Below are 144179 nucleotides of genomic sequence, written 5' to 3' on the forward strand. Positions count from 1 at the left end.
GTAAGCACACAGAAAGGAGGGGTTTAGAGAGACTGAATCTTTGAACTGCTTCGAATGAATCGTTTGAGAATCACTGGAAAATAAGGTGATATTAAATTCATATTTTGAGAAATCAAAAGCATTGTTTGACATTGCATGCATGTAAACTCTATTGTAGGAGCCTTTCAAAACAATATTAGGCACTTTAAAGATGGCATAATGGGGCAGTTTAGATAATGGCTTGACAAAGATTTGTTCGAGAGTTTTGGTAAAAGTTTAAAATTAAGAATGATCAATAGATTTTTTTTTTTCCCCCAGATCTCCCAGAATGCATTAAACTCCATTGAATTTCTCTGAATTACAATACGATGAACTCCTTTTTCTGGTCGATTAAATTTACATTCCAACTCATGAATTATCTATTCACCTGCAGTTTCAGAATCATATCTTTTTTCCTGCAACTCCAACCAGAATACATATTTCAATATTTTTCAGGCAACCGCAGAGACGCTGAGATTCCTCTCCTGAGCATGTTTGTGCATGACACCTCACTCTTGCGCTACTGATTTAGCACAAAGAGACACTTCATGCCACACTGCTCCAAGACAGCGTTTTGGTGAAAACAGAAAACCGCATTGTTTGCTTATTAAAAATATGCTCCACTTGGATGCCCAAAGCACTATTCATATCATTCACACTGGGTAGATGGAGTATGCTGACAATACCCTGTTTAATACGCTCCCATTTCCTCTCAGCACAATGCCTCATAGTGGCACAACCTCCAAATGTAATGAGACAACAAGGGTAATGAATGATGTGCGATATGAGATCATTGGTCTTTGTATGGAACTGATAAATAAGTAGCACTTAACCTGACTCTCTGTAAAAAGTCACATACAAATGACTATACATCTGTACCTTGCAAAGATATACAATCTCTCTCTTTCTCTATTTATCTCTATACATATTTTTTGGAGAAATGAGCACTTTTATTGGATAATATATTTTATGTGGTTTTGAATAATGTACATTCTACAAAATGGTTAAATACAACCCAGTGCTGTGTGAAATAAATGTTTAACCCAACCTTCTGGGTAGTTTTATTTAACTATTGTTTAAAAATTACTATATGGCTCTGTATACATCTGGCTACTATATAACCCTCTGGTATTGTTCGGTAATTTTAGACTAAAAAAAAAGAAAAGAAAAAAAAAAAAGATTTGATGACATTTATGGCAGTCGCTATGTGACCACAAAACAATTTTGTGGACTTGATTCAAAAAAGCTAGATGGTTGTAAAATAATAGTCACACTTGTGTTGTTCGTGGTAAAAAGTGGCCATTGGAAATGAATGGGACATTTTTTGTGTGTACAATCCACAAATCATTCATTAAAAGAGTGCACAGCAATGAAGGGGTGACACTCTAAAATATCAAGAGTGCAAAATAGACACACACTAGTGTGACTGTAACACAAAGCATGTTTTTGCAAATGCATGAAATAAAATCAATAAATCTAATCTAATATAGCACACTATTATACACATACAAATGAACTGGTGTGGCTGTAACAATATGGCAAAACTAAGCCAGAAAGACTCAAATAAGAGGTTGAAATCAGATTAAAAAAAGGTATTCCTGTTCATTTCTGTCATTCATGTCTGAAATGTACATCCATTTTTTTTGTCTGAATGTATATCCAAATCCACAACTTAATAAAAATAAGTCTTTATGTCTAAAAACAACTAGAGAATTTACAGTATAGGTTTTTGTATAGAGCTATATAAGAATCTAGTGGCTAAATCATAGAATTGCAGATGTTTTCTTTTTCTGACCAGATGGCACTAATCTGACTTAAAAAAAAAATGATTTTTAAGGCATTGTCTCAATTTTACACATGAAATACTGCCATAATTGAAAAGTAATATAAAAATCTTTATATTTAAAAATATATATATTTTTATATTTTCAATGGGAAAATGTATCATGATTATTGCATAAACCTGAATTAGTACCATAAAATTCTCTCAAAATAAAAAAATAAAAAATAAAGGTATTATGGAACAACAACAACAACAAAAAATTACATGTGATTATACTGAAAAAAAAAAGTTACATTTCAGGTGTTTGGTTACTTTTGCCCATGAACAACACAAGTGTGATTCTCAAATGAACAATACAAAAGGGTTAAAATGATCCTAAAATAGGCTGTAAATTAAAAATCAAAAAAAAAAAATTACTAGAGGAATCAGCAATAATCAAAGGTGAAAATTTAATAATAAGCAATTATTATTGCAATTATGTTTATTTATTGAATTTATTATTAAACATTTATTTTCCACCTACTTCATTTTAAGCAAGAAATGTAATAATTGTAAGCAATAGTTGAGTTAAATAAAACTACCCAGAAGGTTAGGTTAAACATTTAAACCAATCGCTGGGTCAGAACAACCCAGTTGTTTTTAACCCAGCATTTTTTTTTTTTTTTAGAGTGCATCAATAATCCATTTAAAAAAAATAAATAAATAAAAATCTGATCTCATGATGAAAACGTACCTATGGGAACTTTTTCACAAGATGCAAAATGTGTACCAATAAGTACATATCACTGCAGTTTCCAACGGAAATTAACACTAGGCAGTAAAACAGTGAGCACTTGTAATCATTTTTCTACACAGTTATGATCACAGCTGCTTTTCGGATGTAACAATTTTGCTCGGTATGGATTGTGTTTTTAAGTCACATTTGTTTTTGTTAAATCTATTGGGTAGGTTTAGGTGTAGTGCACATGGAACGTTATTTTAAAACATCTGAGCATTAGAATAATACCATAACTCAATGGATTTCAAGTCAGAACTGCAGTGACACCTACAAAACCAATGTCATATATGTTCCCGGGAAAAAAAAAAAAAAAACCCTGAACACTCTTTTAGCGCCACTCAATGGATATTTCTGTTGGAAACTGCAGTGATATGCACTTATTGGTATGTATTTCGCGTCCAGTGAAAAAGTTCCCAAAGGTACATTTTCGTACCTTTCAGTTTGGTACGTTCATCTGTTCCGGGGGAAAAAACTAACACATTTAGTGCAACTCAGTGGACATTCCACATCGAATATATGTCACGAAGGTTAGAAATTGTACCCCTAAAGAAAAGATTAAAGTCAAGGCCTTTTTGTAGTAATACAACTTTTTTCTTTCTTTTTTTTATCCATATTCATCTGTTATTTGACAATGAGAAGAAGAAAACACAGAAGTAGTATATATCAGAATGTACTTGTCGATCTATCATTTGTGTCAATCAAAATATGAAAGTACTGAAAGTCCCAACCATATCCAGCATCTCAGTCTATCGCTGATAAAAATGTTATTTCTGCAGTTTATATGATAAATTGAACAATATGACTGGACACAAACTCTGTGCTCCACCGAATGAAGATGGCAGCAGATTGTATCGTCTGAGGCAGAAGTTGAGCCGGGGGCTGCTTTGGGTACTCACTCTTTCAAAGACATTGCCTCTAAATTGAACACAGCTGCATGATGCCATATTGCTTGGCGGAGACCCAACTCCCGTATCATCAACATAAATTCACTTCACACCTGAGCAACAGAAGCCATATTGGCAGTCAGCTTGCGTTGTATTGTGAGTGTTTGTGAATGCTCACAACTAATGAGCCATGATATGCATGTGCACATGTGGCATGTACACTCACACTCAAAAACACACACAAGCTTGCACACACACACACACACACACACACACACACACACACACACACACACACACACGCACACAAAAGCGTTCACTTGACAGATGGCCTCAAAGGGAAATTTACCTAATAATGGATACTGGCAAACAACATGCAACAATTGGATGCAGCAACAATTGCCCTAGAAAAAAGTTGCATCAGAAACTTCCTGAAAGTTCCCAGGTAACTATATGAAACTGCCAAAAGCATCAATATTTGTGTGACCACATTACCTTCAGAGCCACATCCGATCCTTAACTCACAGTTAGCAGTGATGTGAATTAAGTCGAGATGTTTAATCGCCTGCTGTCAACCACAGAGCTCCAATTTCTACTGCAATCCTGCCGGCTTAAAGCTTCAGGTCCCGAATGGATATGACAGGAAAGTAATTAAACAACTTTGCTGCGATTTTATCCCTAGATACTTCCAGTAACTAAATTATAAAATCACACCAAAGGGGTTTTTAAAAAGACAAATATTAGCCGTATCATTTTCAGTGTTGTGCTTAGTCAGAAGTCCCAAAGCATGTCTTACCTGCTTATGTCAAATGCAGTGCCTCCAGCTTTGAGGAGGAGAATAACAGCATAAAACAGGGAGAGTAGCTCTAGGGACCCAGATACTTGAGGAATTTTCTCTCGGCTGTCACTCTGTCCATGAAAGGTTATGTCCTCACTTGTGTATATCAAGCTCACAGCTCACTGGAGAACTGTATCCACCCGTGGCAGAATATGATGAGGAGGCTGATAAGGAATAAAGTGGCAGAAAGGGAGCACAGCCTTCTGCACTCTGCCATGCTCCAGTTGCTCTTTAGTGTTGTGATCCACTCAGTGTTATGACTCTTTCTTCCTTCGTCCCTCTCTCTCTTTCTGTCTCGTCTCAATGTCCCACCCTCCTTTTCCATATCTGCAGCTTTTTTTTAACCATCAGAGTAAATCTGAGAATCACAGTTGGTAGTAAATGTGCTGCATTTGCATCTGTTCTTCACTCGTAAAAGATGTTGTCCTCAAAATGAAAACTCTGTCATCTGTAACTCACTATTGGGATGGGGGAATATTACTGATCAGGATATGTCAATGAACATAAAAATATTGATAATTTTTCCTGACAGCTGTCATGTCGTGTTCTATCAGCTGTTTAGGATCAAAACTACTGAATCAAGAATAAATCACTCTTTTGAATCAAAAGGGTTTGTAAAAGGGTCTGAAAATGTTTTACTAAACTGTTTCTCACATTACACACAGGCCACGGATTGTGAATGACTCTGTACTACAGGGTAAAGACATTTTATATCCTTCCTCTCTCTAAATACAGTTTAGGTCAAAAGTATACATACACCTTGCAGAATGTTCAGCATTTCTGTGTATTTGAACCCTTTCCAACATTTTGAGATCCATATTTTCACACTGAGGAGAACTGAGGGACTCATATGCACTATTGCAGAAGGTTCAAATGCTTGCTGATGCTTCAGAAAGAAACATGATGATGATCAGGGTACATTTGACTTATTTTGTCTTCTGGAAAACATGCAAGAATCTTCTGTAGCTTCTGGCAGTATTAAATGAAAAAAAATGCTTTTTAGGCAAAATAAGAAACATGTACACATCTTCATTCTGTTCAAAAGTTTACACCCCTGGCTCTTAATGCATCTTTTCTTTTTCTTCTGGAACATCAGTGAGCATTTGAATCTTCTGTAATAGTTGCAAACGAGTCCCTGAGTTGTCCTCAGTGTATAAGGATGGATCTCAAAATCATAGTAATTGTTGGAAAAAGTTCAAATACACAGAAATGCTGATTTTTCTGAAGGGACTAAAAGGGACTCACAAAAAACAGCTGTGGATCATTCAGGTGACAACACATCATTTGTATAAAGTCAACTATTATTTTGTCTTGTGGACTATACTGTATGTAAATGTCTCTTATGTGAAATATCTTCAGGTCAGCACTCAGCACTAAATAATAAAAAAATAACATGCATTTTGTATGATCCCTCTTATTTTGGTTAAATAATCAACATTTAGGAGATTCTGCAAGGTGTATGTAAACTTTTGACCTCAACTGTATAACTATTCTTTCTTTTCACAACCTAAGTATATGTGAAATTAATCACACAAAGAACTCCTGATTGACTGCACAATCTGCTGTATATTCTTTCAACTGAGTGCTTATTCAAAGTATTGAGCAAAGAGATCCACTTACTGTATTTTTTTAGAAATCCCCTGTACAGTTGTTATGGCAGTTTGCTGTCCTACTTATTTCTGAAAGCACTAGAAATAAAGAAAGAAAAGAGTTATGAAATAAAGAACGCCTAAATTTAATTAATTTGACCATAATATGATTTACCAGTGTACAGAACTTGTGTGCATATTATCTATAGCCTATTTATCAAGACAAAAGGCAGCGGTCTAATAAGAAACCGCATAGATTCGTGTGCGCGCGTGAAGAGAAGCTCGAGGTACGCGCATGGGCACGCGGAGAGACCGCATTCGATCATAAACGCGTCTCAGTAGCTTTTCTTCCGGTTGTTTTGCAAGATACTGTGCGACTTCCAAAAAAACTCATCATTTCTGCGAGGAGGGGGTAACTACTCAAAATGTCATTTCAAACGACAGCGAGCACTGACTGAATGGCTAAGGACAGGCCTTCACGTCGAGGAAGTTTTGTGTCATGTACTACCACGTATGATCACGTGATTCGTTTTGGAAATTAAGCTAATTTATTTGAAATTGAACTAAACTAGAATTATTCATTGGATATTTTATGGGATATATATATAAAAAATAAAATAATTAAATAAATATGAATGAAACACAATAGGCAAGGCTGTGAATAAAAATAGTTTAATTCACAATTTTATCGGATTTTTTTAACCATGAATTGTTTCTATTATTGTCTACATTTCCACTTAAATTTAAATATACACATATTTTGTTCTGTCTACTTTTATAGTGGCTTTTTATTATTTATGTATTTGTTTGTTTTTGTGCTTTACAGCATACTACTGTATCCACATTATGTATGAAAAGGAGCAGCATACATTCTGCCTCACATATCTTTTTATAGTCTGTGGAAGAAAGAAAATCATACTGATTTGGAACAACTTGGGTGAGTAGGCCTATATGAAAGAAACTGGATGAAATGTCCCTTTAAAATACATTTTAGTCTAAACCGCTAATTATAAACTAACCTTGCTTCACAATCCCTATCCTTCAGTAACCCCAGAGTTGGGTACACTGCACTAAATTTATCATGGCTAATAACAGCTATCTCAGTCTAACAAAGACCTTGATATGGTTTCTCTTTTGCCTGTCACATTTGATAAACAAATGCCATAATTATGCAGTGACTGCCACTTCAGCACATGAAACGATTGCTTTAGAAATGGGTCAGACAGCTTACTGTGCAATAATTTAACACTTAACTTCCTTTGGACTTGTTTGTTAAGCTGGCTAGATGTTTCTGAGGCTAGACAACTTTTGTACTTTAGTTTTGAAAGGCATCTTAGCTGAGCTAACAATTGCAAGATAATTGAATAATATTGTCAACACTGTCTGGACAAATAATACACATTCATTATGATGTTATTCTTGCAATAGAGTGGGAATGTTGGCAAATATGGCTGACTTCATTTATAATCTAGTCTGAATGATCATAAAGGTCAAAAAAGTGGATTTATAATTATCACCCGGTTAAATCAGCTGTGCTGTTGGCGACAGTTTACACTGTCCTAAAAGCCATTAAGAGATTTACTCAAATTATCTTTTTGCACACAACAGAATTAATCTCTTCATCCTCAGGATGTTCTTCCAGACAAACAAACAAAAAAGCTTTTAAAGTTCACTCTATATTATGCATTCCTTTACAGAAACATGGTAAAACAAATGATCACATCAAATAATTGTTTATTTGGTTTATTTGAACCATTTAGCCCTATGGTGTCTTCTCAGAGCCAGGGGAGAATTTACTGCAGGTAGATTGCAGAAAATTGTTTTTAGAGTGCCAAACATACTCAGCAGGGGATGGCTTTTATTTATTTTCACTTATTTATATATTTGTTTAATGGGTGAATTCTCTTGTGCGCTGCAGTAGAGATGCATTACAGCATTATCTAAATACTATAATCAATGTAGCCTTTCAAACACTGGAATATTATAAATTACAACTTATAGATGTAATTCATTTTCAATAAAATAGTTTTAAGACTAAATTTCTTTAAGTTAGATAAGCTTTTATTATTAATGCATTTATTATTATTGTTATTGCAGAGAAATATTAATAAAGAACACCTACCATAGCATTTTCCACCAAAAAACAGCATTTAAACAGACTGTTAGTTAAAAATATACAGTCAAGCCTGAAATTATTCATACCCCTGGCAAATTCTGACTTAAAGTTACTTTTATTCAACCAGCAAGTTTTTTTTTTTTTTTTTTTTTTAGAAATGACACAGACATCTCCCAGAAGATAAGACAATGTACAATAGCTATCATTTTGTAAAAAAATAAAATAAAATATTACTCATCTTTTATTTACATTTGAACAAAAAGTGGCATGTCCAAAATTATTCATACCCTTCTCAATAATCAATAAAAGCCTTTATTGGCTATTACAGCAATCAAACTTTCCTCTAATTCCTATAATTGCTGATCAGTTTTTTTGCATGTCTCCACTGGTATTTTTGCCCATTCATCTTTAGCGATGAGCTCCAACTCTTGAAGGTTGGAGGGTCTCCTTGCCATCACCCTGATCTTTAGCTCCCTCCATAGATTCTCAGTTGGATTTAAGTCAGGACTCTGGCTGGGCCACTGCAAAACGTTAATGTTTTTGTCTGCTAACCATTTCTTCACCACATTTGCTGTGTGTTTTGGGTCATTGTCGTGCTGAAATGTCCACTGGTGCCCAAGGCCAAGTTTCTCTGCAGACTGCCTGATGTTGTTGTTGAGAATTTTGATGTATTGCTCCTGTTTCATGGTGCCGTTTACTGTGATTAGGTTCCCTGGTCCACTGGCTAAAAAACAAAAACAAAAAAACAAAACATTAGGTTCCCACCACCATGTTTGACAGTGGGGATGGTGTTCCTAGGGTTGAAGGCTTCTGCTTTTTCTACGCCAAATGAAGGCTACATCATTGTGGCCAAACAATTACATTTTTGTTTCATCTGACCATGAAACAGAAGACCAGAAGTCTTCTTCTTTGTCCAGATGAGCATTTGCAAAGGCCAAGAGGAGAAGTGGTGTCCTCCTTGGTCTGCATCAGTGGAACCCAGCGGTGTGCAGTGTCCGTTGGACTGTCTGCCTTGAGATGTTGCCACTAGCAGATCCCAGATTCATCAGGACCGCCTTGGTGGTGATCCTTGGATTCTTTTTTACATCTCTCACTATATTCCTGGCCAGCACAGGTGTCACTTTTGGCTTCCAACCACGTCCTCTGAGATTTTTCACAGTGTGGAATGTTGTATTTTTTTAATAATACTTTGCACTGTAGCCACTGGAACTTCAAAACATTTAGATATGGTCTTATACCCCTTTCATGACTTGTGAGCAGCCACAATGCGCAGCCGCAAGTCCTCAGTGAGCTCCTTTGTCTTAGCCATGACTGTCCACAAACCAACAGCAGAGAGCTTCTGTTTTTCACCTGTTGAGTTGATTAAAACAGCTGTTCCCAATGAATCAGGGTAATTAGGATGTTTCAGAACAGCTTGGACTATTTTGAATGGTATAGAACTTTGGATTTTCCCATAGACTGTGGCATTTTCCCATAGGCTGTGTTTGCAAAGGGTATGAATCATTTTGGACATTCCACTTTTTGTTCAAATGTAAATAAAATGAATGAATGAATGAATGATGCATTTATATAGCGCTTTCATTGTGTATTGCCGTACACCCAAAGCGCTTTACAATCATATGGGGGATCTCTCCTCAACCATCACCAGTGTGCAGCATCCACTTGGATGATGCGTCGGCAGCCACAGTACAACGGCGCCGGTGCGCTCACCACACACCAGCTACAGGTGGAGAGGAGAGAGTTATGGAGCCAATTCAATGAATGAATGGGGATTATTAGGAGGCCATGATTGACTAGGGCCAGTGGAGGGAATTTGGCCAGGACACCAGGGTTACACCCCTACTCTTTACGAGAAGTGCCATGGGATTTTTTTTAATGACCACAGAGAGTCAGGACCTCGGTTTAACGTCTCATCCGAAGGACGGTGCCTTTTTACAGTATAGTGTCCCCGTCACTATACTGGGGCATTAGGACCCACACAGACCACAAGGTGAGCACCCCCTGCTGGCCTCACTAACACCTCTTCCAGCAGCAACCTAGTTTTCCCAGGAGGTCTCCCATCCAGGTACTGACCAGGCTCAGCCCTGCTTAGCTTCAGTGAGCAACCAGTCTTGGGCTGCAGGGTGATATGGCTGTGGCCTGAGAAAAAAAAAGCTGAGAAATTTTATTTTTACATAATGATGCCTCTTGTACATCGTCTTATTATCTTTTGGGAGAAGCCTGTGTCATTTCCGGTCCAAAAAAATTGCTGGTTGAATAAAAGTAACTTTAAGTCAGAATTTGCCAGGGGTATGAATAATTTCTGGCTTGACTGTAGATATATATAAAAAAACATGAAGTTAAATAAATAATAGAAATAATATATACCCCAATATAAATTCCAATGGTGCAACATTTAAATTGACACAACATAGATAAAGTGCAAACATCAAGACAAGAAGAAACATATGGTGCTAGAACAAACAGTAAACTGTTAAAAAAAAAGGTAAATTTGTGTACACAGAAGCAAAGCAGCAGGTCGCAACGTATTTATTATGTCTTTAATCTTACGAGAATTGTTAGCATTCTGTAATTATATTTGCTTTCACATAAACCTTTGAACCAATTTGGGCATATGAAGACAAAAGTCTTGACACGCGCTTGTAATGAGGTTAGATGAGCTGATTGTGATAGCGTTTGTTGAATTATTCTGTGTGCAAGGGCAGTGTGACTCTCATCATCAGTGCACCTGTTTTTCAGAATCGCTACCATGAAACCCCTGTGTAAGAGCTTTGGGGTCAAAATAAATTAGCGGTAGTGATTCTGAAGCCTTGCAGAATGGCTGAGAGGGCTGTCAGATAGTCCAGATGGTGTTTTCGACTGAAGGTGTGCAGACAGAATCAACACACCCTGATTTTCAGAAATACCTGGAAGTGTGAGGCTGGTAACAAGCAATTTTAAAGGCTCCTGGAGAAAGAGAAAAATATGAGACAATGCCAGTCAACAGCAGTGTGAACTCTAGCGTGTGAGAGGAGAGCAGCTCTGGAGAAATAGAGCTGGTTAATTACAAAGCAATTGTATGGTGGATCCTATGGTTCTGCTTGAGTTTAGTTCTGTATCTGATGGAGGAACCCTAATATGTCGTGCTGGATGATAAAAATTGTAAATAGAACTGTACCCTGTACTATTCAATAGCAGTCAGCATGTGCTGGTCTGCAGGGGCTGCCTGGAGGAATGAGCAATTTCAGGCTCCAGAGCAGCGGTGTGGAGGGAGACCTGCTCATGTGCGCAGAATGTGGATGACATCTGTTGGAGAGAGACACCATCTGATGTAGCTGTATTGTATGTCCCTTTCCTAGATAGATAGATGGATGTGCAAATATACATATATAGATATGTATATACAGTCAAACCAAAAATTATTCAAACACCAGATATTTTTTCTATTAGTGGGTGCAGGACACTATAGTTCATTTATGTAAGTGAGGATAGCAAAATTAAGTAAACTGTGAGATATTATACCCAAAAAGTCTTCATACAGTAGACTACTAGTAAAAATTTGGGACCAAAATTTGATCTGACACTTTGACCTGACCATGTTTTGTTAAATAGCTTTCTATCAAAGTTATCTGACATTATCAAGACAAATTTGTTCTGACACTGTGTTCTTGTCATATTTTATTACCATTTTCTAGACTAAAGCAAATAAACTGTGATAATGTGAGAAATGTTGAAGGTTGAAGACTTCAGATGCAAAAAAGAATGATTTATTCTTTTAAATGAGCATTTTTATCTGGCTCCTATAATTAGGTTCAGTAATTTCACTTTAATGGCAAAGAAAAGGTTATTAGACAGTTATTAAATAAATCAATTATTTTCAAACATGTCCAATGATATTTTCATAGGAGTCTGATAAAAAAAGTTAATTTGAAAGAAAATCTTTAGCATTGCAAAAACTTTTGCATCTGAAGTCTTCATATGTATAAAATAACATTTTATTAAATAAAATTAAACTTTAATTAATTAATTGCATTTTTATTTATTATTTTCTTTTACAAATTTGTATTAGAAATAATACATTTATAAAGTGTATATGCTACGGTTATGAAAATGTGTCTTATGCTTATCAAGGCTGCATTTATTTGATCAATAAATGAATAAATAAATACATTTAATAATAATATAGTAAGAATTTAAAATATTATTACAGTTTAAAATAAAATACATTTTTAAATATATTTTAAAATTTTATTTATTCCTTTGATGGCAAAGCTAAATTTTCTAATATGCTGATTTGGAGCTCAGTATACACATGTTTTTATGAGCATTTTCCTAAATGATTTCTTTTTTTCAGGATGTTTTGATGAACATTGAGTACAAAAGAACAGTGTATGTATCCTTGCTGAGTAAAATAATATTTAAGAAATAAAATAAAATTTAATGAATTAATGAATGAACGAATAAATAAATAAATAAATAAATAAATATTACTGGTCCAAAACAGTAAGTAAGGATATAAATAAATAAATATGTACACAATAAAAAAAATAATAAAAAAATAAAAATAAAAAAAACCTAAATTAAATGTTTATTTTTTTAAATAAATGTACATTTATCTTTCTCTCTCTCTCTCTCTCTCTCTCCCCCTCACTCACTCTCACTCTCATTCTCTCTATCAGAGTACAAGTGACAACTGCTTGAAGCTAGTTCCAACTGCAGGTATACCTGAACACTAACATCTTTGGAGTGAACCCTGTGGCAGTGAATGTTTCATCATTTATAACTGATTTCCTTAAATTCCCTTCTTTTAAATGCCAGAATACATGCAAGGGGCGCACATAATTGCAGCGATGTGATTAGTCTGCTTTTTAGAGCTGTGCAAATGAAGATGAATGTGCGTTTCTCTAGTGCTAATGTCAAACAAAAATGGAAGGGGATACAGGGTTAAGAGCAAGGTGAGTGGCAGTATTCTGAAAGGAAACAGCCTAATGATGACAGTAAGAAATGGGCCACACTCACAGTGGGGAAGTGGAGGAGACAACCAGTTTACAGCTCACACACGTCAGACATGAGACAGATTGACGTGCACCGGTGTAAGTCAGTGGTGTAAGACATTCTTGCCAAGGACATCATTGTGTGAAGAAGCAGAGTGGCAGATAAGAATCCTGTCAAACTACTCTGGCAAGAAGGTTTTAATTGGTTTTTTGACTCAACTAAGCCTTCCTCAAAGGTATATAAGACCCTTAGCAGTGATGGAGCGTCTTGTTATATCTTCTAAAATAGTCCAGGCGCCTGAAAAATGACAGCAGCTAAAAATCAAGGGAATACTGTTATTTGAAGAAGCACCAAAAAAAAAAAAAAAAACTAAATGCTGATAAGTTTTTTCTTCTTTGAAGTGAAAGTGTGCTTGGATGCAGATGCCCGAGACACTATGATTGACACGAGACATTAAATCACTGAGACTGATGTATAACGGCGTGTCTATTTATGACTGCCATTATCCGACCTAGGGAATATTGACCATGACAATCATAGACTTTCTACTACTGAAGCGAAATGAGAACCTTGACCTCAACCTTTCAGCCAAAGACCACTTTGTCATTTCTTGTTACTGTTGTCATGGCCACCATGGCTTTGGGGGGCTTGGTTTCTCCAGTGAATGGTCCATAAATCTAGCAAGCAAGGAGGGTTGCTGGTTCGGTGGACTCAGGCGGAGATGAGGAATAGCGCCGCTGAGATTGATAGAAAGGAACTTGATTAGAGGACAAGAGGTGATTAAAAAGCTTGCGGAGAAATAAAAAGGACTCCCAGGGGAAGTGGACGGAGCACTCTGAGCTTTGGTATTATTAAGCAATATATTTGTCTTCTCATGTGCAAGCAGAAATGTGCTAGCCTCTTCAATATGCTAATGCCGTCTCATAATCAAATGCAAAATATGAGTATTTTCGGCAGCGGAAATATTGTTTTCATGATTCTCTGCGTTTGCATGCGTGCAGCAAACATGCTGACGAATTCTGAATACAGAAAAGAGCAAAGAATAGCGAGGGTCCTTCAGCCTTTAAGGATATGGCTTGGGATTACTCGCGCATGACCAGTCTAATCTCTAATAACCTACTGCTCTCTCTATAGTGTGAGGTTGTGTGCATATGGTAAAATTGGATGGATTTGGGGCCCAATCTCGAGTGTGCTCTACCTGAAAGAAATTCATTTGATGTTTACGTTTGCAGATACATTTTATTCATTTCCTTCCACATTGCTTAAAGTGATAAGTCACCCAAAAATTTTAATTCTGTCATTAATTACACATCCCCATGTTGTTCTAAACCCTTAAAATCTTTATTCATCAAAAATTAAGATATTTTTGATGAAATCCAAGAGCTTTCTGACCCTGCATAGATTTCAACTTAACTAGTGCGTCATGGTACTCTTGGACTCAAATGGAAGAGAAGAAATTGTTGAATAAAGTCATTATTTTTGTTTGCTTTGCCCCCAAAAAGTAAAAATTGCTATTTTATGCATCTGCATTGGCATTAGATTTCCAAAGATGAACGAAGGTCTTATGATGAACTAAGGGTTTTAAATTACATGAGGGTAAGTAATTAATGACAGAATTTTCTTTAATGGGTAAACTATCCCTTCAAAGTAAAAATTCTGTCATCATTTACTCATGTTGTTTTAGACTCTTTCAGCTGTTTTTAATCATATAGTCAAAGTTAATGGGGTCCAAAACATTTGGTATCTTCTTTTGTGTTCTATAGTAGATGTTGAGTAAACCAAACATTATAGATTGGGTATTCGTTTTGATCCTCTGCTAATTTTGAACGTTTGATTTTATTGGTAGGTACATTTTAACAGTGAGACAGAATAACAACAAAAACAGTAATAAATTGATTTGCATTTTAATGAGTGAAATAATATTTGATCCCTTATCAATCAGCAAGATTTCTGGCTCCCAGATGTCTTTTATACAAGCAACGAGCTGAGAATAGGAGCACTCTCTTAAAGGGAGTGCTCCTAATTGCAGCTTGTTACATGTAAAAAGACACCTGTCCACAAACTCAGTCGATTAGATTCCAAACTCTCCTCCATGGCCAAGACCAAAGACCTGTCCAAGGATGTCAGGGACAAGATTGTAGACCTACACAAGGCTGAAATGGGCCACAAGAACATCGCCAAGCAGCTTGGTGAGAAGGTGACAACAGTTGGTGCGATTATTCGCAAATGGAAGAAACACAAAACACCCTTTGGACTGAAAGTACACGGGAGGATCTTGTCAATGATACCAAGCCAGCTGGGACCATAGTCATCAAGAAAACCACTGGTAACACACTGTGAAGGACTGAAATCCTGCAGCACCCACAAGTTCCATCTGGTCAAGAAAGCACATGTACATGCCAGTCTGAAATTTGCCACTGAACATCCGAATGATTCCGAGGAGAACTGGGTAAAAGTGTTGTGGTCAGATGAGACCAAAATCAAGCTCTTTGGCATCAACCCAACTTGCCTATGACCCCACCATCCCACAGTCAAACATGGAGGTGGAAAATTATGCTTTGGGGGTGTTTTTCTGCTAAGGGGACAGGACAACTGCACCGCATCAAAGGGATGATGGACGGGACCATGTACCATCAAATCTTGGGGGAGAACCTCATTCCCTCAGCCAGGGCACAGGTATTTCAGCATGACAATGACAAAACACACGGCCAAGGCAACAAAGGAGTGGCTCAAGAAGAAGCATATTAAGGTCCTGGAGTGGCCTAGCCAGTCTCCAGACCTTAATCCCATAGAAAATCTGTGGAGGAAGCTGAAGTTTTAAGTTGCCATACGTCAGCCTCAAAACCTTAATGACTTGGAGAGCATCTGCAAAGAGGAGTGGGACAAAATCCATCCTGAGATGTGTGCAAACCTGCTGGCCAACTACAAGAATCACCTGACCTTTGTAATTGCAAACAAGGGCTTTGCCACCAAGTCATTGTTTGAGAAGGGGTCAAATACGTATTTCACTCATTAAAATGCAAATCAATGTAGAACTTTTTGTTATTCTGTCTCTCACTGTTCAAATAAACCTACCATTAAAATTATAGACAGATCTTTCTTTGTCAGTGGCCAAACATACAAAATCAGCAGGGGATCAAATACAATTTTTTGTATGTGACAAAGTGACACAAATTTCATTTTGGGTGAACTGTCCCTTTAAGCACATTCTGGCATCTAGCCAGACATTCTGCCCTCTTTATAAGGAAAATCAGAGTCAATTGCATAGAATAATTTAATGCTGTGGCCAGCTTCCCAAAACGCTTTCTCTCTATTAAAGGAAAACGGCCTGGTGTTGCGATGGTGATGAGTCCACTGGTTTATTTTACCCTTCTAACATCATATAAAGTGCTGAACAGTAGGGAATTGAATGCTTTTGCTGTTTGATCATGCTTTTTTTATTATTTTGTAAGTGTGTTGATGCCCTCTGGGGGAAAACACAACACATTGTTTTAATCTGTAGGCTTGAGGCTTACAGTGAGGCTTAAAATAAATTGAGAAACACTTGCTTTGAATGTACTTGGCACTAGATGTGTAATTATTACAAATACTGTATGCAAAGTATGCAAAGACTTTGGATTTACCTGGATTTCTGCAGTCATGAAATTTGATCACATTTATCCATGTTATTTTTCAACATTGCAAGCAAGCTATTTTCCTCTGAACATTCAAGACTTTCGATTCATTACACAGTAAAAAAAAATCACTATGATGTTTTGGTTTAACTTGGTTGCCTTGAAATTTTGAGGTAATTTAAACTAAGATTTTGGACACTGGGGCACTTCAATAACTACTTCAGAAAACTGAAAGACGGGTTTGTACATTCAGAACTTAATCTGAACCAAGGTTATGTCAGGAATAGCAAATGTACATGCTCCAAATGAACTCTGGGAAAGGTGGTCATGCATTTCAAGCTTGGGTAGGTTTTATTTTACCCCCTTATTTTTGAGCTATGTATATGTATCTGATATACATATTTTAGGGATTAAATACGATGTCAAATTATTATTTCTTTTCACGCAGTCTAAATACATGTTTGTTGTGCTCAGTCTCGCATTCTGTTTGAACAGTCTCTAATGCAGCACTAGGTGAAAATAATACATACCAAACTTTTATCGTTCTTTATAAGTTCATGCATTTATCTGGAAAATACTGTGGAACTATGTGTATTTTGAGTCTTTAGAGTGTCGCGAAATGCTGGCATACATAAAACATACAATACTTTAAACCATACTTGTACTCCTTTTAGACAGCATATGTCATTTTACACGTATTAAACCAATAGATACAAATATTAAATATTTACTTAATTTGTAGATTAAGAAAATGTACAAAGTTTGTAGAGAAGCATTTCAAGTTGGCTTACAAATGTCTTCTGTCTGCAACCATCTATACGTTTTCTCACGATAAGTGGTGTTGAGAGCGTGGTATTGCTATTCAACACATTTTTTTAAGTTGAGGGGCAAATATCTTAGTTCAGTCAACTTGCAAACTAGTTGAGCCAGTTAAAACAAGAAATTGCAGTAAGCAATAAAAACAATTTATTTATGACAATATTAAACTAAAATAATATTACACCAACCACCAGTTTGTGACACATCAAGCAGAATAATGGACTGTTTTTGTACAGCTAAAAATAAATAACTGGAAGCTGACAGTTAAAAAAGGCAGCACCTGCTCTTACATTAAAAATAAGTTGAATAGACACAATATTTTTTCATGTTTTTATTGAACACAATGTCAGCATTCACAGTAACACAGTGAAAAAAACAATACATGAACCTTTGGATTTAATGGACTGGTTGACTCTCTTTCTGCAGCAATGACCTCCACTGAATGTTTCCCATAATTGCGGAGCAGAACGGCACAACAGTCAGGAAGAATTTTGCACCATTCTTCTTTACAAAACGGTTGCATTTCAGCAGTATTCTTGGCTTGTCAGGTGAGAATTGCTCTTTGGAGGTCATGCCAAAGAATATCAGTCTATTGAAGACTCCAGAAGGTGCATTTTCCTCTACTGAAGATGTTCTGTTGTTGATTTATGCCATTATTTGAGTCGTCATCCTGTTGTATCACCTCAACTTCTGTTGAGCTTAAACTGGCGGTCAAATGGCCTTACATTCTCCTGCAAAATGTCCTGGTAAACTTGGGAATTTTTGGTTGTTGTTGCTGTCCAGCTGTCCAAACCCTGAGGCAGTAAAACAGAGCCAATGCGTAGCATTTTGTGTCTTTTCCCATACAACTCAACTTTGTTTTCATCTGTCCAGAGAAAATTTCAAAGTATCACTGAATCAATCCAACATGTACAGCAGTCGCTTCCTCAATCATTTCATTCTTTTAATGAATTAATTAATTCACTGTTCTTTAGCATCAACATGTGCCAGGGATTTCCACAAGTCTGACAGTCTAAGTGACTCTTCTTTGTAATCCTGGCAGGTCATAAACTGTGAACATCAAGCCATTTAGATATACTTTAATCTTAAGTGATCTGAGCTCTCTTTTGTTCTAGCCAAGAAGCCAACATCTCCAATCTTATTGATTGGACTCGGGGTTAGCTGACTCCTGACTCCAGTTAGCTGTTGGAGAAGTCAATAGGGATTTACTCACATTTTTACACGGTGTGTTCGGAAAAGACATAAAACATATTTTTTGTTTGTTTGCTATTTGTTAAGGCTGACTGTGTTTGTGTATTATTGTGTCTAAGATCCAGTTTTATGACCAATACATGTGAAAATCTAGCTAAACACAAATGGTTCACATACTTTTTACTGCAACTATTTTCTGAAAGCCTTCACCGAGAATACACACACCTGTCATTATACAATGATCTGAAATAACTGTAGTGTGATGCAGCTGTGTATTTCACCAGTAAACACATGAAGACAAGACTGCGCCCATCCAATTACTGAGAAATTCATTTTTATTGTCAATATCCTAACTGGAGGTAAGAGAGTATGAATCACATACTATAGTGCTTGGCAGCAACTAGGTGGAGATGGAGTATTACGCTTCCATCACTTAAATGAAACTGTTGCGCTATGATACAGGAATCAATATTAATTTCAGTAAAGAACAGAGGCTTCAAAATGAAGCTGCCTATCTGCTCTCTCCGATTGGTTCTTTTTATAAAGCGAAAAAACACTCACTCAGCAGGAGAGAAAAAGCTTTTCACTTCCTAACAAAAAGGCAACACTGTATGAAGGTAAAATACAAATTTGAAAAAATAAAAATAAATAAATAAAACATGGTGTGCTTTTCAACGCTAACAAGCGATCCCTTTTGTCAAGTTAAGAAAGACTCTTTTGTTCTGATACAATGAAGCAGACATGCATTGTTTGCTGCTATTGAGTCAATTTATGTTACAGCATTGTTACTGTGATTTAATACAGTAATAGAGCTGTGAGGGAACGCTATAGTCTGACTATAATAAAGCAGTGTTTCTCAACCTGTCTTATATATCCCCAAAGGCCCATTCGTACAGCTCTTACCAGTTCATTAACACCAAGCCAAAAATGTTTTCTCACATTATAATGGGAATGAGAAAGCATGAATGTTAAAAAGATACTGTATTATTGCAATTATTCACTTTTACACTTTTACATAGCAATCGACACTGTGATACAGATATGGACTCATCATCATCATGTTCATCATCATGTCTGCTCTTCCCCCTTTAATGAGACACCTGAGCTTGTTTGTCTGTCAAACAATCTTGCCTGTCTGTCGATAGTTTTTGACAATTATGGAAACATTTTTCTTTGAAAGACCTTAAAGGTTGTATCAGCGATTTCTAGCCTAAAACATAAAGTGTCAAATTCGGCTGACCTTTATTTACGATCCGCTCGCTGCCTGCCCCATAAATTGTCTGTGAAAAAAACGCGTCTCTCTGGTCAGCCTAGGGTCCGAGATATGCCAAAAAAACAATCGGCGCTATCAACTATTCCACAGATAAACAAACCGTGTTCCAACCAATCAGCGTCAGGGGGTTCGTGTTGTGGACTTTCCTACTGGTGCAGGGATGTGAGGGAGGCGGAGCGAAAGTCCACAACACCAAACCCCTGACGCTGATTGGTTGGAACAATGTTTGTTTTTGCTGTGGAAAGGTTGGTAGTGCCGATTGTTTTTTTGGCATATCTCGGACCCTAGGCTGACCAGAGAGACGCGTTTTTTTCACAGACAATTTATGGGGCAGGCAGCGAGCGGATCGTGATGAAAGATCAGCTGAATTTTACACTTTATGTTTCAGGCTAGAAATCGCTGATACAACCTTTAAAATGGCAGTTTTATTTTTAAATGAAATCCAGATGGGATGTCTACCAACCCTGTTGAAAAAAACAACATATGCTGGTTAGGTTTTGAAGCATGACTGCTGGTTTGAGCTAGTTTAAACTGGTTCTGAGTAGGAGCTAGTTGTTTAGGACCAACAGCCTTGCTTCAAAACATACCTAACCAGCATATGTTGGTTTTTTTCAACTGGAAAAAGAGAAACCTATTTCAATTTTTGTAAAGAAGCATGAAATATCATCTATGACAGAACCAAATTCAGTGTTTTTTTTTTTTTTTTTTTTTTACACGTATTGATGTGTGCTTTCCTATAACCCCTGCCTAAGAACTAACCATTAGACTCCACCCATTTCCTATCAGGAGGACTATTTAAGTTGGACATTCTCAACCACACATTGCTGAGTATTGTTTGTATGATTGCATCTTTATTCCTAGCCACCCGTAGTTCCTGTGTTTTCCTATGTTTCCCTGTTTTGCCTTGCTTTCCTGTTTTTGACCTTAGACTGTTTTTTGACGATCGTTTGCTGCCTGCCCAGACTATCGCCTGTTTAGTTATTACTCTTTTGTCTCACCCTGGATATTGTTGTTTTGCTGGCGATTGACTCTGCCTGTCTATGTTTATTAATAAAGCCTGCATTTGGATCCTCCACCCCGTTGTTACACCTCCACCATTACATTGTGTCAATTAGTAGCAAAAATGTAAAACTGTTGCAAAATTGTAGCAGTGCTCTAGTAACCGTTATAAGCTGAATACATTAATAAGTGATAACTGACTCTCCTAAACGTGTGGTAAAGACTGATACGGAAGAGTAGACATTGTTGAAATTAGCTATTTTAGTTTTCTTCATGCGCAAAAAGTATTCTTGTAGCTTCATAGCATTACGGTTGAACCAATGATGTCACTCTTTTGGGACTATTTAATAAACCTTTTAGTCCCTATTACTTTTTTGGCTATTATTGTCAGGGTCAGAAAGCTCTCAAAGTTCATCAAAAAAAATCTTAATTTGTGGTTTGAAGATGAACGAAGGTCTTACAGGTTTGGAACAACATGAGGGTGAGTAATTAATGACAGAATTTTCATTTTTGGGAGAACTATCCATTTATCTTGAAACTTAAAATAGTAACTGATAATTCAAGTGTGTGGGCAACCAAGTGAAAACACTTGGGAAGTCACTGAAAATTAAGACTGTGGCCGAATCCAAATACCGTTCAGAAAGGAAATGACGTACTACAGAACCTCTAAAAGGAAATCATCTCTTAACATTATAATATAACTAATGTTATGAGCTTGGTGTTTTAAATCAGTTTTTTTTTATATATACAACTATGAAATGTTGGGAAAAAAAAAAAGCAAAGATAAGCTACTTTTAAATATGAAAGTAAACCACAAGTAGGTGGCAGCAAATGACTGTCTTAATGAGTGAGTCATTGAGGCATTCATTCAATCGATTCATTCAGACGGCTGATTCATTCAAGAATAAAGCAAGTGCCTGTCTTTATGAAGGGATGACTGAATTATTGACTCATGATTCATTAAAAATTGCAGAATCATTGTGCTGCTCAGAGATGCGCAACTGTTTTGCTGTGATTTTGTTTTAACTATTTTCGTTAACCAAATCGAGCAAAAACAGTGAACATTGACAATATTCAGCCTGATCTCACAGCAATTTGTACGTATTTTACGAGGTGAGTAATTAATGACAGAATTTTCATTTTTGGGAGAACTATCCATTTAACTTGAAACTTGAAAATAGTAACTGATAATTCAAGTGTGTGGGCAACCAAGTGAAAACACTTGGGAAGTACATGAAAATTAAGATTGTGGCCGAATCCAAATACCGTGTTCAGAAAGGAAATGACGTATTACGGAACCTCTAAAAGGAAAAAAAAAATCTCTTAACATTATAATACAAATATACAAATATGAAATGCAAAGAACTATCCATTTAAGTAATTTGATTGATTGGTTGATTGATTGATTGATTTTGACATGTGTGTGCATAAACTCAAGTTATAATTTAAAACGCTAACAGTATGTTTCATAAATCCAATATCTCAGTTACATACAGTAGTTGAGAAGAATCTTCAGCTGAACAGAGCTGCTCACACTTACAATTTTTGTAAAAAAAATAAATAAAAAAATACTAAATAAATAAATGAAAGTAAAAAGACATGACTGGTATAGAAAACCAGTCACAATTTTAAAGTTAAAACTGATAGACGTTTTAAAATATATATATTTTACCTTGGGAATCCCAACATCCATTCTTGGTGTTCCTGGAGATATTGTAATCTGTTGATCTGAGGTGGCTCATCAATGTGACATCATCAGTCTTACCAAATAAACTGGTAAATTTTGCTCACTTGTTAAGAACATCAGGATGATTATGATGTTTCACGTGAGGTGCTATTAACACATGTCCTGGGGCCTGTTTCAATAAGGAGGTTCAACCAACTCTGAGTTAAAACTTGAACTCTGAGTTGACTTACCCTGAGATGGGAAACTCTGAGTTTTCGGTTACAGAACAGCTGAAATGAGTTAGTTCAATCCACTCTGAGTAGGTTGACTCTGAGTTTAGTGCTTGCAGCTTGACTATGAAAAGCCCTGATCAATGGAGCTCTGAAATTATGATTCACCATGGCAACCGCTCCCGCCAAAAAGACCTCTGCATATTTCGAGCCAATGCTTAACTTTAATTCTTAATAATTATTAAGAATATAATTATTTAATTATTAATAATTAGAATATCAAAGGTAAAAACTGGCAGAACGGTAAGTTACTGAACTATTAATTTTCATGGTATCAAACAGGCAAAAAAATAAAATAAAATAAAATAAAAAATAATAATTAGAAGAAGAAAACAGCTAAACATGGAAGTAAACATAATTCAACCAGGTAAAGCTTTAAGCATAAAGGGTTCATGAGTGTAGGCTACATGATTTTACAAATATTTGACATTAAAATGTGTCATATAAAAAAACAATTATGTGTCTAATTTCACTTTGCAGCAGCTTTTTCCACATAGTCTAATGCTCTTTCACAAAATGAAATGTTCTCTAATCCAAACGGTTGCATTTCTTAATTAGAGTAATGAAATGAAGCCAACAGCATGAAGGCTCTCAAAATGATGAAGAACAGATGAAGAGGAGATGGAAGTATTGGAAGAATATTAAAATCCAACATGAAAAAAAAGAATAAAAGTTGCATTTGTGCATTTATAGGAAAAAAAGATGACCTAGTAAATTTAACAGCTGTGGTGGTGGTTATATATATATATACATTTTCATCTGCCATTCTTCCATTCCATACAGCAATCAGCTTCATATTTGATGGCTTTATGCTCAGTAGGCAATGACACTGAAATTCTCAGAAAGAGCATTAGAGCAAGGCACACTTTCTTTACCGCTCTGCATACAGTGTCTGTACTAATGTGCTCTGACTACCATTTAAAAATGACACAGGTCAAATAAATACACATGTCTAATCAAAATAATCCTATACTATATGATAAATAATAATCTTATTTATGAAAGGACATGCCATTTTTGTCACTTTGACAGTGTCTGCATGATGAAAATATGTGCAATAAATTAATGCACCTAAAAATGCTTTTCTTACTTAGTATTGTCTTGTTGTTTCCAATTTTAAAAAAAAATAAATAAATCAAAATGTCTTTCTTTTTCCTGTCAAAAAGGTTTTTGAAAAAAACATTCCAGGATTTTTCTCCAATTTTCGATGGGAGCCAACAGGTTGAAGGTCCAAATTTCAGTTTCACTGCACCTTCAGAGGGCTCTACATGATCCCAGCCAAGGAATAAGGGTCACTGGAAACTTCAACTTCAACCCATTGTAGTCCACTATATGCAAAAATCCTGGAATATTTTCCTCAAAAACTTTACTTTTTTTTTTTTATTTGAAGAAAGAAAGACATGAACATCTTGGATTACATGGGGGTGAGTAAATTATCAGGACATATTTTCTCTGCAAGTGAAGTTGTCTTAAGTTGAATATATATTTAATTAAACATTCTGATGAAACTGTTCCATGTTCTTCATCAGCACAGTATTTTAAATGTAATTGTGCTGTATTTCTTAAAAAAAAAAGCTAAAAATTTAAAATGTACATTTTATATGGCATTTGTAAAGACTTTGTATTTTGTCTTTTAAATAAAACTGTCCATTTTCCACCTTGAGCATGCTTTGAAACTTTATTGAAGGTTTTTTTTATTGTAATGATTTGTAAAATAACAGTGTTTCTCTGTAGAACATTTAGTGCTTTTATTGTAGTAATCTAAGTAAAATCTGTCAAATAAGGGTTTTACACTGTAAAAAAACAGTCAAACCACTGGCAGATACAGCTGCCAAAAAAACCCACAAAGTTAAGTAAAATATTGTAACTGAAACAAGGGAAATTTTGTAAAATAAAGGTTTTATACTGTAAAAAAGGTCCCGTAAAAAAACGGTCAAATGACTGGAAGCTGTGTCTGCCAAACAAAAAATTTAAAATTAAAGTTAAATATCATAACTGAAACAACGAAAAATCTGTAAAATAACTTTTTTCTGTAAAAACTTCTCTCTGTAAAATTATTGTTTTTGCACTTTATTTCAATTTTTATATTTTTTTACAGTGTACAGTGTAAGGTGTTTATTTAATCTTTTAAGTGTATTTTTCTTATTTTGCATATTATCTGTCAATTGGGTAAGAAAAATAATCTTGTTTCCATTTGCATTAAGATTATTTTTCATGTTTTAAGTAAAATGCACTAAATTTACATTCCAAAACACTCATTAAGAAAAGCATTTTTGAAGCATAAATGAATGAATGATGTATTTAAACATCACTTGCGCTTTAAAAAGGGGGAGGAGACCGAAAGAAACTCTGGGTTTACCGAAGAAAACCTGCTCCCGACCAGGTTAGGTTCACAGAGTAAGTTGCCATGGTAACTGACTCTGAGTATAAGTTACCTCTCTTTCAGAAACGGGCTTGACTTACTCTGCTTTCTCAGGTTTAACATACCTCCCATTCTGAAACCGAAAACCCAGAGTTTCCCTCATTTCAGGGTTAACATACTCAGAGTTTTCACTTAACCTCCTTTCTGAAACGGGCCCCTGAACATTGGGAAGAAGGTGGCGATGATGTGAATTGTGCTCAGTCAACACCCTTCCAAATCAACAGTCGTCAAAATACCCCGATGTGTTATAATCTGCAGCACATACATTCACACAAAGGATGGTGTCATCTTTAGTCGTTGCATCAAAGTTTCTTTCAGCTTCTGTTATTGCGAACTTTAGATATGCATGCCAAACTGTTGCTGTGTATTCAGAGCAGCTCTGTGTTTGATAGCCTCTCCTTAGGCAGTAAAAAAAAAAAAAATATCACCATATTTAAAACGGTCCTCTCTTCATGCACACTCATGATGTGTCGGTATATTGAGAACACTTCCAGACCGCTTTTTTTTTTCTCGGAGAGAAGAGTGAGCGCGACAAGAAGAGAGGCTTACCTCTGAATCCCGGATGGTTGGGGAAGCAACTTTTTAGTGACATATTTAGAGCAATGAATGTGAGTGTGATTCAGCAGAGACTGAATCATTTCCTTAGAATTCATAGGGCTTGCAGAAAACAATGCATTTGTAGTGTGGAAAAGGGAATTGGGGCCTTGTTATGGAGGAGGGAAGGAAAATATAGCCTCCGAAACACCCACGTGATGCAAGACAAATGTCTCTCATTTTTATTAACCATGACCTATATATTACTTAAAGGAATAGTTCATACAAAAATGAAGATTTTGTCATTCTTATGAAGATGATCCAAGCCAGTATGATGGTCTTTCTCACATGGAAGACAAAAAGAGTTTTTTAGAAGGGACAAATTTAGCGCTAGTCATGAAGGACCATTAGTACAGTCGTGGCCAAAAGTTTTGAGAATTACATAAATATTGGAAATTGGAAAAGTTGCTGCTTAAATTTTTATAATAGCAATTTGCATATACTCCAGAATGTTATGAAGAGTGATCAGATGAATTGCATAGTCCTTCTTTGCCATGAAAATTAACTTAATCCCCCCCAAAAAACTTTCCACTGCATTTCATTGCTGTCATTAAAGGACCTGCTGAGATCATTTCAGTAATAGTCTTGTTAACTCAGGTGAGAATGTTGACGAGCACAAGGCTGGAGATCATTATGTCAGGCTGATTGGGTTAAAATGGCAGACTTGACATGTTAAAAGGAGGGTGATGCTTGAAATCATTGTTCTTCCATTGTTAACCTTGGTGACCTGCAAAGAAACGCGTGCAGCCATCATTGCATTGCATAAAAATGGCTTCACAGGCAAGGATATTGTGGCTACTCAGATTGCACCCAAATCAACAATTTATAGGATCATCAAGAACTTCAAGGAAAGAGGTTCAATTCTTGTTAAGAAGGCTTTAGGGCATCCAAGAAAGTCCAGCAAGCGCCAGGATCGTCTCCTAAAGAGGATTCAGCTGCGGGATCGGAGTGCCACCAGTGCAGAGCTTGCTCAGGAATAGCAGCAGGCAGGTGTGAGCGCATCTGCACACACAGTGTGGCCAAGACTTTTGGAAGATGGCCTGGTGTCAAGAAGGTCAGCAAAGAAGCCACTTCTCTCCAAAGAAAACATCAGGGACAAATTGATCTTCTGCAAAAAGTATGGCGAATGGACTGCTGAGGACTGGGGCAAAGTCATATTCTCCGATGAAGCCTCTTTCCGATTGTTTGGGGCATCTGGAAAAAGGCTTGTCTGGAGAAGAAAAGGTGAGCGCTACCATCAGTCCTGTGTCATGCCAACAGTAAAGCATCCTGAGACCATTCATGTGTGGGGTTGCTTCTCATCCAAGGGAGTGGGCTCACTCACAATTTTGCCCAAAAACACAGCCATGAATAAAGAATGGTATCAAAACACCCTCCAACAGCAACTTCTTCCAACAATCCAACAACAGTTTGGTGAAGAACAATGCATTTTCCAGCACGATAGAGCAATGTGCCATAAGGCAAAAGTGATAACTAAGTGGCTCGGGGACCAAAACGTTGAAATTTTGGGTCCATGGCCTGGAAACTCCCCAGATCTTAATCCCATTGAGAATTTATGGTCAATCCTCAAGAGGCGGGTGGACAAACAAAAACCCACTAATTCTGACAAACTCCAAGAAGTGATTTTGAAAGAATGGGTTGCTATCAGTCAGGATTTGGCCCAGAAGTTGATTGAGAGCATGCCCAGTCGAATTGTAGAGGTTCTGAAAAAGAAGGGCCAACACTGCAAATACTGACTCTTTGCATAAATGTCATGTAATTGTCGATAAAAGCCTTTGAAACGTATGAAGTGCTTGTAATTATATTTCAGTACATCACATAAACAACTGAAACAAAGTTCTAAAAGCAGTTTAGCAGCAAATTTTGTGAAAACTAATATTTGTGTCATTCTCAAAACTTTTGGCCACGACTGTAGATGCAGACATTAAATATGCATGATCTATGAATAACCAAATGTTTTCAATTACTTTAAAGTCAATATTTTGATTGCTGGCAGCTTATTCACCACATCCACCATCAAACAACAGTGACATTATAGACATTCAAACCAGTTCATTAAATTAAATTAAAAATAATAATTGAATAATTGAAAAATAATTAATGAATAAATAAAATAATTGCAATTTATCTCACTATTCTGAGACTTTTCTTGCAATTCTGAATCAAAAATGTCTGAACCGCGAGATATATACTCTGAGCTTATAGTACATCTCCAAATTCAGACTTGTTTCTTTAAATTCTAAATTTACATTCCGCAATTCTGTTCCATCACAGAATAAAAACTGAGGCTCTGTTTACACTAGTGCATTTTTGCTTTGAAACGGCATTTTAAAAATGAAAACGATCCTCATCTACACTGGTGTTTTCACTGCGTTTCAGAAAACAATCTCCATCCACACTACACAACTAAAAACACATATGACATGACCATGGACACTGGGCATGCATGTAAAAGTCAACACGTCCTCACTCCCAACTTATACCCTTTAACGTCATTTTTGCATGCATAAAAATAGAAACAATTTTATATAAAGTTATACTTTCATTGGAACACCTAATCTCATCTCATTCAAAAAGATACTCCTGAACATTAGCATGATGCAGTCGGTCACAAGACAAACAAGAGCCAAAGGCATTTCACAACCAAAGCTGATCTAAAGTGTCCTCTGGCGGCATTTTTTGAATTTGCGTACAGACTGCAGCAGCACACAGGATGAGCTTTACGGCAGAAGAAGACAACAGTCGTGTCTATTCCTCTCACAAATCAATTGTTTCACCACGGAACACTTGGAATACTAATGTATTTTGTAAATAAATTTTGATTATAGTTGTATTTGCCTATTATATCCTTTGTTTTATTAACAAATGATTAGTTGCAGGGGTTGGGTTACATGCTCATAAATTTGTAAATAGTGTAATGTAAATAAAACTGTTGTGACTGTTTACATTGAAAAATCACACCCCAATATACAATGGTGTGGAAAAAGTATTGGCCCCCTTCCTGATTTCTTTTTTTCTTTTGCATGTTTGTCAAACTTTAATGTTTCAGATCATCAAATTGAATGAAGTTTTTTTTATTATGAAGGGTAAACAAAATCCAAACCCACATGGCCCTGTGTTTAAAAGTGTTTGCCCCCTAAATTTAATAACTGCTTGGGCCACCCTTAGCAGCAACAACTGCAATCAAGCATTTGCGATAACATGCAATGAGTCTGTTACAGCGCTGTGCAGGAATTTTGGTCCACTCATCTTGGCAGAATTGTTGTAATTCAGCCACATTGGAGGGTTTTCGAGCATGGAACGCCTTTTTAAAGTCATGCCACAGCATCTCAATAGGATTCAGGTCAGGACTTTGACTAGGCCACTCCAAAGTCTTCATTTTGTTTTTCTTCAACAATTCAGAGGTTGATTTGCTGGTGTGTTTTGGATCATTGTCCTGCTGCAGAACCCAAGTTTGCTTCAGCTTGAGGTCACGAACAGATGACCTCTGTTTATGTTCTTTTTGCTCAGCAGCAGTTTCGTCTTGGAACTCTGCCATGCAGGCCATTTTTGCCCAGTCTCTTTCGTATGGTGGAGTCATGAACGCTGACCTTAACTGAGAGGCCTGCAGTTCTTTAGATGTTGTTGTGGGGTCTTTTGTGACCTCTTGGATGAGTTGTCGCTGCACTCTTGGGGTAATTTTGGTCGGCCGACCACTCCTGGGAAGGTTCACTACTGTTCCATGTTTTCGCCATTTGTGGATAATGGCTCTCACTGTGGTTCGCTGGAGTCCCAAAGCTTTAGAAATGGCTTTATAACCTTTTCCAGACTGACAGATCTCAATTACTTTCTTTCTCATTTGTTCCTGAATTTCTTTGGATCTCAACATGATGTGTAGCTTTTGAGGATCTTTTGGTCTACTTCACTTTGTCAGGCATGTCCTATTTAAGTGATTTCTTGATTGCGAACAGGTGTGGCAGTAATCTGGCAAACACTTTTTCACACAGGGCCATGTGGGTTTAGATTTTTTTTCCCTTCATAAAAAAAACCCTTCATTTAAAAACTGCATGTTGTGTTTACTTGTGTTATCTTTGATTAATATTTAAATTTGTTTGATGATCTGAAAGTCGGAAAAACATGCAAAAAAATAAATAAAAAAATTAGGAAGGGGGCCAACACTTTTTCACACCACTGTATATGCAATAATACATATGCAATATGATTACCCAATATATAATTTGATCATGACGATAAGTCCTCAATGCTTTTCGTGTCTGCATATTTATGGAGGACCCTGCACGTTGAAAACTGATGCTAAGGGGGTACCCTATGCATCAAAAAGTAATGCCAAAGGGTCCTGATCGAGCGTCAATATGTGATGAGTTGGGAGTGAGAATGTGTTGGTAAAAGTATAAACAGGAAGTTGGTTGCTATAGTCACTAGCAGGTACAACCATAGGTATATATAGCCCATTCGACCACTCCAAACATGTAGACATGTCCGCCATGTTGGAACAGTAAACTTGACGTCATTCACCATACTGTAGGTTTGCAGACCAATGGCTGTGCAGGATTGTGGCATTTTGAATTATCAGTGATGACTATGGTGAATGATGTCAAGTTGACCATAACAATATGGCAGACGGCTTACGTATAGCGGCCCATAGAAACAGTTGCTTATGAGGCATCTACGTATTCATATCTATGGGTATCTATAGGTATTTATATTGAATGTGGGCAGCCACACTATCCTTTTCAAAAATCTCCATTTTGGTCCATTTATACTGAAACACAACCCCAGAGTTTTCACTCTTAAAATAGGGTCTGCAGTGATTTTGAGGGTTAAAAATGTCATAGTAGAGTAAACGTGGCAAAAGTTATGTTTTAAAGCGAAAACACACTAGTGTAAATGTAGTCTACAAAGGTTTAAAAGACTTTTTTCTCGGAATTGAAATTGTAATTGTGAATCAAATTGGCTTGGAACAACATTTAAAAAAAAAACCCTATAGTTCCATAGTTATTAACCCCAGTAAAACAGATGCGCTTTGAACAATGCTTAAGTATTCATTTAGAAAGTGATTCATGGGTTGACATTGCAGGGTAACCTGTGTAAAACGATTCCCTCTAATTAGAGAGGCGTGGAATGTCTTTCCCAGCATTCTCGTGTAGGTCAGCAATCAGCAAAGACCTCTTCAGACAGCACACAGCCTGTGCTTCTCCTGCAGAAAGCATTTCATCTCAGAACAGACATGCTGTTGTGTTTGATTTTGCATTCTTTTTTGAAGTAGCGCCTGACTCAGCTGGAGTTTGCATGTTTGATGTGGTTTTCGTGTGATATGGAATTGAACAGAAGGGATTTCTTTGTGTCTCTACAATGGTCCTCGACTGCATGTAGTAAAAAAAAAGAAAGTTCAACCCTTTGAAGTCTAAGGCGACAGCATCTATGAGTTTTATGAAGGATAAATCATTTGGCAGGCAAGGACACTCAAGTGTCTGGTTGGAAATTTAGCACTGTTTTTTGAACACTGCTCTGCTGCTATTGCTGATGCTCAGAAGACACTCAAAGGGCAATGAACTTTCTGCAAGATTGTGTTCACTGCACAAAAAGAAACATTTTAAACTGTTTGTTTTTCAGTATAGAAAAGTATTACTTTCCTTAATATTGAGACAGCGGCAATAATCAATACCTTAGCAGATGGACAATTCAAAAAGGTGTTGATAAGAAACAATTACTCATGACCTTCCTGGAGCAAGACCTGTCAAAAGCTAAAATCATCCTTGTTTTATTGTATTAAGGGCGTGACTTCACGGCGCAATTAAAGTTCAGCGTTATCTGGCTCATTACAATAAGACTTAGAACTTGACATTTAGAATCTACTTGACATTTCTAAGTGCATTAACAGGCTCTAAAACCGAAGGCAAGTCATCTTTCTCAGTAGAGTAAGATGTCTTCTTCGGATTGCGAGAGCACGAAAATAGTCTCTAATGATGAAAAGGGAAGAAATTGAAAAGTGGAAATGTTTTTATGAAAGATACATCTTCTTTGATCAACCACTTGATTATGGATAGGAAGAAAAAAATGCATTTGTAGTCTGAAGAAAAAAGTAATTTCCTTGTTGTGGTGTTTTTGTCTCTTCATGCAGGTTATAAAATAAGGCAATGCATTTCTTCTATTTATTACCTTATATTGGTGAGTCTAACATTTGTAAAGGTTGAAAATGAAAATGAAAGAATAAGTGCAAAAAAAGAAAAAAAGTTTGTAAAACCTGTTTCACACCACATATGTAAGCAACACGGATTTATTTCAGCACCTATATTAACTGTTTACTCACACTGCCTACTTAAGCAGCACAGTTAGAGTTTCAACACTGAGCCTAATTTTGCCATGTAGCACATTGAACAAAGAATTGTCAACATGTTTATCATCACAAACCTTGAATTATAAAGCAAACTACTTACCCATTGTTTGTGGATGTTAAATGTATCTGCTGGGCTTGATTTAAGCACACATTAAAAGACATAAACAGTGCTTATTTAAATCTGACTGAATCCTGATGATTTCAGCAGTTTATCGTCACTTAGAGGTTTTCTGAGGTTTCACGTTTTATCGGCTATTTGAATAATTATTTTTAATGTAAAAACACAAACATTAAAAACAATTCAGCACTTGGTGATATATGGACAAACCCAGCAATGGCTTAAAATGAACCCAAAATAGCTTGTAAATTAAAAATCAGACACATAGTTACAATTGTCAAAAGTTTACATACACCCTGTGGAATCTGCAATTACTTGTTAATTATTTTGCAAAAATAAGATCATACAAAATGCATGTTTTTTTTTTTTTTTATTTAGTACTGACCTGAATAAGATATTTCACTTAAAAGATATTTACAATAGAAAATAATTGTTGAAATGATAAAAACCGGTTCAAAAGTTTACATACACCTGATTCTTACTGTGTTGTTACCTGAATGATCCACAGCCGATTTTGTTTTGTTTTGTTTAGTGATAGTTGTTCATGAGTCGCTTGTTTGTCCTGAACAGTTAAACTGCCTGCTGTTCTTCAGAAAAATCCTTCCGGTCCCACAAATTCTTTGTTTGTTTTTTTTCAACATTTTTGTGTATTTAAACCCTTTCCAGCAATGACTGTATGATTTTGAGATCCATCTTTTCACACTGAAGGACTCATATGCAACTATTACAGAAGGTTCAAATGCTCACTGATGCTTCAGAAGGAAAAATTATGCATTAAGAGCCAGGGGTGTAAACTTTTAAACGGAATGAGGATGTGTACATTTTTCTTATTTTGCATGAATATCATTTTTTTTTTTTCATTCAGAAGCTCCAAAGATGTTACATGTTCACCAGAAGACAAAATAAGTTAAATGTACCCTGATCTTCAAATTCAAAAAGTTTTTAGGCTCTTAATGCATTGTTTTTCCTTCTGGAGCATCATTGGACATTTGAACCTTATATAATAGTTGCATAAGAATCCTTCAGTTGTCCTCAGTGAAAAAGTGTGAAAAGATGGATCTCAAAATCACACAGTCATTGTTGAAAAGTGTTCAAATACACAAAAATGCTGAAAAACCAAAGAATTTGTCAGACCGGAAGATTTTCCTGAAGAACAGCAGGCTGTTTAACGGTTCAGGGCAAACAAGGGACTCATAAACAACTATCACTAAAAAACGAAACGAAAAAAAAAAAAAAAAAAAAACAGCTGTGGAGCATTCAAGTAACAACAAAGTAGTAAGAATCAAGTGTATGTAAACTTTTGAACAGGGTAATTTTTTCTAAATTCAACTAATTTTTTATTTATTTTATTTTCTTGTGGACTATATGTAAATTCTTCCATAACAAATGTTCATTTCCAATCTTTTTTTAGGTTCATTTTAAGCAAGAAATATAGTAATTTGTAAGCAATAGTTGAGTTAAATAAAACTACCCAGAAGGTTGGGTTCAAAACAACCCAGTGGCAGAGTTTGTGATATACATTGTGTAACAGGCCTAACTGGGTGATAAAATGTCAACCTAGGTAGGGAGAAGCGAAGAGCATTTATCACAAACATAAGTTTATTGTCCAAAGTTTCCATTTGAGTTTGTTATAGACACAGATTTATACAATATAGTCAATAATGTATAAGAGATTCTTTCATATTCTCATTTCATGACTGACAAAGAGGTCTCATTAGCTCCACTCTCAGGGAGACTGATAGAAAACGTGGGTCAAAACGAACATTGTAATGACTCGGCTGGCCAATACAGTATCACTGGAATCAGCTGCCCTAGTGTAAAGCCGCAGCTCTGTTGAATCGCTGTAGGGTGATGTCAGAGTGGCACCACAACAGTCAGACAGGAAGACAGCAGGCGCAAAGAGCCTGTGGCTATCAAACTAGTGGAAGAGGCCCGGAGGACAAAAAGGAGAGGGTTGGTGGGGCTTGATCACCATGGAAGCAAGCAGCACAGTCTGGGGCAGTCAGTAAGGGCGATCCAAACAGATGTGTTCATGGGGCATCAGTGAAAAGTACCGACTGTGACGTTCCGGGCATTGGCCTGGCAGAATTCCTGCTAAGTGCTGGTAAATATGTTTGGAAGGATTGCTAGCAGGGCAATGCTGTTTTGGATGCGATGTTTATCCCATTTTTTTTTCTTCTCTTGGTCCATTCACACAGGGGTTATAGACTTCTCTTGCTTGCAAATAACAATGTCAACAGTTGAAAGACAAACAAAGCAGTTCATGAGGCACTTTTTCTATCAAAGAGGTTTTTTTTGGTTCTTTGACTTGTAGAAGTAATATATAAAACAGATGTTAAAATGCAGTTGGAAAAATTACAGTTCCACGTTTCTTCCTAAATAGTGAAGAGTGTAAAATATGCATGAGGTATAGGAAAGGCACATAGCCAGCCTTGTCAGTGTCTTTCCTTAGCCACGAGAACTTTGTTTAAAGAAACAGTTCGCCCCAAAATGAAAAGTTATTTCAAATTTGTATCACCTGTTTGTGTTCATATAATTGAAGTCAATCACTTTCATTGTATAGACTGTATAGACAAAAAAACTTACTTTTGTGTTAAGGTTTGGTCACAATTACTGTTGTTTTCAGTGACGTTTTAACTTTTTTGGTCCAGTTAATCAAAACAATATTTCGTCTCCTTTGACTTTCATTGTGCACATACTATAGACAAAAAACACTTGGACATTTTTAAAATGTCTTCTTTTGTGTTAAAATATGTTGACATTTACTTCATTCAGTTCAATTTCAGCTGTTTTTGTCCATATAATCAAAGTAAATAGGGTCTAAAACAACAGTTTGTCCCCATTGGCTTTTATTACAGACTGTATTATGGAAGCCTGTTTCCTCCACTGAATAAAAAAAGGTAATTGCGACTTTATCTCACAGTACTTTTTTCTCAGAATTGCATGGTACAAACATGTAATTCTGCCTTTTTGTCTCAGAATTGTGAGATATAAACTTGCAATTGCGTGTTATAAAGTCAGAATTATGAGATATAACCTTAAAACTGCAAGTTGTAAAGTCACAATTGCATGATATAAAGTCACAATTCTGAATTTTTTTCTCAGAATTGCATGATATAAACACAATTGTGAGAAATAAAGTCAGAATTGCAAGATAAAAACCTTTTGTTTGTATCTTGCGATTCTGACTTTTTTTCAGAATTCTGAGGTATAAACTGGTAATTGTTAGTTTAGTAATTGTTCTCAGAATTGCGAGTTAATATCTCACAATTCTGACTTAACTCGCAATTGCGTGTTAAAAAGTCAGAATTGTGAATTATAAACTCGCACTTCTGAGAAAAAAAAAGTCACAATTGCAAGATATAAACTCACAATTCTGAGAAAGAAGTCACAATTTTGAGATATAAACTTTCAATTCTAAAATAATAAACTCGCAATTCAGAGAAAAAGGTCAAAACTGCAAGGTATAAAAACTGCAAGATATATATTCTAAGAAAAAAAGTCAATTGCAAGATATAAACTTGCAATTCTGAGAAAAAAAATCAAAATTGTGAGATATAAACTTTCAATTCTGACATAAACTAGCAATTCTGAGAAAAAAAAGTCACAAGTGTAAGATAAAAAATTCAATTCTGACATATAAACTCGCAATTCTGAGGAAAAAGTCTGAGAAGTTTATAGTTTTATTAGTTTATATCTCGCAATTCTGACTTTTGTTTTTCCAAAACTGTGAGTTTGTCTCGCAATTCTGACATTACAACTCGCAATTCCCAATTTATATCATGCAATTCTGAGAAAAAAAAGTCATAATTGCGAGTTTTTATCTTGCAAATATGACTTTATAACTCGCAACTCAAGTTTGTATCATGCAATTCTGACTTAATTTCTTAGAATTGCGAATTTATATCTTTTCTGTCAAATCTGACTTTATAACTTGCAATTGTGAGTTTATATCTTATAATTCTGAGAAAAAAAAAAAAAAAGTCAGAATTGTGAGTTTGTATTACAATGTGAAAAAGTCACAATTTTCCGTTTTATTCTTTATTCCATGGTGGAAATGGGCTTCCATACTGTATAGACAAAAAAAAAAAAAAAACTGACTTCTATTGTGTTAAAGGGACAGTTCACCCAAAAATGAAAATTCTGTCATTAATTACTCACCCTCGTGTCATTTCAAATCCGTAAGAACACAAATTAAGATATTTTTGATGAAATCTGAGAGCTTTCTGACCCTGCATAGACAGCAACGCAAGAAAGCCCAGAAGTAAGGTAGTAAGGACATTGTTAAAATAGTCCATGTTAAATCCAAGAAAATGTGTCCATTCACAAGAGTACCTCGATGCATGCGTGTGCTCCTGACGCAAAAGTCTGTGTTGTTTTTTATTATTATTAATATCTTAATTTTAATTGGTGTTCAGAAGATCAACATAGGTCTTACGGGTTTGGAACGGCATGAAGGTGAGTAATGACAGAATTTTCATTTTTGAGTGAACTAACCCTTTGAGGTGTGTTGACTTTTAGTTTCAACCTTTTGGTCTTGATATGGACAAATAGGGTCCAAAACAATATTTCATCCCCACTATAGACTGTATGGACAAAAAACACCAAGACATTTTTTAAATGTCAGCAAAATTTCACTACTTAGACCTGACCTTCACAGACAAGAATGTAAGTCATACAGGATTGGAGCAAAATGACAATTTTAATTTTAGATTGAACTATTTCTTCAAGTGCCATGCCTGAAATAAATAAACGTTGTGTTTTTTCACAGAGAATGCTCTCAGTCCAGTCTGTCATTTAGTGCCTCAGCATGTGCTTCATTTTCCGCCTTTTCCGCGTCCTCGTGCTCTTTAAATATCCCAGCCAGTGTTTTAAAACGAGGACCCCAGTCACAGAGATTTCTGTAATCCTCCTTGGGTTCAAGCACCCAGGACTCAATGGAACTGAGAGACTCGGCCACCGATCCCTCTCCCTCATATGCATACGTGACCAGAGAGTCATACGGAGGTGTCGAGTTCTCCAGAAGACAGTGATGGATGTAGGCTCGGATGTCCTCGCTGTCCTCGTTGGACATGCACGCACTAGCCCGATCAGCCTCATCCTCTGATCGTATTTTTTGCAGCTGCGCCGTCTCTTTGATGCCTTTGGGATTGCGTAACGTACCTATGTCAAAGGCCTGGGTGTCCTCTTCCCCACCCCCCTCATCATCGTAGTGGATCACATTGTCCCGGATGTCCTCTTTAGACGACATCAGAGTGTCCTTCTTCTTGTGTTTTCTCAGGCCCATATAGAGCACCACCATCACTGCAAAAAAACCCCAGAGGCGCATAACTTGTTTTGTGGCGTAATACACATTGACATACATACACTACAGGACCTTTAAGTGACAACAAACTAGTAAAAAAAGGGGTGGTCACATGTTTCGGAGCCATTAGCTGATTTCTTTTTTGTTCTGACTTGGGTTTTCAAAACGGAACTGAAGAGAACGGCAGCCCGAGGGTAGCCATAATGCAGTTTTGACATGCTGTCTGTCACCATCGTAGTGCCTCGGTTGTGAGGGGAGGGGAGGTAGTTTTTCTGGGCTTTCATCTCCCTCCTCAGAGGCAGACAGCGCTCACTCGCCCCACTCCACTCAAAAGAAAGACGCGAGAGAGAAAGAGACGGGGAAGCACAGGCGCTGCTAGAGAATTAAAGATTAGACCTAAAAATTCACGCTTTCTGAAGAAGCAGAGGGGAAATTTTGGTTAAATAAACCTGCATGTGTTATTAGGGGAAGGTTTTCAAGTGTTGTTATTTTCTAGTCTTTTAGAATAGAATATTTATTATCACATTCAGATCATTATTTCTGCATCAGCTCCCCCAAGTGGTTGCCGTATAAAGGAATCTCTCTTTTCTGTAACACTGGCAAATGAAAATATGAAGTCAAAGCACATCACTTCACTGCACTGTTACTGTCTGCTACAGAATTCACTTACCTCGTACTTATTGCGATACAGAGCTTTTATTGCAGTTCTACCTCAGGCGTTTCTCAGTACTTTTGTCCTGTTACTGCATATAGAAGATTTGTTTTTAAATTGTTTATTATTATATAGATGATTCCACATTCTATACTTCATGTATACTTTATTTTATATGGGTGGTTGATCAGCTATGGGTACTTTGGCTTTTATAAACTCATAAAACACACTTTTCATAACCTCAGTCTTTTAATTAATTTGTCTACTAACAATGTCCAGCAGTGTGTTTACATGGATCACAGAAAAAAAAAAATGATTACATTTCTTCTGAAAATTCATGAACATTTCCTTCACATCTGAAATGATGTGCCGTTTGACTGTAACAAAAATGTTATCCCCCCCCCCCCCCAAAAAAAAAGGTTTTTAAAAGACTTTTGTTTTGCTAAAGCTAATTTAATATCTAACATTTAATATATCCTAAATATACACAGTTAAAATTATATTTTCATGTTTCACATAATGACAGAATTTTAGCTTAAAGTACAATACAAATAGTTTCTTCTTTAGAGTCTTCTTTAGATAAAACGTTGATTATGAAAATGGTTTTTGATCATTTAATTTTTTATTTACATTGTTCTTGTTTTAAACATGGAGTTATATTTGTTTGATTGATTTTGGGATGGAAAGTCTGGGTCTGAAACAAGAGCATAACTAAAATCTACACTAATGTTCAAGTTTAGTGACAGTAAGAATGCATTAAATTGATCAAAAGTTTCAGTTAAAACATTTATAAATGTTACAAAAGATTTCAAACAAATGCTGTTCTTTAGAAAGTTCTTTTTATCAAAGATTCCTGAAAAATGCATTACATGCTAATGTTATCACGTCAATATTAAGCAACTTCTTTCAACACTGGTAATAAGAAAAAAAATGTTTATTGAGCTGCAAATCAGCATATTAGAATGATTTATGAATGATCATATGGCAAGACTGGAGTAATGACGCTGAGTATTCAGGTTTGCCAGCAAGACTTTTTAAAATATATTCAAATAGAAAACTGTTCAAAATGTAATAATATCTTACATAATTACTGCTTTTATTGTATTTTTAATCAAATAAATTCGGCCTGATTGAGCACTCTTTGAAAAACATACAGATCCCAACAGTTTTGAACAGTAATTCAAATACTGTATAAAGGCTTTTGTAAGTTCTTTGTGAAATAATCTCTTAGTTTTATTAAAAATAAACCTCTGAGACATAAAAGTCCCAGAGTTAAAGAAACAGCCATAAAGACCAAACCGTAAGTCATAGAGACTTGAAACTTTAAGGGATGGTAGTACTCACAGGGTCAGGGTCACCTTTACTAAAACAGTTATAACTTTTGAATGAAATGAGATATCTTTGTCAAACACATGGCGCATGTGTAAGAGCTGAATCTGAGGTCACATGAAACAAGTCATTGAACTTGGCTACTTGGTGGCACTATAAGAGGGACAAAAACGTACAAACAGCCATAACTATGCAACAGTTTGTCCTATCAGCGTGAAAATTCGTACACACAGTCTTGGTCCAAAGTGCAACAAGTGTCTATACGGACATTTGTGTATCTCAAAAAACACAGTTGCTATTGAGCACCTATTAGACAAGGTTAACAGAGGCCGATCGGAACGAAACTTGGTGGGCCTGTTTGACTGTTTGAATTAGATTTTTTTTTTTAAATCGGTCACTGGAGGGCCCTATGGCATTTTCAAGGGCATAAACGATTGTACATTGCGTGTTTTTCACACATACGCATAATAATCGTACCATCGTTTTGACCTTTCATTTCTGAACAACTTTGGCCCTAGAACAACTGCTGTCAATCAAACTGTTAGTTAAATGCTTGAGAAGATGTGACAAACCTCAAAAGTTCATGAAACCTGGTGATTCTAAACAAGCATGCAAAGTTTTAGGGAGAGACAGCTGTCACTATAACAGTCATAAACGTTAAAAACATCATATATGGTAAATTACCCGTATTTGCCTTTTTTTAAATCATTGATTTAGCTGGTTACAGGCTTGCTAAATAATATGTGATGTCTTTTTTCATATGTGCTTGAATGCTTTAAAGCGCTTGAACCCTAGTAATCGCTGCTTGCAGCTATATATTACTTTAGTTTCTGTTTGCATAATAGATTGTGCTGTTAGTGTCTTGCTATCGAGGCTTTGAGCCAAATCAAATAACAAATAAAAACAACTTGACTACATACACACAACCCCTGCTTTTTCTTGCATCTTCTCTATTTATCACATTAAATGAACTGAATATTTCTTTGTCTTGCCAGTTTTTTGTTGGACACAAACGTGTCTAACTTACCCAGCAGAATGACAATGCACAGCAGAATGGCCATTAGAGCTCCAGTGCTGAGTCCCATGGGAAAGAAGACAGCTTCTGCATTGCAGGAAAGAAGGGAGCCGTCTGAGTCGCAGGTACACACCCGCACCGACACCGTCCCCGTGCTGCTTCGGATTGGGTACCCTCCGTCCTCCAAAACGACCGGCACCAGGTACATGCTCTGCTCCAGTCTCCGAAACCCCCCTCGCCTGGTCACCACTCCAGCTGTGTTGTCTGAAATGGAGCCCATGAGACCATCAAACTGTCTATAACACAGATTTAATGTAGGCCATAAATGATTGTACTTAATGCATTTGCATCTGGAGATAATCAGTGATAATCACAGTCATGCTCTAAGGGATCATAACCTGGCATTCCAACATTTCTCCATGACAGAATATTATGAATTCGCAAGCCACTTATGCCGTACAGAGACTGGCCTGATTCCAGAATTAAGAAGAAAAATGGATTCCTTTGAAGTGGAAATAAGTACAGAAAAAAGTGGTTCTGGTTAAGGGGATAACAAGCTAACATGAGCTACTCCTGGGAAAAGCATGATATACCTTTCTGAGAAGAGCCTCTGACACAGCTGGAGTCCAAACAAAACTAGGATGCACAACACTTCCGGCTGCCGAGGAGTGTTTTAATCTCAATAGGTATGTTTTTACCAACTATCGTCTGCAGTGTTAGGGATAGTGTACCCAAAAATGAAAATTCTGTCATTAGTTGTTCACCCTAATGTCATCCCAAACCTGTAAGACCTTTGTTCATCTTCATTAAACAAATTAAGATATTTTTGATGAAATCCAAGAGCTTTCTGATTCTCCATAGACAGCAACATTACTACTATGTTCCAGACCCAGAAAGGTAGTAGGAGCTAGGGGTTGACTAATTATAAGCCGGGGCGATTATTGGCACCGATATTAAGCATTTTTGTGGTTATCAGTTTCGATCATTTTTAAAACCGTTTTGCTGCTAGAATAATTTAAAAGCATTTAAAGAAAGTTTTTCATCAGTTCTTAATTTTTACGTAATGACAGACGAAATATAAGTTTACTTGGTCTGTAATAATCGGTATCGGCAGTGGCCCTGAAAAACACATATTGGTTGACCTCAAGTAAGAACGTCAATAAAATAGTCCATGTGACATCAGTGGTTCAGCCTTAATTTTATGAAGCTACAATGATACTTTTTGTGTGCAAATAAAACTAAAATAACAAATTTATTCAACATTTTTTTTTCTTTTCCATGCCAGTCTTCGTAGCTTCATAAAATTAGGATACACATGGGATATTTTAATGATGTCTTCACTACCTTTCTGGGCCTTGAATGTGGTAGTTGTGTTGATGTCTATGCAGGGTCAGAAAGCTCCCTGATTTCATCAAAAATATCTTAATTTGTGTTCTGAAGATAAAAGAAGGTCTTATGGGTTTGGAATGACACGAGGGTGAGTAATTAATGACAGAATTTTCATTTTTGGGTGAACTATACCTTTAAGTACAGATTTAATACCATCCAAACTGAGGGATTCTGCCAGTTAGATGGTAGTGTGGCCTTGTAGATAAAGCTCTAGGCTAAATAATTCCCAGTGTGTTCTGCAAATTTCTTTTTTAGTAAGGTACTTAACCCCAGGTCGTTCCAGGGGGATTGTCCCGGCGGTAAGTGTACATTGTTAATGTCTCCTTTGTCTGACACACCCAATTTAGGTCTTGGAGCATAGGTATGTGTATGAAGACGTCACATTCAACCATTCCAGACACTTCAACATGTCCACTATCTTGGAACAGTCAATGTGTCCTCAGTAATCAATGAGTTTTCCAAGTTGCAGATGCAAAGTCAACTCTTGAGTCTTTGACTGTTCTAATATGGTGGATGGCTTACATCAAGGGTGTCCAAATCAGTCCTAGAGGGCCAGTGCCCTGCAGAGTTTTGCTTCAAATCAGGTAATGGTGTGATTGATTTTGTTTATTTTTTTATTGAAGAATATTTTGAAATCCCTTTGAAAAAATGAATGGGAAAAAAATCTTCCCGAAAATCTCCTATTGGACTCTATTTGCAGTCAGCGAGTAAATGTGACCCTGGACCACAAAACCAGTCTTAAGTCGCTGGGGTATATTTGTAGCAATAGCCAAAAATACATTGTATGGGTCAAAATTATTGATTTTTCTTTTATGTCAAAAATCATTAGGAAATTAAGTAAAGATCATGTTACATTAAGATTTTTTTGTAAAATTCCTACTGTAAACCTATCAAAATGTAATTTTTGATTAGTAATATGCATTGTTAAGAACTTAATTTGGACAACTTTAAAGGTGATTTTCTCAGTATTTTGATTTTTTTGCACCCTTATATTCCAGATTTTCAAATAGATGTATCTCGGCCAAATATTGTCCTATCCTAACAAACTATACGTCAATAGAAAGCTTATTTATTGAGCTTTTACATATGATGTATATATCTCAGTTTTGTAAAATTTAACCTTATGACTGGTTTTGTGGTCCAGGGTCACAAATGTGGCCAAGATTTGTTACAAAGTGGGTTACCTAAATTTTAACAGGGTGGCATGCTCCATGTAAAATAAAACAACTTTTATTAGGCTATTACTAAGTGCGCATAATTCAGTTTATACATAAAACAGATACACATTTAAATTTGAAGCATTTATGTCAGTTTAGCCCATTGTCTTTGATTCAAGTGTCTAGCCAAGTGTTTCTTATGACCCAGAGGAAATTCAAAATACTTTTAAATCAAGCTTGAAAACACAGTAGGGCAGGTGCCTGCTGGTTCAATGGTGAGGACTTTGCTTGGTGCTCATAGCACTGAGTCAACGTGCCGAGATGTGCTTGTCCTCGCCTGGAAGGTCGACTGACCCCGTCATGAGGGGTTTGTTACGCCTGGGCAACTGGGGGATTTCTCTTGACAAGGTAGGAGCCATTAAAGCACACCTTGTGCCTGTTTGGCTGTATAGCCCTGAGTGACCCTGTCTCTGTGAATCACAGTTGATGATATTCATGTGCTGAGAACACTGGGGACGGAGCTCGGGAGCAGGCAGCGAGGCTGTAGGCGTCTGTACAAATGGATCATGCGGTGATGTGCTGCTCTGGGATGCGACCACTATTCACAACACTAGTTTGGGTAGCTTAGAGTTTGTTTTGTTTTTATATACAATATATATGTTCTTTATGTGAATAACATGGCCTAAAAAACTCTTTTAGCCTACTTTTAGTACAACAACATAGCAACAGGTGATTAATACACAGCCAGTCAAAAGTTTTTGAACAGTAAGATTTGATTTGTTGAGTCCCTTCTGCTCACCAAGTCGGCATTTATTTGATTCAAAGTACAGCAAAAACAGTAACATTTTGAAATATTTTTACTATTTAAAACAACTTTTTTCTATTTGAATATATTTTAAAATGTAATTTATTCCTGTGATCAAAGCTAAATTTTCATCATTACTCCAGTCTTTAGTGTCACATGATCCTTCAAAAAATCATTCTAATATACTGATTTATATTTAATATTAGTACATTTTCAGAAAAGCCAAAGATTTATCTGAAATAAGCTTTTGTAACATTATACCAGTCAAAAGCTTGGAGTCTTGAAAAGAAGAAATTAATACTTTTTTATTTAGCAAGGATGCTTTAAATTAATCAAAAGTGATGATAAAGACATTTATAATGTTACAAAAGGTTTCTATTTTTAGATAAATACTGTTATTCTGAACTTTCAGTTCATCAAAGAAACCTGTTTTCAACATAATGATGAAATTTCTTTTTTTTGGAGTAGCAAATCAGAATATAAGAATGATTTCAGAAGGATCATGTGACTAGAGAAATGATGTTAAAAAATTCAGCTTTGAAATCACAGAAATTAATTACATTTTAAAATATATTCAAGTAGGAAACAATTATTTTAAATAGTAAAAAAAAATTCAAAATTTTACTATTTTTGTTGTGTTTGGATCAAAAAAATGCAGGCTTGGTGAGCAGAAGAGACTTCTTTAAAAAAAAACATTAAAAAACAAACTTTTGACTGGTAGTATACATACTGTATATCACACCTTTAAAATGTTTACTGTAAACATCTATAGACATTCAGTTGAAAATAATATATATATTTTTTATAATTAAATCATAATTAAATTTAAGATAAATCACCAAAAAATGAAAAAAAGATAATATTTTAAGAATAAAATAAAATAATAGGGTCATTCTTAAAATGAACTTCTTCTTTAAAAAGGTTCATATCAATGCTGAAAACAGTTTTGATGAAACAAAGATACTTTTGGGGGGATTCTTTGATTAACAGACATTTTAAAAGAACAGCAAATAAAATGTCTTTTATAATATTAATATCTTTACTGTCACTTCTGATCAATTTAATGCATCTTTGGCTGAATAAAAGTAATAATTTCTAATAGAAAATCTAAACTTTTAAATGGTAGTGTGTGTTTAATAATCAGGGTTGCCAGGTTGTCACAACAAAACCCACTCAATTGTTACTCAAAACTAGCCAATTGCATTTTGAGGGTACCCCGTAAAAAAAACAAATTTTTTTTGGTAGGGTTCCCCTGGTAGAATTTACATTCCAGTGGCTAAATATCACTTCATTAGGGTCGCTTCATGAAAAACAATCCACGGCAACAGTGTTAAAGTAGCCCAAATTTCACGGGAAAACCATGGACTTGGCAACACTAGTAATAATGTATATTTCATATATCATGATGTGATTTATCTCAGAGCCGAATGGTTTGGTTTATAGCTTAGAATTCTTTTGGAAAAAGACCACTAGACACAATTTAATGTTTGGGTGAATTATACCTTTAAATCATGAGCTATGTACTTGAAACAAAAAAAACAAAAAATCTTACTTCCATAGTCCCTGATTGTGAAGTTTCTGTTCCTGGTCTGTGAAGGGGATTTGAAGTAGAAGCGGTGCTCTACAGCGGGCTTGTCTCTGTCTGTGGCGCTGATGATCTGAATCACCTAGAGAACAGATACAGAGCAGTCAACTGAATAAATCACCACAGAAAGAGCTTGCATATTTCGTAAAAGCACTTATAGTGTTGAAAAGACAGCAGTAGTCTGTTTGATTGACAGAGCTGACGTGCCTGACTCATCAAACCTCAAAGGGATCATTTGAGGTTGCTTACTGCTTTTATGACTCAACCACATGGGGCGGAACTTATGATGGGCGCGCTGTCAACTCCATAGACCTCTGATGACAAAGTCAGGCATTCTGAGAGAATGACAGGATTTAACGTGGCAGAGAAAAATATCTAGTGCTCCATCCCCTTAGTACATTTTCATATTATATTTTAAACATACTTCTTACTATGAATGTGTGCAAATAAATGTTATTTCCCAGACACTAGAGCAGGGTTCCTCAAATCTTACCCTGGAGGGCCAATGCGCTGCAGAGTTTAGCTCCAACCCTGATCAAACTTACCTACTTGTGATTCTCTAATGATCCTGGAGACCTTGATTAGCATGCTCAGGTGTGTTTGATTAGGGTTAGAGCTAAACTCTTTAGGAAAATAGATCTCGTGGGCCAGATTTGAGGATCCCTGCACTAGAGTCACCAAACAGATCTGAAAAAGTAATGATTGGTTTTAAACAGGTTCAACACTTTAACCAATTGTCAACTAATCTTTCATTAGTAGGAAAAACAGATAGCCCTAAACTCACTCTATTGGCTGAGCCAGTGTTGTTGTGTCTTGCTGGTAAGAGTTTAGATTTTTCAAAGGCTTTCTCATAGCCTGTTTATTTTGTGATTAAACAACAAGAATAGATCATTTTAAAAAAATATTTAAAAAATCAGGCCTCCAAAAATATTTAAGTTTTTTTTTTTTTTTTGAAAGACTTTGTAAGACTAAAATGACTTTTAATAATTGAATGCATCTTTGGCTGAATAAAAGTAATAATTTCTTTAAAAACAAACAAAAAATGCCCCAAACTTTTGAAAGATAGTGTGTGTAATAATGTATATTTCATATACTTTTTTTCTCATTGAATAACAATAAATATAAACAGTTTTAAGTGTGTAAGAATAAAATGACTTTTAATGATTTAATGCAAAACGACCCCAAACTTAAGATTAAAATGACTTTTTTTTTTTTTACATATGCATTTTATCATATTTATTCTTGTTAGAATAAATTAAATAACAAAAGGCGTTAAACAACAATAAGTGATCATTAAAAAACGGAGAACTTCCAGCCTCCAAAAATATTAAAACTTTTTTTTTTTTTTTTTGGTAAAACTTTGTAAGACTAAAATGACTTTGGCTGAATAAAAGTAATATTCAAACATATTCAAACAAAACAAAACAAACAAAAAAGGCACCAAACTTTTCAATGTGTGTAATAATGTATACTTCATATACTTGTTTTACTCATTAAATAACAATAAATATATATTTTTTACTGTGTAAAAGTGTTTTAAGTGTGTAAGAATAAAATTACTTTTAATGATTTAATGGATCTTTGGCTGAATAAAAGTAATACTATCTTTTTTTTAAGACCCCAGACTTTTAAACAGTAGTGTGTGTAATAATGTATATTTGGTGTCATTAAATAAAAATAAGGGATAATTAATTAAAAAAAGCAAACATTTAAATATTAAATATATTAAATATATTTAAGACATTTTTCTGACGATTTTAATGATTTAATGCAAAACGACCCCAGATTTAAGATTACAATTACTTTTTAGATCTGCATTTTATCATATTTATTCTTGTTAGAATAAATTAAATAACAAAAGGCATTAAACAACAATTAATGATCATTAAAAAAAGCAAAAATTCCAGCCTCCAAAAAGATTCAAGTATTTTTATTTGTTTTATTTTTTTTGTAAGACTAAAATGACTTTTAATAATTAAATGCATCTTTGGCTGAATAAAAATAATAATTAAATAAACAAACAAACAAAACAAAACAAACAAAAAAGGCCCCAAAGTTTTGAATGGTAGTGTGTTTAATAATGCATGTTTCATATACTTGTTTTACTCATTAAATAACAAAAAACATATATATATATATATATATATATATATATATATATATATATATATTTATTTTTATTTTTTTTTTTTTTTTTTTTTTTTTAAGTGTGTAAAAATAAAATGACTTTTAATGATTTAATGCATCTTTGGCTGAATAAAAGTAATAATTTCTTTAAAAACAAAACAAACAAAAAAGGCCCCAAACTCCAAAAATATTTAAGTTTTTTTTTTTTCTTTTTTACTCAATAAATAACAATACATATTTTTTTACTGTGTAAAAGTGTTTTAGGTGTGTAAGAATAAAATGGCTTTTAATGATTTAATGCATCTTTGGCTGAATAAAAGTAATAATATCTTTTTTTTAAGACTTTTTTTTTTTTTTTCTGAAGTGTGTAAAATTAAAAAAAAATATACTTAATGATTTAATGCAAAACGACCCCAAACTTAAGATTAAAATGACTTTTTTACATCTGCGTTTTATCATGTTTATTCTTGTTAAAATAAATTAAATAACAAAACGGATTAAACAACCATAAGTGATCATTAAAAAAAATCCAACCTCCAAAAATTTGTCTTTTTTTATGTGTGTAAGGTTAAAATTACTTTTCAAACATATTAATGTTTATCATGAATATTTATTCTTGTCAGACATTTAGTAAATACTAATAATTTAAATTATTATTAGTACGTTTAAATAATCCAGCAAAGATTTATACATTTTAGTTGAAATGAATAATCTTTAAATGCTATACTTGTTCAGAATAGATGTGCAGATAAGAAATCGCTTAGAAATATAAACTTTTAAAACAAATTTTAAATTTATGAGTTAAAAATAGAGTTTGGTTCATGACAAAGCAACTACATTTGTGCTATTTAATTGTATATTTACCTAAATTATTATTAATTTAAATACATATGTGACTCTGAACCACAATAAAAACATTTTAGCAAGAGTATATTTGTAGCAATAGCCAAAAATACATTGTATGGGTCAAAATGATTGATTTTTTCTTTTATGCAAAAAATCACTAGGATATTAAGTAAAGATCATGTTCCATGGAGATATTTAGTAAATTTCCTACCATAAATATATAAAAACTTAATTTTTGATTAATAATATGCATTGCTAAGAACTTCAATTGGACAACTTTAAAAGGGGTCTCAGTATTTTGATTTTTTTGGCACTCTCAGATTCCAGATTTTCAAAAAGTTGTATCTTAGCCAAATATTGTCCTATCTTAACAAACCATACATCAATGGAATTCTTATTTCTTCTCAAGAATTGACCCTTATGATTGGTTTTGTGGTCCAGGGTCACATTTTTAAATACATTAAAATTAATTTGTTTAAATATCTTGTCAGGAATTTCTTAGTGCTGTGTATCTACATGTAACTTGATTATTATTGCTTCCCCATGAAAATTGCATATATTAGTCTTCAAGAGTTTGTGTTGATCGGCTTACTGTCTTTAGTGAATTCTGAAAAGGCTTTGTTGTGTCATTTATTTCGCACATTTCTACATATAAGCCAGGGAACTACGCTTTCTGGTATGAAAGACTGAATAGGGAGACACTGATAGGCAGCGTTGTACTGGGAGCAGCTCTCTTTCAGCATGAAAGGAAAAGATCAAGGCACAGTTCTCTCACATTAAATCACTGCAGAGCCCAACAACAGGCCCAGAAACTCAAATTGAAGTACAGGTAGTTATTCACACACATGCACACTCACACAGACACACATACACACACGCTTACCTGTCCTACTTTTGCATTTTCACAAACAAACGTCTCATACACAAAGGCAAGTTCTGGAGGAAACTCATTGACATCCAGCACCTTGACTGTGACAGTAACTTTGCTGGACAGCAGGGGGTTGTCTGAAAGATCAAACAAAGTGTTGTCCATGAATCAGATCAGTGAATACTGCAAAAACGTCAGACAAATTTCATACTTGAAAAAGGAAAGAAATAGGACAAATGAAGAACTTGCAAAGTCTTTGACGTGTTATACTGACACTCTTGAGGATCTGATGATTTTGAAGTCGCTTTCATGTTACAATAAATCCTTACAACGTATCAGTTGTAGCTAGAGAAACAAAAGGATTTGGACTGGATCACATTTGAATCTAAAGAAAATTCTGTTGTGGCTTCATTTCATTAGCAAATCAGTTTGATGTAAAAAATTATTTACTTTCAGATTTGGTCTCTTGACAAAATCACTTTTATTTGAAATGGATTGAGGTTTTATTTATAATTTTGATGTTTTATTTGAGCTTTCAAAATGAAGCACTGTTGTATTTTCATTTTTTCTCCACTAGATGGGGATGTGGGCTTTAGAAATTTGTTCAAGCGACTGGGATGAATGTTCATTCCTATTTCAGTCTACAGTTGTGTTATGGATATAAACCTGCTTGGTTATCTAGGCTGGTCATATTGTATCTGTCCATCTGGATAAAACACAATCCACAATACTTACTAACTTTTGTTGCTACAACAGTGACGTTGTGTTCTGCATTTCTCTCTCTGTCCAGGGCTTCACTGACAGACAGAGTTCCTTCAACAGGGTCAATGTCAAAGTAGTTTTCAGAGTCCTTTCTCCACTCAACAGAATATCTGCAATTTATTAAAGACAAAAACAACAAACACATTGATCAACCACATTAAATCATTTACAATTCACGGAATGTCATTAGTACCCTTAGGTAAAGATTAGAATTAGAACTCAAATGTGACCCTGGACCACAAAACCAGTCATAAGTAGCATGGGTATATTTTTACAAAAATGCATTGTATGGGTCAAAATGATTGATTTTCCGTTTATGCCAAAAACCATTATAGGGTATTACTTAAAGATCATGTTCCCTGAAGATATTTTGTAAATTTTCTACTGTAAATTTGTCAAAACTTAATTTCTGATTAGTAATATGCATCGCTAAGAACTTCTTTTGGACAACTTTAAATGCGATTTTCTCAATATTTTGATTTTTTTTTTTTTTTTTTGCACCCTGAGATTCCAAGTTTTCAAAATATTGTCCTATCATAACAAACCACACATCTGTGGAACAACAAACCATCATATTTATTCAGCTTTCAGGTAATGCATTTCAATTTTTTTTTTTTTTTAAATCGCCCCTTAATGACTAGTTTGGTGGTCCAGGGTCACAAATATAAAATGCTGATTTGTTCAGAGTTTTGAAACAGACAGAATGTTTGAAACAGTAGATCACACAGAAATTAAAATTCTGTCATAATGTACTCATATGAAAGAAGATAGTTTAACAGCCACACATTTTTGGTGTCTAGCGACTTCCAATGTATGTAAAAATACACTGAGACTAGGGCTGGGTGATTAATCGAAAAATAATCGAAATCGACATTCAGAACCTATAATCGATCAAATTTTTCCAGGTCGATTATTTCGATTACTTTCCCTTTAAAAACAGTACCGCGTGTGGAGTCACGTGACCCCGCTCCGTTACATTACGTTATTCCGCCGACATGTCCATGGAGAGCTTAAAAAATTTACAGGATATACAAGAGTAATTTCGTTTAGAAGACAGTGCTTATTTTCTACTTTGAAAGTGCATTTTCGGTTTTCGGCCGAAAGACTTTTATCACCGAAACAGTATGTTGACACAAACAGAAACCGCAGCCTGCACGTGCTTGTCTGAAGCAACACGTCTGCGGTGTGGACGTTTTTCAGTATATCTGAGAAAGACCCACGGATAGCGATTTGCAAAACTTGTTTTGCCGAAATTTCTAGAGGGGTTGTGTCTGCAGTCGTGTGTGCAGTGATAAGAGCAGAGATCGAGACAGATGTAGCTTTCAGTGAGTGAAAAACATTAGCTTTACGTTAGTGTTACGTCACAATATTTTAAAGATATGTCTTTTCATACTGTATTTTTATTAATATTTATGTTTTAAACCATGGAGGTGAGCCAATGGAGATCACACAAGCAACGTGAAAACTGCGCAATGTTAAAATGAAAGTGAAAACTGATTTTCAGCATCTGACGTGCATTCTCTCAGAGACAACGAGAGACGATTATACTTCACATGCTGATATTAATTTAGTCCCCTAATATTTTCCTTGTGCCCTGAATATGGTGGGAAACGTATAAAAAGAAACGTATATTGTGCAAGGTTTGTTTCAGAAAATCGGTTCTTGAAATAAAGCTCTTAATTTTAATTGAAAACTGCAGTGTTATTAGGGGTTAAGAAAGTATTAATTATGATTTTTTTTAGGTGTTAAATGTGGGGACTGAAAGACAAGAAATGATGAAACTTCAAAAGGCTATCCATTGAATAAATCTGAGCGCTGCACGTTTTAAAGTCATTTGTTGCGCTGCTTTGTATACCAGTCTGACAGCGCCTCCTGCTGGAAGAGAAACGCGTAGACTTGTAAATGTGAATTTTTTTACAGTCTATGATGTGATGGATCCAGATGTTATAAAAATTTAAACGATTGAACAATTTAAACAAAGGCAGTAAAATATATGTATATGTCAAGTAATAAAATACTTGATTGATAATAATTGTTTAAATTAATATAATTGATTTATTCTTTGAAACTTTAATATAAATGTATGCAATTGCAATGCCTTGATTCTAGTAAGATTTGTACACAGTCATAGCCATAAATGGAATGGTACTAATAATTGGCATAATTCTTTCGGTGTTTCGGTTTTTGGCCTTGGTTTCCTCTTTTTCGGTTTCGGCCAATAATTTTCATTTTGGTGCATCCCTACTTGTCAGTGAGTGAACTATGAGGGCAAAAAAATAAATATTATATATATATAATTAAATATAATTTTATTAATAAATAAAATAATCGTTCATTAATCGTAATCGAGTTAAAATGTTCAATTAATCGAGATTTTGATTTTAGGCCAAATCGCCCAGCCCTAACTGAGACATACCAAAATATTATCTTTTGTGTTTCACAGAAGAAGAAAAAGTCAAGCAGGTTTGGAATGACATCCCAGCAAACACAACAACGTTGTAGAAACGTTTTTGTTTTACGTTGTGAAAAGGTTGTGATAACGTTTCTTCCCTACGTATTTAATACGACAAATGTCGGGGTTTTTAAACGTTATAAATACGTTTTTTCACAACGTTGTAAAAACGTTTCTAAAACGTCTTATTCCAACGTCCATATAACGTTATTTTAACACCTGAATAAAACGTCCCCCGAAAGTTGCAGTTTGGTCTGGTTTTATTTCCGTAGTAGACAAACGTGATATTTACGTTTTTTGACTACTTAAAGAAAACGTTCCAGGTTGGTAATTTTACAACGTTTCTAAAACTTTTTATTTTGGTTACATTATTTATTTATTTTTTTAAGGAACGTTTTTAAAACGTTATACTACAACATTACCTAATTGCAACCAAAATACAATGTTGTGGAAAGTTGTAAAAACCTGTGTTTGCTGGGATGAGAGTAAATTAATTTTGTGTGAATCTCTTGATCTCTTTTAAGGGAACCCCAGGTGTTCTTGTGTGGCTTAATAGAACATAAATGTTGTCTCTTACTGAAACGTAGTAGAAAACCATGAAAGATTTACGTAAAATTACGTGTTTCATACATATTTTGGACTATGGGGGCGCCATTATTTCACTATTTTTAGCGCAACACAACTTGGAAAATAAAATACTGACACGATGGCCACAGCTACTGAAAAAGCTTAGGTGGTGATGGATATAAGTGTAGGCTTAAACCAAATGCTGTACTATTGACTTTCCCCAAAAGTTGTCTAAAGCACCCGGATATGAAATCTGTGTCGTATCAGTATTTTATTTTCAGTTGTATTGGGGTAAAAATAGCAACAGGTTGCACCAGTAGCTCACAGAGTGCAACCATTTCTAATCATCATAATAATGGCGCCCTCTAGTACAAAACATGTAGAAAACAATGTGGATTTAAATAATAAAAAAAAAAAAAAAACATAAATCTTTCATGGCTTTTCCGTTATGTATTTCAGTAAGAGACAACAATTTCATTATATTAAGCCATACCTACAGTTCCCTTTAAGTATGTTTTGTGAGGCATTCGGTATATGACAAACTAAAAAGTTAAAGGTAATGGGGTTTTTGATTCTTCCTAGTGATTTAAATTGTTTGTGTATTTTCACAACAAATGACTCATTCAGGCTCCTTCTCTGATTTGTTTAATGGCCCTTCCTGTAGGCTACGCCAGTAGATGGCCACCAGTGAGTGAGTCAGTTTTCATTCTAATTCATGACTGATGTAGCCCAAAGGATTCAGTGTTTTGAGTCTTGAATCTAGTTCAGCTCCATTCGGTCTTGTTCTACATCTGACTGGAAAAAAGCAGAACTGTTATTATGTCTTTAATTGTGTGTAAGGCTCCATTATTGGCCAAGAGTAACATTATAACTATGAGGTTGTTAGTCAAAGGTATGTGCTTTTGCTGAAGCCATCAACCCACATTATTTCACCTTCCCTCATTAAAGCCTTTGTCTTTTTGTCTGATTTTCAAGTACTCTCTTGCTTCAAATCAAAGCTTGTAATGTCGAGATTCAAGTATTAGCTGGTTGGTTTGGTTCATGGCTTACAACTTAAAAAAAAATTAAATTAAATAAAATTAAATAATGGAAAACATATTTGTGGAACCAATGCCACTGAAAAAGTGAATGGGCACCATTTATCTGAATTGCTTGGCAGTCTGTGAAAGTAAAAATAAATCATCCTGCTTCAAGGGAGAGACTTCAGTGAACAGAAAAAAAACTTTGAAACTTTGGTTGGTTGGTTTCTTAAAAGATTTGTTCAGAAACCTTAAAAGGCTGAAAGTCTAAAGCCTTCACTGAAATTCTGTTGTTAAAAGATAATAATGAAAACAAATTTCTGTTGGATTTTCATTGACATTCATACAGCTAATATAGATTTAATTGGTGACATTTCCTTTACAGCCTTACTGATGTGAGTTTTGACTGCCATTGACAGTATAGAGCCCTGAAATAAATATATAAATGTTAAAGTGAATGCATTTCACAAAGTCTAGTAAAATTATTCCATATCCATTGGCACAGTGGGAATTTATGTTCTCAGAAGAGAAGAGTTTGTCAAAAAATCAAATAAAACAAATTTCCATTGTAATTACCAACCTGATCTCATGACGAAAACGTACCTGTGGGAACTTTTTACAAGATCCATTTCCTGACATATTAGATATCTGTAATGCTCCATGACATTTTAAAATAAAATACCATCTGCACTACACCTAAACCTATAGTATGAACAAAAGAAAATGTGATGTAAAAACACAATCGCAAGCATGCAGTTTTAGCTTGTTTTTCGATCTCTCATCTTTTAGCCCTTTCATCATAAGTCATGTTTTTCATGGGATTCTTACCCAAGGATTCTGCATTTTAAGTCCAGTTCTGGGCTAGGCTGAGCTACTGAGCAAGTTTGTTATGTCCGGAAAATGAAACATATGGAGCTGTAATCATAACTGTGTACGAAAATGATTACAAGTGCTCACTGTTTTACCGCCTCTAGTGTTCATTTCTGTTGGAAACTGCAGTGATATGTATTTACTGTTACGCATTCCGTGTCTTGTGAAAAAGTTCGCACAGATACGTTTTCATCATGAGATCAGGTAGGCCCTGTAATTATAATAAGTGTAAAATTGATTTATTTTCTATTTTGTTGCTAACTCTAATATACATTTTATTAAATACACAGAACTATTCACTGGATGTTTTATGTTGTAGAATAATATTTATACACTTTCTGCTTCCTGTCTGTATGTGTATGAGCACTGGTCTCTTTGAACTAGTCTGCAAGTTTTCTGCCCACTGCTGTGACCTGCAGAAACCCCTTTTTCTTTAATATAAGCAGCCTAGTGGATCAGGAAAGAAAAAGAAAATCAGCTTTTTCCCTGTAGCACCAGACCTTTACCAGGGTTACATTCTGGCCTCTTCCTTTCTGTCTCAGGTGTCTCTCTCTACCTGCTGGCCCGAGGTTTTTTTGCTATACAAGCAAAACTTCAGTGAAAGTCTCAACTGGATTCTTTTAGTAAGTGCTACTGAACACTGAACTTAGTGACTTCACAAACTGAGTTTTGCTGTCAAATCACCCCTTGTCAAATATTCCGTCCTCTGGTAAAGTTTTGTAAGTTATAAATTTTAAATAAAGAAAACCTGACCGGAGGGAAGTCTGAATATAAAAATCGAATCTAATGGAGGTTTGGAAAAGGTTTATACCCATGATTCATACTATTTTTTATTTTTTGTATTTTTTAAAATTTGTTTTTCCCATAGGCATTAAAAAAAACCAAACAAAAAAAACGCTTCGCTAAAGACCCGTAAGCCATCAACCAAACTAATCTAACAACATTACAAACTGAGCAAAAAAGTATTTGAAAACTGCTTAAAAAGACAAAAGTACAACACTGCAGAGATCGTTCACCCGAAAATGAAAACTACCCCATTATTTACTTACTTCCAAGCCATTCTAGGTGTCTATGACTTTCTTCTTTCAGACAAATACAGCCGGAGTTATATTAAAAAATTTCCTGCCTCTTTCAAGCGTTATAATTGCAGTGACTTTGAAGCAAATAAAGTGCATCCATCCATCATAAAAAGTACTCCACACACTTCCGGGAGGTTAATAAAGGCCCCCTGAAGCGAATCAAAGTGTTTGTGTAAGCAAAATATCCATATTTACAACTTTATAAACCATAGGTCCTAGCTTTCGATAGCGTGAAAGTGGCGTTCCAGAGAAGAGAGCAAAACAAAACACCGTCCATTAATTATAAGTACAAAATGGGGATTTGTAAAGAACTTTGTACTTTGCTGTAAACAAAACTTGGTTCTCAAAAAACTAGCATATTTTAACCGGACGTTACACTACGCCTACGTCCTACATCATCAAGTGGAACAAAACTCTCTTATGAATGTGCATACAGCAGTTACCGTAAACTAGATATTACGGTTTATAAAGTTATAATTATGGATATTTTTCTTAAACAAACATATAGAGTCACATCAGAAGGCCTTTATTAACCCCCCGGATCCATGTGGAGTACTTTTTATGATGGATGGATGCACTTTATTTTGCCTCAAAATCTCAACCACCATTCACTGTCTTTATAAAGCTTTGAAGAGCCAGGACATTATTATTATTATTTTTTTTTTTAAATATTACTCTGATTGTATTCGCCTGAAAGAAGAAAGTCATATACACCTAGGATGGCTTGAGGGTGAATAAATCATGGAGTAATTTTCTTTTTTGGTTGAACTATCCATTTAAGCACTTTAATAAGAGAAAGAAGAGCTAAAGCATTCTTTTGCCATGATACAATGATACATGTTACAATTCTCTAACTTTTTTGAAAAATTACGGGTAATGTAGTTTTTCACTAGAATTTAGCTGCTAAACAAATCATTTAAAGCCTTGTAGCTCACAGTCTGTCTGTCTTTATATGTTTATGTTATCATTAAAAAAACAATTCACATATGAAGAAAATGAATAGATTTTTTCTTCTGGAACCCAACTGTTGCACTCTATTTAACTTGACCTTGCATTTCAGTGTGATAAAAGTGACCTGATCTCATGATGAAAACGTACCTCTTGGAAGTTTTTTGCAAGACACAAAATATGTTCTTTTCACTGTGCCCAAAGTGTATGAAAATATACATTTGTATTAAACATTTATGGAGCAACAGATTTTGTGTAAAAATAAATCATACAAGTCATTTATTTTGTTTAAAAATCTAATAAATGTATGAGGTGGTAAAGGGGCCCTTTTACCCCACACAAGGGTAAAAGGCTCACCAGCATGGGGTAAAAAGCACACAGTATTGATACAAATACTTTAGCTAAAATAATGTTTTTTTTATAACGTCTGAGTTAATACTTGTTCGAAACAATCACTTTAGCAAAGTTTGTACTATTTTCTGCTTATTTTGATAAATAGCAATACAATTTTTTAAATATTATACTGTCATTGAAAAATGTTATAATAAAAATATACATTTTAAAATACAGAAACAAAATAATTTAAAAATGTAAAGATTCTGAAAGCACTGAACGAGATCTCATAATAATTTAATATAGATTTACAGTACAGTAGTAACAACAAATTATATTGTATTATATGATATGATTAATAGCATGTTTTAAATATGATGGTTTCATTCTAAACATGTTGATTATCTTTAAGATGGGCACCCAACATAATATATAATATTTACCATTTCAATCTAACAATGTCATGTCAACAAACAGAAAAGTCAGCCTCTATTAATTATCATGTTAATTATTGTGCCTTTTAGCCCCAACAGCAGGGGTGCTTTTTACCCCAAATAGCATACTTTTACATTTTCTTTCGTTATTTAAAAACTGTTGCTTGAATTATCTTAAACAAAACTGAAAATCATTAAAAAATCATGTCTCAAGATATATTCAAGAATTTTAGGGATTCTCATTTGCTACTTAAATCTACAACAATTTTAAAAACATCAAATATTTGATCAAGTAAGCACAGAATTGACTTTGTGCTGCTGCCCACGATCGCGCCAAGCATCAGCCAAAATTGCACGTGTATCTTGAAAAGCGGATGTTTTGGAAAGTGCTATGGCACATTTTTTTTGCCATCTAGGAGTTTAGAGGAAAATAATATCAAAGTCGCCATTAGCTCGTCGTACCCTACATATTACTGCAGTTTCCAACAGAAATAAACACTAGAGGCAGTAAAATCAAACACGTGTAATCGTTTTCGTACACAATTATGATTGCAGAACCATATGTTTTGCTTTACGGACATAACAAACTTGCTTGGTAGCTCAGACTTCACGGAATCCTTGGGTAAGAATCCTGTGATAAACATGACTCACGATGAAAAAAACAAAAGATGAGAGATCTAAAAACAAGCTAAAACGGCATGCTTGCGATTGCGTTTTTGCGTCACATTCCGTAATGTCCATCCCTTTGTATGTAACAATAATATCATAAATCTATATGTAACAATACATATCTAATACAAAATAATTATCACTCATAGCTAAAAGAGAAAAAAGAATTGAATCCAGATGAACTTATAAATGCAAATAAATTGGAATCCACAGATGTGAAATATTTAACAAGAGTTGAGAGTTTCTAAATTACTAGCACCTCCATTTGTATACCTCCATGAAATATTTATAATAAATCAAATGCTTACATAAAGACAATGCACTTGTGTCAAGCTCTCAGATGCTTTTAACATCAACATTGTAGCTAACACTTTCAGGCGCTTAAATGAAGATCTAAAAAAAGCAAATGTGCCACATTAAATAAGGTCCACGCTTGCAAACTGCACCAGAAGTTTGTCAGAGTGGATTGAATCAAAGCAGTGCACACTCTGCTCAAAACAAGATTGCCAAATGGACTGAACCCATGGGACCACAGGTTTGTTATTGTTTCATGTTGTCTAGTATACTTGGACTTGTTCATGTAGAGTGGTTTTGAAAGGAGTTCCCACAGGACGATGTGTATATACACATGTATTTAAAGACGTGGAAAAGTGTGTGTGCTTCCATTTGACCTACATCCTTGTGTGTGTGTGTGTGTGTGCTTGCTTTTCACATACCTAACAGGACTGTTGCCTACATCTAGGTCCTCAGCTGTGACAGCTCCGACGATGATGCCCACTGGTGTGTCCTCGTATGTCTCCATACTATAAGACAGCTTGCTGAAGACTGGAGGTTCTTCCACATCCAAAACATTCACTTTTACTGTGGCAGTGTCCTTAAAAGGTCCCAAATGTAGGAATCGATGATCAAGAACTGCGTTTGAAGCTTCTACTTTAAAGGTGTAGGCCTTTCTGGTCTCATAGTCCAGCCGCTGCAAAAGGAATAATAAGACATCATCAGTCTTTAACCCTTTATCTCATTTGTGGCAGCAGAGAGGACGTGATGTCAAATTGTTTTTGCCTGTATACTGTCAAAGAATAACAAAATATCACCAAATTTATTCGGGTCATAAAACTGGTGATCTAAGTAAAAATGCTTTCCACAACAGAGGGCATGCTGAGATCAGAAGTCAGGGGAATGGAAAGGAAAGGCTGCCGCTCACTCAACCCTGGAATCACAGGAGGGAGAATAAAGGAAGAGAAGAAGAAAGCAGGGAGAAAAGTCTTTGGCCAGTGGCTCTTGCATCACTCTGCTCATTCAGCCATATAAAGGCAGAATTTGGCACAGTCACACCTGAGAATCAAAGAGTTGTGGCAGCTAAGCACAACCGAACAGACTGCAGATTTCAGAACTTCAGCAACAGGATTAAAAAGTCACATTAATCCATGTTGAAAGTGAAAATGCTAATACCTAATGTTTTATATATATATATATATATATATATATTTAATAATGCCTATCTACCACAATTCTTCAAGCCTTCAAGACTGCCGGTTCATTAGCTGCTATTGGGAAATAACTAGAAGAATAACAATGTGCAGTAAACGATAAAACTGTTTGCACTTCAAACCAGTGTGCTCATAATTAAGATAATGCATTAAAATAATATGGTAAGACACACCAACTTTCACTATCAAGCAGCAAAACAAGCTGTTTTGTAGAGCTAAAAATAGCTGGACATGGATGAGACCGGAAGCCAGACCCATAAAATTTACAAATGGCTGCACCCATTTAAAAAATAAGGTGGATACATATGGCATTCATGGCATACGTTTAAGCCACAGCTATTAAATTATATATATATATATATATATATATATATATATATATATATATATATATTGCACGGTTTTTAGTGTGAAATTACAGTATATTCCAGGTTAATAAGTGCATTACCTTTACAGTAATTTCACAGTGGGACTTCTCTTTTATTAAAATGCACTCTCAAAAATGTCTTGTAAACAAACAGCATCACACTGTGTTTCTACAGTGCATATGTATATTATGAAGGCACCCAGCATGCAACACAGCATGAATAGATTATGCTGTAGAGTTTTTTAATTCTTGTTAATTGTTATTTGTGCTATTGAGCTTGTTTTTGGTTCACTTTTAGCCATTCGTGTTGCTGGTTTATATTGTAAGTGCTGTTTTTATGTGTTGAGTGTTACTATTGTTGTGTTTTGTATATTAAGTAGCTATTGATGTCACATCTTTCAAAGATGTATCTCAGCAGCTGCTGCTCCCATATTGTGCAAGATTAATCTACAAACAGTTATGAATACAAAATAAGTTATTAATTAATCTTAATGTTTTAATAATGTTAAAATAAAATCATGTTAATGCTCAGAATGGAACTTAAACTTAAAGGCAACCCCTGGTATTAAGACTTGTATAGCTTAATATAATGTGAATGTCTCTTAATAAAATATGTAATAGAAAACCCATGAAAGACTTGGGTGTTTAAAAAAACCCACAACACTCTATACATATTTTGGACTATGGGGATCGCATTTACTTAAATGACGAAAAAATGGTTGAATTCAGTGAGCTACTGGCACTACCTGTTGCTATTTTTACCTCAACACAAAACGGAATACACAACTTGGAAAACAAATAGTAATACGATACCACATCGTGCTGCTTTTGGTTATAATTTTCAGTCAAAGGGCAAGAAGAGAAGCAAAGTAAGTCTTCACTGCTTTCCTAGCGATATGGAGAGGAGAAAAGAATGAAGAGATGCCTGTGGATAAATTGAATTTCATAAAGACCTGCGTCTTTGCTCTCTCCACTTTAGCCCTTTTAGTAGACCACAGCTACTGAAAGAGCTTACAAACGGCAGAGACAAGAAACGCTAGATGGCATCCTGGCAGGATGTTAACATGCAACACTTGCCAAGACCGCAACTATTGAAGGACTTTCTCAGTGCGCACGCATTTCACTTGATATCTGGGGGTGTTTAGACTCCTTGTGGGAAAAAATTGACGGTATGGCATTTGGTTTAAGTCTACACTGACATCTATCGCCACCTGTAAGCTCTTTCAGTAGCTGTTGTTATCGTATTAGTAACCATCATTTTGACAAATGTTTTCATTTGTCACACTTCTGACATGACTAGATCAGTAATTTGAATATGAATATACAAGGTCCAAGATCTCAAACAAACACTAATCACCATTGTGGTGACTTCAAAATAATTATATCTAAATTTTCTCACAGTGACAGTTATAGACAACTATAATGTAAATTACAAGTAAATCTGCTGTCAATCAAAGTCATTCTGCTGTTCATTTGCAGAAATTTGTAAGAAAATGACCCAGCATGTATTGATTTCACAAAATAATACTTTATAATCCTGTAAATTCATGGCAATTTTGTGTGTGTGAGAGAGAGAAAAAATAGACAGAGACAGACTTAAAATAATTTATAATTAATGTCTTTGTCTAATGACAAACAAAGCTTGACAGTATGGAGCAAGAAAATTAGCTCAATTAGTTTTGTTCTTTCTCAGATAATAAGAGCGACTGGAGAACACAAATGATAAATCATGTCCTGCTGATTAATTTTTTCCACTAATAGTTGCCTGATTGCCTGTGTATGATTGTGGCTTGTGAACTAAAAATGTTAACCTAGACATGTGCTTCATATGCCAACATATATATATTAATTGATTTTATTCAAACCCATTTAAGTCTCAAATATTATTTACCACAACTTTATTAACTACCACAACTAACCAAACAAAAACAAAACAACAAATCATTAAGTATACACTGTGAAACTTGTTTTGCTCATAAAAGCATTCATATTTGCAACAGAAGCAATTCTCGATGCACATGTTTTTGATAAATCTTCAGCATCTTTATCAACAGATTTTTCGATTAGTTCTAAAAAATGAATTATTCATTTTCATGCCTCGCACAGATAATTCCAGACCAGAATGCAGTGTGTTGATCTGAAAAGAAAAAAAACTCTTACTGCACTGGGGTTGGTTAATGACTTTAACCAAGTGTAAAGAGAACAATATGTCCCAGTCTGTTGCAAGATAAAAACAATAGACATAAGTCTTCCAGAACAGCTTAGGGAATATAAGTCCTCAACAACGTTAAAAGAGACACTTTCATCAAAAAAGACAGATTACAAAGACAACTTACTCTTGTCATTGTCAGCCAAGATTTTTTCAAAGACCTTCGTACTATACTTAAAAAGCATCAGCTTTATGTCTACACCACACTGCTGTTCTGCAGGAGGTCTTATCACTCGTGACAGCAAACAACAATTATGTCTGCCACTGTCATTTCAAGCTAGCATTGAGAACGTGTCTTTCTCGCTGTTTGCAGGCTGAGCGATCCATAGCGCTGACCATGCTGAAAGAATAACAACCTCAGACATGACAGGACAGAGAGCCAGCTGGTCAATCTGAATAACACAGTAGCCCCTGTATTGCAACTTTTGTACATTGTTAATGGTGTAAAGCCTGTAACATTAATGCTCGGTATCCCAAATTCTTGTGCCAAGCACATTTTCTTAGTCAAATACACATTACTTACACAAAAAATATTTTACATTGTACCTATTTTATATATTTACATGAACAATGTTATCAAGTATGAATCTCATAAAGGGTGTTTTTAAGCATTTTACATTTATTCCAAAACAACACCTCAAGGCATTAACAATTTACACAAATTAGCAATATGTTTTATGTTCAGCTTTATGTTTTTTAATAGTTAACTTTTAACTTTTTTTTTTTTTTTTTTTTGGATTATCAGTCATCAAAGCTCAGTAAATATTGGTCACAGACACTGAGATTTACTTTACATTTCACCAAGCTGATTACTCATTAAAAACTCCCACAGATCATGTTTTCAGGCCATTTTAGGTCTTATTTTGAGACAAAGTGGTTATATCTAAATGTGTGAGTTGTTTACTTACTTTTTGTAAGTTAGTCTTCCCATTAACAGACTTACTGCGCGTTCACACCGCCGTCGGCAAGAGCGTCAAAAAAAAAAGAAAAAAAAAAAAGTGACTTTTTGGAAATTAAAAAAAAAAAAGTGACTTCCGGCCACTTTGACGCTCTCGCCGGCGGCGGTGTGAACGTACAGTTATATTGTTCCTTCAGACTGATTTGCGAACGTGCACGAACACAAGAGGCGGGATTTATCACATGAACCAATCACACACGATCATTACCTGTCATATCCAATCATATCGCGATGGAGGCATTACCTCCTTTCATGTGACTTTCCCCCACATTACAAACTCATTAGCTTTAGTCTAAACATATGCTGTCCTGCTCTTTCTGTTCTTTTGTGCTCCTGTAACAGTCGCATTGGACACCTTTAGATGGCACTGTTTATCTAGTCGTTTCAGAGTCTTCTGAGGCTGTTCCTTAGAGAATTAACACAAAGGCCCGTTTCTCTATTTTGGATCCTCTCCACTCAAAAGAGAATGCTAATCAGATGCTAGTCCATAGAGTTGTTTTGTAATTCAATACAGTGCACATACCAAAACTTTAATTAATTCCCTTACTAATTGACATTTATTCATGAATTCTTAATTGCATTTCCACACTGTAAGTTGTGAAGTATTCGGAATCCGCTCCAATTTTAAATTCTTGCTTCCTCAAAGAAATATAAAGGCATTTTGAAGTCATGAACTACATTAAGGCAATGGCAACCCACTTTATGTACATTAAAACAGCTACTGATATGGCCGGATGTGACCGGGTTCTTCATCTCATATGAATGTAAATCATTTTTTCAAAAGTACTGTTCATTCTATTGTACATGCTTTTTTTTTTTTTTTTTCTCCAATGAAGAAGGATTAAGATAATCCCATATGTTACAAGAGCAAAGTCCACATTTCAATCCTTTTGTTAATATAGAGACAATTATCCCTTCAACCCATTACCTTAGTAGATCCTCTTTATGCACAAAGCAGCTCTGAGCCCATAAAGTCACGAGACTCCTAATGTTCAGCCTCAGCATTTCAGAAAAGTCCCTGTGTAGCAGAGCAGGGGCGTGATGGAACAGTGTGTCAAAGAGAAATAAAGGGTGAGGGAAGTCTGTTATTGAGGACAGAGGGAAGAAGGGCCATTGTCATTGACCCTCCTCCATGCCCTACGGTGAGGATCCCACATATCCATTTCCAGACTTTTTTTTGGGTCAACAGATATGGCACACCCATTTTGCAATGTAAGGACTATGTCACTTTGTCCTGTGCAGCCTCGGCTTGGGGAATAAAAAAATGGGAAGGACGGGGAAATATTTTCACTGGGCCTTTCATGATGAATTGATGAAATTTTAAAATATGAATTGTAAGATTACGCAAAAAGAGTTTGAAAATAATATATTTTACATATAAAATTTACATAAATGCACAGATTAATGTGATCATGTTTAATCAAACATTAAAATTTGCAATTGTAAGTAATATATTTTCACACTGAATTGCCAAATGAATGTGAAAACAGTATTTTAAATATTTGTTTAATGATATCTTTTTACTAAGTACTATGAAAGAAGGCCAGTATGACCAATACTAAAAATGACAATTACAACCCCAATTCCAGAAATGTTGGGACATTTCGTGAAATGCCATAAAATCAAAAAAATGTTATCTGTTCATTCTCTTTAACTGTCACGGATGTGTGTATAAATGAAGCGCAAAAAGACTAGAATGAAACGACACAGCCTTTTAATAAATCCAAACACGTAAATAACATTAAAGAAACCTTGTGATCGGACAAAGAAACACTGAACAGAGATCAACTAATATAGACAGGGTAATCAGACATGGACAGGTGTGGATTATAACTAATAAAGACAGGAACAACCAAATATGGGCATAAGAGGGAGAAACCAACATGAACAGTCCAAAGGGGTGTGACAAAGGGCAAAACAGGGCGTGACATTAACCTTTATTTCACTAAAGTACAAAGAAAAAAAATCCAATGTTTTCAGTTTTCTTTTGATTTTATTTTGTAAATATAGTCAAATTTAATTTTCATGGCTGCAACACACTCCAAAAAGAGTTGGGACAAAGGCAAAATAAAAGCGAAAAGGTTATAGTAGAATATCCAAATTAAACTGTTTTGAAACAGTTCACAGTAAGTAGGTGAAATGGAAATAGGTGAGGATATCATGTTTGGGTTTAAAAGGAGCATTTCAATCTTTGCAAGTGAAGCTGGTTCATGTCTCATCACTTTGTCCCAAATTTCATTACAAACAGGGGCGGAGCAGCCAATTTAAAAAGTGTGGGGGGGGGGGGGGCAGTATGGTGATGTTCATACAGTATAATAAATTCTAAATAGAAGAACAATGGGATTACTGATTACAAAAGTGTCAAAAAAAAAATCACATTTCTTTCAGCAACTACCACATAACATTGTGAAACGATTCAGAGAATACAGAGAAATGTCAGTCTGTGTAGGGCAAAGCAAGACACCTCAGGTGAATGGGCATTGACCTTTGAGCCCTCAGATGGTATTGCATAAGATACCGTCATGCTGCGGTGTTAAATATAGCCACATGGGCTCAAGAGTACTTCGGAAAACTGCTGTCACTTAACTCATTCTGCAGCTGCATCAATAAATGCAACTTGACTATACATCAATTCTATGCAGTGATGCCATAGGGTTCTCTGGGCCAGAGCTCATCTCAGAAAGTTGGATATGTGTGCTGTGGTCAGACGAGTCCACGTTTCAGCTTGTTTCTGGGAAAAAATGGACGTCTGCTACAACAGGGTGGTTTTGTAGACACAGACTGATTGTACTAGACTGACCAGTCTGCAGTCCAGATCTGTGTCCTATTGAAAATGTATGACCAGTCACAAAAAGGAAAATCAGACAAAGACGATCACAGACTGCTGAGCATCTGAAGTTTTTTTTATTAATCTAGATTGGACAACAATTTTGCTTGCAAAACTTGAAGCATTAGTATCCCAAACAATTAAACATTGTAATTAAAACGAAAGCTGATGTGGCACAGTGTTACACATGCCTCTGTCCTTTTTTGGAGTGTGTTGCAGCCATGAAAATCAAAATTTGGTTATATTTACCAAATAAAATTAAAAGTTGGCCACTAAAAACACTGGTAATTTTTCTTTGTACATTAGTCAATTAAATAAATGTTGAAGAGAATAAACCGATAACATGTTCTTGATTGTATGGCATTTCACAAAACTTCCCAACTTTTTTGGAATTGGGGTTGTATTTATAAATAATTGGTGACACATTGAATGGAAAAACTATTCAGAGAAATATGAACACACATACACACAGTAGATTTAGTTAATATCTAATAACATCAATTAATTCTAGTTTAGGAGCAATACTCGTTTGAAGTTTAATAACATTGTTTAATAATTTTAATAACATTGTCTAATAACATTATTTAAATCTCATAATTTAAAAGAAATGGGTTAAAGGACTGGACAAATCCAAATTTAACTCAATAAGGACATGCTAGTTTACTAACAATACTGGCTTGAAGGTGAATAACTTTGTTTAATAAGTTTAATAAATACATTAATTACATTTCATAATGTAGGACATGCTAGTTTATGAGAAATACTGGTTTGAAGATGCTGACAAATTAATCTAAACTATTATTATTATTATTATTATTATTATTATTATTATTATTATTTTTACCTTTTCAAGGTTAGAATTATATTGGTAACCTTTTAGTTTATTGTCCAATTCTCACTATTAACTAGTTGCTTATTAGCATGCATATTACTAGCATATTTGTGATTTATTAGAATTTATAAAGCATATATTACGGCCTGCATTTTAGTAAGTTTTTAGTATTTTAACAATGTCCTTACTACCTTTCTGGGCCTTGGAAATGGTAGTTGCGTTGCTGTCTATGCAGGGTCAGAAAGCTCTTGGATTTCATTAAAAAAATCTTAATTTGAGATCTAAAGATAAAAAAAGGTGTTATGAGTTTTGAACAACATTTTTGGGTGAACTATCCCTTTAATACCCATCAATAAGCAGCAGATTAGAAGTCTATTGAGACAAACGTTAATAGTGAAAAATAGAATTGGTCCCCAAACTAAACTGTGACTTTTATGTTACATAATAGTTTATCTAACATTTTATTTCTAGTGCTAGTGCTTTTTAAATGCCAAAAAACTAATGACACCAAAGTGTACCATATTTCTGGAACATACCATGAAACAATGCATAGCCCCCAGTGCTTTCATATTCTTCATATGCATCTCTCCATCTTCTATCTCTCGAGAGATGAATAGCAGCAGTGGACTGTCATAATGTGTCCACAGTCTACACTAGCTTTGAGTAATGAAAGAGTAACCCCTCTACTCCCCGGAGGATAAGTGCACTCCAACTTCATCCACACGTCTTTACCAGGGCATTTGTTTGAGCTAAGCACTGATAGCACAGCCAGCAAGTCTGTGATTGGCCATGTAACGGGGCGTCTGAGGGGATTTCTACTTGTCACATCACATCAAGAGGTAGATGCTCTGATGGCCATGGGTGCATTCATTTATTCATGTCCACTAAATATAAAAATATTGGGCTCTTTCTTGGGGAAACTCAAACAATGTATTTTTCAATCCCGCTGAGAGGTCAGCACCCCCAGTTTCTTTTTTTTCCCCCACATGTTGGCAAAACAGGAATGGGAAAACAATGTTCTAAGGACAACCGCAAAGCACATAATGAATTGATAAGTCCAAGAGCAGACATTGCGTGGTGTGGGTTAAGCATTCGCGCTTTTATGGCTTTATGCATTATTCATTCGGGATGCTATGGATGGCCATCCAGTAATAAGATATGACTTCCCTCGGGGTAAACACACACAAGCCCCTCAATGAAGGAGCACGAGGGGTTATTGCTATCATCCTTGAATTCACGTGTGTTTGGAAAAGAGATGCAAATGGCATTGTGATTTGCATCTGATGTCATCCAGCCTTAGCCAGCAGATAAATATTGCCTAAATAAACATCCAAATACTGTCAAAGAATTCACTTACTGTGCAGTAAAGGAGCTCCTGTTTTATGTACAATAATGCATGAGCTACATATGGAATTGCACTACATTCACTCACTTAAATAAAATAAACTTAAAAGTTATGGCAACATGTTTTTCTTTTACTTAAACTCAAATTTACTTACTAAATATTTTTTAGTAAGGACTTTCTCCTTTCATTCATGTTCATGGGTCAAAGACGTTAAGATGTCCACGACAAAATAAATTTACAAAAGTGATTTTATGTCCATAGAAAGCACATTAAATGTAAGTAAAGTGTCTACTTTTAAAGTTTCAAATACGTTTTTGGAGAAAAAAATGTCCAAATTTGGTTGAAATAATGTTACATTGTCATTCAGTGTAACACAATATTTATGTAAAATTCAAACAATGACAAATTGTGACTTGTACATATTAAAATATATAAAAGAATAAGTGAGCATATTATATTTTATTGTGTTTTAAATAAGTAAAAAATCTTACTGACAAATGGGTAAAAAAAAAAAAAAAACCTTAGGATAGTGGCACATTTACAAAATGTAGAATTACAACTAATTAGTATTTGGGATTAAAGTAATTTGTCTTTTATTATGTCATAAATTGATTGATTTGTTGTAAATATGCCTGACAGGATTGTTACACTGAATGACATTTTAGTGGGTATCTTCTGTAAAGTAGGGAAAATGTATGATATTTATTTTTTGCTCAGAAAAACAAAAACAAAAATGCAACTAAATTAAAGAGAAAACTTTTTCATATTTTCTTGGAAAAACAACAACAATTTAAAGCAGTATTACACTCATTCTTGTTATGCTTAAAGGAGTAGTTCACTTTCAGAACAAAAATTTACATAATATGTGCTCTCAATAATGTACTCACCCCCTTGTCATCCAAGATGTTCATGTCTTTCTTTTTTCAGTTGTAAGGAAATTATGTTTTTTGAGGAAAACATTTCAGGATTTCTCTCCATAAAATGAACTTCAATGGTGCCCCTGAGTTTGACCTTCCAAAATGCAGCTTTAAATGGCTCTAAATGATCACAGCCGAGGGTCTTATCTAGCAAAACGATCTGTTATTTTCTAAAAAAAAAAAATTACAATTTATATACTTTTTAACCACAAATGCTCGTCTTGTCTACCTCTGTGTATAATCTGTGTAGAGATGAAAAGGTATATAAATTGTAAATATTTTTAGAAAATAGCCAATTGTCTCGCTAGATAAAACGCTTCTTCCTCGGCTGGGATCATTTAGAGCCCTTTGAAGCTGCATTTAAACTGCGTTTTGGAAGTTCAAACTCGGGGGCACCATTGAAGTCCATTATATGGAGAGAAATCCTGAAATGTTTTCCTCAAAAAACATAATTTCTTTATGACTGAAGAAAGAAATACATGAACATCTTGGATGACAAGGGGGTGAGTACATTATCTGTACATTTGTGCTCTGAAAGTGAACTACTCCTTGAATCCCTTTTTCGTCTTTGACCCTAATACATAGTGGAGATCCAAATAAGAGAACAATCTATAAATACTTGATTTTTTTTTTTCTGAAATATTGTTAATCTTCATCGCTTCATCGCAAGAGGCCCTTGCTTTGAATGACTTTAGCATATCTGCGGCTGCAGGACATCACTAGTTTCTCAGACTACGCTGGTGTGATCTTGGTCCACTCTCTTACAAAGTTCAGTAACTGTAGTAGGTTTCTTAGCCAAGGATTTTACAGAGATTCAGTCTTTCCTCAATTTGACACTGAACAAAATGTTTCCTGGCAGACCCAATAAATTAAACTTGCTCTTATCGGTAAAGTGAACTTTGGACCAGTTCTACTCTCTCCACACAACATGCTCCTCAGCAAAGGTGAGCTTAGCCTTTTAGATTATTTCTGCTCATGAGAGGCTTGGTCACTGCAGAGTGTGTTTTCGATCTGACTTCTCCTAAACATGGTGAGACAGATCCTAACCCTTTTTAGAACTGAACTTACAAGCAATTCCAGCTGCAGTGCTGAACCGATTCCTTATTGAGAATTTCTGCATTATCCTGTCTTTTTCGGAGACTTGAATGCTGCAATATTCGAGATTTGGAATGACAAATTTCTTTTGCAATGTTTGAAAGTGTCATCCCTTTGGCCTTCAAGCGTCCTATTGCATTGTTTTAGTCACCTTTAGAGATGCCCGCCATCTTGCAATATCAGTGAAAATTGGAGGAATGCTGCCAGTTAAATAGGGTTTGTCATATAATTAAGGGAATTTGCACTATTTGCCAGGTTAACACCAATGACTTGGAGGTTTCTGAAAGTGTTCTTTAATTTTGAACAGAGTTTTTTTTATTTACAAAATATCTCAATTAAGTTTTTATACTGTGCTTTAGAATACAATTAATTTTTTAAATATGCTTAAAAATCTGCCCCTCTGCTCCTGTTATAACTTCAAATACGACTAAGCAGTGACCCTAAAATTTAAAATGAAAATATGATGTATCAAAATAACAAACAAAAGAAAATCAGGTTTCGAACGACAAGATGTCCTTTTTCTTGTCATCTTGTCATTTTTTTGCAACATGTGAAAAAGAAATAAATAGAAAAATGATAATATGTAAATAAATAAACGTTTATACCGACCCCAAACTTCTGAACTGTAGTATAAATATGAAAACATTCGCACATTTTTTTCTTAGACTAAAAACGTCTACAAAAAGCCATACTCTACCTTTTTTAGTATAACTGTTCCTTCTTGAGTGTTCTTATTGCTGTAAATATCAAACATGGAGCCTCCGTCACCAGGAACGATGCTGTATTCCACTTCAGCATTCTTCCCAGAGTCTAGATCATGAGCTTTGACCCTCCCCACCGACGAGCCCACAGGTGAAGATTCAGGAATGCGCAGGTGAAAGATACCTGTCGAGATTCACAAACACCTTTATCAAAGTCTCCCCTCAGGAATAGATGTAAGACTCTACATCTAGAAATTACTCTGAGAGGTGGTTAACAATAATCATCCACTAATCACTTCAGCAGCTCTGGAGGAAAGTGTTAGAATGCTAATCACATTTGCAAATTCAACTCTATTTAGTTGTTTGTGTTTGGCGAGAGCCCTTGAGGACTTAATCATGGCCAATTGTAAATCTGAGGTTCTTCTCGGGTCGTGCATTACTGTTCAGTCCCGGTTTTGAAAATAGCCGCTCTTTGTTATCAGTGCCAGCCATTAACTGAATTAAACAATTCAAATAATGGACTCATGTTTAAGGTTTCCAAAGAGCAAAGCAAATATGAAACCAGATTAAATTCACATTAAGATAAACCCCAGGGATGAACTGCTGCTGATATAGAAATGCTGACAGTATACTGTAAGCTTCAATGCGCTTTATAATGATTCCTGCATGTCTAGAGACAGCTGCTTTGGAACACACTTTTAGAAAACCGTGGCGGGTTGTCGTTGACGTCTCGGAGAGTGATATTGATGGTTGTGGTCCCAGCTAAACCCCCGAGCTGGCCACCCATGTCCTTAGCCTGTATGACCACCTGGTACATTTCTTTAACCTCCCTATCCATGTTTGGTAAGGCAACTCTTATGATTCCTGATGCAGAGAGAGAGAGAGAAGAAGAGAGAAACAGAGAGCATGTGAGAACATATGTGACATGCGCTGGCAAAATGAGTTGCAGTGAGCACATTTTCAAAAATGAGTTCTTTTCATTTTCAGAATCTCCATTAATGATGTATGGAAGCCCAATTCCGCCACTGAATAATAATAAAAAAAATTAACTGTGACTATTTTTCTTGCAATTGCAAGTTTACAGTTCACTCTTCTGACTTTTTTCTCAGAATTGCATGATACAAACTCACAATTCAGATTTTTTTCTCATAATTGTGATATATAGACTCGCAATTGCGAGTTATAAAGTCAGAATTGTGAGATAAAATCTTGCAAATCTTTTTTTTTCTCAGAATGGCATGATATAAAGTCGCAATTGCAAGTTCTAAAGTCAGAATTGTGAGCTAGAAACTCGCAAATCTTTTTTTCTCAAAATTGCATGATATAACCTTGCAACTGCAAGTTATAAAGTCAGAACTGTGAGATAGAAACTCGCAAATCTGACTTTTTTCACAGAATTGTGTGTGATAAACTCTCAATTGCGAGTTATAAAATCAATTTTTAAATAAAAATTTGCAAATCTTTTTTTCCCTCAGAATTATGTTATAAAATAGCAATTGCGAGTTATGTCAGAATTGTGAGATAGAAACTTGCAAATCTGAATTTTTTCACAGAATTGTGTGTGATAAACTCTCAATTGCGAGTTATAAAGTCAGAATTGTGAAATAAAATTTCTCAAATCTCTTTTTTTTCTCTCAGAATTGTTATAAACTAGCAATTGCGAGTTATGTCAGAATTGTGAGATATAAACTCACAAATCTGACTTTTTTCACAGAATTGCATTATAAACTCGCAATTGCGAGTTATAAAGTCAGAATTGTGAGATAGAAACTCACAAATCTGACTTTTTCTTCTCAGAATTGTGTGATATAACAATTGTGAGTTATAAAGTCACAATTGTGAGATAGAAAGTCGCAAAGCTGACCTTTTTTTCTCAGAATTGTGTTATAAACTAGCAATTGTGAGTCATAGAGTCAGAATTGTGAGATAAAATCTCGCAAAACTCTCTTTTTTAGAATTGCATTATAAACTCGCAATTGTGATTTATAAAGTCAGAATTGTGAGATAGAAACTCACAAATCAGAGTTTTTCTCACAATTGCGTTATAAACTCAGAATTGTGAGATAAAAACTGACAAATCTGAGTTTTTTCCACAGAATTGCATGTTAGAAACTCGCAATTGCAAGTTATAAAGTCAGAATTGTGAGATAAAATCTCGCAAATCTTTTTTCTCAGAATTGCATGATATAACCTTGCAATTGCAAGTTATAAAGTTAGCAAAGTTATAAAATAGCAATTGCGAGTTATAAAGTCAGAATTGTAAGATAAAATCTCACAAATCTCTTTTTTTCTCAGAATTGCATGATATAACAATTGTGAGTTATAAACTCGCATATAAACTCGCAAATCTGACTTTTTCTGACTCGCTATTTCCAGTTATAAAGTCAGAATTGTGAGATACAAACTCATAAATTTGACCTTTTCTTCTCAGAATTGTGATATAACCTTGCAATTGCGAGTTATAGTCAGAATTGTAAGATAAAATCTCGCAAATCTCTTTTTTCTCAGAATTGCATGATATAACAATTGTGAGTTATAAAGTCACAATTATGAGATAGAAACTCGCAAATCTGACTTTTTTTTCTCAGAATTGTGTAATAAACAATTGTGAGTCATAAAGTCAGAATTGTGAGATAAAATCTTGCAAATCTGTCTTTTTTTTAGAATTGAATTATAAACTCGCAATTGTGAGTTATGAAGTCAGAATTGTGAGATACTGACAAATCTGACTTTTTTCCACAAAATTGCATGTTAGAAACTCACAATTGCGAGTTATAAAGGCAGAATTGTGAGATAGAAACTCACAAATCAGACCTTTTCTCAGAATTGCGTTATAAAATCACAGTTGTGTAGTTAATTGTGGTCAGAACTGTAAAACAGAAACTTGCAAATCTGACTTTTTTTTTCTTCTTCTCAGAATTGTGTGATATGACCTTACAATTGCAAGTTATAAAGTCAGGATTGTGAGTTTATATCAAGAATTGTGAGTTTATCTCAAGTCTCCCCCTGTTAGATATGCCAACATTACCATTCAAAGGACTGGGTTGGTAACATGTTTAAATGTTTCTGAAAGTCTCACCAAAGCTACATTTATTTGATAATAAATTACAGTAAAACAGTAATATTGTGGAGCATAAAGTGTTTTTTTATTATTATTATTGTGATTAGATTAAAATATAATGTATGCCTGTAATGACAGAATTTTCAGCAGCCATTAATCCAGCCATTTTTTTTATTGTAATACCTTTTTAAGGATGTATTTAAAAATACTTATTTAAAAAAAAAAAAAATACTGATCCTAAACTTTTAAAAGGCTGCATCTTTTCCTACTACAGATTAATGTTAGACTAGAAAATACTTTCTTGATCTAATATTTGCCTAGTGCCAATTTCCAAGAGTAGTAACATTTCCTTAAACAATGAAGTAAACTTAAACTTAGTGAAAGTCATGAAAACTGTTGCCTTTAGTTCTAGTTTTACAGTGATGGACAGAAAAATTATTCTTACAGTTTGACACTTTTCTGATCGACAAAAAAGACCTACAGCAATATGAAGAATTGAACAGGCCGTCATTAATCTGTGCTGCAATGCTTTTGTGAGCAGTGCCATTAAAAGGCGATCCTCTACCATTCTTCTAAAGTCTAATCAATCCTAATAGTTCCCCTCTCAGAGGAGCTACTTTTTGATCAGGAGATGACGGCATGACAGAAGATGAAGGCAAAGCAGTAGAAAGGCTTTGGGCGGAGTGCTGAAGTCTGCAGAATGCTAAAGACCATGTGTTTAATACAACAACACCCCCCAAAATCAACTATCTCTTACCTGTCTTGGGGTCAACAGAGAAGTAGGGCTGCCCATAAAGGATACTATACACAATCCGTGCGCTGTTTCCATAAGTAGGGTCATCAGCATCAGTGGCGGTTATTTGCGTCACATATGTGCCTGATTACAAACATAAAAGAGATGATAAGAGGCAATCAAATGACACTAGAATTGCCACATGCAAATAATAATGATGAATACAGACCATATTTACAATCCTGAGACAAAAGATTGCAAATTCAATTGTACTTATGATTGTACTGCAGCTGTAAACAAGCATACATTCTGTAACAGATTTATGGTTTATGTTTGTCTCAATTTGTTTAATCATGTGTCAGCCAGAGGAGAAAGGGCTCCTTGCTGAGTTTTTGTTCCTCCAAGGGTTTCTTCCTCATCAGTTTAAACATCTCAGAGAGTTTTTGCTTGTCAGTGTCGCTTATGTCTTGCTCATTGGAGGTTTTAAAGCTGCTTCAGAACAGAGTATATAAATAACAAGAATAAAAGCTATACAAATACAGAGTATATGAACCTCTTAAAAGCATGGCTCACACAAAAACAAAAATTGCCCCATGATTTACTCACTAATTCAATGCTATTATAACGTTTGGAAAAGCCAGGACATTAAAAAAAAAAAAAAAAAAAACTGATTGTATTCATCTGAAAGAAGAAAGTCATGGCTTGAAGGTGAGTAAATCATAGGGTAATTTTCACTTTGGGTGAACTATCCCTTTAATGATTTAATCAAGTTGTTTCAATCAGACCCATTGCCACAGGTGTATAAAATCGAGCATCTAACCATACAGTCAGCATTTACAAACATTTGTGAAAAAATGGGTTGTTTCGGAAAAGCTCAGTGAATTCAAGCGTGGCTCTCTGATAGGATGCCACCTTTGCAATAAGTCTGTTGGTGAAATTTCATCGCTCCTACTGTAGATATTCCACAGTCAACTGTAAGAGGTATTACTGGAAAGTGAAAGCATTTAGGAACAGCAGCAACTCAGCCATGAAGTAGGAGATAAAGCAACAGAGCGGAGTGACCGAGTGCTGAGGCGCATAGTGCGTAAAAGTCACCAACGCTCTGCTGATTCCACAGCCAAAGAGTTCCAAACTTCAACTGGCATTAATATCAGCACAAAAACTGTATGGCGGGAGCTTCATGGAATGGGTTTCCATGCTGTCTCACATCGCCAAGTACAATGCCAAGTGTCAAATGGAGTGGTGTAAAGTTGGAGTTTTCAACTCTGGCCCTTAAGGTCTACTTTCCTGCACTTTCCTAATCAAGGTTCAGGATCACTAGAAAGTTACAGCTAAACTCTGCACGAAAGTGAATCTGTGGAGGGCCAGAGTTGAGAATCCCTAGTGTAAAGCATGCTGCTTGGTCAGATGTCCCAGTTCTTTTGTCCACATAGTATATATAATGATTTTATATAGATTTTAAAGGGAACCCCAGGTATTAAAGGAGTAGTTCACTTTCAGAACAAAAATTTACAGATAATGTACTCACCCCCTTGTCATCCAAGATGTTCATGTCTTTCTTTCTTCAGTCATAAGGAAATTATGTTTTTTGAGTGAAACATTTCAGGATTTCTCTCCATATAATGGACTTCTATGGTGCTCCCGAGTTTGAACTTCCAAAATGCAGTTTCAAAGGGCTCTAAACGATCCCAGCCTAGGAAAGAAGGGTCTTATCTAGCAAAACGATCGGTATTTTCTAACAAAAAAAAAAAAAAATTTAAAATGTATATACTTTTTAACCTCAAATGCTCGTCTTGTCTACCGCGGCAAGACGAGTGTTTGAGATTAAAAAGTATATAAGTTGTAAATGTTTTTAGAAAATAACTGATCGTTTCGCTAGATAAGACCCTTCTTCCTTGGCTGGGATCATTTAGAGCCCTTTGAAACTGCATTTAAACTGTATTTTGGAAGTTCAAACTCGGGGGCACTATAGAAGTCCATTGTGTGGAGAGAAATCCTGAAATGTTTTTCTCAAAAAACAATTTCTTTACGACTGAAGAAAGAAAGACAATGACTTGGATGACAAAGGGGTGAGTACATTTTCTGTAAATTTTTGTTCTGAAAGTGAACTACTCCTGTAAGACTTGTATGTCTTAATATAATGCAAACAATGTCTCTTACTGAAATATGTAGTAGAAAACTCATGAAAGATTTATGTTACATTATATATTTTGGACTATGGGGGCTCCATTATGTTGATGACGTAAAATGGTTGCACTCTGTGAGCTACTGGTACTACCTATTGCTATATTTAACGTATCACAACTCGGATTACACAACTCGGAAAATAAATTACTGATACGATGCCACACTGTGCGGCTTTTGGTTGTAATTTTAAGTCAAAGAGCAACAAGAGATGCAATGTAAGTCTTCACTGCTTTCTTAGCGATAAGAAGAGGAGAAAAGAATGGGAAGATGCCTGTGGATGAATAAAACTTTGTAAAGACCAGCGTCTTTGTTCTCTCCTAGCTACTAAAAGACCTTATAAATGGCAGAAACATGAAATGCTTGAGTTGTGTTGCGGTTAAAATAGCAACAGGCAATGCCAGTAGCTCGCAGAGTGCAACCATTTCGAACCTGATTTCATAACAAAAACGTACATGTATGTTTTGTGACATTTTCAATGTGAAATGTCCACTGAGTGGAGCTAAAAGAGTGTTCGTTTTTGCTCCCCAGAACAGATGAACCTACATATGGTACGTTTTATGTGACATTGGTTTTGTACGTGTCACCGATAGTACCCGATAGTATGAACAAAAGCAAATGTGATGTAAAAACACAATAGCAAGCATGTCGTTTTAGTTTGTTTTTCTGATCTCTCATCTTTTAGCTCTTTCATCGTGAGTCATGTTTTTCACAAGATTCCAACACACCCAAGGACACCAGTCTAATTCTGTGTCGGCTGAGCTACAGAGCAAGCTTGTTACCTCCGGAAAACAAAACATATGGAGCTGTAATCATAACTGTGTACGAAAATGATTACAAGTGTAATATGAATTTCATGTCTTGCAAAAAAGTTCCCACTGGTACTTTTTGAGATACGGTAGACCATGTCATCAAAATAGCAACGCCCCCATAGTGTTACGGAAGCAGACCAAACAAGAGAGGTAAGTGATAAATATAACAATGTTTATTATCAGCAGAGCGTTGTGGATAAGATGACGTGCAGAACCGGGTAAGTATAAACAATCCAAGTATGATATTCGTTGACTAGAGATGAATACTGAAGACAGATCCTTTTCCTTTCCAGGAACGACGGGAGGAGGACTCCGACCCACACACACACACACACACACCGTTGGTGATAGACGAACAGGCTTATGGCTGACCACAGCTGACTGGAACAGAGAACAGACTTCGTACTGGAATAGATGGGACAACAGGTAAGTTTCAACAGGTAAATAGCAAGGTAAGTATGTCTTTGAGGTTTGTGAACTCGACAGAGAAACACAATGAGTCCGCTTCGTGCAAACGAGCCCGGACACTGAGTGAGGTGTGTGGTGTGCTTATATGTGGTGCTGGTGATTGGATTCAGGTGCGTCTGATTAGTAATCAGGTGACTGTGATCGTTGAGTGAGTGAGGGAGTAGAACCTGGCCAATCCGTGACATTACCCCCCTCCCCAGGGCCCGCTCCTGAGGGCCGAGGCCTCCGACGTCGTGGTGGTCTACCTCGTCCTCGAGGGGCTGGACATTCAGGATGGTTACGATGGAATTCCTCCATGAGGGCTGGATCTAGAATGTCAACTCTGGGTACCCACGACCTCTCCTCTGGTCCGTAGCCTTCCCAGTCGACGAGATACTCAAGACTACCACCACGACGTCGGGACAGAAGGATTTCTCGGACCGAGTAGATGGATCCCTCTTCCAGGACCAAGGGGGGAGGGGGTTCCTCTTCCTGACCAGGTTCTGTGGAGGGAATCACAGGTGGGTGAAAGGGTTTTAGTAATGAGACGTGAAATGTGGGGTGGATACGGTACTGTGGTGGTAATTGGAGTCTGTAGGTGACGGGGTTGACCTGTTCCACGATGGTGAAGGGGCCAACAAACCTGGGACTCAATTTCTTCGAGGGCAGGCGCAGACGGATGTCTCTTGTGGAGAGCCAGACTTTCTGCCCAGGAGTGTATGTGGGACCAGGAATCCTCTTCTTATCGGCAGTGGACTTGGTTCTGCGCACTGCCCTTTGAAGATGATGGTGAGCCTCGTCCCAGACTCTCTCGCTCTCCCGGAACCAGTAATCCACTGCGGGCACCTGTGATGGTTCGCCATTCCAGGGGAAGAGAGGTGGTTGGAAGCCGAGCACACACTGGAATGGCGTGAGTCCTGTGGTGGGTTGCCGCAGTGAATTTTGGGCGTATTCTGCCCAACCCAGGAACTGGTTCCAGGAGTCCTGGTGACCATGACAGAATGTCCGGAGGAACCGCCCCACCTCCTGGATTTTCCTCTCCGTCTGCCCGTTGGTCTCAGGGTGGTATCCAGAGGAGAGGCTAACGGTCACACCTAGGAGTTTGAGAAAAGACTTCCACACCCGTGAAATAAACTGTGGACCCCTGTCTGAGACGATGTCTTCCGGAATGCCATAGTACCTAAAGACTTTGTTGAAGAGCAGTTCGGCAGACTCTAGGGCTGTGGGAAGACCTTTCAGAGGTATCAGTCGGCAGAATTTTGAAAATCGATCAACTATAACAAAGATGCAGGTGTTACCGTCAGATGAGGGGAGATCTGTCATGAAGTCAACTCCCAGGTGTGACCAGGGGCGGTTCGGCACAGGCAAGGGATGGAGTTTCCCAGCAGGCAGATGACGTGGACTCTTGGACATTGCACACTCCTTACATCCCTGGACATACCTCCTCACATCCCTTGCCATGTGCGGCCACCAGAAGCGGTCCGTCAGCAGCGAGAGAGTGTTGTTGGCCCCTGGATGTCCAGTGCCCAGAGAGGTATGTGTTGAATGGATTAGATCTACCCGCTGGGTCCTAGGGATGAATCTGCGACCAGGTGGACAGCCCGGCGGAGATCTGGGTTCCGGAGTGGCGACAGCTGGCGGGTTGGTCCATTCAATGGGTTGAACGATGATGTTTTCGGGGATTATGGTCGTGGGTGTGTCAGGCAAGTCGTGAGAATCATGGATGCGAGACAGAGCATCAGCTCGGGTATTCTTGGATCCTGGCCGGTAGGTTATGGTGAAGTTGAATCGGGAAAAGAACAGGGACCATCTTGCCTGACGGGGACAGAGCCGTTTGGCGTCTCGGAGGTACTGTAGGTTCTTGTGATCTGTTATCACCTGGAACGTGTGGTTAGATCCCTCTAACCAATGTCGCCACTCCTCCAGAGCGAGCTTGATGGCAAGGAGCTCGCGGTTGCCGATGTCATAGTTCCTCTCCGCAGGGCTGAGCTTCCGGGAATAGTAGGCACAGGGATGAAGCAATGGAGGAGTACCGTGATGTTGTGACAGAATCCCTCCCACGCCGGTGGTAGATGCGTCCACCTCTACCACGAAAGGGAGATCAGGGTCAGGATGGGTTAGAAGAGGTGCCTGTGTAAATGCTTCCTTGAGGTTATGGAAGGCTGCGGCCGAGTCAGGGTTCCAGAGTAGAGTTCGTGGTTTTCCTTTGAGTAGACTGGTAAGTGGAGCAGTGATGATGCTGTAGTTCTTGATAAACCGGCGGTAGAAATTGGCAAAACCTAAGAATCGTTGAAGCTCTTTGATAGTGGTGGGTTCTGGCCAGGATACAACTGCAGATACCTTCCTCTCGTCCATACGGACCCCCTTCTGGTCGATGACGTATCCAAGGAAGTGTACTGCTGATAGGTGAAATGAACATTTTTCCGCCTTGAGATACAGGTGATGATCCCGTAATCTTTGAAGGACCTCCGCAACGTGGAGGCGATGTTCGGCCTCACTCCGGGAGTAAATCAGGATATCGTCTATGTAGACAACGACAAAGTGGTGCAGAAACTCCCGGAGTACCTCGTGAATGAAGTTCTGAAATACGGAGGGGGCGTTGACCAAACCATAGGGCATGACCAAATACTCGTAGTGGCCAGTAGGGGTCACGAAGGCAGTCTTCCACTCGTCCCCCTCACGTATCCTCACGAGGTTGTACGCGCTGCGGAGGTCCAACTTCGTAAACACTCTGGCAGTGCGTAGTTGTTCGAGGGCCACAGGGACGAGAGGAAGGGGATACCGGAACTTGATGGTGCCTTGATTGAGTATGCGGTAATCGATACATGGCCGCAGCCCTCCATCCTTCTTTGCCACGAAGAAAAAACTGGATGCTGCGGGTGATGTTGATGGTCGGATATAACCCTGATCGAGAGCCTCCTGTATGTACTCCTCCATTGCCTTGGTCTCCGGAAGCGACAGCGGGTAGATCTTACCTCTGGGCATTGGAGCATCCGGAACTAGGTCAATGGCACAGTCCCATGGCCGATGTGGAGGTAGCTGGGAAGCTCTCTTGGGGCAGAAGACGTCTTGAAACGACGAGTAAATGGCAGGAATCTGGACTGACTGCTTCTCAACAGGACTTTCGACGGAGGTGACGTTGACAGGTAGTAACTTGTGTCTAGGACGTGGAAGATCTGGGAAACATTGGTTGGTACATTCTTCTCCCCATTTTGTCACCTCTCCTGTGCCCCAAGAGAGGATGGGATCATGCTTCACCAGCCACGGGCGCCCCAAGATGATGTCCATAGTAGCTCCCTCCAGAACCAGAAACTGAATCTCTTCACGGTGCAAAACTCCAATCTGTAGGATGATGGGTTCACTTTTCCGGTGAATACGGGTCCGTGAGCTGATCCGGTTAGTTATCGGTTGAATCTGGTAGATGGTGGTTGAGGCTTGGGTGCGTAGCTGGAGCTGGCGACAGAGGGTGTTAGAGATGAAGTTTCCCGCTGACCCGGAGTCGATGAGGGCTGCGACTGTAACACAGGAAGTGTGGGTGGTTAACTGAACATTGGTAGTCAGAGGATGCATGTTATCCAATTCAGAACGTATTACACTCACCAAAGATCGTATAGGACGCAGAGGACAGTTGAGTCGAACGTGTCCCGCAGCCCCACAGTACATGCAAAGACCCCGGGTCAGCCTTCTCTGTCGCTCAGCTGCAGAGATTTTTCCTGATTCCAGGATCATTGGTTCTGGTTCTGGAGGGCTGGCGGATGTAACTGGTCGGAGGAGTGCAGTAGTGGCGGACTGGTCTTGGTAGGATTTTAGACGATCTGAACAACGAAGTGATTGCTGAATGAACTTCTCCAATCCCATGGAATCGTCCAAAGCAGCTAACTGCATCCGGAGATTGGGTTCTAGGCCGAGCCGGTACGTGGTCAGTAACGATCGTTCATTCCATCCGCTGGCAGCGGCCAAAGTGCGGAAACGCAGGGAGTAATCTTGTGTAGTCATACTTCCCTGCTTTAGATGATACAATTGCTCTCCTGCGGATACTTCTGCATCAGAACGTCCGAAAACCTCTTTAAAATGAGCGACGAAAGCCTGGATCGAATGGGTTGCCGGCCCGGCCTGCTGATATAACGTGTCCGCCCATTTGAGAGCTGGTCCGGTAAGCAGAGACGTGATGAAGGCTATTTTCGAAGAATCTGTGGGATAGAGAGCAGGTTGCATTGTGAATATCAATGAACATTGTAACAGAAATCCGCTGCACTCCTCCGCCCCGCCAGAGTAGGGCGCTGGTCGGGCCATGGGACTGGAAGGGACGTTCACGGGAGCCGAAGAAGTGCTGGGTGCCGGTGGTGCGGTGGGATGAGCTGAAGTTGGAATGGTGGCATGACTAGCCAACAAAACCTTCCTGAGCGAGTCCACCAGCTCTTGAAACGGGTCCCGAGTGCTCATGCTGATACTGTGTTGGTCCGGGCTAACTGTTACGGAAGCAGACCAAACAAGAGAGGTAAGTGATAAATATAACAATGTTTATTATCAGCAGAGCGTTGTGGATAAGATGACGTGCAGAACCGGGTAAGTATAAACAGTCCAAGTATGATATTCGTTGACTAGAGATGAATACTGAAGACAGATCCTTTTCCTTTCCAGGAACGACGGGAGGAGGACTCCGACCCACACACACACACCGTTGGTGATAGACGAACAGGCTTATGGCTGACCACAGCTGACTGGAACAGAGAACAGACTTCGTACTGGAATAGATGGGACAACAGGTAAGTTTCAACAGGTAAATAGCAAGGTAAGTATGTCTTTGAGGTTTGTGAACTCGACAGAGAAACACAATGAGTCCGCTTCGTGCAAACGAGCCCGGACACTGAGTGAGGTGTGTGGTGTGCTTATATGTGGTGCTGGTGATTGGATTCAGGTGCGTCTGATTAGTAATCAGGTGACTGTGATCGTTGAGTGAGTGAGGGAGTAGAACCTGGCCAATCCGTGACACATAGTCCTAAATATGTATGAAACTAATATAAATAATATAAATCTTACATGGGTTTTCTACTGCATATTTCAAGAGAGACATGATTTAGGTTATATTAAGCAAGATAAATTTCATATATCATATCTTTCTGCACATCTATTTTGTAAAAGCATGTTATAGATCTTACTGTTCATCCACGTATATGTATATTTCTTTTTTAATGTTTGATCAAAATCTCACAATTTGATCCTCTTATAAATGGCGTTGTATACTAGAGTTTTCCAGCCATTTAGTCTGCTTGAAACCCGTCCTTTCACTACCAACTGCAAGCTTGCAATTATTTTTGAGTGCAACACCCACATCTCAAAATCCAATAAACAACCTATATTCCCTCCCTACATTTTTATCTTTCTGGATAATCTGTTACACTCGAAAGCGCGTCACAATAGACATTAGCCTGGGTAGCACCATATTTAATTTTTGACAGGAAAGAAAATAAAGCTGTGAGGGATAGAAGTACAGTGCGTTTAATGGACTGTACTGTTGTTTAACAAAATACTGATCGGTTGACAAAACATCTTTCAGAAAAATAAGACAAAGATCTGTAGATAAAAAACAGTTTATGAAGGATCTAGGAAATTTATACACTGTGTGCCATTGTAAAGACAGTAAATCTATCCCTAACAGCCTCGTTTTCTTCTGCATTCAATTCAAAAAGATGTCTAACTTGACTAAAGTCTATCCACCTTTTTCTTTAACATGGAAGTGAGCCTATGGGTGAGACTTCCGGTTTATTAGCTGACATAGGGAAATAACGAAAAGTATAACAGCGTGCAGTAAACAGTAAAACTGTTTGCACTACAAACCAGTGTGCTCAAGATTAAGATAATACATTAAAATAATATGGTAAAACATGCCAATTTGCAATATCAAGCAGCAAAACAAGCTGTTTTGTACTGCTAAAAATAGATGGACTCGGATGAGACCGAAAGCCAGACCCAAACATTTACAAATGTACATTCACTCTTACGGGAAGAAAAAGTTTCATTGTGACAACATACAGTGAGGAAAAAAATATTTGATCCCCTGCTGATTTTGTACATTTGCCCACTGACAAAGAAATGATCAGTCTATAATTTCAATGGTAGGTTTATTTTAACAGTGAGAGACTGAATGGTTTAAAGAGTGAAATAAGTATTTGATCCCCTATCAATCAGTAAGCTTTCTGGCTCCCCGGTGTCTTTGGGCATGCTCCTAATCTCAGTTTGTTACCTCTATTAAAGACACCTGTCCACAGAAGCAATCAGTCAATCAGATTCCAAACTCTCCACCATGGCCAAGACCAAAGAGCTGTCAGGATGTCAGGGACAAGATTGCAGACCTACACAAGGCTGGAATGGGCTACGGACAACTGTTGAAGGTGACAACAGTTGGTGTGATTATTCGCAAATAACAAAAGAAACACAAAATAACGGTCAATCTCCCTCGGTCTGGGGCTCCATGCAAGATCTCACCTCGTGGAGTTTCAGTGATCATGAGAATGGTGAGGAATAAGCCCAGAACTTCACAGGAGGATCTTGTCAATGATTTCAAGGCAGCTTGGACCATATTCACCAAGAAAACAAGTGGTAACACACTATGCCATGAAGGACTGAAATCCTGCATCGCACGCAAGGTCCCACGTTCAAGAAAGCACATGTACAGGCCCATCTGAAGTTTGCCAATGAACATCTAAATGATTCAGAGGAGAACTAGGTGAAATCGAGTTCTTTGGCATCAACTCAACTCGCCGTGTTTGGAGTAAGAGGAAAGTTGCCTATGAAGAACACCATCCCCACCGTCAAACATGGAGGTGGAAACATTATGGTTTGGGGGTGTTTTTCTGCTAAGGGGACAGGACAACTGCACCGCATCAAAGGGACGATGGATGGAGCCATGTGCCATCAAATATTGGATGAGAACCTCCTTCTCCTAGCCAGGGCATTGAAAATGGGTCGTGGATGGGTATTCCAGCATGACAATGACCCAAAACACACGGCCAAGGCAACAAAAGAGTGGCTCAAGAAGAAGCACATTAAGGTCCTGAAGTGGCCTAACCAGTCTCCAGACCTTAATCCCATAGAAAATCTGTAGAGGGAGCTGAAGGTTTGAGTTGCCAAAAGTCAGCCTCAAAAACTTAATGACTTGGAGAGGATCTGCAAAAAGGAGTGGTACAAAATCCCTTCTGAGATGTGTGCAAACCGGGTGGCCAACTACAAGAAACGTCTGACCTCCGTGATTGCCAACAAGGGTTTTGCTAAGTCAAGGGCAAGTTTTCAGAGGTGTTAAAAATGTATTTCACTCATTAAAATGCAAATCAATTTATAACTTTTTTGTTATTCTGTCTCTCACTGTTCAAATAAACCTCCGTTAAAATTATAGACTATAGAATTTTTTTCCCTTACTGTATTGTACTAGGATGCAAATCTAAAAATGGGCTTCAAGTAATCAATTCAAAATGTTGAAATATAAGAGTCAGAACAGTTGGGAATGCTTTCCTAAAGGGAAATGCAGTGTTCCACAGCATTTGCTGTAAGATTAAGCATTTGGGATTAGTTATCAGACTGGCTGGCCAGCTGGTCCCCAGCCTGACCAGATGAAACGTGCCCAAAATCCTTCTAAAAACATTAAAACAGACCAGCTTAACTAGCTTGGCCAAGCTGGGAGACTAACTAACCACCTTAGGCTGGGATTTTCAGCTGGGCTAAATCAGTGCAGTTAATTACTAGGAGCAACAGACTAATGTCTAACGCCTTTTATCGACCTTGAATATGTATGTGGACAATAAAGAGGAAGAGTTCAGATCATCACATCAAGACTGAACGGCTCTCATCTTGCATGCTTTGAGGCCAGGATTTTCTCACAGTATCAAACACCCAACCATCTGGGACATAATGAAAAGTGAACTCACCGATGGGTGACATCTCTGGGACGCTGGCTGAGTATGGGCCCTCCAGGAACCTTGGCTCATTGTCATTGATGTCCTGTACTTTGATAATAAACTCCGACTCGGGTTCTAAGGGTCTGCCCGTGAGCACGTCCACAGCCTGCGCTCTCAGTGTGTAATAAGGCTTCTCTTCTCGGTCCAGGCTCCTTAAGGCATGGATGTCTCCAGTGCTTGGCTCGATAGTGAAAATCGAGCCAACTCCTTCACCTGAGAGTGTGTACTTCACCATACTATCTCCCTTATCCAGGTCAGAGTGAAGCTGAAATGCGAAAAGCGACAATGAGAAATCTCACTGGGAACTGGTGAGTAAATACTCATTACTGTAAGTCACCTGTAAACATATGCAAATACATACAAATACAAAAACAAAAACCAGAGACATTTGTGTTACAAGACATAATCATTTATAAAACAACAAATCTGGCATATCCAATGAGACTATGACTATTTATTTTAATCCATTTACTTACAGTAAATCAAATCCTACAGTATTTCAGTCTCTGATCATGTGACTGCATGTTGGCTAACAGTGTGGTTGGAATATTACCCATACAGTTTGAGGATGTCCAAAGAGGATTGATGTGGATAACTCTCAGTTATTTATTTTCTGTTAGCAGCTCAACAACATTGATTTATTTACAGCACAGATATTCTTCAGCTGAAAATATAATGGCTTTACTTGAGATTTTATGACATTCTCTTTTCAGAAAAGACATAAAACTGCTAAATAAAATATTACAAAACATAAGGACCCTAGGATTATAAAGTGTTGCAGGAAACTATTATCTTTTCAACTCAGAGGACATTCTTCAGATGGAGTGAACTGAGGTTGACTGGAAAGGAAGGATTAAGTTCGAAGTTCTAGAATTAATACTATGAATAGAAAAAAAAATAAATCACTGATGTATGCATGTGATCCACAATGATCAAATGGAGGAGCATCTCTGTACAGCTAAATCCTGTCATCCTGCCAAGTGACTAATAAAATAATACATTAAATAGGCTACAACAGACCATCAAATAATTCACTTTAGCAGATAGCAGATAATCCATGAGCTACAACCCAGCCTTGATAGAGCTAATCTGTGTCGAGATATTTATATCCCTAAACTTTTATGAATGCCAATGAGGCCAGTAAAATAAAAATACACCATCCTAGATTAGTGACCTCCACTGGATGTATAGCAGTGCGTGGTCTTACAAAATGTGTTTAGAGGTATGGAGGATGCTTAGTGTTGACAGTAAAATACCAAGAAAAAAAAGGCAAGGCTCTCAAGAAGAGTTATTTTCTACTGAAAAGGTCATACTTGAAAAGAAAATGTGACAGTGGGGTAATATATCCTCACTGCAAAGGGCAAATAAGAAGTGTAACTTGCTTCACATGGAAAAATAAAGACAAAAAGAAAACTTGCAGAAATGTTTGATAAAAGTGCATTGGTAATTTCGTCAGCATTAAAGAAAATGTAAGCAATTCCCTGACTGTTAGACATGAAAATGGTTCATTTGAAATCACAATTTGTATTTCAGAGGACAATTGTTGGTGTATCTGCAATAATAATTGTAATTTATTAGCAAAATAACTGTAATAACTCTGCAAAGCGTTCAAATTAGAATCCAATTAAAGGCTTCCTTGTGACAACATATGAAACATTATGTATTTGACCACAACCTGCAAATAGGCTGTTTAGATTGTATAAATTTGAGTGGTATGGTAAAGCAATCTATTTTTTTCGTCACACTTTTATTTTTTACTGAGAAAGAAAGGATTGTTTAACTAAGCACCCCATGTTTTCTTCAAATATTGTTGCAGGTGATAGACAGTCAGACTGACATTTGTTCAAACTGACCCATTAATTTTTAAACAAGATATCACTGAATTGAGAGTAGCTATAGCCTATAATGTGCAAAGCACACAGTGAAAGAATTACTTCTTTCCTCACAGTGGATTTTTCTTGCTTACTCTAATTAGAGTTTTCCTGTCATGTAACTTTGATGTAACATTTTGTGATGCCACTTTAATTGTGGTGGCAGCTCAAACACTATATGATGGAATGTGTTATAATTTCCCATGATGCCACCTCTGATCACAGTCTCCCCTAAGAAATCATTACAGTTATGACAGGTGTGAAGCCACAATTGCAAAGTTTGAAGTGTTAGATCTAATGAAAATGCATTGGGATCTACTACCTGAAGTTTGCAGTGTGTTAGGCATAACACGCAAACTAACCAGGTGTGTTCACACTGGGCATGTCTAACCTATTAGAACCCTGGAGTAATTGCTCTGTTGTAGTCTTTAAGTTTAACAGAACATTTTATGTATGTAAATTAGTTAATGTGACTAATTATATTGAATGAATTATATATACAGAATAGGGATGTGCATCTCCATAACTGAAGCCAATGCGATACGCATATCGATACTAGCAATCGTAAAGCTAATAAATTGTTTTTTAACAATGCAAATATGTTAGAAACGATGCATCGTGATACAAATACCAACTTGTATCTGATGCACATTTTTTAAATTGATGTTTTGCATTGTTAACTTTTTTTTTTTGCCAATGCACAGATGTGAATCAGTGAGTCTTACCATCCCTAATACAGCCATATAGACAGGATTTGATGTCCTTTTTTAAATTAAGTATTTAGTCAAAAGCCGCTGCTTATCACAACATTTTGATTAGAATGTTTATATATTTGTTTGAAGTATACTCTCACCCTAATTGACATTCCGATCATTTTGTGGCAGATAAATGGGGTTGTAAATATAAAATAAATTCTATTAACTTGAGCTGGCTAAACATATTGAATTCCAGATGAACTACAATGTTTATTTTAACAAACTTGATTCTTAAAATCAAGCCATACTGCAAAACAAGTCATACTTTACCCGAGTTTGCAGTCCAAACTGCATGTGATGAAACACAAAGGTCATCTTTTGTTTTAAAGTGCTTTTCTGCACACATACAAAGTTACCAGTGTTACCAGATCTGATTTTGTTTATTTTTAGTGAATCAAAAACATACAGCATCACAAACAAATGACTCTTTTGAGCAGATTCTTTTAACACAAAAAAGAAGTTTGACGGATCCTTCACTGAATAAACTCATTGAATCCGTCAGAGAATATAGTCCCATATTTACAGTATATACAATTTTAGAGCTTTTCCTAACTCTTTCACAGTAGTTCAAAATATAACATGATGAGATTTTGCCCTTAGCCAAAGCTTTTTGCTCTGGAACAAATAATGAGACAAATGACTGCCCATTAGATTTACTCAAAGCTAATTGTATCTCATGAGACATCAGAGCCAGCGGCAAATTCCAGAAGATTTGGTCGAGGTAAGGCTGCTCTCTGCGGGTTCATGAGTGCTGAACGGCCACTGATGCCCTGGAGCTCCCATCTCCGAAAACATTGAATTTTTTAAAATAGATGTTATCTTTATTAACAAACCACATAATTGAAGTCTAATCAAGTACATTCTCGCCTTAAAAAAAAAGTATTACAATATGTCACAAAAGTTAATACACCCCTCACATTTCAGCAACCATTTTAGTATATCTTCTCAAAGGGCAATACTATAGAAATGAAACTTGGATATATTTTAGAGTAGTCAATGTGCAGCTTGTATGGCAGTATAGATTTATTGTCCCCTGAAAATTACTCAACATACAGCCATTATTGTCTAAATAGCTGGCAACAAAAGTGAATACACCCGAAGTGAACTTGTCCACAGGTTGTTGCTGGGATCCTCTTGCAATTCTCACGGAGCTGATAGATGTTAGACATATGGTGCTTCTCCACCTTTACTGGTTCAGTGTTCAGGTCTGGAGAAATACTTGGCTACCCCATCACCTTCACCTTCAGCTTCCTCAGCAAGGCAGTTGTCATCTTGGTGGTGTGTTTGGGATCGTTGTCATGATGGAAACCTACCTTTCGGCCTAGTTTCTGAAGGGAAGGCATCATGTTCTGCTTCAGTATGTACAATATATTATGGAATCCATGTTTCCCTCAGTGAACTGCAGCTCCCCAGTACCAGCAACACTCATGCAGCCCCAGTCCATGATGATACCACCACCATGCTTGACTGTAGGCAAGACACAATTTTCTTGGTACTCCTCACCAGGGCATTGCCACACATCCTGGACACCATCTCAGCCAAACAAGTTTATCTTATAGTTTCATCAGACCACAGGACATGGTTCAGTAATTCATGCTCTTGGACAGGTTGTCTTCAGCAAACTGTTTGCGGGCTTTCTTGTGAGTCAGCTTCAGATGAGGCAACCTTCTGGGACGACGCCTATGCAAACCGACTTGTTGTAGCATGCAGCATATGGTCTGAGCACTAACAAGCTGACCTTCAACTTCTACAACCTTTAAATGCTGGCAGCACTCATGCATCTGTTTTTTGAAGCCAGGTTCTGCACCTTACGCACAGAACGAGTGCTCAACTTCGTTGATCAACCCTTGCAAGGCCTGTTCTGAATGGAACCCATCTTTGAAAATATCTGTATGACCCTGACCACTGTAGTGTAACTCGGATTCAGGGTGTTACTGAACCTCTAAAAGCCTTGGCCATCTTTGTGGAGAGCGACAATTCTAATTCTCAAATACTCAGAGAGTTCTTTGCCATGAGATGCCATGTTGTTCCAGTGGTCAGTTTGAGAGAATTGTACTTAAAGCACCCAGTTTTAACTGCTCTAATAAAAGATACACAACTTTGTATGGTCCTGTCAAGCAGACAAAAACATAAACATAATGAATAGGACATGTGGCTTTGCATGGTTAAACAATTAACATACTGCTGTTATCCCTAATGGCTGTATGTTGAGTTATTTTCAGAGGACAGTAAATCTATAGTGCTAAGTTGCACACTGAAATAGTACTCTAAAATAGAGTCAAAGTTTCATTTCTATAGTATTGTCCCTTGAGAAGATATACTAAATGGTTGCTGAAATGTGAGGGGTGTACTCACGTTTGTGAAATACCATATTTCTAAAATTACAGTGGATATGGGCGTCCGTCATGACATTCGCTGTGAGAAATACCACAAGTTGAGTAATACAAACTAAAATATTGCACTCCTCTCAGCCAACCAGAAAGAACTTTTGTATATTTATTTATTTATTCAGTATTAGCTTGTTTTTTTATAAAAGCTATCTATGTCTCTCAGTGTGTGAATATGCAGATTCATCCTGCCTTATTACATGGTTCTACATCTTTAGCAATTGTTAAAAAAATGATAAAATAACAGTCATGATAACATGTCAAAAACTGTTTACAATTACTCTTTAAATAGCATCCTGCTCATTTGATGCCAACATGAGCATCATCCATGCAATTCATAAGTAGCCTGTAAGCAATATTCTTCCAGTGACCTGAGTTAAAGGAGGTTATAGCCAACAAACTCTATTTATAGTGCAGGCTAACATGTTTGTTTGCAATTAAAGCTTTATTCGCTCTTGCTACTGCAGCTCTTGGGGTTATATAAATCAGAGGTTACAGGCAACGCTCGACTGTGTCATTTGACTGAGCTTGAGTGAAAAAGAGTGAGTTGTTTTTCAGTGTGTTACAGCAACAGAAGTAGAAGTGGCATGTGGTTGAGAACTCGCTTGTGACAAGCCCTCGTCTCCCAATGTACATCCGCACAGACAGCGCTCAGTTAGACCACACTGATTGCACTGGCATTGACTGCAGACTATTCAATTTAGCCCTGATCCCATTTAAGATGAAGGTGCTCAATCCCAACCTCCTTTGTAGAGGACCTTGATATTGAATTTTCAGCCTGGGATACAATATGGAGCCCTTTTAACCTCTTCCCTCCGCTGTGAATACTAATTAAATGTTTTCAGATTATAATATCCACATTTCTATGTTTGACATGTAACAGTTTTGGTGGATCAGAACATGTCACACAGACAGAAAGATGACGGTGAGTCCACTGACATCAGATATATCATATATGGCCTAATTCATGGATTCTGAAAATGTTTTATTAGCATGCGCTCAGTCGCTACACTTTAATGCATTTCTCTGATGCTTTGAATAAATTACTTTTGGAGAGCACCTCACATTATTCGCTGCTATTGCAAATCTGCGGCTATCAACGTCTGTACATATGCATCTGAATGTATAAAAAGGTATGTATGTATGAATATGCAACACTTTCTGCTAATTCCAATGAGCTGCAAAATACATTTTTTTTTCTTGTTATGTGTTACCACTTCTTACATTCTCTATTGGAACATGGTTGCTCAACTCATGAACCATGTTATGTGGTACATATAATATTTAGTTTCAAGCAGCTGGTCATGAACAAAGAAGGGAAGATAAAAGAAAAACTACAAGCTCTAGTCAAGTTCAAGCCTTTGAACACCCGGACAGTTTTATTCCCAATCTATTCTCAATACCTTTGACCCTAAACATCGGCTCAGAGAATCAATATCATCTTACCTTTCCAACATACTGCGGATCAGATCCCATGTACTCCTCCAGAACAAAGAACTGGTTCCACACCCATCCTCTCTTGACTCTGTGAACTCCCATCATGCCATGTTTCCTATGTGCCATCAAGTTCCTGTGCTGCTCCTTCCCCATCCTGCTCTGGGATGAAGAGTGGAGGGGAGAAACAAAGCTTTTGTCTAAGAGGCACCAGAGGAACAGCAGCAGGCAGTTCCCCATGAGCATTGGAACAGCCTTTAGGTGCAAAGATGGATACGAGTGACTTTTATGGTGACGGCAAAGGAGCGATGAATCCAGTATGAAGAACTCCACAAAGCCTGGGCGGCATGGAACAACTAACATCCATGGATTTCCTGGGGCGCTTGAAATTTTAGCGAACCACCTGCAGGAGAAAAGAAGTAACGGCACTTTAAATCAATGAGATTATGAGGATTTGTAGAGGTGTCTGGGTATCATGTTGGCATGCAATGAAAGCAGAAGACAACCACACTGTCTGTTATGTTTTCATCTTTGCAGTGTAAATCTTTGTCTGTTCAGCTATAACGTAATCTCAGTTGAAGGGCTTTGCAAATACTGAGCAAATTGGCTCACTCAAGTTCGTTTAGCACATTTAGCACTGGGAGGTTTGAGAAACAAGCATGTTAAAGAAACTGCAAGAACGAGGGAGTTTGGCAAGAGTTGAACAACTGTTGGCAGACCTCCAGGAGAATGGTGGATGTGCAATTCTGTGCTCATTTTCAGTGCATTAGTCTTGAAAATGAGGTGGTCCCACTTGAATAGGAGGGTTGTTTTTGACCTGGCAACACAGATGGTATGTCACACGAAGCAAAAGCTAGTCCAGATGCTGAGGGTCACAAATCAGACAACTTTCCTCTTAATCACCCTTTAAATGGAGACAACCTGTATAATTATGTACAAGAGGGTCATCCATCACTGTTGTACCAAGTGTTATGAGAATTAAGGTGGTATATCAAACCAAAAGCTTTACAGTTTTGATTGTGTAGCAGATGGAAAATTTTATGTTAATTAATACAGTAGTATGACTGGAGGTAACTAATGAGGCCATGTAAGGCAAAAAAAAAAAAAAACTTTAAACAACATAGGAGATTCCCAGCTGGTTCTAAAGTTACTGGGTGAATGGGTGAATCAGTGACTCAGTAAGAGGCTGGAGTAAAAGTAACAGAGCTTATTTATTACTGTAATATAAATACACAGTAGAATTATTCTCAAATCAGAAATAAGCTACATGAGACCCATGTGAGACAGAATAAAAAATCACTATGGTATTCATTGAGTATACAATATATATCTTATTTAGGGGCTACTGGAAATGATACAGCACTTCCACCACCACCCGCTTAAAATAAAGCCACAATTAAATAGTAGTCTTTATTGACTTTTTCTGCAGGTTGCACTTAGTAGTCAATTAGCTGTTCTAGAGATTCACTCAAAAACACTATTTCATGACTCATTCATGAATGAAATGACTGTCAAGTAAGTTACTCAAACATTCCCTCAAAACAATTATTTCAAAAACACTGACAGACAAGAACAGACCAAAGACCAAAGTCGTCTCCAATGTTATGTGAAACTCAACAGAGAGTACAGTCTAGCTGAGTATCTGGTCTCAGTCAGGAATATAACACACAGACATTTACTGACCAAATACAGACTGAGTGACCACCAGCTAGCCATAGAAAGAGGACGACATAAAAAGACGTGGTTACCTAAAGAAGAGCGAATCTGTAACGAATGTAGATCAGGAGCAGTTGAGACAGAGGAACACTTTCTCCTCCACTGTGACAAATACACATCCCTAAGAGACTCACTGTACAGTCAAATACAGCAGATTGTTCCTGAGTTCCAGTCACTCCATGAAAATAACAAATTAAAAATACTACTCGGTGAAGGACCTACTTCCTCTTTGGTAGCACAACATATTTACAAATGTCACAAAATAAGAGGTAAAGAGTGAACACATCTGCATTAATAGAACCATTAATGTTTATATAAATGTATATATGGATGTTTTTTTTTTTTTATGGATGTATATTATATGTATTTTTGTTTTGATTTTATCCTGCTGTATACAATGCTTTGGCAATATGTACCCAAGTATGTCATGCCAATAAAGCAATTTGAATTGAATTGAATTGAATTGAATTGATTAATTTAGCAATTAAACAATTGACTAGTTACATTTGGAATAGCATGCCATTTCTACAACATTTAGATAAGCCTACAATAAAAATATTATATAGTATGTTAGAATGCTATTTGGAACACACCAACTGTCTTTATGTAAATAATTAAACCATTAACTCAACCACTTCTTTCAAAAATGTGAATTGATTCAGGGCCAAAAGTCATTAATGAATAGTACAGCCATGAAACTCTACTTGCACTCTAATTCACTCTTCGCAGGGAGTTTGATTGACAGGAAGTCTGACTAATCATAATGCTGAATCTGCCATTTTTCTCAGCAAAGAAACCAGACTGGAGAGTAAATTAACATTGGTGGACCTGAACTTGAAAAAAATGGTATGTATTGACATATTTCTGCATTTGAAACAAGAAACCTTCAATGTTCCTTCATGTTTATTTCATACTATAACTAATAAAGTCAGTTCACGGGCCACTTGCACTGAATCTGACACATTAAACCACCAAAAAAAGGTATTTATTGTTTGGATTTCATAAAAAAAATTACAAAATTTGAATGCTGAGACTTTGTTTCATACATAGGAGGAGGGTGAACCAACTGCAGGGTAAGGCTAAAAAGCAGACAAATCTATTAACTACAAACATCATAAACTCGTCTTTTTAAGGAAATAACCACACATGGGTGTCATGTAGGCTAATAAAACATTTTAATGGGACTAAATTTGATTTAACATGATTACAATATAATAAAAACATTAGAAATTGATAATTATAACGTTTGATTTATAAGAAAGCAACATTATTACTAACTTTGATCTATGGCGAGTTTAAGCACTCTTAAAAAAGTGAATTTCTCGTTATAAAGCTGTCTACACTGTTAAATAAATATCTTACTTACATTGTAAGTAATGTACATCTGAGCTTTGTTGTTTATGATAACAGATTTCAGCAGTGACTCATCTGAACGCCTCTGATTGGCCATTGCATTCCTAAGCTCAAAAGAATCGTGTGTGATTGGTTATAATGCTCAACACTGTAAGCTGATCCTAATTTAATGCTGCAATTGACACTCTCTGTTCATTTTCACTTTGTTAGCAACAAATAGATTTAATTTGTTTGTGCACAGGCATTTTTGTCCAATTTAGTGGCACTTCCCCAGTCTTACATATGCTCCACCTATAATTTTAAACCTAAAGTAACCTGCTCTATCTTGTCAGACGGCATGTTGTCAGTGTCTTCTGTGCTCCATGAGGTATTTTTCACTGTGAGAACATGATGTGTGTTGTGAAAGCGCCATGACTTGTCAGAAATGGCAACAGTAACGAATGGAGGTTAATTCGATTCAGTGTTCTTAGCCAACTGTATTCACATACTCATAAGTATGTGCTATGTGTGTCCTCATATTAGCCCACCACCTCCCCAGCACCACCTGTCTAGTTTGCCTACAAGGATCTTCCTCTCTCTAGCAGCAGCAGAATATTTATTTTTCATTTTATGATCTGAGCATTTAGCAAATGTAAGTCTACTTGCTCCTCAGCAGAATAGCAGATCTAGTCCAAAATTAAACCCATGCAGCTTATTACTCTAATATAAATACACAATAGAAATATTCTCAAATCAGAAATAAGCTATATGAGACCTATGTGAGACATAATACAAAAAATACAAAAAAAATCACTATGGCATTCATTGAGCATACGATACATACAACACATACAGTGTCTTCTGTGCTCCATGATGTATTTTTCACTGTGTGAGAAGATGATTTGTGGCGTGAAAGCGCCATGACTTGTCAGAAATAGCATCAGTAACAAACGGAGGTTCATTCAATTCAATTCAATAGGTTCATTTAATTCAATGTTCCTAGCCATCTGTATTCACATACTCATACCCATACGTACTCAAATTAGCCCACTACCTCCCCAGCACCACCTGTCTAGATCGCCTACAAGGGTCTTCCTCTCTCTAGCAGCAGCAGAATATTTATTTTTCATTTTATGGTCTGAGCATTTAGCAAAGGCATGTCTACTTGCTCCTCAGCAGAATAGCAGATCTAGTCCAAAATTAAACTTACGCACATTCTTTTTAGATTAATAAAGATTTTACAATCTATCCCGGGAGTTGTCATGACTGAAATCCCATTATGAGTACGTCACTAAATCATTTGCTCATCTGATTCATTCAAAATCATTCACTCCTGTGTTGCTCAGAGCAATGGTTAGATCTGCTGTGACATTATTGTATCTAAAATGTAATTTTCTCAATATTGACTTTTGTTTATTCAACTGCTCTATAAAAGCAATATTACTCAGATGGGGAATCATCCTGGTATTATCATGAGTGTACATATGCTAAATATTATCTATATGTGCATTAAATAAATTAATTGATTAGACTCTTCTTTATATTAGTAAGGCAATACTTACACTGTAAAGATGATGATTAGTTTGCCAAATTCAGATCAGTAGAGCACAGTAAAAAAAAAAAAAAAAAAATCACGACTTTAAAAAAAAGCACACTGCAGTGATTTCACAGCACCGCAAGGGAGGGACGAGATAAAACAATATTTTCCCATATTCTCACGGGACTTATTTTCTCCCGCCCTCTCCAACCCTTATGTTATACCTGTTACAGTACATACTGTACCCCAACATAATATATTGGTTTAATATTTCTACAACATGCACATATCTGACAGTGTAGATTAAATATGCTTTAGTTAATAGTGATTTTATGCTGCAACATGCAAAAAAATCCATGTAGATGAAGAGGGCAGGCCAACAAATAGTATGAGCTGGTACAACATCAATTGCCAGACAGACCACCAAGCAGAGCAAATGATTGCAATACGAATCCCTGGAGACCTCTTGTGTGCCGTAGTAGTGAGATGTCTTATGGTTGGCAGGACATTGTGTCTCTGCAGCAATATTATTATTCCCCATGGAGAAACCTCAGCAATTGTCTCAACACTTAACAAGCTCAAAGACCTCAAGTGCAGTGCTCCCAGAAAGAGCACTTTCAGTGTCTGTCCAAAGGTCATCACACATTAAAACTATGCCCTCATTATTTTGCACTTTTCTTTTTTTTTTGCTTGTTGACTATGAAAGTTTACTGCCAGTCTGTGGTAAATGAATTAGCTGGTGTATTCAGGCTGACGTGATGTAAGGTGATGTGAGTGAACTTTACTCTCTGGGTCTGTTGCTGAATAAACATGCGACTTTCTAGCATGCATCACCCAGCAGATTCGCTGAAGTTACGCTGTCATATCATGTTAGAAAGAGAGGGCTGTTAAGCAGAGGCTGAGGACTCACAACCGCACTAGAGACATACAACTAAGTGATGTTTCAGAGGAAGAAAACACACACTTATATATCAGATTTGAAAGTGGTAAACGATATAAAATTATACTCTTAAATATGCTCTCACTACTGTTTTAGAAGGCTGACGGCAGTGTGCCTGGATTACTCAGAGCAGGGAATGATATGCAAATGAAGGAAATCATATAATTAAATCTTAAAACTTCATTTAACAATGTAAAGTTGAGAGTTCCCCTGTGATTAAAGGCGATTCCAATTACCAATCATGTTAGCTCCGTAAAGCTCATTCAATTGAAAGCCTATCGAGTTTTGACACATGGATTAGGCTGCAGTGGAGAGAAGGATAGCCTATGTTAGCATTTGGATTGAAGCATTAAATGAGTTGTAGAGGTTAAAACACACCAGTAGATGGCGACAAGTGAATGTTCTGAAGAAATTCATTCAACAAATTTGTTTATTCACTCAGACAGCGGCTCAAAATGGCTCTTGAATCACCACCCAACTGATTCGTTTAAGACACTCTCTAGTAATATATATATATTATAGTATAGTATAATTATAGTTCAAGTCTATTAACATATTTACTGACATATAGCTCAAGACCTACTGATATAAAAATTGTAATTAAACTTTATTTGGAGTCCTACTTGTGCACAATGCACATTTCTTTATATTAAGTCTAAAATATGTTTTAATATCACTATTGATGAGAAATGTAAATAGGCTAATATCGGTCTTTAAATGCAAACTATTTAAAGTGTACCTAAAGTATACTTGCAATATTCCACTTAAGCACAATCAAATATACTTAAGTATATCTTTAGTTGGACTTCTGCACAATTAAAGTGCATTAATCACAAAATTAGTTGTTCCAAATTAGCAGACTTTAAAAATATATCAGTTTAGTACACTAAATGTTCAACTGCAGGGTATTTTTATTAAGTACATATGGTAATGTATTTGTAGTATATAGCATGAAATTAATACATTTTATTTTAAATAAATGTTAGTACGTTTATTTCTCACAAGGGCTGTTTCATTCAGACATGAATCAGTCTGCATATTTATCGAATTATTCAATGTACTGAACAGATTTTGAACTGAACTTGTCCCAAATGATGCACTTGCACCTAAGCCGTCTGTGTATGAGTTTGTCATTTAGAATAAAATAAGTTTGATTTGATTTGATTTTTTCTTTTGGAATTATCAGTGTAAACACACAGCACACACTATTTTTTACTAAAATGGCATAAAATAGTGCATAAACTCGCAAATTGTGCTGCCTGGATAAACAACGCGGTAATTTGTTTCGACTTCGTTTGGAACTATTTGGCGCAGCTCTAAAAATGTAAGTGAAGTCATTTCTTGTATATTGAACTGTTGTAAAAAGCTAATCTTGCTGGTTTGAAATTAACACAAGCTCATTTTGTGAGTATTCTTTCTCTGTAAATGGTATGCTAACTTGTGTATATGTCAGAGAGGATATTAGTGTTTTGTTTTCCCTTCGAAGCACTACGTTACGGAAGAATAATAGACATAGTCAGGGCAGACAATATTGCATTTGACACAAGCGGGAATAAGGTTTTGAGGAATAGATAAGAGTCACATTGCTGTTATGTATCGACAGTACAGTCGGAGAAAGACGTAAAATATGTAGGCCTATGTCGGCAAATATCCAGTGAACGAGAAACAGAAAACATGGGTTGTAAATATTAGATAAGAAACACATCGACTGAGCAATATATCAAATCTATCAAATTAAATATGGCATCTACTCTGTTGGTGCTTCAGTTTTGTGTTCGTGTGAAGGTAAACGGATGCCTTTATATATCCACTATACATGTGAAAGTACATCAGACCTGTCTTTGTTTATCTAAGCTGTTTTGTTTCAGATTCAATACTGAAACTGATGGCTGTGTTTTTTACTTTTCAGTTTATCATATTGTGGATTTATTCATTCCTTCTGCCCTAACACCATCGCTGAAATTGGATAAGTTGTCTCATGTATGCCCTTGGCCAACTGTAGCCCCTCAGAGAAAACATTCAAATCCCTTTTTCATTTGTGCTCAACAAGAGGGCATGACAGAAACAACACGGTTAGCCCGGCAAAACCTAGAAGTGCACTTCACAGGGCCAAGTCTTTTGATTCCTAGGGCATTTGGAAAATAGATGCGTGGGTGTGCATGCAAGTTGTGCATTTCGTGACTTTTGAGCACATGGGTTTCTGAACTCTGTGTTCTTTTGCTAATATTACTGTGTGTATGTCTGCCCTCTTATGCTCTACTGGGCTCTTTCTTGCATGAACGGTCGTCATATTTAGAGGATGCATTAGTATTTACGCATCTTAGGGATAAGAAAAGTGATTCCTGCGATGGCAAATCTGAATTTTCAGCAGCCATTACTCCAGTCTTCAGTGTCTGAATATGCTGCGTTGGTGCTCAAGAAAGATTTCTTATCATTATCAGTGTTGACAACTCGCAAACTACCGTACCCTACCGTAAAAAAAAAAAAAAAAAAACATAATTGGAATGAATTCTAAATGATCATGTGACAGTGAAGACTGGAAAATGGCAGTTGAAAAGGCAGCTTTGCCATCACAGAAATACATTACATTGCAAAATATATTAAAATCGAAAAATGATATTTCAGACTGTAATACATTTTCACAGTATTACTATTTTTACTGTATTTTAAAATCATAAAAAGTGTTTAATTATTCCAAACATAAAAACATAGTCTTATGTATGTCATACATGGCTTTCTATAAGCATGATTAATTAGTGAATGGGCTGATGAGGTATGATTTATTACAAAGTGTAGTCTTGGCCAAACCATCTGTTCGTCTAACTCCGCTGTGAGCCTTCACTGATATTTAAACCCTCACAAATTGCTTAATTGTGCCTGTCATCTATTCATAATGACCATCCTTTTTTAGAAATAGTTTAAATCGCAGTGTAAATTATGAAAACATGTTATACTGGAGAAATCTTACTGTGGCCCATAAAAAGGCTTCTCACTGCTCTTTATTTTTTCTCTGTGATATCATGTGCTGCCCAAAACAGTGTATGCTTTCTTCCCCAAGGCTGAATGATTTTCAGCACCCACACTCGCAAATATTTTTATTTAACTGAGCTTCTAGCTGCTGCAGTGTTTGGATCCTCTTATGTCTGTGATTCTATACAGTATGTTTGTTGTTGTTGTTGTTTGTTTTTGCAGTAGATGAAAGTGTTTTTTTTTTCTTCTGTATCTGTACACAAAGATGCGTAGGCTTATATGTTGTTCTTATGATTCTTAATCTTGAAAAGGAATTTCCATAAAGTGAATCACTTCAAAGCTATTTACAAATAATGTGACTTTTAAACACCTAAACAGCAAGTGGTGTGTATATAGATACATACAAACTATATTTAGGTTTTTGCTTTACTGACAGCATCTATTAAGCTGCATGAACTCTAAAGGTTTGTGTCAAACCTGGTGATCATTTTCTCCAGCATGATTTGAGATGATCCATCATCAAAGAAGAGCATCAAAGAGCTTCAATATCTGTAATGTCTGTCCAAAGACTTCGATATCACAAATTTGACTTGTGACCACAAATACAGCAATTATCCTTTTTGAATTACATTTTTAATCCCCAATTTTAATATGGTCACCCTATTTGGGAGCACCAAATGAACCTCATTGTCTACTTGTGTAGTTAGGTAAATTGCAAATAAAAGTACAATATATTATGCAAATTAGTTTTTTGCTTGTTATTTCACCAGATCAATTTCTCAAACATACAGGACTGTATGTGTTTGTTTTTTTTAATAAGGTGCTTGTTCTGATAACCTGGTTTTGATTCAGGTTGATTTGAGCATTAATTCCCTGATGGTGTTGGAAGAGCAGACGTTCATGGCCCTTCAAAGCTATTTGTTTCATATACACCCTGTACCGTGTCATAATGATTTCTTATTCTGTTCTGTTTGGAACAGGAGAGTGATTTATGATACCTTGAGTTTCATGGCCAATATCGAATTTTGACCAACATCCAGCAATACTGGAGTGGTGTGACTGCCTGGTACTTAGTTAAAAGGATAGTTCACTACTTCCAGAATAAAAAATCCTGATAATTTAATTCCCCCCATGCCATCCAAGATGTCTTTCTTCCTTTAGTCGAAAAGAAATGGTTTTTGAGGAAAACATTCCAGATTTTTCTCCATATGTACTTGATAAAAAAGGGTGCTTCAAAAGGTTCTTCAAGCGATGCCATAGGAACAAAGAACCATTTAGTCAAAGGTTCTTTAAAGAACCATTTCTAACTTACCTTTTTATAATCTGAAAAACTTATTGGCCACAAAGAATATTTTGTGAAACAGATGTTAAAGGTTCTTTATGGAACTATTTGGACAAAAAGGTTCTTCTATGGCATTGTGAAGCACCTTTATTTTTAGGAGTGTAGTGGACTTCAGTGAGGATCAGCAGGTTGAAGGACCAAATCACAGTTTTAATGCAGCTTCAAAAGACTCTGCACGAGTCCAGCCGAGGAATAAGGATCTTGTCTAGCGAAACGATCTGTCATTTTCTAAAAAAATATATACTAAACAAGATGTATAAAAAGACTAATATCTAAAAAAGATATACTTTTTAACCACAAATGCTCATCTTGCACTAGCTCCACTTTACGCATTATGTAGTCACATTGGAAAGGTCACACGGGGCGTAGATGGAAGTACCAACCCAGTGTTTACAAAGCGAATGTGCACAATAAGTCAAACGCCCCTTACAAAAAAGGTAAAACAACAATGTCTCTTTCAAAGCTGAAAGAGAAAAGGAGTTTCTTTTAGACTGAAAAAATAAAGACATGAACATCTTGGATGACATAGGAGTGAGTTAATTATCAGGAAATTTATTCTTGAAGTGAACTAATCCTTTAAGTATCTTCTTTTGTGTTCCACAGAATAAAAAAGTCATGCAGGTTTGGAAAGACATTCATATTTGGGTGAACTACACTCTTAAAAATAAAGGTGCTTCACAATGCCATAGAAGAACCTTTTTTCTTTAAATGGTTCCATAAAGAACCTTTAACATCTGAAGAACCTTTCTGTTTCACAAAAGGTTCTTTGTGGCGAAAGAAGGTAGATTATAAAAAGGTAAGAAAGAGATGGTTCTTTAAAGAACCTTTAACTGAATGGTTCATTGTGGAACCAAAAATGGTTCTTCTATGGCATCGCTGTGAAGAGCCTTTTAAAGCACCTTTATTTTAAAGAGTGTATCCCTTCAATTAATGAAAAAAAAAGTAAATTATAGGATATTATAAAATAGAAAATATCTCTTTTCTCCAGCTCTCATTCATCGCTTTTGTCTCATTCTGTATTTAGCCAGCACATTAATATAGGCTGTGATAAATAAAGAGATGTGTTTAATTGTTCTGTTGTCCTCCGAGTCTTAGATCCAATGAAGCACTGTGTCTAATCTCATATTCACAGAGTTATTGGCCCTTCCAGATGAAGCCCAAGAGAACAACCTAGACTCTGATGTACTGGCGTTTGAAGGTCTGAACACACATGCCTGACGTTAAGACCTCGGACAATGGCTTTCCATGCAGACTATTATCAGCAGAGGTGAGATGTTGAAAGCTGTGCCGTTGGGAAATGGAGAACAAATGTTATTGTGTGTTAATTTGGCGGCGAATGAATATTGAATGGATTCCTTTGTCAATTGCAAATGTGTACATTACACCGTGTTTAATATGCAAACAATAGGATAATTACACAAACATGCAAGAATAGATAAAAACTGACACAAAACCATCATAGAAAACCTTTTCAAACAGAATCATCCATCATGAGGCAACTCCGATACACTGATGCTCAGGCAGGACCTTGTCATTCTAATTGCAGTTTACAGGAAATGACTGAAGATTTCAGCCAGACTTAGTTTATTCAGAGGGTCTGTCCGTAGAGTCTTTCTCCCCTCTGGCATGTGCAGTGTCATTATTTGTTTAGTGAACTTCTTTATTTGATACCTGAATCAAGGTTCTGTACTGACAGTATGACAGTATGTGCGTTTGTCTGCCATTTTTATTCCGAATTCGCTTTCCATCCCAGTCACTCTGAAGATAAAATGCCTGATGTTAAAATTCATGAAGAACATCTTTGAACCATACGCAATCTGTGCGAAATCTTAAAGGGATAGTTCACCTCAAAATGAAAAATCATTTACTCTCCCTCATGTCATTCCAAACCTGTTTTACAAAGATTTTTTGAAGTCATTGGCTTTGATTGTATGAACAAAAAAGCTCTGAAACATTGATCAAAATATCTTCTTTTCTGTTTCACAGAAGACATGAGGGTGAGTAAATGAAGTGGATGTGAATGAGTGAATTTTCATTTTCTGGTAAACTCTCCCTCTGCATATATACAGTAAGCCTCATATTGACTTGAATTTTGGAGGAATTCATTTCTTATTCATAACAGCACTCACTTAGGATAAATATTTTACCTATCACCAGTTCATCTCCAAGAACTGACCCCAGAATCTGCTTAACAGCCACAAACTGCCCATCACATGCTTCAGTTAGATCTCAATAACACACTTGCACATCTATGTCTACATGAGAGCTTGTCTTTTACAGGATGTGTCTCATTCCAGAGTGATTGACTCACATTTCAGCACTCATGTAAGAATGACGACCGCACAACAACTGCAGAAGCTCTCTATCGGCAATTCAGTTTTTTCTCAGCTAGTTTGATTCTTCACATATAATGTGGGAGAAATTCTCTTTGTGGTCACTTTAAAACAGGTTGTTTATAGAAAAATGAGCACATACCTTCCAAACGTCCCATAAAGTCTCCTGAGGATTAAAGCGGCGTAATCCAGACCTCCAGTTGCTATTGCAATAAACTCTTCGGTCTCGCGCACACGCTCTCTTTCTGGTCTTCTCCTCAATCACTCTCTGTAATGCGCTCGCGCTCGCCCTCTCGCTCTCTCTTTGGCTCTCTTTAACTTGTCCCCTCTCTCTCTCTCTAACACACTGTCTCTCCCTCTCTCATCTGAGCATTGTGCAGAGCTCTGTGAAAACAGAATGAGGGGGAGAGCAAAGAGCTTGCTGAATTCAGTATTCACCCCTGCAGTGTCAAGGGGACAGAGAAGTGAGAGAGAGAGAGAGACAGAGAGTGAGGCTGGCTGCTGTAATGCTCATATGCGCTCAGGACTGATGCTTTCGGTACTGGGTGCCTGTGGGTGTCAGAGGCTGCTCGTCCGCCGTTACATCCCTCCCGGAGATTGGCTCTCCTCCCCCTTTAAATTGCTGGATTAATGTGGGTCCCACCAGTGCTAAACATAGTCGGCGTAGTCAGCTTTGCTGCGTTACCCTCGGGGATATAGAGATTTTCAATGAACGAGCTGAGGGATTTTTGTCACATTCACTTGTTTGCACCTTACTTGTGTACAGAGAACATTCTTGAACTCTTTTTGAAAAAAATTCAACTGTTTATGGCTCATTTTTAACAAATACCTATTGTGTGAAGTATTTACACAAGTCTAAGGATTATGTGGTGCAATTTTTAATTTGTAATATTTCTTAGACTAAACTTGTTCAGTTGTTTTGCATATCCACAAAGCTATTAGTTCATTCACAATGTTTAACCAATCGGATCTCATGACGAAAACGTACCTGTGGGAACTTTTTCGCAAGATACGAAATATAAGAAATACATACCGGCATGTACATTTTGTGACATATTTGATGGAAAATGTCCACTGAGTCACGCTAAAAATAGTATTCTTTTTTTCCCCCCTGAACTGATGAATGTACATATGGTACATTTTATGTGACGTTGGTTTTGTACATGTCACCACGGTTCTGACTTGAAATGTCTGTTGAGCGGCACTATAACTCTAACGTTCTCTAGACGCAATCACAAGCATGCCGTTTTGGCTTGTTTTTCGATATCAAATCTTTCAGCTCTTTCAAGTCATGTTTTTCACAGGATTCATACCCAAAAATTCCACATCCTAAGTCCAATTTCGTGCTGGCTGAGCTACTTGTTACGTCTAGAGCTGTGATCATAACTGTGTATGAAAATGATTACAAGTGTTCACTGTTTTACCACTTTTAGTGTTTATTTCTGTTGGAAACTGCAGTGATATGTACTTATTGGTAGATATTTTCACGCTTCCACAAGTCTGTTTTTGTCTTTTGATCAGGTAGTGTTTTAAAGATCTTTTACCTGTGGAGCGCTTGCTTATTAAATATAGGGACAAATTACAGTATACTTATACTTTACAGTCACAATGTATCTTAATTGGACAAAAATGACAAGATTCCAGTGGCAAGCCGTTTCTAAACTTCCACAATCAGTATTGCTTTCTGCATCTATATTTCATGTTTATTATACATCTAGAGCGATGCTGCAGAAATAGAAACTAAGTAACTAACAAAATATAGCATCACTTGATGCAGTGGCAGGGCAAAAGACTTTGCTTTGTGTTAGTGTTAGTTCTGCTGTAATTTATATAAAAAATTATAAAACATATATGTGACCCTGGACCACAAAACCAGTCATAAGTGTCAATTTTTTGAAACTGAGATTTATACATCATCTGAAAGCTAAATAAATAAGCTTTTTTGAAGTATTTACACCAGTGTAAGGTTTATGTGGTGCATACGTGAATTTTTAATTTGTAAAATTTCTTAGATTAAACTTGTTCAGTTGTTTTGCATATCCACAAAGCTATTTGTTCATTCACAATGTTTAACCAACCGATTCTCATAATGAAAACATACCTGTGGGGTTTCACAAGACGTGAAATACATACCACTTTGTATGTTTGTGACAAATTCGATGTGAAATATGTCACAAAATACGCTAAAAGAGTGTTCTGTGCCGCTGAGCTACCGGTCAAGCTTGTTACGTCTAGAGCTGTGATCATAACTGTATGAAAAATAATCATGTGATCTAACGTGGTTTGCAAATTGCGAATTGCAAACACATGTGGACTGACAGCTATTTCAATACCGTTGATGCCGGGGGCACTAGTCTGGTTATCACTTTGCTGAGGAGGCATAGCTAACTTTGCCTAACAATGTTACTTTACCGGAGCCTACACTACAATGTGATCAGCTGCCTGAAACATGGAGAGATGTCCAAATAATAGTTATATTTTGCCATCTTCCTTACCCGTTTTTGGATATTATGTAACGGCAGACCTCAGATGCAGTGTCAAAGCTGGGAAAACAAAGCTAGAATGCAGTAACATCACTTACTTCAGTTTGCCTTGGTATTAGTTTGGATTTTGTAGTTACTGCAATTTTGACAATCTCGTTTCTCTGAAACAGGACAAAATTGAACCAGGGAATTTTGCCACAAGACCAAACGTCACAAAGCCCATTTTAAGCCTTAACTCAATTTTGACCAAATGTGTAGTTACTGCGCTTTGCCTTTGGAGGGCAGTGTAGAGTGCTTGCTTGTACTTATACTTTACAGTCACAACATATCTTAATTGGACAAAAATGACAAGATTCCAGTGGCAAGTCGTTTCTAAACTTGAATAAATAAGCTTTCCGTTGATGTATGGTTTGTTACGATAGGACAGTATCTGGAAATTCTGGAATCCGAGGGTGAGAAATCGCCTTTAAAGTTATCCAAATTAAGTTTTTAGCAATTCGTATTACTAATCACAACTTATGTTTTGACATATTTACAGTAGGAAATTTACAAAATATCTTAATGGAACATGATCTTTACTTAATATCCCAATGATTTTTGGCATAAAAGAAAAACGATAATTTTGACCCATACAATGTATTTTTGCTACAAATATACCTGTGCTACTTAAGACTATAAGCTATAGACCTGACTATAGACTACAGACTTGTGCTACTTAAGACTAAGACTGTGCTACTTAAGGTTTTGTGGTCCAGGGTCACATATATATAATTTCAACATGTCATCTTAAGCAGCACATTCAGGTGAACAGCCTTGCAGCAGTTCTCAACTAACATTAAACATGCTAATGTCCAGCTGAAGTATTTCACATCTCACAAATTTCATTTATTTATTTTTTTAAAGGGTCATGAACTGCCTATTTTTTTTGTACTGTTCCCTGAGGTCTACTTATAATGTTATCAAAGTTTTTACATCAAAAAGCATAATAGTTTAGAAGTAATAGACTATTGTCTGTCCTGTTTTGACCTCCCTCGTCAGAACGCTCTGTTTAAATAGGAGTGGCAGATTGTAGACTCGGAAGTAAACACAAACTGCTATGATTGACTAACAGTTGTGTATGTTTGACAGCCTACATCCTTCATAGATGGATGCTGCTGTGATTTAGGCTAAAATCTCATAAATACTCAGTATATATCGAACGATCTGTAATAACAGACAATGCAATAGTGACCATGTAATAAAAACAGTTACTCACACTTGTGTGGCGTGACATTACTGTCCAATATAGTCAGCACAGCATCATCTTTTAGTTTTAATCTTTCTGAAAATCTGAATTGAATTGTACCTTGTTTGTAAATGATTCTGAATAAAGTGAACAAATGACTAAGTTCTTACTGACGCGGTCTGGAACTTCATTAAAGTTTTCCAAGTTTAATTGTTTTGTTTCTGTGTAGACCTGTGTTCGCCTCTTCTTATTTACATAACACTCGCAAATCGGTGGGCGGTGCTAACTACACTATTACATCATAAAGTGACAGATTCCAAGACAAGAAAGTTTTGAGTTCTGAAACTTGGATGTTTTTAGTACAATGATGTCTTATATGTCAAAATATCAAGGTAATTTTGACTTCTCAGTTCATGACCCCTTTAAGAAACACCTCAAAGTGTGGTCCAAGAATCTCACAGAGCTCAACCACAGAGAAATTCAGCTGGAGCCACCAAACATAAAAATAAGTGCTTGAGGTGAGCACAGATTAATGTTCGGTGTGTAAACAGCAAAACAGGTTTTAAAGCCATCTATGCTTAATAGAGTACAAGTGTGCTGACTCTGGGCAGTTTAGATCAAGATGCAACACAATAAAACGGCACACACAACACACTAAATATCTCTACCTACCACCTAGTAAGCAGTTAAACAAGGCACCATTATCTTCTGTAATTGGACCATTAACTGAGACTCTAATCCCGGTCCGGCTTTCCATTTACTTACAACCTATGTATGCACAGCCATTGAGCACACTAATAGTGTGGCTAAAAGACATGCTGGGCAATACAGAGTGCGTTTATTTGTATTTCTGGGTTTCCTCATCGCAAACACTTTACCTTAATTTACTGCTGGTCAGGCATTGGCGTGAATCCCCCGATCTGATCATCCTCGGAGCAGATGGCATGGCAAGCTTCCATCCTGAGTTAGACTAAGAGATAATCCTCACAGCACATGGTGGGCTATAACACAGAGAATCTTTTTTTTTTTTTTTTTGGAGTGAGGGGGGTCCAAGTGTGTGGAGGCAGAAAGTCTCTAAAGTCCCACAAGCTTCAGTGGAGGCCAAACCATCAAGGCGTTGAGATCATCCAGGCCTCCAGGTGTGAGTCGAGCTTCTACTGGATATGGTCTGTGATCTCTTAACTACTCACACACACACACAGTGTATTGAAAGAGGCAGATGTGAGCCTATATGCTCCGTTTGCACCTAGTATTAACATTCAGTGATCCGATTACAGCAGGGGGTAGAAAATGAGTTCCAAAATGCTGTATGATCTGATCACTGAAGCCACATTCAGAGAAAGTCAGAACCACAGGTTAATACAGGTGGCTGAACTGAAACAAAAATGAGCATTCTTGCTCAAAACATCACAGTCGGGTCATATTTGAACATGTATAAGTATGTTTGAAAGCAAGAGGGTGCTTTTTTTTTTTTTTTTTTTTTTTAATGTTGCTTTGCAAACAAAACTTGCAGAAATAAAATCAAGACCGGGTTTAAATGAGGCCATAGTGTGCTATGATAGGCAATGTTTCCTACAACTCAGGGCTTTCACCTCAAATAACATCTGTCCTGCTTGTCATTTTGAGTGATGTAGTTTAGCAGAGTAACATACGTGTGTGTGTGTGTGTGTGTGTGTGTGTGTGTGTGTGTGTGTGTGTGTGTGTGTGTGTGTGTGTGTGTGTGTGCGTGCGTGCGTGCGTGCGTGCGTGCGTGTGTGTGTACCTGGTATTCATCACGTTTTGGGGACCAAATGTCCCCACAAGGATAGTAATACCAGTAGATTTTGACCTTGTGGGGACATTTCTTAGGTCCCCATGAGGAAACAGGCTTATAAATCATGCACAATGAGTTTTTTTGAGGAAGTAAAAGTGTGCACAATCTCCTGTGAGGGCTAGGTTTAGGTGTAGGGTGATAGAAAATACAGTTTGTACAGTATGAAAACCATTACGCCTATGGAATGTCCCCATAAAACATGTAAACCCAACGTGTGTGTGTGCGTGCGTGCGTGCGTGCGTGCGTGCGTGCGTGTGTGTGTGTGTGTGTATTTCGGGGACAAATTTGTACCAAGAAGTGAGCTAAATTTGAAAAGCCCCTTTTTTGTGGACATGCACATTTCTAAAATCAGGTTTAAAAAATAACAATAAAATAATAATAATAAATCTAAAATGTTTATTTCAATTGTTTAGGAGATTAGAATTTACAGTTGCTTTTTTAATAGAATTTCAGAATGCTTTACATTTTTTAATTAAGTCTGCAAACATTTTTTTTCCTCATAAAAGCCGTAATATTTTGAGAATAAATTTGAAATTGTGAGAAAAAAGCAGAAATATTATGAGAATAAAGTCTAAATGTTTTGAGAATAAAGTCAAAATTATGAGAAATTACGAGAATTAAATCGTAGCAATTAAAGTAATATTTTGTGAGTATAGCATGTGCATGCGGCCCAGATTGGGAGCACCAGGAGAAGTTGCCAGGCCACTGGAATTTATTTGAATATATGTGGGATTATTAGCAAAACTCATACCATGTTTTATACTCACAGGGACAGTATGCTTGGAAATAATATTTCACGTCTTCGATTGCATTCATTAGGTCTTTTTGTTGTCCGCCAGCCACCCAATGATAGCAATAAGATTTGTGCTTTTGGTACTTCTAATATAAAACAAAGTCTCCGCTTTCCAAATCTGTCAGTTTTATAGCAAAATACAAACAACATGTCTTGCAATAATGTGTTTTTCACGCTCTTTAATGTGGTGGGACAGATTGCTGTATTAATGTGAATTAATCATCTTTCGATAACAATAAGATATTTGTTTAATTAAATTATACTGTTTTCTTTGTGAAAATTCCACCACCTACTCCGCAAAAACATCTGTAGTGTCCAATCTTTCATGCATCACGTGTATTTAATTAAAAACGACAATAAAATGTTCTAAAGGTTAAAGTGGACTACAACTCATTAACATAAGTTTTATTGTTGTCTTTTCTGTGGTACATATAACTATTCACAAGCTGTTTTATTCATGGTATAATACAGTAAACGATTGGAAATAATATTTAACATCTTCCATTTATTGTAGCGTGCCAGCTACCCAGTAATCGCAATAAGTTTGTGCTTTTGTTGCTTTTAATGAAACAAAGCTCAGCTTTCACATTCTGTCAGTTTTATCAAGAAATACAAATTTAAATGTGTTTTACTCTTTAATTCCAGTTTATAGCACGATATAAATGTAAAGAAACATCAGAAGTAATAAAAAATATATATACTCTCAAAATATTATAACTTTAATCTCGTAATTGCTATGAATTGATTCTCGTAATTTATTGTCAAAATATTTTGACTTTATTTTCTAAACATTTCGGCTTTATTCTCATAACTTTGACTTCATTGTTGAAATATTTTTAATTTATTCTCGAAACATTTTGACTTTATTCTCATAATTTTAACATTATTGAAGGAATATCCCGACTTTATTTTCATAATTACGACTTTAATCTCATAATTTAATGACTTTAATTTCATAATTTTACAATTACATAGATCTGTTTGAAATTTCATCTATAGTACATTTTTTATGTACTTAATTACACATCTAATTACACATCAAATGAATACTTTTATTCAGCAAGGACGCATTACATTTATCAAATTAACATAAATGATTTCTAAATACAGTCAAATACAACTGGAGTTATATTTAAAAATATCGTGGCTCAGATTTTGAAGCACAAAAGTGCATCCATCCATCATAAAATGTACTCCACATGGCTCTGGGGGGTTAATAAAGGCCTTCTGAAGCAAATCGATGCATATGTTTAAGAAAAATATCCATATTTAAAATATTATAAACCATAATCTCTAATTTCTACTAATTGTAATACACATGAGAATGGGCATTCAAGCAGATGACATACGACATGGGTGTAGCATAAACTGTGGTGAGAAAATAGGCTTGTGAGATTTACTCCTCTTAGTTTATATCAAAATCTTCCGACATTTTTCTGTACCAATTCTCGTTTTATATTTATAATTCATTACTGGTGTTTTGTTTTGCTCTCCACTGCGCTTTTGCATTTACTTCTGTGTTTGCCTACATCCTATGTCATATCCACTGGAACGGCACTCTCATGAACATACATACGACAGTTAGCGGAAGCTAGAGATTGTGTTTGTAAAGTTTTAAATATGGATATTTTTCTTACACAAAGACATTGCTTCGCTTTAGAAGGCCTATATTAACCCCCTGGAGCTATTTGGAGCACTTTTTTTAATGGATGGATCCACTTTATTGAACTATAAAATCTCACCAGCCATTCACTGCCATTTACAAAGCTTGGAAGAGGCAGGACATTTTTTAATATGACTCTGATTGTATTCATCTGAAAGAAGTCATATACACCTAGGATGGCTTGAGGGTGAGTAAATCATGGGGTAATTTTAATTTTTAGGTGAACTATCTCTTCACTTCATTTCCCAGAATCCCATTACCCGTTTCTTTCAAATGCTTTTTTCCTTTTTTTTGGGATAGGTGGATAGGGACAAGAGACAGAAAATATAATTATCTCAGTGAAAGAAAAAAAGGAAGTCATTGAAACTGTCCACCATGATAGGAAAACAAATGTGTGATTGTTTTGCTTAGGGAGTAGTGTGGGGCTCTGAGCTCTTCCACAATAACAGGTTGTTTGGCAGTTATCCTCGTTCATTCACTTATTAATGAACATTATTAAACGCTTTATTGTGCAGCAAAGATTTCAATGTCAAAAATGTTTCGCCATACCCGCAGTGGGAGATTCAGCATAGAGTTGTGACAGATGGGTAGGGATATCATCTCAATAAGGGTATTTGAAAGACAATCCGTTGCATTGCTGATGAAAAACCACATATAATTTATCAGACAGGATAGGGAAAAACACAGTAATTTTAAGATTTCCCCTGTGCTTCTTCCATCAGATGGCATCTGACAGCGATGGTTCATTTCTCTGGTGAGAGGAGATCCATATGGAGCGTGCTGCGATTCAGTTCCTTTGAGAGAAGAAAGGGCTCGGAGTCCAAGTGCAGTATCTGAGAGGCACAGGAGGAGTGAAGGAGACCACCTTCAGACCCCATCAACCCTGCCGTGCTTGTGGAGCGGCCTGCATCTAGTGTGATAATTTGACCGCTGAGGTGCCATCATTGGAATGCATGAGAGAAGTCTATTTTCTCTGCCAGTCTATTTCCCTTCACTCTCTTTACATGGAGAGCTCTTTAATTGGTTTCGGCCTCGTCACTTCACACACAGTCAGCCTACATTCATTCAGTCTCATTAGATACGCGACCACAGCACTTGACCGTGGCTGCTTGACCGTCTTTATGAGTAAGGTGAGAGACCTGCTAAGTCTCACAAACTCGATTTGCTGGAACTCAATGAGTCTTGGTGCGCTCTCTCCACTCGTACACAGTTAATTGGTTTTTGTAGAGGAAGAGATTCTACCTGACCTCATTTCTGGCCAAACACTTGGCTTATGGGATTAGATTGGGGGACTGAAATCCCCTGAGCTCCATCCACTATTATTTTACATGACGCTCACCTGAGAGGAAACTCTGTGATACTTGAACAAAAATGTATTAAATGTATTCAGATGTGTTTATGGGGGGTAAGCGCCAGGGACGCAGAGGCAGAATGAGCTATTTTTACAGATTCGTCTGCTTGTGAGAATATTAATGTGTTGACGTATGCCATTCACTGTGACGAGCATATGGCATACCGCTTCACTTTCCTTTTTGAGTCCAAACTAATATAACACTTTGGAAATATGTAAAAAGTGCACCAAAAGTAACTTCAGAAGGTTCCCTAATGGATTGCGCAATATTGTAGTATAGTAGGTGTTAGACTGACAAGACCTGGTGATTCAGACTGCTGGGATGTGACTTGATTTACACCAAGAATAGAAAGCAAACCACTCTGAGGCAAAAGCTTCATGACATAATCTTTCTTTGAAACATATGAACCGCCTGCAGCAGTCGGGCAAAACAATAAAGCAGTGGATTACAGAGAGTTAACCTGCGTTTGTTCAAAGGGCAGTGAAGCTTGGTTGTTTTGTAATGTAAAACTAAATAAAAATAACTTTTCAGACCAGAAGATAAAGTAAATATTATATCGTTTTTAAAAGTAACACACAAATTGAAATAATTCATTCTTTAATCGTTAACGTTCAAATATACACTATATTGCCAAAAGTATTGGGACACCCCCTTCTAATGAACAGGTTTGACTAATTTAGTAGTTTCCATGAGTACAAATCTTAATGTTTAAGCAAATAATGATATTCTAGGGCAGGGTTCCTCAAATCTTACCCTGGAGGGCCAATGCGCTGCAGAGTTTAGCTCCAACCCTGATCAAACTCACCTACTTGTGATTCTCTAATTATCCTGAAGACCTTGATTAGCATGCTCAGGTGTGTTTGATTAGGGCTAGAGCTAAACTCTGCAGGAAAATGGATCTTGTGGGCCAGATTTGAGGATCCCTGTTGTAGGGGATTGTGTTGTTTTGACAGGACCCTCTTCAATTCTAACATGAGAATGCCTTTGTGTATAAGGCAAGGTTAAAAAAAGAAATGATTGATTCAGTCAGTGTGGAAGAGCTTGACTGGTCTGCAGAAAGCAAAGTCCTAATATCAACTAAACACCTCTGGTGTGACTTTAAATGCAGACATTGATCCAAAAACTCATCACCAAACACCAATGACTTGTACATACACTATATGGACAAAAGTATTGGGACACCTCATCTTTAGAACAGAAAAAGGCACATCAAAAGTCACATGTGGAAACAATTCATGTATTCATAAATTGTATTTTTATCTCTGTTGCAACCATTTTGGAAGTGTCAAAAATGACTGTACCCATAGTTACAAGTCATTGGTGTTTGGTGATGAGTTTTTGGCTCAAAGTCTGGATTTAAAGTTACTCCAGAGATGTTCAGCTGGGATAAGGACTTTGCTTTCTGCAGACCAGTCAAGTTCTTCCACACCGACTGAATCAATTATTTCTTTTTGAACCTTGCCTTATACACAGAGGCACTGTCAATTCTATTGTTAGAATAGAAAAGGGTCCTGTCAAAGCTGTTGCTATCAAATTAGAAGAACACAATGCCCTAGAATATCATTATATGCATTAGGATTTGTACCCATGGAAATTACTACAGTAGTCAAACCTGTTCATTAGAACAGGGTGTTCCAATACTTTTGGCAATATAGTGTAATTATTGTTAAAATATTAGTTTAAATATTTACAACATTTTGTATTGGTTTTTACTTTCCACTCAGGATTTTGACAGACACCCAGGTGGATGCAGTTGAGTGAATACAAACAAACTTCAGCAAACATGATGCCTCCAGGAGAACCACAGCAGGGCTGAAATGTTGGGTAACCATGCATGTCTTTTCTTTTCTTTTCTTTTCTTTTCTTTTCTTTTCTTTTCTTTTCTTTTCTTTTCTTTTCTTTATAAATAAACAATGCACATTATGTGACATTATGAAGTGAGTATCAGAAACAAGTGATTGTGCATTCTACACTAAAAGGTCTGTAGTGTTCAGTCAAATGGGAATTGAATCAATATTCTCATTCACAAGCTGTAGATTTGATTGCATTTGATTTGATTAGATTCAGATACATTTGGACAAATTCAAGGTAATGTTTTGTATAATATGAAATAAATTCTCACTCGTAAGAGTCATTTGTTTGTGAATTAGGCTGCACTGGTTGTTATGTGTATGTGATGTTTTTGTTTCTCTAAGAAGGACCAGTTTAAAAAACTGATATGTTTGTGAATTGTACTACACACTTTCAGAAAAAAAGGTTCAAAAGCCATCAGTGGGGTGGTAACTTTTCAAAAGGTACACTGAAGGGTACATAGTAGCACCATAAGGGTGTATAGTACCTAAATGCCACCCCATAGACAGCTTTTGTATCTTTTTTGTGAGAGTGCAGTGGTTGTGTTGTACGTTTTAGATTCCTTAAAGGAGACCTATTATGCCCCTTTTTACAGTTTGTAATATAAGTCTCAGGTGTTCCCAGCATGAAGTGCCTCACAGATCATTTATTATATTATTTTAAAAATGCCCATTTTGAGTGAAAGCAGAAACACGCCGTTTTCGTCCATGTCCGTTTAAATACAAATGAGCTGCTGCTCCCCACCCCTTCTTCCAGAATAGGACTGTGCCTTTACAGCTTGTACCTTGGATACTCTGCTAAAAAAAAAACATCTGTTTGGTTTTGATTATCATGTCTATCATGCTGAAATAATGCGTTTTAAAACATATTAGTTTAGGTTTAGGGTTTTCTGAGTGCACACGCAAGCACACAGAAAGCAACTGTTACACTGCATGCGAGTACTAAACTTATCTCTTTCACGTCTTATTGTGCTTAGACGGTCAAACACAGATTTATGTTAAAAAAACACATAGGAGTTACAAAAACAGGTTATGTCTGTGAAGGTAAACAGCTGGGAAATACATCATGTTTATATTAGATCTGTGTGGCAGCAACACAATATATAGTAAATAAATCAATAAATCCACTGTTCTCTTTTCTCCTCTGAGCTTGGCTCTCTAAATAGTGTTCTTTGCTCATCTTTGCAGCCAATGACAGAACAGTTAGCATGCTTTGCACAAACTTTCGCCATTGCATTAGAACTTGTATACCACTGTTGCTTGCAAAAACAGAATGCCGTGGAACCTAACGTGCAGATTAAGGGGTAATATTATAATATTATAATAAGTTCCCCTTGTCATGTCACAAAGGGAGCGAAATCTGTTGTGCTTGTTTTGTTCACATACTGCTTACCAAAACAACGTTATTGAGTTGTCCTTTTTCACATTTTCTGAGCTGGTAGAAAGTCAGATTTTCATGATATGCCACCTTTAAAAAGAGCTAGTTTAAAACAATGATTGCTTAACAAATTGGACTACACTAGTTGCATCATGGTTTTGATTCACTACAAAGAACCAGTTTAAATAAGTAATTTGTTTGTCAATTGTACTTGGATGCATTGTATGTTTTTTAATTTACTACAAAGAACCAGTTTGAAAAAGTCATTAGATCACAAATTGGGCTACACTGGTTGTGCTACTGTATATGTATTTGACCCTGTACACACTGTAAAGTTTCAGGAGTGACAACCGCATTTAAATACAGGAGTGAATCCTCTAAATTATTGTTTGTGTATGTGTACTCAACAGAATTCACTCTCAAAATTGTGATGATTGACACCGTGAAAACAATAGCAACATTCTGGCGTCTCATGGTTTTGATATTGGCTTTTTTTGATGAAAGAAATATGACAGAAACCATAGTCTTATGTTCAGTGATTTTAACTGAACCATCTTTGACAGCGTCATCATGTTTTGATTATGTTTGGCTGCTACACAGAGCATGCTCTTGAAGTGTTGCCATGTCCACTCATTATAAGTGCTTTGGGCTTGTTGTTGGGCATGGCTTATAAAGAGATTCAGTTTATGGAGTTAAGTAGGCAGATACTGGGCACAAAAAGTTTGCTATGAAAGTTTAAAATGACAATGAGCTACTGCTCAGCCAGCCCCTCTCTCCTTTTTTTTGTGTGTATTTGGTGGTGCACAAAACAAATCCACTGCGTCCTCAGTAACTCTGATATCAGGAGATAATTAGGACTCTTATGTTCACTTTTACATTCATCTACAAAACACCTGCATTGCTTACGAGACATTGTTGTCGCTACAGCTGTTGTGGCTGACAGCGTACAACTGGCTCAGAGTGAAAATATGCTAATATGGGACAGTCCATCAGCGGTTGTGGGCGGGGATTGAACAATATGACGTCATACTGTTTAGAAAATCTAAACAGCTTGATAATTGAGCAACCCAGGCTCATTGGAAACATTGAAAATACACAGAGCATGCTCTTGAAGTGTTACCATGTCCACTCATTATAAGTGCTTTGGGCTTGTTGTTGGGCTTGGCTCATAAAGAGATTCAGTTTATGGAGTTAAGTAGGCAGATACTGGGCACAAAAAGTTTGCTGTGGTTATTTCCAAGATAAAACTTTTTTTTCCAGCAAGATCTGGCAACACTATTGTGTCAAGATGTACCTTGTTTCCTGTGAGTTTTTGCACCTATGCATACAGAATAGTAACGCAACTCATACGCATTTAAATATGCCATTAACAGCTAGTTGTTCAGTTCATGTTCGTACATAATGCATTTAATTTTACTTGAATTTTTCAGGAGTTATTTTAGTTGTAGAATGCAAATGTCTTTCCCATAAATAACAGAACTGTGTGTATGTCACACACAGACGAAGACAGAGACGGAGATAAGTATAATATAAAAATGGTAAGTTTATTTGAACAGCAGGTAAGTAGCAAACAGCAATATGGTTGGTTGTAACGAAGGGTAATCTTATCTGAACAGTCCTTGTGCACAGGTAGCAATGTCTGTGGAAACAGATGGGAGGAACAGAGTCCATAGGGATCGAGGAGAACCAGCAGAATCGGGGTGTGCGATCTGTAGACCAGACGATGGTTGAATGAGCGGACTGGGTATATATAGGGTGTGGTAAGTGAAGTCAGGTGAGTAATCAGAAGTCAGGTGATCCGGAACGAGTGGGTGGTTCTACAGAGGGTGTGTCCTGTGTAGGTGACTGGGGTGATACTCTGACAGTGTACAGAACAGGATTAAGCAATAAACGGTGATTTGACAACCGTATTTAGCTGCAGTGAGTATGTGGCCTTTGAAAAAATATATACATATTACAGTTTTTTTCAGTCGCTAACAAGCGTTTGTCCAAACAGTTGTCACATTTTCAAAACTCTAAACACAATTAGCACAGCATCGGTCTTTTGTGGCCATACCATTCACACATTTCATGTCGTTTTCACCCAATATGCAGTCAGTGAACACATTTCCACAATGCTTACATTTTCTTAACAGACAAGCTATACCTCCCAACAAAATTATGGATTGTTTTTGTAGTATTTACGAATGTTAACACACAACATCCCACAATAGCAAAAAGAATATTCCAAACCTTAGATACAGTATAAAAACCTCTGCTTCTGCAATGATATCAGTTCAAAAACAATATCAATATCAAAAATATATCTCAGCTGATAATAAACAAACAATTGAATAATTGACACACAGCTGATTTATGTTGGGTAAATTGGGCCAACCACTGCTGATTCCAGTCTGGCTTAGACTCAGAGGCAGTAATTTTTTATATATTACATTTACACTTATACAGTAAAATGAGAACTTTGAGGAGTGATGTTTTGGAAACAGGGTTGGGGTCAATTCAGGAATGAACTCAATAATTCCAATTCAAAGAAGGAAATGGAATTGGAATGGAATTAGAATTGGAATTCAACAACAATTACAGGAAACAGAGTTGGAATTGAATTGGAATTACAGGAAGTGGAATTCAATTCAGGGAAATTCCACTGAATTCCATTTATTGCTGTTTCTGAGCATCTATTTGTGATTGCATTTAGAGACATACATTTGAACTTTATTTATGATGCTTTACAAATACCAAGTAATGTACGAAATAGAGTTGATCAAATGCAAGTAAATAAAAAATTAATTGAATGACAGTGGTGATAAGTTTCTGTATGTACTGTACATTCAATATATGATTACCAACTCACAAAAAAAATTAGTCATGTTCATTCATGTATTTCATTCACTTTTTATTGCATCAAATTATCATCATTTCCTGAAATTTGGCATGTGAAATGATCATGCTTAACATACTAAACATACAGTACTTTGTATTTCTTTTATATGTTTGTTGTTTATGTGATTTACAATATTTAATGTACTATAAACTAGTAACTCAAGTGGAATTTAATGGAATTTATTTGATTTCAATTCAGTTTCCTGACATTCCAATTCCAAATCCAATTACATTCCAAGAAGTGAATTGGAATTTCAGAATGCTCTTGTGTGTTTCATGGATATTTTGTTCACTGTAAGCAATACTGTAAAACTTTTTCTGTTCTATCATACCGTGTTTCTACTGTACCTCCTGTAATAAACAGAAAAAGAAACATATTTGCTTTTTACTGGAATGCTTTTGAATGTGAACATTACTGTACATGTGGACATAGTTCCCAACCAAGAAATTTAGTGTCAAAACGGTGGATTGCATATTTTGCATGCAAATACCTGTAAAACTGAAACATAAAAAGTCTATGCAGTTTTTGTAATGTCAACAATAGCCAGTATTTTGAAACCTGGTGTACTTTGATTGACTGCATGTACCTTGTGAAGTGAAAACAAGTGTTATTCTTTGACAGAATAATTTCATTTTGAGTCAGGTTTCCAGTGTTTTGGTAAAGTTAGTGTGTGCAGAGAAAGATGTGTTCTGTTTTGAAATGAAGAGTTAGTATATATTTAACAAAATGTATTTTTGAAAAGAAAATTATCCATTTGGCCAATTGTGTTTTGTAGTTGCGAGTCTGTGTTAAGAGTTTAGAAAAAGTATCTAAAGTATGGGTAAGCGCTTGTTAGCGATTGAAAAAAAATGTAAGTCTGTTGACCATAAATCGGACATTGGACATGGGTTGTACTATATGTTTTTGATTCACTAAAAGAAAATAGTTTAAAATAGTAATTTTTTTATGAATTGGGCTACATGGGTTGTGTTCTTTTTTTTTAATCACTAAAAGAAAAATGTTTAAAAAGTATTTTTTTTTTTTTTTTTTTTTTTCATGAATTGGACTACACGGGTTGTGCTGTTTGTTTCTGATTCACTACAAAGAACCAGTTTAAAATGGTAATTTGTTTTTTAGTGGTTGTAAACCAGACTTTATTCTGTTTTTGCATCCAGCCTGTGAAAATGCCCTTTATATCCTTCCACTTTTTTAATGGTACAGACTTAAAACGCATTCAATTTATTTTAAAAATTGAGTATGATTTTCTTTCATTCATTTGTTGGTAGCCTATTCACACTCTCCTCACAATTAATTAGTAACCAATTTTACTCAGCGCTATATTTTACACATAATTCACAGGTTAAAGCAACTGCAGAAGCAGCTACAAGTGTATTAATGTTTGGTAGCAGTGGGGTGGGTATATGAGGCTGTCTGTGCTGCAGGGGTGAGGAGACAGGTTGGTGACGGTACAATGCTTCTTACTCACAGAGCACTGCAATCAGGGCTGACCAGAGAAACAGTGCAGACAAACCACCTCTTTCAGTTGATGCATTTAGCTGATGCATCATGCATCACAATCAGCCGCACCAGAGATGAGACGGCATATAACAACTTACAATATCATCGGCACATTGTGCCAATGTATTGGCGCGACACATTCTCTGCAACAATTAGAAAACATTGAAAGCAAACGGTGAAACAGCACATGCCAAAAGAGCAAATTGTAAGCGTGAGGCTAAGCTTAGATAATTGCCTCTAGCTGGCTACAGAATAAGGACACGTCTGAAACCGTGGGGGACATTGCAGTGACTACACGATAAAATCAGCCATCTTGTCACCCTTTTACTATAGTGCTTCACACGTTAGATCACCTTACATTGTTTGCTGGGCTTACGTTGTGTACCTTACACTGTATACAGGAATGGGATTTGGTTTTGTGGACACTGGCTGCTGACTGTGATAAACAGCCGATAGGCTGAAAAATACAGGGCACAGCACTGCTTTCGTTCAGTGCTATCATTACGGCATCATTCCACAGCAATTGGTATGAAAACTAAAACTACTCTAGGCATCTGTGCACGATGCTTGTTCCAATAGTGTCATCAAAAAGCATGTCTCAGAAAAGCAGTGAGGTATTAGGAGCTGTTCATTCAGTGGGGTAATATCGCATCTGGCTAGCTATAGTTGAGGCCCAATTATAAGCTGTAGATTTGGACTGGCCTGATTCTCTGCTGTTGGAAATTGCACTAGTAATGAACCACAGAAGATCAAACAGAAAGTCAGCTGTAGAGATTAGAGGGCTCAAAAACTCGCAAATTTTATAAAGTATGCACATATACACATACACTAATGTTCAAAAGTTTGAAGACCGTTTAAATGTGATGCTTGATCACAGTTTTAATGTGATCCTCACATGATCCTTCAGAAATCATTCTAATATGCTGATTTGAAGTTTTCCTTAGTATTATCAGTGTTGAAAACAGTTGTGCTGCTTGACATTTTTGTATAAACTATGAACAGAACATTTATATATTATTTACAAGTGTTTTGTCTGAGAACACATTGAAAATCCTGAATTTTCTCCCCTCAATTTAAACCTGGAAATTCTCCACAGTTTCTAGGTTAAATTTGTTGTTACTGAATTATTGACTGTGTGAACTTCTCCGTACATGAAATTTAGAAGTTCTTGCTTCTGATAAGATGCTCTTTGACCTCATCTCAAATCGTGCTGGAGAACATGATCAGTTCTGATATTGTTTTATTTCAACTTTTCCTCTAACTGTTATAGTAATAATATAATGTATTAAATTGGACATTGAAAGGCCATTTTCCACGAATTGGTATGATTCTTTAGGGCCTTCATGAATTGTCTGCAACATACTTTGGTTAAAATTCCTCAGGGGTGGTGTAAAACAACATCCTTTTTACCTTGTCAAAAACAGCTCTGTTCACAGCGACCTGTTTCGGTGCATGACTCTTTAAATAATAATGAACTACTGCTCACCCCGCCCCTTTCTTTCATTTTTTGTGTATTTGGTGGTTCACAAAACAAAACCACAGTCCTCAGTGACTCTGATACCAGGAGATAATTAGGACTCTTATGTTCACTTGTACATTCAACTACAAAACACCTGCATTGATTGCGAGACGTTGTCGCTACAGCTGCTTGAATGCTGAGAAAATGGCGGACAGCGTACAACTGGCTAAGAGTGGAAATATGCTAATACGGGACAGTCCGTCAGCGGTTGTGGGCGGGGCTTGAGCAATGTGATGCCATACTGCTCAGAAAACCTAAACAGCTTGATAATTAAGCAACCCAGGCTCATTGGAAATATGTGCCTCTACATACATTTCTGCAACACCGTAATTACGTACTTTACTTTTTTATTACGCTGCTTGAGATACGTATTGCAGCTGTTCAGAATTCAAATATCCGGGGCGTGTCACTAAAGGTTAATGCTCTATCGTGATGGAAATAGCCCCTACACCAAACCTAACCTAACTGATAGAGTTAACAAATGCGACATTCAAAAGAATCAATTTTCAAATCGCACAGGATGTTAAAATTGTTTTGTAGCGATAATGTAATATTCTGCAGTTGTAATTGTGTGAAAATTAGGCATGTAAATTATACTTTTTGTGAAAAGGAATAAACGTTTTACTGCCTCTAGTGTTCATTTCAACTGGAAACAGCAGTGATTCATACATATGGGTAAGTTTTTTCAGGTTTGCAGAAATGTATATAGAGGCACATATTTCCAATGAGCCTGTGTTGTATTTGAGACTGCTTTTGAGGTTAAACAAAGGAGTGCCACACACTGCTTTATATGAAACACCATGTAAAAGTTAATTCTACATTCGATCCCCCCTTTAAATTTGAAAAACACAATACTGTAGAAGCATTTTCAGTGGTCTCAACGACTGTTGGCATTCTGTGGCCAATTTGTGGCTTCTGTCCTAAAGCAATGTTTCTGTATCCGCATAAACATGTATTGGACTGTTGATACTATTGGATTCAGGGTATTGCAGCACGGCAAAATCTCTCACAAAGTCCATCTAATAAGACCTTGGAGACGCAGCCTAAAGCAACATTCGGATTCAAGGATCTCCCTTAGTCAAAGACCAGCAATACAGCCAGATTCATTCACCATGCACACCAGGACAGGGAGGAACCTCTGCTCGAAATCTGAAGTATCAGAGTATGCCAAGATAGAACTTATTATTAGCTCTTTTCCTAATTGCTGTATGTCGCAAATAAACAGAATGTACTATAAACAGAGACACTTTTAAATACATTTTTGGTAGTGTAACAGTAGCTCAGTTGTTTGCCAGATGGAAGAGAAGAAATTGTTGAATAAACAAACAGTTTCTTTGTGCACAAAAGGCATTCTCGTAGCTTCATAAAAATTACGGTTGAACCACTGATGTAACACTCTTCTTTTAACAATCCTTTCAGGGTCTTGAATGTGGTTGCTGTCAATGCAGGGTCAGAAAGCTCTCGGATTTCATCAAAGATATGTGTTCCAAAGATGAACGAAGGTCTTATGGGTTTGGAACGACATGAAGGTGAGTAATTAATCTGATTTGTATAATTTGAAACAAGTTTCACTGAAGTAGTACCTTGTACTAAAACAAACTACTTTTCCAAATGGTATTTTGACTACTTGAAGTTACAAGCATGGCAAGCTACAGTTCAGTAGGTTCCTCCCACACATTTCTTGGACAGCTAATTCTGTATAAAGTCTAATAAAACATACATTGTGCACTACGGGAAGGAGGAAAGTAGAGGATGCAGATGCCATTTGTATTCAAGTAGCCTTAGGCAGATCTGTGAGCCATTCAGCACTGGGAAATGTCTGCTGCTAAGCATGAGCTCACCTGCCATGTATGAGTCGTAGTCCATCTTCTAAAAACACATCCAACTGTCTTTCACCCTGCTGCCCAGGAACTGGGCCGTCCGCTCATTCAATTCACCTACGGCTGGCCATCACCAATCGACGTGGCGAAATAACGAGCTGATGAAAACCCCCAGAAAGACAAACACGCCGACTGTCGCAGCAGCATTGCAGATGTTTCCTCGTACATGCTAAACAATGGGGATGAAATCAGAATGAGCAAAGGATCTTTGAAAGCCTAACTGCACACTTCAGGAATGATAATTGTCCTTTAGAGTAATGTCTCACCCGGAATTGAAACCGAATCTGGCACTGATCAATGGCAAATCGCAAGGTGACCTTATTGCATACTGTTAAACTCCTTTGATATTCTGTCTGCATTGGGAAAATACCTTTTTTGAATTACTGATGGCATGTAAATGATGAAATGTCATCTTATAGGGTCATCTCATCCATCAACATCATGCTTTTGTGTATGTATATGCATATGCTCTCGAACTTTAAGCATATGCAATGATCTCCGTGTAATGCATTGGTGCATTATACGCATTCAAAAGACTGATAACATTTGCTGTACAACAGAAGCAGGATGTTTGATGGTCTTTCCACATTACCATTCAACTAGTAAAGGTGCAAATACCATGTAAAGGCTCCTGAACCATTAGAGTATCAGGCTATATATATATAGTACATCACATTACCCTGAATCCATTGGCCTCAACGTTCCCCAGAAGATCGCTATGAGATTCCTGTGACATTTCATTTGTTCTCACAGTGGTGGGCAAGACTGTTAGAATTTTAAATGTGATTGATGTCCTCCAATCACCATAAAAATAGGAGCACAAACATAATGGAATACTGATGGACACAAAGCACATCCACCAAGGTCAGGAACTCCTCTCATTCTACCCCCACATTTTCAACGAGCGAACGCTTTCCGAGCAAATGCAATTGCGTTGCATTAAAGCTGTACCCGTAATCATCTCCTGCTGGCATGTTTAAAATATTTATACGTAGGAATTTGTAAAGGATATGATTTGTCAGGTTGGGCAAATGGTTTAAATAGATCTGCTTAGCATTTTGAATGGGATTATAATATCGGGGTGTTTATTCTCTTTGCCAGTCTTTTATATACCCATGAGGTCTTGAATACGTCAGGAAGGCTTCATTTGCAAACATGAGCAGTCTGTTCATAGTATGCATATATAATGTTGTAATGGTTTTAATTATTTTATTTTTTTTACATATCATTACTTCAGGTCATTATAATAGAGAGTGATTTATTGATCTGTCTTATATATGGCACAGAATATGTGCTTATTTAATCATTTACCACTTTAATTACTCGACTTTAAAAATATTTTATGATAAATGCAGTTAAGATTTACACGGCCAAAAAGCTCACATTTTCTCAGTGCATTATTGTTTGAAATTAAAAGCACTTGCTGATGTTGTATGAGTCTCTTTGGAGGAGGAAATATTTTTCAAGGACCTCTTTCTCATTTGGTTCTTTTGCTTTCATCAAAGTGGCTTGATGAAAACACCTCCACAGAATAGACAGATTCAAATGCATCCAGTATTGATTTTCTCAACGAACCTATTTGCTTCATATGGGCAAATGCTTCTGCTTATCTCTGTGCCGGCTGGAAGGGTATATCTGTGGACCGGGCGGGCATTGCTGGATAGTGCCAAGCATGAGGTTTAGATTTAATGCTTGTCTTTAGACATTCTCCCTGCTTCTTGAGACAAATCACATTTGGTGTTTAATTTGTTTCAGTCTGAGATTGTCTTGTCTTTAAAAAGCTACTGCAAACTCAACTTGAAATGGGACTGTAGACTATTTGTGTTAAATATTCTAGAAAACTCTAAAAAAATTTATTAATATTTGTTAGTTTAGTTTAGATTGATTGTAGTAGTATTTGGATTAGTTGTAGTACACTCTTAGAAATAAAGGTGCTTCACGATGGTTCCATAAAGAACCTGTAACATTTGAAGAACCTTTCTGTTTTACAAAAGGTTTTTTTTGTGGCAAAAGAAGGTTCTTCAGATTATAAAAAGGCAAAAAAGAGATGGTTCTTTAAAGAACCTTTGACTGAATGGTTCTTTGTGGAATGAAAAATGGTTCTTCTACGGCATTGCAGTGAATAACCTTTTAAAGCACTTTCATTTTTAAGAGTGTAGTATTTTCATGTTTAAATAACCATTTCTTTCTTACCTTTTTAAAATCTGAAGAACGTTTTTTTCGCCACAAAGAACCTTTTGTGAAACAGAAAGATTCTTCAGATGTTGAAGGTTCTTTATGGAACCATTTGGACAAAAAGGTTCTTCTATGGCATTGTGAAGCACTTTATGTTTAAGAGTGTACCAGTCTTTTTACCCTTCAAAATTGGGTTTTACAAATTCCAGTTGTGAGTTTATAGCTCACATTTCTGAGGAGAAAAAAAAGTAATTTGCAAGAAAAAAAGGCAGAATTGTGAGTTTTTATCTTGCAATTCTGACTTTATTTCTCGGCATTGTGAGTTTATATCACGCGATTCTGAGAAGAAAAAAAAAGTCAGAATTGTGAGTTTATATATCACAATTCTGACTTTAGAACTTGCAGTTGCGAGTTTATATCTCAATTCTGATAAAAAAAAAAAGTCAGAATTGCAAGTTTGTATCAGGCAAATTTTAAGAAAAAAGGCAGAATTGTGAGATAAAACGTCGTAATAATAATAAGAGTATAAAATAATCTGACGTAGTCTTGGTGCGGGTTATAGTTGCAGTTATCTGCAGTATTTGAGCTCTTCTCTTATATAAATTATTCCTAATTAGCACTTAAAGTCTCACTTATGTAAACATTTACTATGATAATGAATAAAACATTTATTCCGAGCTATTTTGTCCTTTACAGTAAAAATTCGTAAGAGCGAGAGTTCAGTATCAAGTGTTAATGAGGAGGAATAGTGTTTTGCTTTAACCCTATTTTAAGCCTCCAGGGAGTCAGGTTAATGGCAAAAGCACTGGGTTCTGAATTTCTTATACTGTTATTCCCACTGGACAGACTTGACATCCCACCTTAAACCACTTCCAGCTGTTAGAGAAATGAATTAGACGTGACGTCATCCTATAAGCGCTCTAGTAAGTCACACGCCACACAACTCTTGTGTAAAACGCTGTGATATTCCCAGGCCGCCCACGACCACGAGCCTCATAAATATTCATGTGGAGATGTGACATCTCATCAGCTTGCTGCTGAGGAACTGAATCTAGCTCTCATCTCTCTCAAATGCCCAGTTGCTGGTGGCTGGCAACTACAGCGCTTTTCAGATGCTAATACTGGATATATTTTGCTCACATCACAGACGGGTTGCTTCTGCATGTCAATCCGCAAGCAATTTTAGGAGTAAATTGTTTTGATTATGGGAGCCAGTGCCATTTATCGGGTAGTTCTCTTTGAAGCCTGGGTAATATTGTAGAGAAAAACATAGCTTGATGGGAGTTAGTGTCACTATCATTATGCTAAGGTTACTTCACCACAAATCAAAAATTGCTGCGGTTTATTCCAAAATACGGTGCCAACATTGTAATTGACTAATTAAAAACCTCATAAAAACTGTTGTTTGTTGTTCTGCTGTTCATTAATGATACAAATTCAAAAAAAAAAAAAAAATATATATATATATGTTAAAACCAGTACATTATTTGAGACGTAGTGGGAAAAAAAATAAAATAATAATCTGTAGCTATTTGATTGCAGGTGGTATTAGGGGGCGGAAAAATTCTTGTTCTAGTGAGTATCTGATTGTTTATTAGGTTGGGACTTTAGTATTTTGGTCCATTATTAATTATTATAAATGTAATATCAACAGAAATGAACTAAACAAAACACTTCATTTCGAACTGTTTAAATACAAAAGTTTGAGGTCAGAAAGATTTCTGTCTCATATGCTACCCAAGGCTGCATTTATTTGATTAAAATAAAAAAAGTAAAAACAGTAATATTGTCAAATGTAACTTTAACAAAGCTGAATTTTTAGCAAGCATTATTCAAATTTTCAGTGTCTCATGATTCTTCAGAAAACAAGTATTTACAGCAACTAAACGTACAATACTGGCATACTGACGTCACCTAAAATGCTAATTATTTATGTATGAACAACTTTATAGACTTACAAATGAATTCTTATGAATATTGAAAGCAGCATTCATTTGTGACCCTGGACCACAAAACCAGTCATAAGGTTAAATTTTACAAAACTGAGATGTATGCAGCAATTGAAAGTTCAATAAATAAGCTTTCTATTGATGTATGGTTTGTTAGGATAGGACAATATTTGGCCGAGATACATCTATTTGAAGATCTGGAATCTGAGGGTGCAAAAAAATCAAAATACTGAGAAAATCACCTTTAAAGTTCTCCAAATTAAGTTCTTAACAATGCATATTACTAATCAAAAATTACATTTTGATATATTTATAGTAGGAATTTTGCAAAAAATCTTCATGGAACATGATCTTTACTCAATTTCCTAATGATTTTTGGCATAAAAGAAAAATCAATAATTTTGACCCATACAATGTATTTTTGGCTATTGCTACAAATATACCCCAGCGACTTAAGACTGGTTTTGTGGTCCAGGGTCACATTTTATTATTATTGTAATAATTATTGTATTATTGAAATAACATTTTGTTCTGTTCTGTGTGATTTCTGCTGCCAACTTGAATACATAATGTTAAACACTTAAAATGTTAAACAAATGTTAAACACTAAAAATCATGTAATATTGACTTTGTTTGCATTGGGACGCAAAAGACGTTTTCTCCGACATGCTATTACTGACAATAGAACCAGAAAATACACCAACACTGCAACATAATTACAAAAGGAATAAATTTTATTTGTGCACTGTAATCCAAATCACCATTAGAACTATAAAATAAACCAAAAGTGCAACATAATTACAAAAGGAATCAATTTAATTTGTGCGCCGTAATCCGAATCTTCAGAATTCATACGTCTGCGAGGAACAGAACCAAATCCAAGCCTTTATTTATCAATCTTCATCTCCATCCTGAGCAGTGGCCGTAAGTATCAAAGCCCACGCTGATGCACTTGTTACAAATTCAAAAGTTGCCACTTCAAGAAATTTTACAACAGGTTTTAAATCAGGAAAATCGAACTGATTCGTAAATATTTTACATTTTTCGGTTAAAAATACGTAGCAATTTTTAAGTTTTAGACTTTGAAATACAAACATTTTATGTTTCAGCATCAATAAAAACATACAAAAATGTACGTTTTGTGCTTGTAAACATTACGTAATACCTACGTAATACCTATGTAATACCTACGTGTAAACAATGAAACTAGGCTGTATTATACAGTGAGGTCAATAAGTATTTGATCACCCTGTGATTTTGCAAGTTCTTTTACTTAGAAATCATGGAGGGGTCTACAATTTTCAGCATTGGTGCATTTCCACTGTGAGAGACAGAATCTAAAAATAAAAATCCAGAAATCACATTGCATGATTTTTTAACAATTTATTTTATTTATAAGCCAGATTTCTGACCCTCAAAGACCTGTTATTTTGCTTTTAAATAGTCCGGCTACACTCATGATTCTAAATTAGTAGCACCTGTTTGAGGTTGTTAGCTGTCATAAAGACACCTGTGCACCCCACAATCAGCCAAAGTCTAAGTAGCAACATGGGCAAAACCAAAGAGCTGTCAAAAGACACAAGAAACAAAATTGTAGACCTTCACAAAGCTGGAAAGGGCTATGGGGCAATTGCCAAGCAGCTTGGTGAAAAAAGAACAACTGTTGGAGCAATTGTCAGAAAAAGGAAGAGGCTAATGATGTCAATGTCCCTCGGACTGGGGCCCCACGGAAGATCTCTCCTCGTGGGGTATCAATGATGCTAAGAATGGTGAAGAATCAGCCCAGAACTACACGGGAGGAGCTGGTCAATGCAGTGAAGAGAGCTGGGACCATCGTTTTCAAGGCTATCAGTAATACACTAAGACGTCATGGTTTAAAATCTTGCATCGCACAGAAGATTCCCCTGCTTAAGTCAGCCCATGTCCAGGCCAGTCTGAAGTTTGCCAGGGACCATCTGGATGATCCAGAGGAGTCATGGGAGAAAGTCCTGTGGTCAGATGAGATCAAAATAGAACTTATTGGTCTTAACTCCATTCGCCGTGTTCGGAGGAAGAAGAATGATGAGTATCATCCCAATAATACCATACCTACAGTGAAGCATGGGGCTGGAAGCATCATGCTCTGGGGGTGTTTTTCTGCACAGGGGACAGGGCGACTGCACTGTATTAAGGAGAGGATGAACGGGGCCATGTATTGTGACATATTGGGCAAAAACCTCCTTCCCTCAGTCAGAGAATTAAAGATGGATCGTGGCTGGGTCTTCCAACATGACAATGACCCAAAGCACACAGTCAGGTAAACCAAGGAGTGACTCCGTAAGAAGCATATCAAGGTTCTGGAGTGGCCTAGCCAGTCTCCAGAACTAAATCCAATAGAAAATCTTTGGAGGGAGCTGAAACTCCGTGTTGCTCAGCGACAGCCCCGAAACCTGACAGATCTAGAGAAGATCTGTATGGAGGAGTGGGCCAAAATCCCTCCTGCAGTGTGTGCAAACCTGGTGAAGAACTACAGGAACCGTTTGACCTCTGTAATTGTTGACAAAGGCTTCTGTACCAAATATTAAAATTTTTGGACTCAAGTGATCAAATACTTATTTGACACAGTAATTCACATATAAATTGTTAAAAAATCATACAATGTGATTTCCGGATTTTTATTTTTAGATTCTGTCTCTCACAGTGGAAATGCACCTATGCTGAAAATTGTAGTCCCCTCCATGATTTCTAAGTAAGAGAACTTGCAAAATCACAGTGGTGATCGAATACTTATTGACCTCACTGTATGTTATGTGTGACTAAAAATGTGACTTTGCATTCTGTCGAATGCAACATAGCTGTAATCCAAATCACCACTAAAACCATAAAATACACCAAAAATGCAACATAATTACAAAAGGAGTCAATTTTATTTGTGCGCCGAAATCCAAATCACCAATAGAACTATAAAATGCACCAAAAATGCAACATAGCACCATAAAATACACCAAAAACACAACTTAATTACAAAAGGAGTTAATTTGATTTGTGCGTCATAATCCAAATCACCAATAGAACCATAAAATACACCAAAAACGCAACATAATTATAAAAGGAGTCAATTTTATTTGTGTGCCGTAATCCAAATCACTAATAGAACAATTAAATACACAAAAAATGCAACAGAATTGCAAAAGGAGTTACTTTTATTTGTGCGTCATATTCCAGATCACCGATAGAACCATAAAATACACCAAAAATGCAACATAATTACAAAAGGAGTCAATTTTATTTGTGCACCGTAATCCAATAGAACCATAAAAGACACCAAAAACACAACATAGCCATAATCCATATCACCTGAAGGAGGGAACGGAGGCAGGAACCAGGAAGACCAGTCACTGTATAACATAGCAATACGCAATACGCATATGGTTCATACTAGGACATATGGAAGATTGGAGGTGATTGAACCCTCGTGATTATGGTAGATGGTCTACTGGGGAAACACGGCCTCACGGGTACCGTGGAAGATATATGGGATTCACTTAAGTCTCTCATGTTATCCCGAGCCTTCTATCAGTTCTGAAGGATTCATCGAGAGAGGGCCTGGCGCCTAGACGTTCCACCACATCTGGTGCTGGGGAAGGAGGAACTCAACAGGGTCTACCATGTGGACACTCTGGAGAAGATAACAAGCCAACCCGAGCCAGTGCCATTCTGTGTTTTTACCCGTTTGAGGTGAGAACACAGGAGGAGACTGGGTCTACACGAAGGCTATAAAATCTAGCGAACGCGTTGGGGGTCGCCCAGCCCGCAGCTCTACAAATGTCAGATAGCGAGGTGCCACGAGCCAGCGCCCAGGAGGATGCAACACTTCTAGTTGAGTGAGCTCTCAACCTGAGCGGGCAGGGCACGTCCTGAGCCTGATAAGCCAGGGCGATGGCATCCACTATCCAGTGAGCCATCCTCTGCTTGGAGACGGCATTCCCCTTCTGCCGTCCTCCGTGACAAATAAAGAGCTAGTCTGAGGTCCTGAAGCTTTGCGTCCGGTCAACGTAGCATCTTAATGGTCGGACAGAACAAAGCAAAGCTAGGGCTGGGTCAGCCTCCTCCGGGGGCAGCGCTTGCAGGCTCACCACTTGATCCCTAAAGGGAGTAGTGGGAACCTTGGGCACATAGCCAGGCCGGGGCCTCAGGGTTACCTGAGAATCTGCTGGCCCGAACTGAAGGCACGAATCGTCGACCGAAAAAGCCTGCAGGTCCCCTACCCTCTTGATGGAGGCCAGTGCAAGCAGGAGCAGAGTCTTCATAGAGAGATACTTCAGCTCGACTGACTGCAAAGGCTCATAGGGGACCCGCTGTAGTGCTGTGAGCACCAGAGACAGGTCCCAAGAGGGTATGGAGGGGGGCCTAGGAGGATTTAACTTCCTCGCTCCCCTAAGAAACCTGATGACCAAGTCGTGCTTACCCACCGACCTTCCATCTATGGGGTCATGGTTCGCAGAGATAGCGGCCACATAGACCTTTAGGGTGGAGGGAGACAGCCTACACTCCAACCCTTGCTGCAGGAAGGTAAGCACGACTCCGATCTGGCATCTTTGGGGTCCTCATTTCGAGAGAAGGCCCATTCAACGAACAGGTTCCACTTCAAGGCGTAAGCATGTCTCGTGGATACAGCTCTCGCCGAAGTGATGGTGTCTACCACTCCTTGGGGTAGATCACCTAGAACCTCCGCGTCCCGTCCAGGGACCAGACATGTAGTTTCCAGAGGTCTGGACGCGGGTGCCACAAGGTGCCCCGTCTCTGAGTCAGTAGATCCTTCCTCAAATGAATCTGCCAGGGAGGGGCTGTCACGAGGAGCATTAGTTCCGAGAACCAGGTCTGAGTGGGCCAGTAGGGTGCTACTAGCAGGACCTGCTCCTCGTCCTCCCTGATCTTGCACAGTGTCTGTGCGAGAAGGCTCACTGTGGGAAATGCATATTTGCGCAGACCCCGCGGCCAGCTGCAGGCCAGGGCATCCGTGCCGAGAGTACCCTCGGTCAGGGAGTAGAACAACTGGCAGTGGGACGTCTCCGGAGAAGCAAACAGGTCTACCTGAGCTTCCCTGAAACGTCTCCAAATCAGCTGGACCGTCTGGGGGTGGAGTCTCCACTCTCTGGGAAGTGCAGCTCGTGAGAGCTCGTCGGCTGCACGGTTGAGCAAACCCAGAATATGAATGGCACGAAGCAACCTCAGATGCTTCTGACTCCAAAGGAGGAGAATACGGGCGAGCTGTGACATGCAATGGGAGCGTAGACCACCTTGTCGGTTGATGTACGCAACGGTCGCAGTGTTGTCTGTACGGACCACCACGTGTTTGCCTCGTAGGCGCCCTTTGAGACGGTTCAAGGCAAGACGTACTGCTAGCAGCTCTAGGCAGTTGATGTGCCAGTGTAGCTGAGGGCCCGTCCAAACCCCCGACACTGCCTGCCCGTTGTACGTACGTGGCCCCCCCAGCCGGTGGTGGAGGCATCCGTGTGTACCACAGCATGCCTAGAGACCTGTTCTAAGGGTACTCCTGCCCAAAGAAAAGTCAGGTCTGACCACGGAGTGAAGGTTTGGCGACAGGCCGAGGTTACTTTGACCCGGTGAGTGCCGCACTGCCATGCTCTCCTCGGGACTCGGCCATGGAGCCAGTGCTGAAGTGGTCTCATATGGAGCAGTCCAAGCGGTGTAACTGCCGCGGCTGCTGCCATATGCCCCAGGAGCCTCTGAAACGGTTTCAGTGGAACCACTTTCCTGCTCTTGAACGTATTCAAGCAGTTCAGCACCGACTGAGCACGCTCTTGGGTAAGGCGTTCTGTTTGACTGACCGAGTCCAGTTCCATACAGAGAAAAGAGATCCTCTGCGTAGGGGAGAGTTTTCTCTTTTCCCAGTTGACCTGAAAGCCCAAACGGGTGAGGTGTGTCAACACCAGGTCCCTGTGTTCGCACAACTGATCTCGAGTCTGTGCTAGTATCAGCCAGTCGTCGAGGTAGTTGAGAATACGAACGCCCTGTTCTTTGAGGGGAACAAGGGCCGCTTCCGCGACTTTCGTGAAGACACGGGGCGAGAGGGACAGCCCGAAGGGCAGGACCTTGTACTGATATGCTCTGCCTTCGAACGTAAACCGCAGGAATGACCTGTGGCGCGGAAGGATCGAAACATGGAAGTACGCATCCTTCAGGTCGATCGCTGCAAACCAATCCTGGGGACGGACACATCTGAAGATGTGTTTCTGTGTGAGCATCTTGAACGGTAGCCTGTGAAGAGCTCGGTTCAGGACGCGCAGAACCAAGATCGGTCGTAACCCACCGCCTTTTTTGGGTACTATGAAGTAAGGGCTGTAAAACCCTGTGCTCATATCGGCTGGAGGGACCGGCTCTATCGCTTCCTTCGCCAGCAAGGTAGCAATCTCTGCATGCAGGAAAGGGTCGTCTGCTGCTTTCACTGTAGTGAAGTGGATGCCCCTGAACCTGGGAGGACGCCGGGCGAACTGAATCGCATAGGTGAGTCTGATGGTCCGGAGGAGCCAGCAAGACGGGCTGGCAAGCACTAGCCAGGCTCCCAGACAGCGTACAAGCGGGATCAATGGGACCACTGACGTATCCATGGGGGGCAGCGAAGGGGAACGCAGGGTGTCTCGGTGCCGGTCCAAAGCGGGGTCAGTGTGTCTGTGTGTAGTGTGTGCGAGACATTTACCTGCGTTCTGGCAGCTGATGTGTGAGTAGTCCGTTCTATAGCACTCTCCAACCACCCACCCAGTGCCGTTCGCTGGAGAGAGGGGAGAGGGAATGAGGCCTGGGGTTGACCCGTACAACATCCGCTGTCCCCTCTGGGGATCCAGAGATAAAGGAAATTGCTCTTTTATTGAAAATTTGGGTGTCACCGGCCGTGAGGCCGATGACGGGGAAAAAAGAAACAAAAGATTCTCCACTCGGGCCTGCGTTCACCACCTCCCGAAGAGCAGCTTCCTCCATCTCTGGGTCGCCCGTCTCAGGGTCGCTTGTTCTTGCGCTTCCTACTGGTCTTGGTGGGAGCCTGGACGGGCGGGGCGGGCGCCCTGCGACTGGCTCCACGGCGCCGTTGTGAGGGCTGCTGCACTGGCTGCTGTGGAGCGGGGGCGGAAGCAGGTAGCCGCCCTCTGCGACGAGCAGACTGAGGTGCCGCTTACGGCCGGGTGGAAGCAGTAGCAGGAGCGCGCCGGGGCAGGATGGCCTCAGTCTGCTTCTGTGCGGCAGAAAACTGCTGGGCAAAGTTCTCCACCGCGTCAACGAAGAGGCCGGTCTGGGCCACGGGGGCATTTAGGAACCTGATCTTGTCGGCTTCCCTCATGTCGGCCAGACACAGCCAGAGATGGCGTTCCTGGACCACCATCGTGGACATTGCATGACCCAGAGACCGCGCGGTCACCTTCGTCGCATGTAGCGCGAGGTCCGTAGCTATACGAAGTTTCACGTAGAACTTCCGGGTCGTGCCCACCCTCGTACAGGTCCTTCAGTGCCTGAGCCTGATGGACCTGTAGCAACGTCATAGCGTGTAAGGCAGAACCAGAAGCTCCACAAGCCGTGTAGGCACTGCCGATCAGAGCCGACGAGTGCCTACATGCCCAGGAGGGGAGCACGGGGCAGGATGTGACTGATGGCCTCAGTCTGCTTCTGTGCGGCAGAAAACTGCTGGGCAAAGTTCTCCACCGCGTCGACGAAGAGGCCGGTCTGGGACACGGGGGCATTTAGGAACCTGATCGTGTCGGCTTCCCTCATGTCAGCCAGACACAGCCAGAGATGGTGTTCTTGGACCACTATCGTGGACATCGCACGACCCAGAGACCGCGCAGTCACCTTCGTCACATGTAGCGTGAGGTCCGTAGCGATACGAAGTTCCCGTAGAACTTCTGGGTCGTGCCCACCCTCGTACAGATCCTTCAGTGCCTGAGCCTGATGGACCTGTAGCAACGCCATAGCATGTAAGGCAGAACCAGCAGCTCCACAAGCCGTGTAGGCACTGCCGATCAGAGCCGACGAGTGCCTACAGGCCCGGGAGGGGAGCAACGGGTTGCCCCGCCAAGTGGAAGCGGCGCCGGGACACAATTGCATCGCCACCGCACGCTCCACCGGTGGGACAGCCGTGTACCCCCGCACTGGTCCGCCATCAAGGGTGGTGAGGGAGGATGTGCCACTGGAGCAGTTTCTGGCAGTAAAAGGTGCCATCCATGTCCCAGTGAGCTCAATTAAACATATTAGAAATACATGTTATTAGGGTCATTTGCATGCGGGTGTTTCTGTTTAAAGTGCTTTGACCTTTACAAAGTTTGTGGTAAGTTGAGGATTGTATTTATTTTTAGTTTTGATAGCTTAAATCTAATCATGTAGCCTAAGGCCTGCTACAAGAAATGCTTTTTTTTTGGTGGCCCGGAGGAGCCGCTGACAGTTAATTATGGCAGTGGCTAATGAAGTTGAACAAGTTAAGTTCAGAAAAGTGTCAAAAACATTTGTAGTTGAAACTGCAAACATTCCATTCTATATTTTAACAATTGAGTTTGCCCATTCTTTTGTTGTGTGAAACAATATGACCTTTATCGTTCCTATCAGTTATTAATTTCCAGTTGTTTTTCATGATGAATAGATACGACCGTGTACGAATAGATATGACCTTCATCAGTGTTCCCATGGCAACTTTTCAAAGGAGGAAGCTCATACCACTAGTGTTATTTTTGACTCCAAATTATTTCGACTCACTCCAAATTTCTCTCTCTCTCTAAAAAAAATAGATTTTATCTGTCTTCTAAATTACACATGAAATAGCAAGAAATGTCATGGGAAATTGACAACGTTTTGAAGGTGACTGACCTTATAGGACAGATTGAGATAAATTGGTTTGTTACTGGTTCTTCTAGAAGCCATTGCACATGTTCAGTATATTTTCAGCCAGTGAGAGCTGAAGTGATTTTTTCAACTGACCTAATTTATTTTTAGTATGCATTATATATACTCCATAAGCATGCATGCAGAATTAAACCAGCGGCACCAGCTCTGTTCCAAAATCTAGTGAGCTGCCAACTTTGACAGCATTTTTAGACATCATTGACACAGTCCCAAATGTTTCAAAATGTAATCATTATTCTGTCTTTTAAAATACCTTGTTTTGGCAGAATTCCTTGTGTCTTTAATGTATAAGACAATCCCAGAATGCCCTGCAATGAGGTCAGTGAAAAAGATCCACTAAATGCCAGACAAGACTATTGAACAGAAATATAAATGTATTATTTATACACTCTAAAACAGGGGTCTCCAAACTTGGTCCTGGAGGGCCAGTGTCCTGCAGAGTTTAGCCTCAACACACCTGCCTGGAAGTTTTTAGTATGCCTAATAAGACCGTGATTAGCTGGTTCATTTGTGTTTAATTAGGGTTGGAGCTAAACTCTGCAGGACACTGGCCCTCCAGGACCAAGTTTCGAGATCCCAGCTCTAAAAAAAATGCTGGGTTATTTTTTCTACCCAAACACTGGGTTGAGCTTGTTGGGTCATATTCTCGGTTAGTGGTTGTAACTACACACCCCTACACTGTAAAAAACAATTTGTTGAATCAACTGAAAATAATTACCTGGCTGCCTTATAATTTTAAGTTCAGTCAACTCAAAAAAGTTGTACTAAATGACAACTTAGATATTTGAATTGATTCAATTAAAAATTTTAAGGCTGCAGGGTAACAAACAATTTTAAGTTTACTTAACAAATTGTGTTTTTTTTTTTTTTTTTACAGTGTACCCCTCCCTCCGACAAAACAACCCAGCAAGGTGCAGGCTTTTTGTGTCCTCTAAAGCGGTTCTCAGCGCCCCCTAATTGGTGCACTTCTTCAGCGAAATAAAGGTTTGTATTTGTTTATATCTATAAAGTTTTTACTGTGCTGTAAATTATATTATTTTATGCAACACAACATTCAAGGATGAGATGCCCAAAATGTGGCAGCAGCGGTCGTTTCGCATGATTATTTTCGTCTCTAACTCTAAAAAGTGCTGGGTTAAAAACAACCCAGTTTGGGTCATTTGGCAACCCAGTGCTGGGTAAATATTGGAAAGAACACATGCTGGGTTATTTTGACCCAGCTGGTTGTGTTAAATGTTTTTCTAAATATAAATAAATAAATAAATACAATAATAGTATCCATCTTAATTTTTAGATGTGGAAGTAAGCTGTTTTGTACAGCTAAAAACAGCTGGAAGTTGATGAGACCGGAAGCAAGACACATTACATTTACAAATGGCCGTGCCCACTCTTAAGGGGAAAAAAAAAAGTTGGATATAAATAGCACTAACAAAACTAAAATAACAAATTATTTTAGAAGCTGTAAATAAAGATTACATTTCAGTCTTTCTACTTTTAATTTAATTTACTTTCACATTTAATTGCATTGAAAGCTAGCAATCTCTAAGTGAAAATTGTTTCTACACCAGTTTTCATGTACAGTATCATGTTGTTAGCTTACAACATGTTAATGGCAAACACTTTTGAACTCAGCTGTGAGTTGAGTCTGTTGTGCAGCTCACTGGGTTTTTGAGCAGAGCAAAGGTGTTAGGCCCTCAAACAAAGTCATAACCTAAATGAACCATAATTCACAAGCCAAAATGGATGCCATGTATGCTTCAGTCTGAATACAGCCCCAGTGCTCACATCCACCTAAGCCATTTTCAAGGATAAAAAGAGAAAAGTACTATAACAGGGCTTTAGAACATTGCAATGTTTTCCGGAGGGGTTGTATTTCCATTTCTCCCTTTCTCTTTTGAATTCATCCCACCAGGTGCTTGTTATACAACATACCAGGGATGCCAGGTCATTCTGGGCTACTCTCATGAAATATTGACTCCCACCTGACTTGAGTGGATATTTTTTACCTAACTTTGAAAACAAGCCAGAACATATTAAAGTATCTTATGCATATTTCATGCTGGTAATTTCAGCCTCCCTGTTGGAAGTTTTAGACTTCAAGACAGATTACGTGTAACTCATATCAGAGTGCACAAGTATACTGTTTAACAGTCCACCGACATGTTTTGTTCCCTTCCGGGAACTCGAACTGCGTCATCAACGCTATGGGGAACGCCATTAGCGAGCCTCTCTCTGAACGTAGTCTTCAACCAATGAAATGACGGGAGTGACGTCACCGGGGCGGTGACGTAAGCGACCAGGAAGTATAAAGCACGAGTGTTTCAAACCGGCGTCAGCTTCTGTCATTCAGCGAAGCGCTCTCTGTCTGTCTGTCTACATATCTGTTGTTTTTTGTGCCAGTTTGCACAGCTTTTATTTGAACAGATATGTCAGCTAAAGGGGGAAAGAAACATTTATTTAAGAAAGCGGTTGAGCAGCCCCACAGAGCGTGTGTCCCTCCCTGCCAACGTTTTATTGTTGGTGGGGATACACACGTTCTGTGTGTGGTCTGCTTGGGAGCGGAGCACGCTCAGTCAGCCCTCGAGGGGGCTGGCTGTCCGCAGTGTGAGCGTCTTCCACTGCGGGTGCTTCGCTTTCGGAGGGCTCTCTTCGAGGAGGGAGCTCTCACCAGCGTTCCTCGCGGGTCTGGCCCTGCTTCCACTGAGGCGGAGCGTCGGCTGCACTCGTGGGGTTCGCAGCTCGATCTGTTAGAGGGAATGGAGACGGGTGATCCCCTATCTACCTCCTCTCCTAACAGATCGGACGATCTCTTGCTGGATGAGGAAGCCCGCGCTGCGGTTCCTTCCTACCAGGAAGAGGTCTCAACGCTTCTCCTATCTTCCTCCGAGGAAGTTGATGTGGAGAGCGTTGATGAAGTTGCACAACCGCTCCCCCGGTCCCCAAAATACGAGGAGCTCTTGGAAGTGGTGACTCGGGCAGTTGAGAAACTAAATATCAACTGGCCCGCTCAACAATCTGATGAACCGCAGCGAAGCAAACTCGATGAGCGCTTCCTGTGGGCAAAGTCACCAGTCCAAAGAAGGAGCCTTCCGTTTTTCCCTGACCTCCACACTGAGGTGTCGAAGTCTTGGGAAAAACCACTTTCAGCCCGCCTCTTTGTCCCTTCCTCCGACTACTATGGGAACGTCGGGGGGCTAGAGGAGAGTGGCTATAAGATGATGCCACAGGTAGAACAGACGCTCGCGGGCTATCTGTCACCTGATTTGGCATCATCATTGAAGGCTCCTTCCTTGCCCACCAAGCCGTTAAGAGTAACTTCAGGCTTGCTGGGCAAGGGGTACACGGCAGCAGGTCAGGCCGGTGCATGCTTGCACACTATGTCCATTCTGCAAGCTTACCAGGCCGACCTGCTGAAGGAGTTAGACGACGATCGGGAGGTGAATGTTTCGGAGATGCGCAGCACAGCTGATCTTGCTCTCCGCGCCACCAAGGAGACCGCCCACGCTGTTGGGCGGTCTATGGCAGCCCTGGTGGCGGCGGAGAGACACTTGTGGCTGACCCTGTCCTCTATGAAGGATAAAGACAGGGTCCTCCTTATGGACGCTCCACTTCAGCCTTCTGGGCTGTTCGGCGACTCAGTCAATGAGGTCGTCGACAGGCACCAGGAGGCTAAGAAGCAGGCGGCAGCCTTCCAAAAATACCTCCCCCGCCATGTCTACTCCTCTGGGGCTGCTGGACGGGAGCAGCCCCAACCGTGTGCCAGCTCCTCGTACAGGGAGACCCAAAAGAGGAGGTCGGCAACGCTCCAGGGCGGGGACCTCCAAGACGAAGCCCGATCTGAGGGTCGTGCTTCAGTCAAAGAGGTCCTCGATCCAACTGGCCCTGACTGCTGTGGCTTCGGGCCGATGAGGGTAGCCCCTCTCGGGGTGGAGCGGGTGACACCAAGGTTCTTGGTACCCGTTCGGCCTCGAGACCCTCAGGAGATCTGTCAGCCAACCCTGCCAGTGTTACAGGGCGCGGCAGTCTCCCGCGAACATCATCCTCTAGTGCCTCCGCCCGGAAACGTAGCGGAGCTAGAGGGTTTGCCACCCCCACGGGGGTCCTCAGAAAAGTTAGTTCAGGTGTTCCCTGCCAGCTTGCTGTTACAGGGCACCGAATTAATATCTCTGGTAACACCAGAGGCCAGCCTCAAGAGGCTGGTTCCCTTAGTAGACTTTCTGGCAGCGTGGAAACTACTGCCAAATGTATCTACATGGGTCCTGCGTACTATAGAAAAAGGATATTACATCCAATTCGGTGCTCCGCCGCCGCCTTTCGAAGGGGTCTTTCCTACGGTGGTGAGCCCCGAGCAGGGTCTGGTTATGGAGCAAGAAGTAAATTCTCTGCTAAGGAAGGAGGCCATCGAGGTGGTCCCTCCGTCACTCAGAGAAGCCGGGTTTTACAGCCGGTACTTCATTGTTCCAAAGAAGGATGGAGGGCTGAGGCCCATATTAGATCTCAGACGGTTGAACCGTTCCGTCAAGAAACTGAAGTTCAAAATGTTGACTGTCAGTCAAGTCGTGTCTCAAATCAGGTCTGAGGACTGGTTTGTCACGATAGATCTAAAAGACGCGTATTTCCACGTCTCCATCCTTCCTCAACACAGGAAGTTTCTGAGGTTTGCTTTCAGGGGCGAAGCTTACCAATACAGAGTTCTTCCTTTCGGCCTAGCACTCTCACCCCGCACTTTCACGAAGTGTGTGGATGCTGCCCTGGCTCCATTGCGACTCCAGGGCATCCGCATACTCAACTACATAGACGACTGGCTGATTTTAGCCAGCTCAGAACAATTAGCGGTTCAGCACCGAGGTGTTGTTCTCGCTCATATGAAAGAACTGGGTTTGAGGCTCAACGCCAAGAAAAGTGTGCTGTCTCCACTACAGAGAACCACTTATCTAGGTGTTGTATGGGATTCGACCACGATGCAGGCACGTATGTCACCTGCTCGGATCGAGTCGATCCTTATTGCAGCCTCTGCGGTCAAGCTAGGCCTGTCACTCACTGTCAAACAGTCCCAAGTACTGTTAGGCCTTATGGCAGCTGCATCCAACGTGATACCCCTTGGACTGCTGTACATGAGGCCACTACAGTGGTGGCTCAAAATCAAGGGGTTCTCCCCGAGGGGAAACCCATTCCGCAAAATCAAGGTCACGCGGCGATGCCTACGTGCCTTAGCTATGTGGAAAAAAACCTTGGTTTCTGTCTCAGGGCCCGGTGCTGGGAGCTCCTTGTCGCCATGTCACGCTAGCGACAGATACCTCCCTCACCGGCTGGGGAGCGGTCATGAGTGGCCGCTCGGCCCGCGGTCTGTGGAGCAACCATCAGCGATCCTGGCACATAAACTGCCTGGAGATGCTGGCCGTGTTTCAGGCCTTAAAGCACTTTCTCCCAGACCTGAGACACCGTCATGTGCTCGTTCGCACCGACAGCACTGCGGTCGTTTATTACATCAACCACCAGGGGGGACTGCGCTCACACCCCTTGTACAAGCTGGCATACCAGATCCTCCTGTGGGCACAGGGAAAGCTCCTCTCACTCAGAGCAGTACACATCCCTGGATGTATGAACGTGGGAGCAGACATCCTGTCGAGACAGGGGCCGAGGCCCGGGGAATGGATGCTTCACCCAGACGTAGTGAAGCAGATTTGGAGAGTGTTTGGCCAGGCTCAGGTGGACCTCTTTGCGACTCGAGAGACATCGCAATGTCCCCTCTGGTACTCTCTAGTGCCTCCAGTTCTGGA

At 37.7% G+C, this 144179-nt stretch overlaps 1 protein-coding gene across 3 annotated transcripts; it reads right to left on the reverse strand.

Annotated features, from left to right (window-relative positions):
• Positions 1-36449: 36449 nt before the first annotated feature.
• On the reverse strand, positions 36450-93280 carry cdh12a (cadherin 12a). Of its 3 annotated transcripts, none has more exons than XM_073848180.1 (11): positions 92901-93280; positions 86412-86706; positions 75071-75190; positions 71949-72116; positions 71249-71436; positions 59231-59484; positions 50117-50253; positions 49397-49518; positions 45508-45622; positions 40617-40868; positions 36450-37607 (listed from the first exon to the last, which is right to left on the reverse strand). In XM_073848180.1, exons 1-11 carry the CDS (start codon positions 93249-93251, stop codon positions 37084-37086), a joined length of 2526 nt encoding a protein of 841 aa, XP_073704281.1. In that variant the 5' UTR covers positions 93252-93280; the 3' UTR covers positions 36450-37083. The 3 variants fall into 3 exon arrangements, with proteins under 3 accessions (XP_073704281.1, XP_073704280.1, XP_073704282.1); XM_073848179.1 differs by having other exon boundaries at positions 50108-50253; XM_073848181.1 differs by lacking the exon at positions 75071-75190.
• Positions 93281-144179: the final 50899 nt, after the last annotated feature.

This window comes from Garra rufa, chromosome 10 (assembly GCF_049309525.1).
Source record: "Garra rufa chromosome 10, GarRuf1.0, whole genome shotgun sequence".
Lineage (NCBI taxonomy): Eukaryota > Metazoa > Chordata > Actinopteri > Cypriniformes > Cyprinidae > Garra > Garra rufa.

What these genes read in the sequence shown, in the direction of transcription:
- cdh12a (XM_073848179.1), bottom strand. Translation starts at nt 93,251, where the DNA reads ATGTTAGTTGTTCCATGCCGCCCAGGCTTTGTGGAGTTCTTCATACTG. An exon ending in CTCTGTTGACCCCAAGACAG is followed by an intron (nt 72,117 to 75,070) that starts GTAAGAGATAGT and finishes TCTCTGCATCAG; the next exon opens with GAATCATAAGAGTTGCCTTA. An exon ending in GAACAGTTATACTAAAAAAG is followed by an intron (nt 59,485 to 71,248) that starts GTAGAGTATGGC and finishes TTCCTTTTGCAG; the next exon opens with CGGCTGGACTATGAGACCAG.